This window comes from Scyliorhinus canicula, chromosome 6 (assembly GCF_902713615.1).
Source record: "Scyliorhinus canicula chromosome 6, sScyCan1.1, whole genome shotgun sequence".
Classification (NCBI taxonomy): Eukaryota; Metazoa; Chordata; class Chondrichthyes; order Carcharhiniformes; family Scyliorhinidae; genus Scyliorhinus; species Scyliorhinus canicula.
In genome coordinates this window covers 21382387-21526565 of record NC_052151.1, presented here as the reverse complement: position 1 = coordinate 21526565, position 144179 = coordinate 21382387, and the positions used below count along the sequence as shown (strand labels likewise).

The following is a 144179-nucleotide window of genomic DNA, read 5'->3' as shown; positions in this document are numbered from 1 at the left end:
ATTGGGTAATCCTGAAATTACTTTGTTAGTTAACCGTTGAAATGTGGCTGGGGCGTTTTTCAAGCCAAATGACATAACTTTGAATTGGTATATACCATCTGGAGTCACAAAAGCTGAAATCTCCTTCGCCCTTTCGGATAAAGGTACCTGCCAGTAACCTTTAAGTAAATCCAGTTTGGAAATAAAAGCTGATTGTCTCACTTTCTCAATGCAATCCTCCAAACGTGGGATTGGATAAGAGTCTGTTCTTGTAACTGCATTAACCTTTCTATAGTCCACTCACCACCGTTGGGAACTGTCTGGTTTAGGTACCATCACTAAGGTGAGCTTCATTGGCTGCAACCAACTTCAATTGTGCCATTTTTAAGCATGCTCTCAATTTCTTTGTAACCTGTGCCAATTTTAAATGGTTAAGTCTCTATGAATGTTGTTTGATTGGAACAGCATTTCCCACATTGACATCATGAATAGCAATTTTAGTACTTCCCAATTTATCTCTACAAACTTGCCCATGTGATATCCGTAACTGTTTCACGTCAATCCGTTTTTCCTCTGGAAGGTAACTCAACAATCTATCCCCATTTTTAAGAACATCCTCATTTTCCAATTTAATTTGAGGTATGTCAAAGTCACCGTCATCTGGATTTGGTTCTTCACTTTGAGTTAGAATCTTTAAAACCTCCTTTTTCTCTCCTTCCCTTTCAAATATGCTTTTAAGCATATTCATACGACACACTCGGTGAATCTTCCTTCTATCTCGTGTGTTTACCACATAATTCACCTCACTTAATTTCCTTTCAATCTGATATGGTTCACAAAACCTTGTGTTTAAAGGTTCACGTATCACTGATAGCAACACTAAAACTTTATCTCCACTGGCAAAAATATGAACTTTTGATTTCTTGTCCGCTACCTGTTTCATCACATTTTGTGCAACTTTTAAATGTTGTCTAGCCAATTCACCTGCTCTATTTAATTGTTCCCTAAAATTTGACACTTAATCCAATAATGTAATTTCCAATTTCTCACTCATTAATTTTTCCTGAATCAATTTAAGTGGTCCTCTTCCCTCATGACCACAAATTGGTTCAAAAGGACTGAATTTGGTTGACTCATTAGGTGCATCCCTAATTGCAAACAGTACGAATGGAATTCCTTTATCCCAATCCTTTGGATGATCTTGACAATACGCCCTCAACATTGTCTTTCATGTCTGATGCCACCTTTCTAATGCTCCCTGTGATTCTGGATGGTACGCAGTTGAGTTAAATTGTTTTATTCTTAAGCTACCCATCACTTCTTTGAATAACCTTGAGGTAAAATTTGATCCTTGAGCCGGTTGTATTTCTGTGGGTAGTCCATATCTAATAAAGAATTTAAGTAATTCCTCCACAATCTTTTTAGCTGTAATATTACGTACTGGAATGGCCTCTGGAAACTGAATAGACACATCCATTATAGTGAAAAAATATTGATTCCCACTTTTCGTTTTAGGAAGGGGTCCTACAAGGACCCTTGTAAAAGGTTCCTCCAATGCTGGAATGGGTATTAAGGGTGATGGTTTTATCACTGCTTGAGGTTTCCCTATCACTTGACATGTGTGACATGATTGACAAAATTTAACGACATCTTTATGTAGTCCAGGCCAATAAAAATGTTTGTGGATTTTAGCTTGTTTTCCTTATTCCCAAATGACCTCCCACTGGTACCTCATGTGCAACTTGCAACACCTCCTTTCTATACCCTACCGGCAATACTACTTGATGAACTTCTGCCTACTTTTCATCCGCCTGCATATGTAAAGGTCTCCATTTTCTCATCAAGACATTACTTTTACGGTAATAACACTCTGGTATACATGCAGATACCTCTTCCGTGTATGATTTCTGACACATCCGTTTTATTTCTACATCTTTCTGTTGTAACTCGCCAATTTTCCTGAACAATAATATCCGCCTCCTCCTCCACCTGTTCTGGTTCTTTTTCAACCATCTGATCAAAAATCGTTTCTGATAATTGCACTTCAACTTCATCTTCACTCTTTGATTTCTCCTCTTGTCTTAACCTGTGACTTTGCGACATTGTTACGACACAATCCGGAAAATTCCCAGGATATTCATTCTTCAATATTTCAGTTGTCCAATTTTCCACTGGCTTATCAACCACAGTGGGCATCACTCCCACCTGCGATCTAGCTATATCATTCCCCAAGATAAACTGTATTCCGGGACAAGATACTTTCTCCATTATTCCTACTGCCACTTCACCACTCTTCACTGGATTTTCCAGCCTTACCTAATAGAATGGACACTACTCCTCTCACCCTGAATCCCACATATCACCACCTTTTCTGGCAACATTCTTACCAAACTACATAACTCCTCATCTCTTAGCATTAAAAATTGACTAGCTCCCGTATCTCTTAAAATTGTGGCTTTTTTACTCCGAAGAATCAAGATAGATGGGTGACGGTGAGAGGGGCTGGGAGGAAGCAGTCAGTGCAGGGATCCTCTGTGGTCATTCCCCTCAACAACAAGTATACCATTTTGGATACTGTTGAGGGGGATGACCTACCAGGGGTAAGCCACTGTGAATGGATCTCCAGCACTGAGTCCGTCCCTGTGGCTCAGAAGGGAAGGAGGGAGAGCAGGAGAGCAATAGTTATTGGGGACTCGATAGTTAGAGGGACAGATAGACGGTTCTGTGGCAGCGAAAGAGACTCACGGATGGTATGTTGCCTCCCGGGTGCCAGGGTCTGTGACGTCTCAGACCGTGTTTTCAGAATCCTTAAGGGGGAGGGGGAACAGTCACAAGTCGTGGTACACATCGGTACCAACGACATAGATAAGAGAAGGGACGGGGATTTAAAACAGGAATTTAGGGAGCTAGGGTGGAAGCTGAGAGCCAGGACAAACCATGTTGTCATCTCTGGTTTGTTGCCGGTGCCATGTGCTAGCGAGTTGAGGAACAGGGAGAGAGTGCAGTTAAACACGTGGCTGCAGGGATGGTGTAGGAGGGAGGGTTTCAGGTACGTGGATAATTGGAGCACATTCTGGGGAAGGTGGGACCTGTACAGACAGGAGGGTTTGCACCTGAACTAGAGGGGCACCAATATCCTGGAAGGGAAATTTGCTACGGTTCTTCGGAGGGGGTTTAAACTAATTTGTCAGGGGGCTGGAAAAACGAGCTGGAGTCCACAATCCAGTGTTGAGAGTAGTGAGGTACTGAGGAGGGTATCAAGGTTGCAGGAGTGTACCAGCAGACAGAAAGGTGGGTTGAAGTGTGTCTACTTCAATGAAGGGGCATCCGGAATAAGGTAGGTGAACTTGGAGCATGGATTGGTACTTGGGACTACGATGTTGTGGCCATTATGGAGACATGGTTCGAACAAGGACAGGAATGGTTGTTGGAAGTTTTGGGGTATAGATGTTTCAGTAAGAGTAGGGAAGGTTGTAAAAGAGGTGGAGGAGTAGCATTGTTAATCAAGGATAGTTTAACGGCTGAAGAAAGGCAGTTCGAAGGGGATCTGCCTACTGAGGTAATATGGGCTGAAGTTAGAAATAGGAAAGGAGCGGTCACATTGTTAGGAGTTTTCTATAGGCCCCCAAATAGTAACAGAGATGTGGAGGAAGAAATTGCAAAACAGATTATGGATAGGTGTGGAGGTCTCAGGGTAGTTGTCATGGGTGACTTTAACTTTCCAAATATTGATTGGAACCTCTATAGGTCAAACAGTTTGGATGGGGCAGTTTTTGTACAATGAGTGCAGGAGGGTTTCCTGACAATACATGGATAGGCCGACAAGAAGGGGGCCACATTGGATTTGGTACTGGGTAATGAACCAGGCCAAGTGTTAGATTTGTTTGTGGGAGAGCACTTTGAAGATAGTGACCACAATTTGGTGTCTATCACTATTTCAATGGAGAGGGATAGGGCCATACGGCAGGGCAAGGTTTATAATTGGGGGAGGGGTAATTATGATGCAATTAGGCAAGAAAGAGAGTGGCGAATGTTGTTCCTCTGTTCAAGAAAGGGAATAGGAATGACCCTGGTAATTATAGGCCAGTTAGTCTTACTTCGGTGGTCGGTAAGTTAATGGAAAAGGTCGTGAAGGATAGGATTTATGACCATTTGGAAAGATGCAGCTTAATCCGGGATAGTCAACACGGATTCGTGAAGGGTAAGTAGTGCCTCATAAATTTGATTGAGGTAACTAAGTATGTAGATGAAGGTAGAGCAGTTGATCTCGTATATGTGGATTTTAGTAAGGCGTTTGATAAGGTTCCCCATGCTCGGCTCATGAAGAAAGTAAGGAGGTGCGGGATAGAGGGAAATTTGGCCAATTGGATAAGTAACTGGCGATCGCATAGAAGACAGAGGGTGGTAGTGGATGGAAAATTTTCAGACTGGAGACCAGTTACCAGCGGTACACCACAGGGATCAGTGCTGGGTCCTCTGCTATTTGTGATTTTTATATAGACTTGGAGGAGGAGGCTGAAGGGTGGTTCAGTAAATTTGCTGATGACACCAAGATTGGTGGAGTAGTGGCTGAGGTGGAGGGCTGTTGTAGGCTGCAAAGAGACATTGATAGGATGCAGAGCTGGGCCGAAAAATGGCAGATGGAGTTTAACCCTGATAAGTACGAGGTGATTCATTTTGGTAGAAAAAATTTGAATGCGGATTACAGGGTCAACGGCAGGGTTCTGTGGAATGTGGAGGAACAGAGAGATCTTGGGGTTCATGTCCACAGATCTCTGAAGGTTGCCACTCAAGTGGATAGAGCCATGAAGAAGTCTATAGTGTGTTAGCGTTTATTAACAGGGGGCTTGAGTTTAAGACCCTGGTGAGACCATGTTTGGAGTATTATGTGCAGTTCTGGTCACCTCATTATCGGAAGGATGTGGAAGGATTGGCAAGAGTGCAAAGGAGATTTACCAGGATGCTGCCTGGTTTGTAGGATAGGTCTTATGAGGAAAGGTTGAGGGAGCTGGGACTTTTCGCTTTGGAGCACAGGACGATGAGAGGCGACTTAATAGAGGTTTATAAGATGATGAGGGGGATAGATAGAGTGGACGTTCAGATACTAGTTCCTCAGGTGAATGTAGCTGTTACAAGGGGGCATAAGAATAAGATTCAGGGTGGGAGATACAGGAGGGATGTCCGAGGTAGGTTCTTTACTCAGAGAGTGGTTGGGTGTGGAATGGACTGCCTGCTGTGATAGTGGAGTTGGACACTTTAGGAACTTTCAAGCGGTTATTGGATGGGCACATGGAGCACACCAGAATGACAGGGAGTGGGATAGCTTGATCTTGGTTTTGGACAATGCTCAGCACAACATTGAGGGCCGAAGGGCCTGTTCTGTGCTGTACTGTTCTATGTTCTATGTTCTATTTACCTGCTCCTCATGATGTACATGAGTAAACTTTACCCACACAAGTAAATTCTTTAAAGACATCTGGCACCTTCTTATCAGTCACTTCTTGATCAGGCTGTACAATCTTTTGCACCTCTTTTCCTTCACTTGGGCTTTCCTTTACCACTTTAACAAACCCCACTGCCTTGTTTTGTTTTCCCACATCAGCCTTCCCAGTGCTTTTCTTCAACCACCAACATTGTGACTTTACATGGCCTATTTTGTTACAGTGAAAGCATTTGAAACTTTTCATTTCTTTTCCACCCTCCTGAATTTCTTTTTCAACCTGAGGTACACTCTCCTTATTATCTCCCATCAGATCACCTTCACCTTCACCACTTGAGCATTTCTCATGTCCCCAGTTTCTATCCCTCACAGGCTGAAACTGATGTTGGAAACCAAACATGGATTTATGAACTAATTCATAATCATCTGCCATTTCTGCTGCTAATCTCGCAGTTTTAACCCTCTGCTCTTCCACATGAGTTCTCACTGCATCAGGAATTGAACTTTTAAACTCCTCCAAAAGTACAATTTCTCTGAGAGCTTCATACGTTTGGTCTATTTAAAGCCCGTATCCACCTATCAAAATTACTCTGTTTGAGCCTTTCAAACTCCATGTATGTTTGACCAAATTATTTCCTTAAATTTCTAAACCTTTGTCTGTAAGCTTCAGGCACTAGCTCATATGGACCTAAGATGGATTTTTTTTCACCTCCTCATAAGTTCCAGATTCCTCCTCTGACAGTAATGGAAACATTTCACTCGTCCTACCTACCAGCTTTGTTTGAATCAGTAACACCCACATGTCCTGTGGCCATTTCATTTGTTTAGCTACCTTCTCAAGTGAAATGAAAAAGTCTTCTACCTCCTTCTCATCAAACCTTGGCAATGCTTGGACACATTTAAATAGATTCCCACCAAGCCTTCAACTATGACGCTCTTTCTCTCTATCCTCACCACTATCATCCAACTGTACGTTTCCCTTTACGCCAGCCAATTTTAACTGACTGTCATGTGTCATGGCCATTTTCTGAAGTTCAAACTCTCTCTCTTTATCTTTTTCCCTGATCTGTATCTCCCTTTCTCTTTCTTTTTCCTCTCTCTCACTTTCGTATTCAAACTGCTTTAATTATTTCTCATGTTCCATTTGTTTAAGTAGTAACTGAATTTTTGCCATTTCCAATGAGTCAAGCTTTATCTCAGGCAACTTTAAATGCTTGGCCACCACCATAATTAGCTCATCTTTTCGCATTTTGTCAGGTAATGTTAACTGCAATGTTTTTGCCAAATCTAACAGTCTGCTTTTAGTCTCTGTCCATGAGGCACTGCGTGTGACAGTCTCCACCCCCAAAAGCTTCAGAGCCTCTGAAAGAGCCATTTTCCACAACACACTCCCTATTTAAACTAACATACCACACCTGAAAAGCAACCACAATATCACCCTCACTGTCTTTAAGTTCACTAAGCCAATCCAAAAGATAGAATTTGATCCCCCTCCAGCCCCCAATTTGTTATGGGCCAGGGTTTAGAGAACCCCAAAGTGTATCATGAAGTTCACCTGATGCACAACCTTTAATAGATTGTGGTATGGGGAGCACATGGCCCTCTCTATAGGTATGGGACAGCAGAAATTAAAAGTGTTTTTTAAAGCAAAACTATGTATATTCTATGAACTCAAGTTAACCTTTTTAATACAAACAGTGAACATCTTAGCAACCATTAATTGAAATACAACCCCAAAAGAGGACCACACGCTGTCCTTTTAACATCCAGAAGACTTACAAAAAACGTCACCTTTAACAGAAGCACATCAGGTTAAAGTCACTACTGAAATCATTTATAATTCTGAATTCACCAAATGATCAAGAGATAGTCTTTTCATGGCAGAGAGAACAGCAGTACACCTGCTTTGTCTGACTTCAGCTCCAACACTGAAAAAGAAACCAAAAAGACACAGACACACCCAAGCTTTTCTCAAAGTGAAACTAAAAAGCAGAGCCAGAGCTCAGCTCCACCCACGCTCTGACATCACTGCAGTAACATGAACAGCCAAACATTTCTTAAAGCGACATTCTCATGACAACACAAATCTTTGGAACCTCACTGTCTTCAGGTGATGTCCCGGAGGACTGGAGAATAGCCAATGTTGTTCTTTTGTTTAAGAATGGTAGCAAGTGTCATGGGAATGTCACTTTAAGAAATGCTTGTCTGCTCAAGTGGCTGCAGTGATGTCAGAGTGTGATTGGAGCTGAGCTCTGGCCCTGCTTTTTAGTATCGCTTTGAGGAAAAGCTTGGGCGTGTCTGTGTTTTTTGGTTTTGTTTTAGTGTTGGAGCTGAAGCCAGCCAAAGAAGGTGTAATTTTGATCTCTCTGCCATCTAAAGACTATCGCGAGATCATTTGGTGAAGTCAGAGTGATAACTGTTCTCAGTAGAGAATTTAAACCTGATGTGCTTCTGTAAAAAGGATTGTTGTCTTATGGATGTTAAAAGGAACGTTTAAGGATTATTTAGAGTGTTGTATTCTCTGGGGGTTGTATTTGAATTGATGGGTGCTAAGATGTCCACTGTATGTTTTAAAAAGGTAACTGAGTTCAGAGAATAAACATTGTTTTGCTTGAAAAATTACTTTTAAATTTCTGCTGCACCACACCTGTAGAGTGAGCCGTGTGCTCCCTATACCACAATCTAGTAAATGTCGTGTGTCAGGTGAACTCCATGATACACTTTGGGGTTCTCTCAACCCTTAACAAAACACAAGAAAAATCCAGGGACCTACAGGCCGGTGAGCCTTACGTCAGTGGTAGGGAAATTACTGGAGAGAATTCTTTGAGACAGGATCTACAAGTGGATGTATTAGTGAGAGGCAGCATGATTTTGTGAAGGGGAGGTCATGTCTCACTAACTTGATAGAGTTTTCCGAAGAGGACACAAAGATGATTGATGCAGGTACGGCAGTGGATGTTGTCTGTATGGACTTCAGTAAGGCCTTTGACAAGGTCCCTCATGGCAGACTGGTACAAAAGGTGAAGTCACACGGGATCAGAGGTGAGCTGGCAAGATGGATACAGAACTGGCTAGGTCATAGAAGGCAGAGAGTAGCAATGGAAGGGTGCTTTTCTGATTGGAGGGCTGTGACTAGTGGTGTTCCGCTGGGCTCAGTCCTGGAACATTTGTTGTTCGTAGTATATACAAATGATTTGGAGGAAAATGTAACTGGTCTGATTAGTAAGTTTGCGGATGACACAAAGGTTGGTGGAATTGCGGATGAGGACTGTCAGAGAATACAGCAGGATTTAGATCGTTTAGAGACTTGGGAGGAGAGATGGCAGATGGAGTTTAATCCGGACAAATGTGAGGTAATGCATTTTGGAAGGCCTAAGGCAGGTAGGGAATATACAGTGAATGGTAGAACCTCAAGAGTATTGACAGTCAGAGAGCTCTAGGTGTACAGGTCCACTGGTCACTGAAAGGGGCAACACAGGTGGAGAAGGTAGTCAAGAAGGCATTCGGCATGCTTGCCTTTATTAGCCGGGGCATTGAGTATAAAAATTGGCAAGTCATGTTGCAGCTGTATCGAACCTTAGTTAGGCCACACTTAGAGTATAATGTTCAATTCTGGTCGCCACACTACCAGAAGAATGTGGAGGCTTTAGAGAGGGGGCAGAAGAGATTTACCAGGATATTGCCTGGTAAGGAGGGCATTAGCTATGATGAGAGGTTGAATAAACTCAGTTTGTTCTCACTGGAACGACGGAGGGTGAGGGCCGACCTGATAAAGGTCTGCAACATTATTAGGGACATAGACAGAGTGGATATTCAGAGACTTTTTCCCAGGGTAGAGGGGTCAATTACTAGGGGGAAGAGGTTTAAGGTGCGAGAGGCAAGGTTTAGAGGAGATGTACTAGGTAAGTTTTTTACACAGAGGTTGGTGCCTGGAACTCGCTGCCAGAGGAGGTGGTGGAAGCAGGGACGAGAGTGACATTTAAGGGGCATCTTGATAAAGACATGAATAGGATGGGAATAGAAGGATACGGACCCCGGAAGTGTAGAAGATTTTAGTTTAGACGGGCAGCATGGTCGGCGTAGGCTTGGAGGGCCGAAGGGCCTGTTCCTGTGCTGTACTTTTCTTTGTTCTTTGTTCACCCGGAGGAAACCCACGCAGACACAGGGAGAATGTGCAGACTCCTCACAGACAGTGACCCAAGCCAGGAATTGAACCTGGTACCCTGAAGCTGTGAGGCAACAGTGCTACCCAATGTGCTACTACCACCCCCACCCCCCCCCCAACCCCGCCCGGCTGAGGGACTGGCTCCTGGGTGACAAGGGTTACCCGCTGCGGCTGTGGCTGATGACACCTATCCGGAGGCCTCAAACCGACGCTTCAGGTGCCTGGACCGTTCTGGAGGGGCCCTCCAGTACGATGCTGAGAGGGTTGCCCGCTTCATGGTGGCCTGCTGTATCCTCCACAACATCGCGCAGTAGAGGGACGATGTGGTGGAGCAGGAGGATGAGGAGGAAGGGCAGACCTCGTCCGACGAGGAGATTGCTGGGGAGGGGGACAATGAGCAGGACATGCGACCCAGGCAGGAAGTGAAGGCCACACAATGTTATCACCAGGGCCAACCCGCATGGAACACTCTGATCATCCCCAGCTTCACCAACTTGGAGGGAGGGGGTGGAAAGCGGCCAGCTGGCAAGGGGCACAGAAACCATATGCCAGATCCACACCCCTCACCTCCCACACCGTCTAACCGCCGGCTTGCACACCCCTCCATTATACATACCTGCGGCGCTATGAGCTGGGAGCCCTGGGTTGGCAGTAACAGCGGGTCTGGTTCATGGGATGGAGGATGATAACAACCCGCTCTACGATGAGCTCTGGTGCCCCACATCGTATGACAACGTCTGACCCATGCCCACAGTCGCACCTTCTACCTGGGTGATCCCTGCATGCAAACTGGCCAGTCCATCACAAGGTATCGTCGAATCCCTGAGAGTGCTGGCGACGGTCAGGGCACGGGTCGGGGGTCGGAGGGAGGGAGGGTGGAGAGCACGGTCCTCCCACAGAGCCTGTACTGATCCCCCGATGGTTTTGAACCATCGTTATGGCAATAAGTGGCTGAGGTGAGGGGGAAAGGGATAGAAGGTTATGCTGATAGAGCTAGATAATGTAACCTTGGCAGCCACAAGTGTCCCGCGCCGTTGGGAAGTTGGCCCATCAGGGGCGAAGAATCGGGGAGGGCCTTCAGGTGACATCCTGAGGCCATCCCAATGGTGTGTGGCCTACTCACCAATGATGCCTTTTGGAAGTGGCGGAGCATCCAAAAACAGGCTGTTTTTGTAAATCCACCACTCTGTCTTAGAATTCCCCCTATACCAAAAAGGGCCGATATTCCAAATGGTGAACAGGGATTCTCACTCCCTGACTCCGATGCAGGCTTCTGTGGGTGCCATTCAGGTCAAACTATATTTCCAAGTTATTCCCCGGTATAACCCATACCTTCACCGAAGAATTTTACCTACTTACCCCTTAGTAGCGTCGATGTCCTGGGTCCTGCATTGCTAAGGAAGTAAAGTAAGCTAATAACCACTTTTTCAGGTTAAATTATTTTATTATTATTATACTTTTTTTTATAAGTTGTAAACACTTTCTTTACAGAAAGGAAAAACGATTAGTGATTCTGGATGCTGCTGGTTTGTTGTAGGGACCTTCAGACTCTCTCTCTCTCTCTCTTTAGTTCTCCTCCCCTTCTCTCCTGTTGCTGTTTCTCTGTTCTCTGTGTTCTGTCCTCTGTCCTCCCCATTGCTGCTGCTGGTACACTTCCTTAGACTGGGCCAATTTTATTTCAACCTTGCCCTTCATAGCCTGAGCTTTCTTGGGATCAATAACTCTCCCATCAAGTTTGTGCTCCCCATTCAATACCCTGTCTACTCTTTCAGGATCCATTTTAATTAAGCAGTCTACAATCTCTCCACCTCCAGAAAAGCAGTCCCTTAAATCTTTCTTACTTGTTTCCCAGCTGAGTCCACCAACAAACATCTTCCTTCTCATCCTCCTCATTCTTGCTGCCGTTTCTTTGAGCCTTCCAGCTCCTTGAGGGGAGCGGAGCTCCCCCGGGCTGTCAGCTGTTCTTGCCTCGCGTTCTGCTGCTCTCTTCCTCTGAGCTCCGTTCTGACCTCTCCAGCTGCTGCTCCCTCGCGTTCTGCTTTTCTCCCGATGCCTGCTGCCTCGCACGTGGGGGGAGTGGGAGGAGCGAGAGAAGCCCGCGCTTAGTGATTTTTGGCGGGAGATCGGGACCTCCGATAGGGAAAGGACTACGGGGCTTAAAGGGGCAGTCCATTACAATATTTCAACAACACAAAGAAATGTATGCAAACTCTGTTTTTTTCTTTTTCCCTTTCTCCTGCTGCAGGTTGTAATAACAATTCTGACAGACTGAAATTGACTGCATTTTTGACAGAAGAGCTGACCACAGTTTCTGCTCTTTTCAGCTGCCACCAACCTCTTGTGGGATCTTTCCCTGCACTCTCCCAGACCAGATATTGGCAGACCTCTATGTTTCAAATGACACATTCTGTATTTTCCAGAACAAGGCCCTGCCCCCGATTTCATCATCAAAAGGAATTCTCCGCACAATCGCCAAATGTGATTTCGGCGTCGGCAATCAGAGAATCCCTCCCTCTGTCTGTCAACATCAGCGGCTGGATTCTCCACTGGTGGGATTCTCCATTGCGCCAGCAGCACACCCACGCCCAGGGATTTCCCGGCGGAGTAGAATCCCGTTGCCGGCGGTGGTTTGCCGCACCAGAAAACTGGTGCAGCAGGACGTCAAACCCCACCCAAAAAATGTGCACCCTCTCCCTGACCCCTTACGGCAGCCTTTCAAATCTTAACAGTATACCTAAAATGAAAGCAGAATGCATTACCTGAGTTCAAAACAAGAGCCATATTGAACGAGAAACATTTGGCAGGATTCACCGTAGCAGAGACTGACTGTTGATGCCTGCTTGGGGCCATGGTCACCTAGGGGTTACCCCCCTGGGGGCGTCACCCATACGACCTGTCACCCTAGGTTCACAGTGGGCAGTAACCGGCATGTGCAGCTGCATGCCTGACTTTCAGGCCGCGGCAATGGTCCGCCCATCCCGATCCCACAAACCCACCTCCAGGCCACCTGCCACTAATTCCCATCCTCCCTGGCAGAAGCCCCCAGGCCAGCGACACAGCTGTCAGCCAACTATAGTGATGTTGTACACTTCCCGTACCTCCTCTCTCCCCATCATCAGCCCGTTTCTTGATTTTTAAAAGTACAAGTGAACCTCGCCATCGGGAATTCCCCCCCCCCCCCCCCGCGGAGGCCCGCTAATGATATGCCAACGGCGTTTACTGTACGTGCGGAGTGGAATGAATTGACGCCGCTGTAGAGGCACCGGAGAATTGGATTTGGCGTGAATCCGCCATGATTTCGGCGTCAAAACCGATTCTCCGCCCAATAGCCATTCCTGATTTCGGCATCGGCCAGCGGAGAATCCCGCCCATTAACTCTATCTCTCCGTCCACAGAAGCTGTCAGACCTGTTGAATTTTCCCGCACTCTCTGTCTTTCTGGGCAGATTGCTGAAACGCGGAATTCTTCCACAATTTCTTTTTCATTTCACTCAGACAATCCAGACAAATCAGTGGGTGGGATTTTCCAGCCCTTCCCTCCAGCAGAATGTTCTATTCCCGCCAAAGGCGACCTCCACAGCAAGTTCCCCGGCGGAGGGACGAGCCAGGCATGCAAATCACGGAAGACAGATCGCCGGCGGCCAATGGCAAGCTGCATCCTCTGCTGGAAAATACGGTGTGGGGCGGGAGGGGCGGTGTGGGGCGGCCGGGCCGCGGGGGGGGGGGTAGAAAATCCCGACCATCGGGCCAGCGCATTTCCTGAGTAAATAGACTTCACCAAGTAAGAGTGACAGTTTGACTGAGGCTGAACTCTTGCTCTTTTGTGGCGTCCAACCAAATAGTGTGGAAGAGATACATGTGTAGAATAGTACACTGTTGGAATGAGAGGACAAAAGAGGAGACAGCTGCTGACTGTGCAGGATTCTTTCTGCTCATTCACATAAAGCTAGCAAAGGCAAAGTGCTGTCCCTGGGAGATTTCACAGTCGGCTGAGGCATGACACATTCCCAAACTGAATGGCAAACCATCACAAAGCCAACCCGGTCGTGAACAGAGCGAGCCACAACATTCTGGAAATAGATAGGAAAGGAGTTGAAAAGTGTGTAGGAAACATTTGTGTCCGCGCGCGCTAGAAATGAATTTAAGGTGAGCTGTATTGGGCTTGCGATTAATCTTAATCCTTTATAATGACATGAAATGTCTGTTTTCTGTGAGGTCTTGGACTGAAAAACCTGGGCTAGAACATTGAGCCAGTCAGGGTGATCCGAGGCCATCAGTTAATTACGAATGATTAATTTAGTTGCTGTCGGTCTGAATCTCTGTCATTCCGTCCAGCCCTGCAGTCCAACGCCGGCATCTCCACATCATAGCTCTGAGAACTCTCACTGTGACCTCTTCCAACTTCACTTCACCCTTGATAGATGTACCTTTGACCCACCTTTAGGTTCGACAATTCCCTCCATTAACCCATCCACCTCTATCACAGTTTAAGGTGTTGTTTAAAACCTACCTCCTTGACACAGCTTTCGGTCACCGATTCTGTCTCTCCCATTGGTCCGGTTTCAGATTTTTGACCAATTATAACCCTGGCAATATTACTATGTTGAAGATATATTAACAGAAATTATTCTTGGAGAAGATACGGCTTCTGGTAGCAGGATAGGAATACATTTCTCTAGTGATTGTAGGGCTGATCATGTGGATTAAATTGTTCCTGGTGTTTTTTCTGCCTTTATTTTCTCAGCTTTATGATGATCCCCAGGTGCACGGTTAATTTTACAAGCTTGGCTAAAATATGCTGGGAGTCCGAAATACAAACAGGAAATCATTTGGAGGATTGTGAGCAGCTTTGGGCCCCGGATCTGAAGAAGGAATTGGTGACCTTGGAAAGGGTCCAGAGGAGGTTCACAAGAATGATCCCTGGAATGAAGAACTTGTCGAATGAGAAACGGTTGAGGACTCTGGGTCTGTACTGGTTGGAGTTTAGAAGGATGAGGGGGGATCTTATTGAGACAGGATACTGCGAGGCCTGGACAGAGTGGATGTGGAGAGGATGTTTCCACTTGTAGGAAAAACTAGAAGCAGAGGACACCATCTCAGATTCAAGGGACAATCCTTTAAAACAGGGGCTGGTTCAGCACACTGGGCTAAATCGCTGGCTTTTAAAGCAGACCAAGCAGGCCAGCAGCACAGTTCAATTCCCGTACCAGCCTCCCCGGACAGGCGCCGGAATGTGGCGACTAGGCGACTAGCCAAGCGACTGCTTTTCACAGTAACTTAATTGAAGCCTACTCGTGACAATAAGCGATTTTCATTTTCCTTTTCATTTCAAACAGATGGTGAACAGGCTTTGGGGGGATCCGGACTTGAGTTACTCGTCGTAGAATTCCTAAACTTTGACCTGCCCTGGTAGCCACAATATTAATGTGGCTCGTCCAGTTCAGGTTCTGGTCAATGGTAAGCCCCAGGATGTTGATAGTGGGGGATTTAGCAATGGTAATGCCTTTGAATGTCAAGGTATCTCTTGTAGGAGATGGTCATTACCTGTATGGCGTGAATGTTACTTGCCACTTGTCAGCCCAAGCCTTGATATCGTCTAGGTCTTGCTGCATTTGGACATGGACTGCTTCATTATCTGAAGAGTTGCAGATGGTGCTGAACATCCGCAAACATCCCCACTTCTGACCTCATGATTGAAGGGAGGTCATTGATGAAGCAGCTGAAGATGGTTGGTCCAAGGACACTATCCTGAGGAACTCCTGCAGTGATGTACTGGAACTGAGATGATTGACCTCCAACCACCACAACCATCTTCCTTTGTGCCAGGTGTGACTCCAACCAGCGGAGAGTTTTCCCCCTGATTCCCATTGACTCCTGTTTTGCTTGGATTTGATGCCATACTCGGTCAAATGCTGCCTTGATGTCAAGGGCAGTCACTCTCAGCTCATCTCTGATATTCATCTCTTCTGTCCACATTTGAACCAAGACTGTAATGTGCTGAGTGACCCTGGCGGAACCCAAACTGTACGTCCGTGAGCAGGTTATTGCTGAGTTATGCCTCTTGGTAGAATCATAGAATCCTTACAGTGCAGAAGGAAGCCATTCGGCCTGTAGAGTCTGCACCGACCCTTTCAAGGAGCACCCGACCTAGGCCCATGCCCCTGCCCTATCTCTGTAACACAACCTAGCCTTTTAGATACGAAGGGGAAATTTAGCATGGCCAATCCCCCGAACCTCTACATGTTTGGACAGTGACAACAAACCGGAGCACCCGGAGGAAACCCACACAGACACGGGGAGAACTTACAAACTCCACAGAGTCACCCGGGTCCCTGGCACTGTGAGGGAGCTGAGCTAACCATGGTGCCACCATGTTGATGATTCCTTCCATCACTTTACAAATGATCGTGAGTAGAATGATAAGGCAGTAATTTGTTGGATTGAATTTGTTCTGTTTCTTGTGTACAGGACATACCTGGGCAGTTTTCCACATTGCCGGGTAGGTGCCAGTGTTGTAGCTGTACTGAAACAGCTTGGTTAGGGGTGTGGTAAGTTCTGGAGCGCATGAATTCAGTACTATTGCCAGAATGTTTTCAGGGCCCATAGCCTTTGCAGTATCTGCATCGGTGAGGATGAGGTCAAGTATGTTTTTCCCTCTTGTTGGTTCCCTCACCATCTCCTGCAGTCCCAGTCCAGCAGCTATGTCCTTTAGGGCCCGGCCAACTCAGTCTGTGGGGGCACTACCAAGTCACTCTTGGTGATGGACATTGAAGTCCCCCACTCAGAGCTTATTCTGTGCCCTTGCCACCTTCAGTGCTTCCTCCAAGTGGTGTTTAACATGGAGGAGCACTGATTCATCAGCTGATGGTGGCCGGTACCTGGTAATCAGCAGGAGGTTTCCTTGTTTAACCTGAAGTCATGAGACTTCATGGGGTGCAGAGTTGATGTTGAGGACTCCCAGGGCACCTCCCTGCCGACTGTATACCACTGTTCCACCATCTCTGCTGGGTCTGTCCTGTTGGTGAGACAGGCCATACCTAGGAATGGTGATGGTGCTCTCTGGGATATTGTCTGTAAGGTATGATTCTGTGAGTACAACTATGCCAGGCTGTTGCTTAACTAGTCTGTGAGACAGCTCTTCCAACATTGGTACAAGCTCTCAGATGTTAGTAAGGAGGACATTTCAGGGTTGATAGGGCTGGGTTTGCCGTTGATTTCAATTGATTTGATTTGATTTGATTTATTGTCACATATACCAAAGTACAGTGAAAAGTATTTTTCTGCGGCCGAGGGAACGTACACAGTACGTACATAGTAGACAAAAGAATAATAAACATTGACAAATGGTACATCGACAAACAGTGATTGGTTACATTGCAGAACAAGGGACCAAACAAAGCAAATACATGAGCAAGAGCACCATAGGGGGTCGTGAATAGTGTTCTTACAGGGAACAGATCACTCCGAGGGGGAGTCGTTGAGGAGTCTTGTCGCTGTGGGGAAGAAGTTATTCCTATGTCTGGATGTGCGAGTCTTCACACTTCTGTACCTTCTGCCTGATGGAAGGGTCTGGAAGAGAGTAAAGCCTGTGGGAGGGGTCTCTGATAATGCTGTCTGCCTTCCTGAGGCAGAGGGAGGTAAATACAGAATCAATGTGGGGGTGGCAAGCTTGTGTGATGCGTTGGGCTGAGTTCACCATATTCTGCAGTTTCTTGCGATCTTGGACCGAGCAGTTGCCATACCAACCTGTGATGCAGCCGGATAGGATGCTCTCTATCGCACATCTGTAGAAGTTTGTGAGAGTCGATGCAGACATGCCGAATTTCTTTAGCTTCCGTAGGAAGTAGAGACGTTGTTGGGCTTTCTTGACTGTTGCATCAACGTGAGTGGACCAGGACAGATTGTTGGTGATGGTGACCCCCAGGAAGTTAAAGCTATCGACCATCTCCACTTCGGAGCCATTGATGCAGACGGGAGTGTGTGACGTGCTACGCTTCCTGAAGTCGATGATCAGTTCCTTGGTCTTTCCAACATTTAGAGAGGTTGTTTTCGGTACACCATGCAACCAAGTGATTTATCTCCCTCCTGTAGTCTGATTCATCGTTGTTTGAGATCCGGCCCACCACAGTTGTATCATCCGCAAACTTATAGATTGAGTTGGAGTTAAATCTTGCCACACAGTCATGGGTGTATTGGGAGTACAGTAGAGGACTGAGCACACATCCTTGCGGGGCCCCGGTGTTGAGGACTAATGTGGAGGAGGTGTTGCTGCCTATCCTGACACATTGTGGTCTGTTGGTGAGGAAGTTGAGGATCCAGCTGCACAGGGAGGGGTCAAGTCCAAGATTGCGGAGTTTGGTTATTATTCTTGTTGGGATAATGGCGGAGCCGTAGTCTATGAACAGTAGTCTTACATAGGTGTCCTTGTTGTCGAGGTGTTCGAGTATTGATTGCAGAGCCAGGGAGATAACATCTGCTGTGGACTGGTTGCAGTAATAGGAAAACTGCAGTGGATCAAGACCGTCTGGGAGGCTGGCAGTGATCCATCTCATGACTAGCCGCTCGAAGCATTTCATGATAACAGACGTCAGGGCCACCGGTCAGTAGTCGTTGAGGCAAGCTACCTTGTTATTCTTTGGTACAGGTCTTCTTGAAGGAGGTGGGGACCTCAGAGTGGAGGAGTGAGACAGTGAAGATATCTGTGAATACACTCACCAGCTGGTCTGCGCAGGATCTGAGCGCTCGCCCAGGGACTCCATCGGGGCCCGTCGCTTTCCGCGGATTCACTCTCTGGGAAAGCAGGCAGCATAATCAAGGATCCCTCCCACCCGGCTTACTCACTTTTCCAACTTCTTCCATCGGGCAGGAGATTCAGAAGTCTGAGAACACGGACGAACAGACTCAAAAACAGCTTCTTCCCCACTGTCACCAGACTCCTAAATGACCCTCTTATGGACTGTCCTCATTAACACTACACCCATGTCTGCTTCATCCGATGCCAATGCTTATGCAGTTACATTGTATATCTTGTGTTGCCCTATTATGTATTCTCATGTATTTTCTTGAATTCTGTTCAATTCCCTTTTCTTCCCATGTACTGAATGATCTGTTGAGCTGCTTGCAGAAAAATACTTTTCACTGTACCTCGGTACACGTGACAATAAACAAATCCAATCCAATCCAATCAAGAAGGCAGCTCTTATATCTGAGGCTGTAATAGTGTGAGGCTGTATGGGTGTATACAGGGCTGTTGGAGCGGGTGGCACTGATACATTGGCTGACTGTCATTTCCGGTTCCTGGTTCGATGCCGGGTGGTCCGTCCAGTTTCAATCCTTTTTGCTTCCTTTATCGTAGTTGATTACAACTGAATGGTTTACTGGGCCAATCACAGTCAACCACACAGTTGTGGGCCTGGAGACATGTGTAGGCCAGACCAGGCAAGGACGGCAGATTTCCTTCCCCACAGGACATGAGTGAACCAGTTGAGTGTTTTTTTTAAACAATCAATAATGGTCTTCTTGAGTTTTTAAAAATTCCACCATCTGCCGTGGTGGGATTTGAATATAGGTCACCACAGCATTACCCGGGGTCTCTGGATTACTCGTTAAATGGCAATACCATTACGCCACTACCTCACCACTAGATTCAACTCTTGTTTGAACCAAGGCTGTACTGAGGCCAGAAGATGAGTGACCCTGGCGGAACCGAACCTGAGCGTCATTAAGCACTTAATTGCTGAGTAAGTGTCACTCGATAGCATTGTTCATGATCCCTCCCATTGAGTTACTGAGGATTGTGAGCAGACTGATGGGGCATTAATTGGCCAGGTACCTGGGCAAGTTTCCACATTGCTGGGTAGATGCCAGCGCTGTAGTTCTACTGGAACAGTTCGGTTAGAGGTGCGGCAAGTTCTGAAGTCTTAATTACTGTTGCCGAAATATTGTCAGGGCCCATAGCCTTCCAGTATCCACTGCCTTCAGCCTTTTCTTGATGTTATGTGGAGTGGATCAGTTTGGCTGAAGACTGACATCTGTGATGCTGGGGACCTCCAGAATACGCCGAGATGGATCATTAACTCGGCACTTCGGACTGAACATGGCTGCAAATACCTCACCTTTTACGCTGATGTGCTGGGCTCAACATCACTGAGGATGAGGATATTTGTGGAACCTCCTCCTCAAGTGAATTGTTTAATTGACTACCACTATTCACGACTGGATGTGGCAGGACTGCAGAGCTTAGATCTGACCTGTGGGTTGTGGAATCGCTTAGCTCTGTCTATCGCTTGCTGCTTATGCTGTTTGGCCACTAGCCGTCGCGTGTTGTAGCTTCACCTGGTTGACACATCATTTGCAGCTGGTTCTGCTCCTGGCATGCCCTCCTGAACTCTTCATTGAATCAAAGATTTGTTATGGGTCAGAAGGAGGCCATTCGGCCCATCATGCCTGCACCATCTCTCCAATCGAGCATCATGACTTAGCGCCATTCCCCTGTCTTTTCTCTGTACCCCTGCACATTTTCTCCAATCGAGTAATCATCCAGGGGTTGGATTACGAGGAGAGGTTGAGTAGACTGGGACTATACTCGTTGGAATTCAGAAGGATGCGGGGGGGGGGATCTTATAGAAATGTATAAAATTATGAAGGGAATAGATAGGATAGATGCGGGCAGGTTGTTTCCACTGGCGGGTGACAGCAGAACTAGGGGGAATAGCCTCAAAATAAGGGGAAGTAGATTTAGGACTGAGTTTAGGAGGAATTTCTTCACCCAAAGGGTTGTGAATCTATGGAATTCCTTGCCCAATGAAGCAGTTGAGGCTCCTTCATTAAATGTTTTTAAGATAAAGATAGATAGTTTTTGAAGAATAAAGGGAGTAAGGGTTATGGTGTTCGGGCCGGAAAGTGGGGCTGGATCCGCAAAGGATCAGAAACTTTACAGATTAAGTCTTTACAGATCCAGATAATGACTTAATTAGATTAAGATAAAATTAGATTAAGGTAACGATTAGATTAAGATAACGACTTAATCACCGGCTAATGCTGGCATTCTAAGCATTGTTTGGCATCTTTGACTTTGTCAATATGTATGTTTCTGGAACCTACCTCTTCATTCACCCGAGGAAGGAGCTGCGCTCCGAAAGCTCGTGTTTGAAACAAACCTGTTGGACTTTAACCTGGGTGTTGTAAGACTTGTTACTGTCCATGAAAATAGACAAGGGGCAGGATTCTCCCTTAGCCGATGCTGAAATCAGCAAAGGCAATTGGGCGGGGAATCGGTTCCAATGCTGAAATTGCGGCAGGTGGCAATTTGACGCCAAATCGCAACCTCGACAACAGCGGCAATACGTACCAGAACGCACATACAGTAGACACCGTTTGCAGGTCATTAGCGACCCAGCATTCCCCAGGGCCTCCGCGATTCACCGCATCCAATGGGCCGAGTTCCCGACGGCATGGTTCACTTGTGCTTTTAAAAATTGTGGAAAGGCATGGCGGCTGCTGAGGGAGCGAGAGGGTGTACAGAAAGTGTCCAACATCGCTAGAGTTTGCTGACAGTGGTACCGCTGGCCGGTGGGCTTCTGCCAGTGCTGGCGGGAGTAGCGGGGGGTGGCCAGGAGGTGGGCTGTGGGGTCTGGGTGGATGGGCACGGGACACCCGGCAAGGCAGCCATTCAGCTGCGCATACTGCTAACAGCACACTTAGAACTTAGTGTCACGGGTCATATAGGTGTTTCCAGGGAATCCCTCGGGTGACCTCTGGCCCCAGCCAACACATCAGCTGTATGGATGCGCTCCAGCTCAACCAGTGCTACCTTGTTGGCTGGGAAGAGTGTGTGTGGGGATTGTAATGTAACAATAATAATCTTTGTTATTGTCACAAGTAGGCTTACATTAACACTGCAAAGAAGTTATTGTGAAAATCCCCTAGTCGCCACAATCCGGCTCCTTTTCGGGTACACAGAGTGGGAATTCAGAATGCCCAAATTATCTAACAGGACGTCTTTCGGGACTTGTGGAAGGAAACCGGAGCACCCGGAGGAAACCCACACAGGCACGGGGAGAACGTGCAGACTCCACACAAACAGTGACCCAAGCCGGGGAATCAACCTTGGGCAGCATGGTAGCACAAGTGGGTAACACTGTGGCTTCACAGCGCGAGGGTCCCAGGTTCGATTCCCTACTGGGTCACTGTCTGTGTGGAGTCAGCACGTTCTCCCCGTGTCTGCGTGGGTTTCCTCTGGGTGCTCCGGTTTCCTCTCACAGCCCAAAGACGTGCAGGTCAGGTCGATTGGTCACGCTAAATTGCCCTTAGTGACCAAAAAGATTAGGAGGGGTTATTGGGTTACGGGGATAGGGTGGGCTTAGGTGGGTTGGTGCAGACTCGATGGGCTGAATGGCCTCCTTCTGCACTGTATGTTCTACGTTCTACGAACCTGGGACCCTGGAGCTGTGAAACGGCAGTGCTAACCACTGTGCTACCGTGCCGCTGCAACTTGTCAGCCTACCGAGTGTCAATCAGGGACCCAGCTAATCCTGCACTCTATTGAATTAGAATCAGTTTTGTTCCACACGGCACCGTGCCAGCCCCTGAAACGGTAATGGAATCGATCCAGGTGCAGCACCTGTTTTTCTGTCGCAAATGGCCGTGGATTCTCCGTTGCCGTCAATACTTAAAGTTTCAGAAACGGAGAATCCAGCCCATGATCTTCTCTGATATCAAAATGTAAATTGGGTTGTGCAATCAACAGATCAGTGCGTTGTTTCCAAATTTTGGGTGTTGCGTTAGAGTCGTAGAGTTTTACAACACCGAAAGAGGCCCTTTGGTGCATCGCGTCATTCATTTCTTCCAGAGTCAACCAGACCAATCAAAATAGCACATTACAGCTTCACCAGTCCAGATAAATCTGTTCTGTAGTAGCCTTTTGTTTCAAAATAACTTTCGGGATGTGGGCTTTACTGACGAGGCAGGTGTTTAATGCCCAATTCTATTTGACATGAGAAATGAAGCACCCAGTCTTCTGGGACAATCCATTAGACACATTCCCACATCGCTGCACATGGCATTGACAATCGCCACCTGAAATAATTATTTTTACGGCCTGATGCACTATCAATTACGAGACGAGAGTAGAGTGTAATCGAGGCTTTATTAAGCAGAGATGTGTAGCCTCCTGCAGCTGCTGCCGAAATGGCTGCAGCTCGGTGAGCGCACACATTTATACTCCGCCTACTGGGCGGAGCCAGCAGGCAAGGATCTACCCCGGTACCTGTAGTACAGGAGCCTTACCGTATTACATCTCATATGTGACATATACAACAGTGGTGACTACCACACGGCCACAGACTGAGAATTGTTGACTTCCTCCTAATCTGGAGCCAGTGTTCTACATTGGACTGTTATTTCCTTCTCTGGGCACAGTAGTAATTATGTTACTAGTCTGAAACTTCAGAGGGTTCAGCAAATAACCTGCGGATGAATTTGTGAGTTCGAAGTCCACCGTGATCGCCAGTGAATTTGAATGTGGCTTTTATCTTTAAATTAAACGTTTCTCCATAATTTTTGTGGATGCTGAGAATCTGAAATAGCAGCGAGAAATTGACTGAGGTAAAAAGGGCCCTGAAAGGCCTTGACAAGGTGGAAGCGGAAAGGATGGGCTGGAGTTTCCGGTTCCCCAGTCACGTGTTTCTCGACGGCGCGCCGTTCGCTGGCGGCGGGCGGCATTCCATCTTTTCGCCGCCTGCCAATGGAATTTCCCGTTGAAGCCACTCCACATCGCTGGGAAACACACTGGGCGGGGATGCGCTGCGAGCACCGACAATCGGAGAATTCCGACCCAAGTTTTGTCTTGTGGGCGAGTCTAGAACGAGAGGGCACTGTTTTAAAATTAGGGCTCACCCTTGTGGAACAGAGATGAGAAAAAATAGTTCTCTCAGAGTGTTGTGCGACTTTGGAACTCTGCCTCAGAATGCGGTGGGGGCGGAGCCATAGAACATACAGTGCAGAAGGAGGCCATTCGGCTCATAGAGTCTGCACCGACCCACTTAAGCCCTCACTTCCACCCTATCCCCATAACCGACCCACTTAAGCCCCCACTAAGGGCAATTTATCATGGCCAATCCACCTAACCTGCACGTCTTTGGACTGTGGGAGGAAACCAGAGCACCCGGAGGAAACCCACGCAGACAAGGGGAGAACGTGCAGACTCCGCACAGACAGTGACCCAGCGGGGAATCGAACCTGGGACCCTGGCGCTGTGAAGCCAGTTGTGCTGCCGGCCATTGAATATTTGTAAGGCAAAGGTAGATACTTTCTTATTGGGCGAGGGAATCAAAGATTATCAGGGGTAGGTGGCAATGTGTAATTCTGAACACCAACGGATCAGCCGTGGTCTTATTGAATGGCGGAATAGGTTCGAGGGGCCAAATGGCCTACCTCTGCTCCTATTCCGCATGTTCGTATGTAAAACTCAGAGTGCGAGACAGCATCTGGAGAGAGAGTATCCGAGAGTTAACATTTCAGTTCTGATGAAAAGCCCTTGACCTCAAATACCGATTTGTTCCCTGTTTTTATTTATGAACAATCTCACTATCTGTCAGGATCACAAAAAAATACATTTTATTTGACAATAGCGGACCAGTTAAATTGCCAATGCCCAGAACAGGGCCTTCACTGGTTTGACTGTTTCACTTTGGAGTGACCCAGGGGTGAAGCAATTCTGTGTTTTACTGTTATTTATTTATCTACTCTTTTCCTAAGAAATGTGTTTTTGATGCGTCATTGGCGGACACGAGGCAGGCACAAAGCCATTATCTGAAAAGGATCTCTGATGATACAGCCCCTAGCTGTTTGATGATTGTTCAGATTTAACAAATGTGTGTTTTGAAAGCTTTACTTATTCTTTCAAAACATAGAAGTGACTGAAATGTGGAAAGCACTTTCCGTTTCATGTGTATATTCAGAACAACGGCATAAAAGAAAGACTGGGCGGAATTCTTCGCTCCCGGGAAAAATCGGGAGGGCCGTCGTGAACTTGGCCGAGTTTCACGATGGCCTCGGAGACCGCTCCTCACCCCCTATTCTCCCCTCCCGGCGGGGCTAGGAGCGGCGGTCCGTCAATCTCGGCCGTGGGGGCGTCGCGCCGAGAATGACGCGGCCGGCGCGCCTAATGACGTCAGCCGTGCATGCGCAGGTTGGCTGGCTCCAACCCGCGCATGCGCGGCTGACGTCACAACGCTGACAGCTCGAACCCGCGCATGCGCGGTGGCCGTCTTTCCCCATAGCCGCCCCGCAAGACGTGGCGGCTTGAACTTGCGGGGCGCGGAAGGGAAATAGTGCATCCAATTGAGACGCGGCCCGACGATCGGTGGGCACCAATCGCGGGCCTGTCCCCTCCCGAGCACAGTCGTGGTGCTCATTCCCCACCAGGCCCCCTACAAGCCCCAAACGGGCATATCTCACCCGTTTGACGACGGCAGCGACCAGGTGTGGTTGCCGCCGTCGTGAAACGGTCGTGAACGGCAGGCCGCTCGGCCCATCCGGGTCGGAGACTCGCCGTTCGCCGTGAAAAACGGTGAGCGGCAATGCTTCTGAGCGGGGGGGGGGGGAGAGAATCACGGGGGCCGCCAGGGGGGCGTGAATTGTCGGGGGGCCCTTCCGCGATTCTCCCATGCCGCGTGGGGAGCGGAGAATCGCCCCCAAAGCATTTTCCAGTATAACAGCATCAAATCGCACTTTTTTCTGGAATTACGGGCGGAGGCCCAAATTTTTCAGATGGCAGGGATTTGATCCCCGTCATTCAGAAGGCTGGTGGGGGACGCTATGCCACCGCCTCCGACAGATAAGCATTCATTGGCACCAGGCGGGACTTCAGAGAATCAAACAATGCAGAAGAAACCCTTGGCCCTTCGGGTAAAAACCTCCTGACCTGCCTACCTTATCTCATTTGTCAGCACCAGCCCATGGCTTTGAATGTTAAGATGTGCCAAGTACTTATCCAGGTACTTTTTAAAGGATGTGAGGCATCCCACCTGTACCACCCTCCCAGACAGTGCATTCCACCCCCTATCTCAGGATCTGTAATGATTTGCTTACCTGCAAATGCTCGCATTCCAAGCATTGTCTGGCATCTCTGACTTTGTCAATATATATGTTTCTGGAACATACCTCTTCATTCACCTGAGGAAGGAGCAGTGCTCCGAAAGCTCGTGTTTGAAACAAACCTGTTGGACTTTAACCTGGTGTTGTAAGACTTCTTACTCGTTTAAGAAAGGCAAGAGTCCTATTTGCCTATTTCACCACCCTATTAACCTGCTCATCTGCACTTGAAGAAAGATCCGTCTTGGAGAGCTGCCGGCCATTCAGATTGGCCAATGGCTCTCCAGCCCATCCAGGCACAGCGCCACAGTGGCTGGAAGAGGCACTTCAGCAATGTGTCTGGGATGACCTGCAGGGAGCCGGTGTGAGGGTAAGTGGCAGGAGTTCTGGGTAGGGTAGGGGTTGGCCCGAGAGGTTGCAAGAGCGGATATTGGGCTATCAGTGGCTAAGCCAGGTGAGGAGGACTGGGGTGAGCACAGTCTTACAACACCACGTTAAAGTCCAACAGGTTAGTTTTGAATCACTAGCTTTCAGAGCACTGCTCCTTCCTCAGGTGAATCAGATAATTGAAACAGAGCTTTGGGTCTCCTACTGCACAACCGCTTCCACTACACCACCAACAGAAAATGCTTAAAGATGTGTTAACAAGATTCTGGGAGCACAGGCCTCATTAACCCACGAGTCAGCTTGATATCATTCCTTGCCTGTTTTGTGAGTTGGCCGAATGTGGGAGCTGCTTACCCTCTGCAGGTATTTGAGTTCTGCAGCAAGAGGCATTGGTCACCATGATTCCCAAGATAGCAGAGTTTGTTGACTATTTCTAGTAGGGTGTTGTTTAGTGTGATTGTGGATGGAGATGTGCCACTTTGTCTCATAGCTACAGGCCTCTTCCTGCTCAGAGGAGCCAGCGATCAAGTTGGAGGCCTGGGACAATCCATGAGTCTTTGTAACTAAGTTTCCATGTGAACGGCGAGTACGGCTTCACCAGTGCAGAGGCGTTTCCAGATCAGAGAACTCTGCAGAGTCCTGCCCTGCTGATGATGTTGAGTGCTTCAGTGAGGTGCATAAATGTAGGGTCAAGTGGTTTTATAGCAGCTGTTGCCTGGGGAAGCTCCTAGATGTGCCTCAGACTGCCCCAATAAGATTAAAGTAAGAACCTGCAACAAAAATTGGTGTGGTCCTTGAGGGAAATTTCTTCAATTTTCTTTTCTCAAATAACCACTTTATAAGGGGTCTGCCGATTGTCCACGTTACTGTTTGGAGCTACGGAATATACTCCTCAGATTTGTTATACATCACTCGGCTCTGAGAAGGTTGACGTTTCCAACTGTACTCCAAACGTTTACAGCGTTATGCTTCGTGGAACTTAGAGAATTGGCAGTGATGCTGGATGGAATTCTCCAGTTGTGGGATCCTGTGTTTCTGCTACAACGCGCCAGAGATCCCCGCCGCGATCGAACAGCACGCCACCGGGAAACACGGAGCTGAGGGCCCGGAAAATCTCACCGTGAGGGAACAGCACGCCACCGAAAAACACGGAGCTGAGGTCCAGGAGAATCCCGCCGCGAGCGAACAGCACGTCACCGGGAAACACGGAGCTGAGGGCCCGGAAAATCTCACCGTGAGGGAACAGCACGTCACCGGGAAACACGGAGCTGAGGGCAGGAGAATCCCACCGTGAGGGAACAGCACGTCACCGGGAAACACGGAGCTGAGGTCCAGAAGAATCCCACCGGGAGGGAACAGCACATCACCGGGAAACACGGAGCTGAGGGCCCGGATAATCTCACCGTGAGGGAACAGCACGTCATCGAGAAACATGGAGCTGAGGGCCCGGAGAATCCCACCGGGAGGGAACAGCACGCCACCGAGAAACACGGAGCTGAGGGCCCGGAGAATCCCACTGGGAGGGAACAGCACGCCACCGAGAAACACGGAGCTGAGGGCCCGGAAAATCTCACCGTGAGGGAACATCACCCCACCGGGAAACACGGAGCTGAGGGCCTGGAGAATCCCACCGCGATCGAACAGCACGCCACCGGGAAACACGGAGCTGAGGGCAGGAGAATCCCGCCGCGAGCGAACAGCACATCACCGGGAAACACGGAGCTGAGGGCAGGAGAATCCCACCATGAGGGAACAGCACATCACCGAGAAACACGGAGCTGAGGGCCCGGAAAATCTCACCGTGAGGGAACAGCACGCCACCGAGAAACACGGAGCTGAGGGCAGGAGAATCCCACCATGAGGGAACAGCACGCCACCGGGAAACACGGAGCTGAGGGCAGGAGAATCCCACCATGAGGGAACAGCACGTCACCGAGAAACACGGAGCTGAGGGTCTGGAGAATCCCACCGCGAGGGAACAGCACGTCACCGAGAAACACGGAGCTGAGGACCCGGAGAATCCCACCGCGATCAAACAGCACGTCACCGAGAAACACGGAGCTGAGGGAACGGAGAATCCCACCGCGAGGGAACAGCACACCACCGGGAAACACGGAGCTGAGGGCCTGGGGAATCCCACCGCGAGGGAACAGCACACCACCGGGAAACACGGAGCTGAGGGCCCGGAGAATCCCACCGCGATCAAACAGCACGTCACCGAGAAACACGGAGCTGAGGGTCTGGAGAATCCCACCGCGAGGGAACAGCACGTCACCGAGAAACACGGAGCTGAGGACCCGGAGAATCCCACCGCGATCAAACAGCACGTCACCGAGAAACACGGAGCTGAGGGAACGGAGAATCCCACCGCGAGGGAACAGCACACCACCGGGAAACACGGAGCTGAGGGCCTGGAGAATCCCACCGCGAGGGAACAGCACACCACCGGGAAACACGGAGCTGAGGGCCTGGGGAATCCCACCGCGAGGGAACAGCACGTCACCGGGAAACACGGAGCTGAGGGCCTGGAGAATCCCACCGCGAGGGAACAGCACACCACCGGGAAACACGGAGCTGAGGGCCTGGGGAATCCCACCGCGAGGGAACAGCACGCCACCGGGAAACACGGAGCTGAGGGCCCGGAGAATCCCACCGCGAGGGAACAGCACGTCACTGGGAAACACGGAGCTGAGGGCCCGGAGAATCCCACCGCGATCAAACAGCACGTCACCGAGAAACACGGAGCTGAGGGCCTGGAGAATCCCACCGCGATCAAACAGCACGCCAACTGGGAAACACGGAGCTGAGGGCCCGGAGAATCCCACCGCGAGGGAACAGCACGTCACCGAGAAACACGGAGCTGAGGGAACGGAGAATCCCACCGCGAGGGAACAGCACACCACCGGGAAACACGGAGCTGAGGGCCTGGGGAATCCCACCGCGAGGGAACAGCACGTCACTGGGAAACACGGAGCTGAGGGCCCGGAGAATCCCACCGCGATCAAACAGCACGTCACCGAGAAACACGGAGCTGAGGGCCTGGAGAATCCCACCGCGATCAAACAGCACGCCAACTGGGAAACACGGAGCTGAGGGCCCGGAGAATCCCACCGCGAGGGAACAGCACGTCACCGAGAAACACGGAGCTGAGGGAACGGAGAATCCCACCGCGAGGGAACAGCACACCACCGGGAAACACGGAGCTGAGGGCCCGGAGAATCCCACCGCGAGGGAACAGCACGTCACCGAGAAACACGGAGCTGAGGGCCTGGAGAATCCCACCGCGATCAAACAGCACGCCAACTGGGAAACACGGAGCTGAGGGCCCGGAGAATCCCACCGCAACAGAACGTTCGGTGTAAAACGGCCACCAATCTAGTGTTTGGCTGGGGGCTAACATGCTTCCGATATGGCCTGGAGAATTTCTGGGCCCATGGCCGCGCATGCACACGGTGCGGCCTACAGTTGCCGTGCCGTGCAACATGGCGCCGGCTCCTCGCGGAACCTGCCTGAAAACTACTGCCACCCCTTTGATTGGCTCACGGTTCCTGAACCACCACCCAACAGTGCCCCCAGCCCCTGACAAAGTCCCCCTGTCCGCGGATCGTCCCTCCCCTGACTGTGGCAGCGCTGGACGGAGTCCGCAGCCGCCACGCCGTGTCCCCGACGGGTGAGACCATGAGAGACCCACGCCGTTGTGAACTCGGCCGGTCGGGAGCGGAGCATTGGAGGGTGGGTCTCAGACAACGTCCTGGAGCCGTCGATACGGCGCGCAGCGCACGCTGTGAGTACGCCGCTTTGGAGGGGGCGGAGCATCGCGAAAGCGGCGCCGACCCCGATTTGGTCAGAAACGGGTATTCTCCGGCTGTGGTCTATCTTGAACACACAATCTCGTGATACAAAGGGAAGTATTTCATAGGCCCCGTAGGAGTGGAAAACAAGGTGGGTGGTGGGGATAAAATTTGGTGGGAGCTGAAAATGGAGTTGAGTATAAAAATTCAGTCAGCGGTGTGTCAGCAACGGAGCGGCCATCTCACAGCCCAGTAGCAGGAACCCATTCACCATGCATTTGCGTACCATGAATATTCACTGGATGGGAACTTCATCAAATTGAGTCCAGCTTCAAGGATGATGGCAGGAAGGTCAATGGTGAGATGGGGAGGTGGGGAGGTGGGGGGGGGGGGGTGAAGGCAGAGGGTTCTGGGTGTGAGTTGGAAGGTCAGGGATCATTGGCCCTGGGTAAAGGTAATTGTTTGAGTCTGGGATGGATGGGGAAAGATCAGGGTCATATGGGCATCAAGGGAGATGGAAGGAAGTGCAAGAGTGAGAGAGCGTGGATGTAGGTGAATGGGCTCCAAATGCAGGGTCACACTGTCCATGTCCATCACCATGTTTGCCAAGAAAGTTGTTCTTCTTGGAGAATAAAAGGTTCTAATGGGAAGAGGCCATTTTGGGATTGGAGGAGTTCTTGTGGCCCATTGGATGAGGGGAGGGGGGTCAAGCATTCCCATTAGTCAAGTACAATTGCTGTAGGAATGAAGACTATATGAAGGCTCCACGAGGTGTCCATATCATTACCGGCTTTGTTCACAAAGTTTACTTCGTGGATTTGCAATGGGTTTCATTTAGCCAATATTTTTGCAACCTTGAGTAGTGTAATATATAAGATATCAGCCTGTTATCACGAGAAGGGAAAAGTATCATGTGATCCATTTTACTTCTGCTTTAAGCAGAGCGCACTCACAGACACACACACAGTCCTGATGTCTTCAATCTTTGTACCTGTGTATAACTGTGCCTTATATTAATAAATGAACCCACAACATGTTAACAAAATCCATTATGAACGATTGGTGCCTATTATGTGTAGAATTTTACGCCTGCTGGGCAGGTGTGTGCCCAACCCGGGAGTCCGTTAAATAGCATGTGATGATGTTGGGCGCACATCCGATGTCATTGCGTACGCGAGCTATATTACACTGGACGGATGCAGGGGCAGATCGGACACACGCCCGCCCGCCGACAATTATAGATGTGGTTATCACGATTAGAACACCAGTTGACTCAGATTTGCCCGTTGCAAGGGCAACATGGGTGGGCAGCCCAACCTGAATTGATCATTTTAAATTTAAGGCCGCTGCTAACAACAATGGTTGAGGAGTTAGATGCTTGTAGGGGTGAGGGGAGGTGTTATTCTGTGCGGTGAGAAGAATGTTTTGTGTGTTGGGTTCACCAGAGAGTGTGGAGCTCCAACAATATTTCTGTTGGCTGGCACCAGGGGTTTGCGCCCCCCCGTCACCCTCGGTGCACAGACGAGTTCCCATTAACCGACATGCTGATGGGTATTGGCGCCTTGGGAGGGAGCACCTTCTCTGTGGACAAGGAGGAGAGGAAACCAAGATTGAGGAACTAAGGTGGATACAGACATCCCTCTCGGGCAGAAGACCACGCACAGGATGATCAGGATCAACAAGAAGACCACCCCCAGAGAAGACATCACTACCCAGCTGCTTGGGTGTCCGGGCAGTCGTCCAGCTATCTTGACATGACCAAAGTCCAGTGCTGCATGAGGCTTTGGCTCTCAATGCAGAGACGAACATCTGCCAGATGATAGGGCCAGAGGCAACCTCCAATTGTGTGGGAGGACACCCAGTTCCTGTCGCTCGGAATTCATGGTGGCATTACATTTTTATGCCTCTGGATCATTCCAGGGAGCGGTGAGTGATCTCTGTAGAGTATCAGAGTTAGCTGTGTTAAGATGGTCACTAATGCTCTTAACCATGGTGTTCACCTGTTCTGCTCCCTTAAGAGACCAGTCTATATGCACACCAAGGTGTCTTTGATTCTCGGTGCACATGCGGGTCATTTGATAAACCTCTCCATGGAGGAGCCATAAACCCACATGCCGGAGATATTGCTGAACTCAAGTCTTGAATAACTCTTCCAGCATCTGCCAAGCAAGCATCCGTTCGTCACTGGCACCTCCGCCAAGTTTTTCCCTGCCTGTTAACGCATCTGCTGAGATAGAGGTTGAGATAGAGGCCCAACATCAGCCTGGGGCTGATAACTGCAGTTAGGGCCATTGGCTGACACAGCCTCCCCCATTGTCTGAGGCCTCTGTGACGCGATCTCCAGCTTCTGCTACTGATTCTCCACAAGAACCCATGGAAACCTGAGTGACTGTAAGTGTGCTGTTGGAGGATGAGGAAGGAGAAAATGTGAGTGCTTGCTCTGGCTGTTGCAGTAGTGGAGCCAATTCGGCCTTCAAATTTGGCCAAACGAATTTGACCTTCTCAGACAGTGGTGATAATCTGCTGTGGAGAACAACAAGAAAGATATTAAGGGGCAGCTCAAGTGCATCAGGAACCAACAGTTTTATATGTCCCTCAACACCAGGTTGGAGACTTTCTGACTGGACTGACTGACTAACCCAGCCTCACGGCCTGCAGAAGCTAATTGCCTGTCCACAATATCCAATGTGCCCTGTTCAAAAGGTGTTGTCACTTTGAGTTGGGGTCGGGGGGAGGTTTTGCGTGGGTGTGGCAGTGGTGGACAAGTGATGGGGGTCCAAGTGGATGATGGTCCAGGTGAAAGGTGAGGGTAGTGATAAGGGGAAATCAGCAATCAGAAATCAGCTGCTCTGACCTGGAATTGCGTGAGTTGATATGGGAGGTGGGTGTGGGGGAGAGAGGGCAATGATGGATATTTCTGGCCTGCCCCCACCATGTGATTGTACGTGGACACATACCCGTCATGCTTGCATTTAGAATTTGCATTGTAATTGCATGTTTTATGTCTCCCGACACATGAGAGGGAATGGTGCCCACATCCATTCCTGCAGTTAGGAGCCACAGCGCTGTCATTGCATTCTGCCCAAGTCCCCAATAAGAATTGATCCATGATGAAACCTGCCAGCAATCAGCCATTATATTTGAACCTTACAACAACAGCAACAACAACTTGTATTGCAGCTTAAACATTGTAAAATCCCCCTGGGCACTTCAAAGCAACATCATCAAACTAAGTTTAACACAAAAGAAGCAGGGTGCCAAATGCTTGGGGAAAGAGGTATGTTGTTAGGGTCATGTTCAAGGACGAAAGTGGTGTATAAAAGCAAGAGAGATTCAGCGATAGAATTCCAGGGCATAGGGTCCAGTCAGCTGTTAAAGTCGAGGATGCTGAAGAACCCAGGGTGGAATTCTCCGCAAGGCCCGACGCCGTCGTGAAACCCGGAGAGGTTCACGACGGCATCGGAAGCCTATCCCGGCCCCCTATTCTCCCCTCCCCGGGGGGATAGGAGGGCCGTACAGGGAAACTCGGCCGCCGGGCCTTGTTCCTGGCTTCAAGGCCCGGCGCGCCAACAATGACGCCGCGGCGACGCCTAATGACAGGTTGGACAGCTCAAACTTGCGCATGCGCGGTTGCCGTCTTTCCCCTCAGCCGCCCCGCAAGACGTGGCGGCTTGATCTTGCGGGGCGGCGGAGGGGAAAGAGTGCGTCCCCTTGAGACGGCGGCCCGACGATCGGTGGGCACTGATCGCGGGCCCGTCCCTTCCCGAGCACCATCCCCGATCCACCCCCCACAGGCCCCACACTTACCTGGCGCGCCATGTTCACGACGGCAGCGACCAGGTGTGGAAAGGGTCCACAGGACGTTCACAAGAATGATCCCTGGAATGAACAGCTTACCGTATGAGGAACGGTTGAGGACTCTGGATCTGTACTCGTTGGGAGTTTAGAAGGATGAGGGGAGAATCGTATTGAAACTTACAGGATACTGCGAGGCCTGGATAGAGTGGATGTGGAGAGGATATTTCCAATAGTAGGAGAAACAGAACCAGAGGACACCATCTCAGACTAAAGGGACAATCCTTTAAAACTGAGATGATGAGGAATATCTTCAGCCAGAGGGTGGTGAATTTGTGGAACTCTTTGCCACAGAAGGCTGTGGAGACCAAATCATTGTGTTTTTAAGACAGGTAGATGGGTTCTTGATTAATAAGGGGATCAGGGGTTATGGGGAGAAGGCAAGATGGCGGAGCAGACTCGATGGGCCACATGGCCAAATTCTACTTCTACGTCTTATGGAGGAGATTACAAAGACAGGAATCGGGGGTGGTGGGGGCAGGGGTGGGTGGTGGAGGTAGAGACCACTCAATGATTTGAAAACAAGGATGAGAATTTTAAAATCGATGTGTTGCTTACCCAGTAACCAAAGTAGGTCAGTGAGCAGAGGGGCGACGGATAAACAAAAATTGGTGCACATTAGAATTTTGGATGGCCTCAGTTTTATGGGAGGCACAAAATGGGAGGTCGACTAGTCAAATTGTGGAATTTGGATGGAAAATTCAGCAGCATGTGAATGGCAGCAGCGATGGATTTGGTGGCATTGAATTGATGGAAATTAACAATTGGCGATCTCGCACATTTGTCCATAACTGGATGGTGTAGGTGATTGACAAAGTGCAGTGGGGACTGTTTTATGAAACAAAAGTCAAGTATATCGATTGGGACAGAGTAGGCCAAATGATTAATACTGTAAATATTTTCCACACAAAAATATTGACTTTGAATCATTGGCTGCTCTGATCCCTGTGACGTTCAAGGACATATTATCACATCTGTTTTCACTGCAAAACTTACCACGTTTTTTCATCCTTTGCACTTGATGTTCACTTGCAAGGTTAATATATTTTTTTATGAAGGTTTAATCCACTGTGTCAGCAGAGTAAAGCTAAACACTTTCACTCTGCAGGAGAAACCCACATCAGATTTTTGTCAGGAATAAAACTCCACAAATCAAAGTTTTCAAATAATCATCAGTGGACTGTTTTCAGCATTTGGGATAATTTATCCCGCTAAACAAGATGGAGGGCATCCTCAGGGTGAAGACAGGCATTTGTCTCCACAAGGACTGTGTGGTGGTCACTCCTATCAATACTGTTGTTAGACAGATGCAACTTTGACAGGTAGATTGGTGAGGATGAGGCAAAGTATATTTTTTCCTCTGGTTGGTTCCCTCACCACCTGCTGCAGCCCCAGTCTCGTGGCTATGTCCTGAAGCACCCGGCCAGCTTGGTCTCTGGTGGTACTACCAAGTCACGCTTGACGATGGACATTGATGTTTCCCACCCGACTACATTCTGCGTCCTTGCCCACTTCAGTGTTTTGTCCAAGTGATGTTCAACATGAATGAACACTGATTCATCAGCTAAGAGGTGTGCCGTAGGTAGTAATGTGCAAGAGATTTCTTTGCACATGTTTGACTGGATGCATTGAAACTTCATGGTGTCAAGCGTTGATGTTGAGGACTCCCAAGACAACTCCCTCTTGACTATATTTGACTGTGCCACTACCTCTGGTAGACCTATCCTGTTCCAGGACATTCCCCGCAATGGTGATTGTGGTGTCTGGGACATTGTAAGTATAATTTGGTGAGGATAACTATGTCACTTGACTGGCCTGTGAGACAGCCCTCCAAACTTTGGCAGAAAGCCCAAGATGTTAGTAAGGAGGACTTTGCAGGATCGACCGGCTGGGTTGCCTTTACCGTTTCCGTTGCCAAGGTTAGCGTTTATTGCAAAAATACTGGAATATAAAAGTAGAGAAGCATTGTTGCAATTGTATAGGGTGTTGGTGAGACCACATCTGGAGTATTATGTCCAGTTTTGACCTCCTTATTTGAGGAAGGATGTGGTGGCATTGGAGGCAATTTAGCGGAGATTCACCAGATTGATACCGGGGACAAAAGAGTTGACGTTTGAGGAGAGATTAAACCATTTCGGCTTATGCTGGCTGGTATTTAGAAGGATAAGAGGCGATCTGATTGAGGCGTATAAGATACAAAAAAGGGATTGATAAAGTAAATGTAGACCAAATGTACCCCCTTGTAGGGTAATCTAGAACGAGAGGTCACAGATGTAGATTGAGAGGTGGTAGATTTAAAACTGAGATGCGGAGGAACTACTTCTCACAAAGGGTGGTGAATTTATGGAACTCGCTGCCCCACAGTGCTTTGGAATTGGAATCATTAAATGGTTTCAAGAAAGAGATCGGTATATTTCTGATTTTAAAAATGGGTTAAAGGGATATGGAGAACAGACAGGGAGTGAGATTTGGGACCAGGAAGAGATCAGCCATGATCTGAGTGAATGGCGGAGCAGGTTCAAGGGGCTGAATTGCCTATTTCTGCTCCTAGTTCCTAAATTCCTGTGTTGATGGTGGTTGGTCCATCCAGTTTCATTCCTTTCAAACATTATAGCAGTTTAATACAACTGAGTAACGTGCTCGGCCATTTCAGAGGGCATTTAAGAGTCAATCCCACTGCTGTTGGTTTGAAGTCACACGCCGGCCACGCAAGGATGGCATATTTTCTTCACAAAAGGACATTATTGAACCAGTTGGGTTTTTATAGAAATCAATAATAGTTTCATGGTCGCTTTTACCAAAACCAGCTCTTAATTCATGGGGCTGGAGTCTCCGCAGCCCCGCTCTGAAATTGCTTTTGGCACGGGGGCAGAGAATCGAAGTTCCCGTCCGAATTGGGCCTGGCCTCCGCTCCGGCGAATCTCCGGACCCCGAAGAATCAAGGATCCATCATTTAAGCCGCACGGCTGGGGGGCCTAGATTGCTGGTGTTGGTCCACGGTTCGAGCCTGCCATGGCGCTCGGCGAAGCCGCTGGTGGCCGCCGCCATGCGCGGACTCAAAACCAGAAGTGCGGGGGCCCCCGTCCGCAGCCAAAACTGCATGAAGCTCCTCGGGTCCCTGCTGGCCCCCAAGAAGGCAAATTTTTATTTTTTGCAGGAAACTGGGGAGTGCAGCTCCTGCGTTTTTCTGGTGGCGTGGGGACATAGTCCCATTTTGGGAAAGTCTTTTCTTAATTGACTGAGTTAAAATTTCTCCAGCTGCTGTGCTGGGATTCGAACCTAGAACATGAGCCAAGGTTTCTGGATTGCTAGTCTGCTGACATTACCTCCCCGATAACCTCGAACTCCATCTGTTCCACCTTTTCTTTCATTTCACCTATAACTGACCCCTTGCAGGTTTGTACTCACTCTGCATCACCTGCTGTCCCATCTCATTTACTGCCATCAGCAAACTTTGACATACAGTTCTCTCTCTCCCATCATCAAAGTCATTGTCCAGAATTCCCCACGCCCGCGAGAAAACGGGCGCAAATCACTCGGGACTATCCCGCAGAAAGTCCAGAGTGATTCTCCGTTTTGAAGTGGGCCAGCAGGGCCCCGGAGTGCTCCACGCAGATCTGGCTGCTGATACGGGGTCCTGCACTTCCAGCCGCGGGTCTGCGCATGCGCGCTGCGGCCCCGCGCAACATGGCGGATCCACACAGCGGGCCGGCGCCGACAATATAGGCTCCGCCCCCACCCGAGATCGCGCGTGCCCGCCGATCGGTGGCCCCCGATAGAGAGCCTGGCCATCCTGGAGGGCCGCCCCCTCCCTGGTGACAGAACCCTTCCCCCCGCCCCCCACCAGGGTGGCTGCAGACTGTTTCCACAGCCGCCATTCCGAGTGCACTCCGTGAACCACGCCGGCGGGAACTCGGCCAGTTGCCGGCGGAGAATTGCCGCAGGGGCCTCTTTCAATGGTCCCCAACCGGCGCCTTGTTGACCCCGCGCACGCGATTGGCAGCAATTTCTCGGTCGCCGGAGAATCGCAGGAAGGAGTCGGACCTGATCGCAGGTCTGACCCTCGATTCTCTTCCCCGTGCCGAACGCGATTGCGGCGCGGAGTCTCGGAGGATCCCAGCCATTGATTGGTCGAGTGAAAAGCTGAGGCTGCAGTCCAGATCCCGAGGGAACACTTTAGTCACACCCTGCCAAGTGACATACAAATCCATTATTCCTAATGTCTCTTACTTTGTAACCAATTCCATACTCCTGTCAATAAGTTGCCTCCAATTCCTTACTGAAATTAGTTTCAGCCCCCAGGGGCGGGATTCTCCCCTACCCGGCGGGGAGGGGGGTCCCGGCGTAGCGGAGTGGCGCCAACCACTCCGGCGTCGGGCCTCCCCAAAAGTGCGCAATTCTCCGCACCTTTAGGGGCCAAGCCCTCACATTGAGGGGCTAGGCTCGTGCCGGAGCGGTTGGCACCACACCGACTGGCGCCCAAACCGGCTCCAGCGGCCTTTAACGCCCGCTGCCCGGTGCCGGGGCTGGCCGAAAGGCCTTCGCCGGTTCACGCATGTGCCGGTGCGTCAGCTGCCACAAACGTCACCACCGGCGCATGTGCGCTGGGGGATTCTCTTCCGCCTCCGCCATGGTGGAGGCAGTGTCGGCGACGGAAGAAAAAGAGTGCCCCCACAGCACTGGCCCGCCTGCCGATCGGTGGGCCCCGATCGCGGGCCTGGCCACCGTGGGGGACCTCCCGGGGTCCGATCGCCCCACGCCCCCCCAGGACCCCGGGGGCCCGCTCGCGCCGCCGATCCCGCCGCCACCAGAGGTGGTTCAAACCACGGCGGCGGGAGAGGCCTCCCAGCGGCGGGACTTCGGCCCATCGAGGGCCGGAGAATCGCCGCAGGGGGCTCGCCGATCCCCCCACCCCCCACCAGGGTGGCTGCAGACTGTTTCCACAGCCGCCACTCCGAGTGCACTCCGTGAACCACGCCGGCGGGAACTCGGCCAGTTGCCGGCGGAGAATTCCCGCGGGGGCCTCTTTCAATGGTCCCCAACCGGCGCTGCGGGGGGTCGGAGAATTTTGCCCCTGTTCTTTCCCCCCAATCCCTGGTGGCCGAATTTGCCTCCGCCAGCCTATCAAGTAGTGCTTTCTGAATCAGGGCAAATTTGGGAGGCAGTGGCCTAGTGGTATTATCAATGAACTAGTGACCCAGAGACTCAAGGCAATGTTCTGGCCACCTGGATAGAGACCCATCACAACAAATGCTGTTGGCCAGGAGTCACTGAGGAGCATTCTGGGAAATCTAGGCTCAGCCAAAATAACCTAGTGCTCAACTGGAGCAAGGTACACAGTCAATAAACATCGGTTCAGAAAGCGACATGGGACCAACAAAGCAGTTGATTGGTGAGTAAGTAGCAGTGAACATTTTCAATCTCTTCAAGTAATTCATAGGCTAATATTAAGGTACTAAGGTAGGGACTAAAAGGAAATAAGTGCAGAATAGTACTGTACAATTATGATAGAAATTGTTCAAGGGCAGCAAGGTGGTGCAATGCTTAGCACTGCATGCACCCAGGTCGACAGGCACAAAAGATATTCCACCACCGTCCCAGGAGCTGGATCATAGTCAGGGGTTAGGGCGTAAAATGGATCAGCAACCCAGGAATTTTGATGAATACCATAGATGCGGGGGAGATCAACCCCAAGGAATGTGTCAAGGGGCTGTTTAGCATAACGCTAAATTGCTGGCTTTGAAAGCAGACCAAGCAGGCCAGCAGCACGGTTCAATTCCCGTAACAGCCTCCCCGAACAGGTGCCGGAATGTGGCGACTAGGGGCTTTTCACAGTAACTTCATTTTGAAGCCTACTCGTGACAATAAGCGATTTTCATTTTTCATTTCAAGTAGGCTTCAAATGAAGTTACTGTTTAAAGCCCCTAGTCGCCACATTCCGGCGCCTGTTCGGGGAGGCTGTTACGGGAATTGAACCGTGCTGCTGGCCTGCTTGGTCTGCTTTCAAAGCCAGCAATTTAGCGTTATGCTAAACAGCCCCTTGACACATTCCTTGGGGTTGATCTCCCCCGCATCTATGGTATTCATCAAAATTCCTGGGTTGCTGATCCATTTTACGCCCTAACCCCTGACTATGATCCAGCTCCTGGGACGGTGGTGGAATATCTTTTGTGCCTGTCGACCTGGGTGCATGCCTTGCAGCTACACTGCTACACAGTTGGTTTACCTTGCCCTCTGTCTGTGCGGAGTCTGCACATTCTCCCCGTGTCTGCGCGGGTTTCCTCCGGATGCTCCGGTTTCCTCCCACAAATCCCAAAAGATGTGCTGTTAGATGAATTGGACATTCTGAATTCTCCCTCTGTGTACCCGAACAGGCGCCAGAATGTGGCAACTAGGGACTTTTCACAGTAACTTCATTGCAGTGTTAATGTAAGCCTACTTGTGACAATAAAGATTATTATTGTTGTTATCTTGCTCGCATTGAAACTCTAATGCGCCCTTCTCAGCACAGTCGGTTGCCTGGTCGAGGGGCATATTTGTCTCAGCGGGCAGTTTCCTCTGCATGTTTTAAAAAAATAATCTTTAGATGTTATTACTGATGCTGCACACTAAGCAGTTGTACAGCATATCGTTCAATGTCGTGCCAAATTTGCAATGTTCAGCCATGTGCCAAATTTTTACAATGAGTGACGAGATCGATTCGACTGGATCCCTGGCAGCTGAATTAAACTTGTGGCTCTGTAGCATGATGGAGGGTCTGGGGGCTGAAGTGTTGCTTCTAAAGTGTCACCAATTGGTAGAACAATTTTGTGTCGGGAGCCTCCGGGGATGTCAAATTTCTTGTGAGATTGTAGATCTGGGGACAACAAACCATCAATAAAGTAACCATCTGTTTATCTTTCTCCATAATTCCGTTGGCAATAGAGAAATATCGAAGTCGCTCGATGTACTAGCACAAGTCTTCGGACCCCTGATCGAACGGGTCAAATTTCCGAATCACAGGCATGGTTTTCTTTATTTTGTGTTCACTCTTTTTCAATGTAACCCCTTCGCCTGTGAAATTTTGACTTGCGATTTATATTTGATTTACACTCGTCGCCAATGTAGCGGTTTGAGGCAATACTGCGGAGGCTTCTTGTATAACCAAAAGGGGTTATGAAAACAAGGAAAAGAATAACGATGTATAGGAACAGAGGTCACTGAAATAGGTCTTCGTTCTACGACTCCCGGGTCCACACTACCTGAGCTCCTGCTCCCAGAGCCCCGCACTTTTTCCCCATTGGTCGGGGTTCATGCACTCACGCACGATAGACCCCGAGTCGGTCAGGTAGCCGGCGAGGGATAACCTCTTAAAATGGCCACGCTACTACAGTGACACAGCAGGACATTGAGAACTGGGAGAAATTGGCAGATTCCAGAGGAAGAAACTTTGCAGGTTCTTGGGTGAGATTTGGAGTTGAGTAAACAGGAGCCAGCCACAGCTTTGTGATGCCATTCTCTTCTCTCCTTTCTCCTCACATTACCTTTGGTCATCCGTTAGACATATTTGGGAGGAGTTCCTTTCTGTGTGAGACATATTTGTAACTACTTGAGAAAGCCAGAAGAATGAACTCGAACTGGCACTGATGTTCGTGCTATTCAACCAGGATCATTGGACTTAGAAGCAGGAGTACGCCATTCGGTCCTTCGAACCTGCTCAGCCATTCTATAAGATAATGGTTGGTCTGTGCTCCCCATCACATTTTTCTCCCACGTCTGTCAAAAGTTTATCTAATGAATTGAATGACCCAACCTCCACTGTTTTCTGGGAAAGAGAATTCTACCCGGTGAGAGAAAAAATCTACTTGCCCATGAACAGAATGAGTGGAGACAATCCCCATACTAGGCCCAATGACATATCTGACCGATAAGCTGTTCGAGATGCTCCTGGCATCCGTTGCTTTGACTACGGTTTCAGCCAAAACTGCTCTCTGCTCAAAGGCAAACCGAAGTATTCATCCATCCATTCTTTGTACTGCCTTCAGTACAGAGAAAGGGCACATACTGTTGTAACATTGCCCTTGGAAAGCAGGCTTGCCAAGTTCAGCACCCCAGGTAGGCTGCATACCAAGCTTTATCTGCCGGACCTTTAAAAGTCAGCTGTACTGCTTCTTAATCAGATATTTGCTTCATTCTAGTGAGGCTTGTGTTGCCTGGTACTGACATCAGCTGAAGCTGCACTCTAAAGGTCGTTAGAGTCATAGAGTTTTAGGATTAGTGTACGCTATGGCACTTCAAGTCCTCATCTAAATGCTTCTTATTTTTAAAATGTTTTTATTGGCATTTTTCAATTTTACAGAGTGATACCTTTAAGGGATGATATGTCCAGTATTTACATGTTATGCAGTTTCTTATTGACATCTATATTTCTTAACATCCATTCTCCCTGTTCCTCCCCCTTGCCCCCTCCCTGTCCCCTCATTGGTAGCCCCCTCTTCTGCCCTGGGTGTCCTACTGCTGAGCTCCTATCCTCCTTTCTGTGGCTATTGTTGATCTTGTGGTTTCAGTGGGGTTGGGGGGAGGCTTTCTGCCCCCACCCCTCCCACCTTTTTTCCCCTCTGTTTCTCTCTGTGGCTCTCTTGGGTTTCCTCCTCATCCCCTTCCCCCTTTGTACCTCCTCATTGTATGCAATCGTGTCTGCTCTCCCCCGTCTCCCCCTCTTTCCCTAGTCGCTGCTGGCCTCGAACAGCTCTTGGTACAGGCCGCCGAACTCTTAAATGTCAGTGGTTTCTTCAAAGAGACAAAATGGTTCTTTTTTAATCCTCAAAACAGACTTACCCGCTTAGCCATTATGCTTACATCGCCGGTGTAAGTCCACACATTGCATGTTGCAAATGGACACAGCCAGAGGATTCTCTTCCGCTTTGTCTTTCGACTAACGAGCACTGTTGAAATGATAATGAAGAGGTTTGGGGACAGCGATGGGATTCATTCTGGATTGTTCTTAGAAAGCTTGGCCGACCTTCACTATAAAAGTCTACCTTCTTATGGCTTCTGCTTTACTCACTCCTCACTGTAATGGTGGACAGCAGGGTGGCACAGTGGTTAGCACTGCTACCTCACAGCACCAGGGACCCGGGTTCAAATGCGGCCTTGGGTGACTGTGTGGAGATTGCAAGTTCTCCCCCTGTCTGCGTGGGTTTCCTCCGGGTGCTCCGGTTTCCTCCCGCAGTCCAAAGATGTGCAGGTTAGGTGGATTGGCCATGATCAATGTGTGGGATTACAGGAATAGGGCAGGGGAGTGGGTCTAGGTTGGGGTGCCCTTTCGGAGTGTCGGTGCAGACCTGATGGGCTGATTGGCCTCCTTCTGCACTGCCGTGTTGCTATGTCCCAAGCGTTCCATGTCCCACAAACATTCTCTGTGCAGAAACTTCTCACATCAATCAAATCATTTTTAATTCACAGTTCTCGGCTCAATCCTCAAACAAAGAAGATCAGTTTTTCCTCATCATCCGACCAATTCTGCTTTTAAATTTAATTTTACGTCATTTCTTATTGATCAAATCCTTCTCTGCTGTGTCAGCCCTGGGAGCACTCTCGTCAGAAGGTTGCTGGTTCAAACCTCACTTCAGAAGTTGAGCACAAAAATCAAGGCTGGCAATTTAAGGCAAGAACGGCATGGTTCAACATGCCAATGTTGAAAGTGAGGGCCCTGTCTGCCCTCTCAAGGTCTATAAAAGATAATATCGCAAGGAGGTTTGGTGTGCTGGTCAATAATTACCCCTCAACAACACATGTATATGGTCATTGAAAGTTGCCATAGTTCGATAGGACCATCAGCACTCCCCTTTTGAGGAATTGAACCCACGCTGTTGCACTCATGCTGAATCCCAAACCAGCCACCCAGCCAACTAAGCTAACCGTCCTCCCTCTGGCCATTTGCACATTGCTGTTTGTGGGCACTTTGCTGCGTTTGCAAATTAGCCTTTGCAAATACCCCTTATCCTAAAATTTTGACCTCTCATTCTATATTGCCCCTCAAGAGGCTCTACGTCTCCTTTGTCAATACCATTGATCATCTTTAGCATCCCTCTTAGAATCTCTGCAGCTTAGAAGGAGGCCATTTGGCCCATTGACTCTCTGAAAGAGCAGCCCCCCAGGCCAACTCCCCTGCCCTATCACCGGCATCCCCTAACCCCCAACCTTTGGATGCTAAGGGGCACTTTATAGAATCATAAAATTTACAGTACAGGAGGCCATTCAGCCCATCGAGTGTACCGGAAATTGGAAAGAGCACTCTATTTAAGCACACATCCCACCCTACCCCAATAAACCCCCTATCCTTTTTGGACAGTCAGGGGCAATTTAGCATAGTCAATCCACCTAACCTGCACATCTTTGGACTGTAGGAGGAAACCGGAAGATCCGGAGGAAACCCACGCTGATACGGGGAGAAAGTGCAAACTGCACAGTCACCCAAGGCCGGAATTGAACCTGGCTCCCTGGAGCTGTGAGGCAGCAATGCTAACCCACTGTGCCACCGTGCTGCCTGGGTCCCTGGCCCTGAGACACCGTGCCACCTTGGCTACCTTATCCCTCTGACCCACCTTATGTTTAACCTTCACCCTGCCCAATCCACCCCCCCCCCCCCCCCCACCACCCCTACCCCTGGCAAGGGGCACCCACAGCTCCCAGAGGAGGCGGGGTCAGCCCTTGACCATCCTTTGTGACGTTAGAAGGGGGCGGGGTCCCCGGGTGGGGGTGCGCCGGGAACCGGGGTCGCTGATTGGCCCAGAGAGTTTCGCCCGAGTTCCACACACAAAAAAGTTTGGGCTGTTTGGCAGGAAGTTTTTGCGGGAAGCGGCGGCGGAGTGGCAGGTCCTCACTGCCCTGTGTGCGTGCGTGTGTGCCCGTTCCCCACCCCCACCACAGGGATGGTGGACACCGTGTACCGGACCCGCTCGCTCGGGGTGGCGGCTGTCGGCTTGCCTGACCAGTACGCGGACGGCAAGGCAGCCAAGGTCTGGCAGCTCTACATTGGGGACACCAGGAGCCGGACAGAGGAGTACAGGAGCGCCGTGGTGCAGCTGCTGCGCCAGCACAAGTGCCAGCAGATCCTGGACGTGGCGTGTGGCACCGGGTAGGGCAATTGCACCAAACGCACCTTTCAAGCTCAGTTGCTCTCTCCCTCCGCAGCATTGAGCAGAAAACCCTCCCAGCGCCTTTGCTGCTCTTGAAAGATCAGCGCGTGAGCTGTAAACACAGCGCCAAGTGTCAGCTTACAGTCGGGAGTGGGAAATTGGCACGAAAGATCCAACGTGGATCAAACGCTGGATAACCTGAGCAGGTCTGGCAGCGTCTGTGGGGAGTTTCGATTCGGTGTGACCCCTCCACTGCTCAACCCCACAGCTTGCCGGGGAAAGGTTCCACTGCTTTGGCATTGCTTTGCACCGCAGCCTTGATGGTGATAACGTTTTTCTTTAAAAAATCGAGTGTGGTTAATTAAACCAGGCACAAGTGCATCCATCACCATATGGAATCAGCAAGCTAAAGGCAGCGGTTTAGCAACCTGACTCTGTGTGTCTGCCCCGGTCCCAACCCGTGTCCAGGGGAAATAAAGGTCCGTTTACTCATCACTGACGATTGAAAATCACCAGTACGGCCACGGTCGCACAGTGGCTAGCACCATGACTTCACAGCTCCAGGGTCCCACGTTCGATTCTCGACTTGGGTCACTGTGCGGAGTCTGCACGTTCTCCCTGTGTCTGTGTGGGTTTTCTCCGGGCGCTCCAGTTTCCTCCCACAAATCCCGAAAGACGTGCTGTTAGGTAATTTGGACAGTCCGCAATTCTCCCTCTGTGTACCCGAACAGGCACCAGAATGTGGCGACTAGGGGCTTTTCACAGCAACTTCATTGCAGTGTTAATGTAAGCCTACTTGTGACAATAAAGATTATTATTTATTATAAATTAAAATGTATCTTAAAGGAGCCTTTTTCATAGAAGCACGGAATTTGTTACAGGCCCATCATGTCTGCACCGGCTCTCCAAAGGAGCAATGGTGCCATTCCCTTGTCTTTTCCCAGTAGCCCTCTACATTGTTTCTGTGCAAGTAATCATCAAATGTCCTCCTGAACACCTCAATTGAATCTGCAGCCACCTAATTTCTTGGCAGTGCATTCCGGACGGGAACCACTTGCTGTGTGGAAATGTTTTTCCTCACGTCACATTTGCAAATCTATTTAAATCTATGCCTTCTCGGTTTTGATCCTTTCGCCAGCAGGGAGTTTCTCCCTATCTACTCTGGCCAGCCCCCTCATGATTTTGAACATCTCCATCAAATCTCCTCTCAGCCTTCTTCTCTCCAAGGAGAACAGTCACAACCCCTCCAATCTATCCTCGCCATTGACGTTTCTCATCCCTACAACCATTCTTGTAAACCTCGACTGCACTCTCACCAACGTGCTCACAATGTGGGTGACAAGGCGGTTCGCACTGCTATCTCACAGCTCCAGGGTCCCGGTTTCAATTCCGGCCTTGGTGACTGTGTGCGTGGATTCTGCACATTCTCCCCGTGTCTGCGTGGGTTACCTCTGGGTGCCTTGTTTTCCTTCCACAGTCCAAAGATGTGCAGGTTAGGTGGAGTGGCCATGCTAAATTGCGTCTTAGCATACAAAGGTTAGGTGGGGGGGGGGTCACTGGGATAGGGTGGAGACGTGGGCTTGAGTAGGATGCTCTTTCCAAGGGCCTGTGCACACTCAATGGGCCGAATGGCCTCCTTCTGTACTGTAAATTCTATGATTCTGCCCTTCATATAGTGTGGCACCCAGAACTGTACATAGTATTCCAGCTGAGGTCTGACTCGTGTTGTATAGGTCTTGTGTTCCTCTTGTTACAAAGCAGCGTTCCCATTCCCAGCTAGTTTTCAGCATGGCAAAAGCTAGCAACTGTTACTTGTGGAATGGATGCCATGGTTTGTTTTGATGGCTGGGATCGTCACTCGATACAGCTGTGATAAAGTTGTCATTAAAAGTGCATTTCAGCCTGCATTTCATTTGAGCACAGCTACACGATGTTGGCATTGGTGGATGGGGGCATCTAGTTAGTTCTTTTTGAAGGGCTGGCACAGGCATGGTGGGCTGAAGGGCCTCCAGCTGTGCTGTACGATCACCGAGTGATCTTCAAGACAGTGTGAGTGCTGAATGAGAAGGTAGTAATTCTGTTGCGGTCTTTGAGGTGGCTGCTCCCCCCTCAACTGCTAAGACAAGCAAAATACTGCAGATGCTGGAAACCTGAAATAAAAACAGGAAAGTGCTGCAGAAGAACTCAGCAGGTCCAGCAACATCAGTGGGGAAATGGTTCCCAGAGTTTTACACCACAAAAAGGCCTTTCAGTCCACCGTGTCAAGCACAAGGGAGGGATTCTCCGTCCCGCCAGCCCCGTTTTCCGGCACGGCGTGCCCCCGCCGGCACCGGAATCCTCCATTCTGGCAGCCGGCCAAAGGGGTTTCCCATTACGGCCATCCCACTGTCAGGAAACCCGCGGGCGTGGGTGCGCTGCCGGGGAAGTGGAGGATCCCGCCGACGGAGAATCCCGCAGGCTATCCTGGTTTTCCAGCACTTGATCCCTACCTAGCCTTGTGGCGTTACAAATACTCGAAAGAAAGAAACAAGAGTCCATATTTCTCATCCAATGTGCCTCTCTCCACAGATGCTGCCAGACTCACTGTGTTTTTCCCCAGCACTTCCGGTTTTCAGCACTGTCAGCAGCTTATTCAGCTTTTGAAATGCTGGGGAACAGGGTTGTGAGCAGTTGATGAACGCATGAGCAATTTCAGAGATTTAGGATGACAAGGCCAATGCTCATCTGCTCCCTTAAATGCAAAATCATTTTTTTCATATGCAAATCCTCATCTTGCCAGAGTTGTGGATGTAACACTCAGCTATGAGGGACCTGGCCAAGAACACAACCATTCACAGTGAGCACTGTTAGCCCTACCATTATTAATAAATAATAATAATCTTTATTAGTGTCACAAGTAGACTTACATTAACACTGGGGCTGGTTTAGCTCACTCAGCTAAATTGCTGACTTACCAAGCAGGCCATCAGCACGGTTTGATTCCCATACCAGCCTCCCCGGACAGGCGCCGGAATGTGGCGACTAGGGGCTTTTCACAGTAACTTCATTTGAAGCCTACTCGTGACAGTAAGCGGTTTTCATTCATTTTTCATTTCATTTCATTTCACACTGCAATGAAGTTACTGTGAAAAACCTCTAGTCGCCACATTCCGGCACCTGTTCGGGTAGAGGGAGAATTCAGCTCCGGGTGCCGATCTGGATGAATCTGGAGTGCACTCGGGTAGTCGAAGCAGAACATTGCATTGAAATGCACTTAAAGAGATGGGAACTGTTAAAGGGACGAAAACAAAAAGTGCTGGACCGACACAGCAGGTCTGACAGCATCTGCAGAGAGAGCAGGAGCTAACGTTTCGAGTCTGGGTGACTCTTTGTCAAAGTTAGGGAGGGCGGGAAATAGGATCAGATTTATGTTGTTGTGGGAGAGGACGGTGTGAAGCAGCATAGCTATCTAAGGGGCCAGCAATAGGCGGATAAAGCCGTCATGGACAGAAAGACAATGGGAAGGTGGTAATCATGACTACGAAGGGCACTGATAGTGGCACATAAAGAGATCAGAATGTGTTAATGGTAGAACAAAGGTAATCCTTGTGTCAAAGGGCAACTGGGAAGAGGGAACAGATGGCCCATGGGGGAGGGGATCAATGCTGTGGACAAAAACAGACCAATGGAGGAAATGAAAATAAATTTTCATTTGGAGGAAATAACAATGGGGTGAAGGTGGAGGAAGGAGTTCACAGCCTGAGGTTGTTGAAGATAATTGTCCTTGTGGATTCGTTGGACTATAATTTGCTGTCAGAATACATAGTGGTTAGCACTGTTGCTTCATTGCGGCAGGGACACGGGCTTGATTCCCATTTGGGTCACTGTCTGTGCGGAGTCTGCATGTTCTCCCTGTGTCTGCGAGGGTTTCCTCCGGGTGCTCCGGTTTACTCCCACAATTCCGAAAGACGTGGTTGTTGGGTGAATTGGACAGTCTGAATTCTCCCTCTGTGTACCCGAACAGGCGCGGGAATGTGGCGACTAAAGGCTTCTTGTGACATTAATAAAGATTATTATTATTTATTAATAATGGCAGGGCTAACAGTGCTCACTGTAAAGGGTGTAGTGGTTGCTGGTGAGGTGCTTGAATGTGCATCTACAAAAGTTGTTCCCTGTGTTACGCTGCTCCCCTGTTAGCTCCACTGAACCCGCATCTCATCCTTAATCTCTCTTTATTTTGGCACTTGCCCATTAATCGGCCACTGAACTCACCAGATCAAGGTAACCCATGTTATTCCATGTATAAATACTCTTCAAACAACCTGAAATGTTTTTTTCCAAGAGTGAGCCATGTTGCCGAACGTGAAAAATGGTCTTCATATCAGTCAACCGCACTGGCACCAAAGATTACAAGTGTGGAAGCACATTCTGTCAGGTCTTGAACTTTTCGTGGAGATATTTTTTAAAAAGCCAGCATTTTCAAATGTAATTTTATTCCATGCGTCTCCTCTCTTCTCTCTGTCCCTTAGTCAAACCGTTCTCTCTCTTTGCTCCTCTGGTTTCGCTCACTCGGCTAAATCGCTGGCTTTTAAAGCAGACCAAGCAGGCCAGCAGCACGGTTCAATTCCCGTACCAGCCTCCCCGGACAGGCGCCGGAATGTGGCGACGAGGGGCTTTTCACAGTAACTTCGTTGAAGCCTACTCGTGACAATAAGCAATTTTCATTTTCTCGATTTGATGTTTAATTTGCTGCCCTCTTTATTCGCTCTCCTTCTCGGTCCTTTTGGATTTTGATTCGCTGACGTTGTAGTTAGACTAATACCTGGTTGGTTCCTGACGCCTTGTTTCCCCCATCGTGACATAGCAGCTCTCACTTTCAGCAACTTTGCGGGAAAGATGTTCTCGAGCTGAAGGGCACTGGGGCAAGCCTAACTGAAGGCCGGCACTCTTAGCTGGCCTGCTACTGCAACTTCTGGTTTTTAAAAATTATTCAGCTCAGAAGAACCTTCATGTCTCTGCCAGCTCTTCGAAAAAGCTATCCAATCCAAACCCACTCTCCCCCTCTTTCTCCCCATAGTCCTGCAATTTTTCCTCAGCCCTTACCCAGTTCCATTTAAAAGCTGCGGTTGAGTCATATCCCGCCATTCTTACAGGCAGTGAATTCCAGATTTCAACAATCCCATTGTGTAAAACAGAAAATAATTTCCCTCCCTTCGGCCTTGCTTCCTTTGCCACATGTCTTAAATCTATAACCTCTGACCGCTGACCTTTCTACCAGTGGAAACGGTTTTATCCCATCTACTCTGAAAACCCCTGGGAATTGTGAACATCTCACAGTGGTTAGCACTGTTGCCGCACAACACCAGGGACCCGGATTCATTTCCCGCCTTGGGTGAATGTCTGCGTGGACTTTGCACATTCCCCTGTGTCTGTGTGGGTTTACTCCGGATGCTCTAGTTTCCTCCCACAGTTCAAAGATCTGCAGGTTAGGTGGATTGGCCATGATCAATTGCTCCATAGGCTTCAAACGTTAGGTGGGGTTACAGAGTTGCGGGGATAAGGTGGACCTAGGTGGGGTAATCTTTCAGAGGCTCGGTGCAGATTTGATGGGCCAAATGGCCTCCTTCTGCACTAGAGAGATTCTATGAATCTTGCCTTAGCCTTCCCTTCTTCAAGGAGAACAATTCATGCTTCCTTAGTCTGTCCAGATGGCTAAAGTTCTTTACCCTGTTTAATCTCCACAGCACCCTTACTGAGGCTTTCACATGTATGGTGGCCAGAATTGGACACATTAGATGAATTGCCTTAATGGTAGAAGACCAACTGGATTGTCATTTTTTATGGCGGTGTGGCACAATGGTATTGGCACTGGGCTCGCAATTCAGAGACAATACTCTGGAATCCAATGATCACCAGGAAACCATTGTTGATCGCAATGAAAATCCATCCGGTTCACTCATGTTCTTTTGGGCAGGAATTCTACCGTCCTTACCTGGTCTGGCCAACATGTGACTCTACATCCATAGCAATGTGTTGACCCTCTGAAATGGCCTCGCCAAGTTGACTAGTAGCTCTCAGAATTTGGTTGTGTCAGAGAGAGTTCGGCAATTAGATGAACTTTAGGGCAAGTGCACGTTTAAGGGATTCTATCTCACTCTGGCATTGGCAGTTCTGCTCAATATTGTTCCCTGATTTCATAGTATCACTACAGTGTAGACGGAGTGTATTTGGCCCATCAAATCTGTACTGACCCTCTCTGAAAGAGCATCCTACCTGGGCCCATTCCTCTGCCCTATCTTTGTAACTGCAGCTAACCTTTTTGGACACTTATGGGGCAATTTAGCGCGGCCAATCCACCTAACCCGCACATGTTTGGACTGTGGGAGGAAACCGGAGCACCTGGAGGAAACCCACACAGACACGGGGAGAACGTGCAAACCCCATACAGACAGTTACCCGAGGCCGGAATTGAACCCGGACACCTGCGAGGCAGCAGTGTTAACCCCTGTGCCACCGCACCTCAGTTACAAGTAATAAACTGAGTTAAAAATAACACTTTTGTTCCCACTTCTGCCGCTCAACCTGTTTCTCTGCTATGTATCTATAACGTTTCTCTTGGAATTCATATCAATACTTCTACTATTACTCATGTGTTCCTCAGAATCCCAGGCTATATGCAAAGTAGTTGCCCTTTGGTAGATTTTCTCATTGTGCCAAACACTGTCATCAAATATCATTCTGCCTCCGTAACAAATCATGCCATGTGAAAAGTTTGTGGAAATGTTAAAACGTTTATAATCACAGATCCCAACGTGAATGATTCCATTGAATAATAATAACTTGCAGTTAACTGGCACCTTTTATTATCAGGAGATGTTCCAAGGTCTTTCAGGGACAAGTAATTAGACACAAATGAACACTGGGCCAATGAGGGAGACACCTGAAAGATGACCAGAAACTTGGTCAAAGAGGTGAGCTTTAACAAGGGTCTTAAATGTGGAGATGAAGAGGGGGAAGATTTTAGGGAGAGAATTCCTGAACTTCGGATCAGCCAAAAGAAGGCACGGGGAGCCAAAGGAAGGCAGAAAGCAGGAATGTGTGAGAGGCTGGAATTCGAGGGATTGAACATCTGGCAGGACTGGAGGAGATTGAATTGATGATGAGAGGAGAGGTTGTAACGTGATTTCAACACAGTAGAGAGGTACGATATGGCTGCAACCTGTGATCTCTCCATGCAGTTAGTTCCTGTTTGTAGCCACGCGACTTGAGAAAAGTGACGAGCAACATTCAGTTGGAAACCGCTGACATTGGACCTCATACAACAGTCTGTATGGGGACAACCGAAGGCTATTGGCCCACTTGAACTTATTCCTTAAGTTATTCCTCCACTTGCCCTGGAGCCCAAGATTGAAAAATGGATACAGCCTATCAGCATTTTTACAAATAAGGAAAGATTTAACGCCCACAAAGGCTGTCCAAATAGCCCACCATAGCAAGCTGAGGAAGCAAAGCAGAGGGGTTGTTCATGGGGAAAGTGATGTTCTTTAGAGAAGAAGTCCTCCAATGTATCAGACAAAAGGAGAAAGCACAGTGAAGCAAAAACCACAAGATGATGAAAAAGCGGGCAACCGCCATCTTGAGATGCTCTCGATGCAGTGGGGAACCTCTGTACTAGTGGGAAGAATGTGGGGTAACTGAGAAGCAAAACTACAGGTGGTTTGGACATTTTACAATGGCCTACAGATCCAAAATTTTTGGAGCTCATAGGAAGGAAGAAGTTAAAGAAAATAGTAAAATCCAAGAATAGGGCGAGCCACAGAAAAAACAAATAACATTGTTCGGAGAACTCAACAAAATAGAAAGTAATTATTGGAGCATTAAATTAGAAATTGATGGCCACTCCACAGAATTCAAGTTGTATACTGGTGCAGATGTTTCAGTTTTATCTGACTCAATTGTAACTAATTTTATCACCCATTTGGTCAATATTCCATTCAAAATCGCTTCTACACCCAAGATATTCCAAAAAACAAAGCCTCAGACCCTGGAAGGCTTGATAGGAGTAATATGCCATATGAACGACATTCTCGTACATGGTTCATTAAGAGAAGAACATGACTGTTGAACGACAGTCGTCCCAGAAGTCCCCAGAAGCAGATTTGAATTTAAATGACAAATGTGAATTTGTAAAACCTGTGATAAAATTCTTCAGCCACGTTGTGCAAATGTCAGGAACCAGAGCCCACCCAAAGAAAACCAAGATCTTGAGAGAGTCCCCACAACTTAAAACATCACAGAATGGCAAAGATGCCTAGGAATGGTCAACCAAGTAGACAAGTTCCCAACAAACCTTGTGTGGTGAATGTAATATATGAATGTATATATACTAATTCACACTGTTATTGTAAGCGCAGTAGCGCCATCCTACCACTAGGGGGAGTAGTGCTGGGAGCACTTAGGAACTTGTACTGGGCTCCACCCTTGGTTCCGCCCACGACTCCTCCCCCTAGTGCAGCTGTATAAGTATCCGTGTCCAGAGTCAGCCTGGGTCACTACGAGTTCATCGACAGGTAACAGGCTGGCTCTGAAGTAAGTCGATTAAAGCCTAGATTCACATCGGAAACACGTGTCTGGTGAATTGATGGTTCCATCACCTTGCAGAAGTCAATGAACCGTTACAACATCTGTTGAGACAAGGCCAACAGTTGTGCTCGAATGGAGACCAGCAAAATGATTTGGACGGCTCGTAAATCTAATCTTACCCAGAAATGCACCAATGCACTACAGATCCAAAGTTGCCAACAATTGTGGCAGTGGGAACATCATCGACAGGCTTGGGCACACTGCCGTTTCAGGTTCGAAAAAAATAGACAAAGACCAGGAAGAACTTGCATTTTGTTCAGGAAGTGGAAATATCTACTTTGTTCATTTAAGTAAACACTTACCAGCGACTGAGAAGAGATGACAAGAAATAAAGCAAGCAAAGCAGCAGGATGATTAGTGTGGTCTGAGTATTCTGCTAGCAATCCAGGATTTGGCTAAGGGAAAGCACTTCAGCTCTTCAGAAAATCCATCACTTTGGAATATCAATATATTGGCTTGACAATAAACAAATCCAATATCAAAATGCAGAGCAAGAGCCCACCAGTCAGTCCGGTGGCCAGGCAGAGGTCATTCCATTGACGGGTTAATCACAGGTTGCTTTAGGTGTGCAGTGAATAGCAGACATCAGTGTGAACCATAGATATCCTCCACTTGTCATTCAAGGCAGCACCTCGGAGTGGATGTCTTTGAGGTTAAGGACAAAGTTTTGATCATCAGTTGCGTACCAATGCAGTTGGTTTGTCGTGAGAAGACTGCACAGCACCACAGCATCGGCAGCCATTACATCACTCAGAAGAATCGTCGCAACACATCGTATCCCGTACGTAGTGGCGTCAGATGACAGACCTCAGACTGTTAATGAGCTATTCTAAAATGTATGCTCAGAAAATTCCAGGATCCTCCTGTTTCTGCAGGTTGACTAACTCTCCGAGTATTCTGGCCACTGAGAGTAAGCCGACTAACATAACGCCACCACGACAGGCGCTTCCTCAACACTTGTGGTCCAATGGCAAGATTATAGGCTGGATTCTCTGTCCCGCCGCGCCTGATTTCTGGTTCAGCACGCCGTCGGGATGCTCCGTTTCGCCGGCTGGTCAATGGGGTTTCCCATTGTGGGGCAGCCCCACACCGCCGGGAAACCCCGGAGCTCATGGCAAAATGGTGCATCCCGACGGCGGAGATTCAAGCCAATGGTTTGGATCAAGACCCTTCAGAAGGGGCATCAATATCCTGTGCGCAAGGTTTGCTAGTGCTGTTCGGAAGGGTTTAAACGAGTGTGGCAGGGGGGTGGGAACCGGACTAGCAGGCCAGTAAGTGTAGAGACTGGAGAAAAAAAGTGAGACTGAGATAAACATAGCGCAGAGTAAGAGCAGGCAGAGGGAATTCGAAGGAGGGCCGAAGGGCCTGTTCGTGTGTTGTACTTTTCTTCGTTCTTTGTTTTGTTCATTGCAACGGAGTTTCTGAGCCAGGGTTCCTGGTCAAGCCGTGCCTTTGTTTTAAAACTCCCATCTTGTTTTCAAATCCGTCCATGACTTCATGCAAACCCCCCTTAGCTCTGTAATTGCTTCACAGCTCCAGGGTCCCAGGTTCACTTCCCGGCTTGGTCACTGTCTGTGCGGAGTCTGCACGCTCTCCCAAGTGTCTGCGTGGGTTTCCTCCGGGTGCTCCGGTTTCCTCCCACAAGTCCAAAGATGTGCGGGTTAGGTGGATTGGCCATGCTAAATTGCCCTTAAGTGTCCAAAAGGTCAGGTGGGGTTACGGAGTTACATGGAGGGTGCTCTTTCTAAGGGCCGGTGCAGACTCGATGGGCTGAATGGCCGCCTTCTGCATTGTAAATGCAATGATTCTATAAACTCCTTGAGATATCTGCACTCCTGATATTTGAGTATCCCTGAGTTCGTGTCGCGTCTTTTCGTCCGACGTCACTTCGTCCAACGACACTTCGTCCACGTCTTTTGGTCCAACGTCTTTTTGTCCGCACGTCTTTTGGTCCTACGTCTTTTTGTCCGATGATTTTTTTCGTCAAAGACTTTTTGTAACTTGTTACGTCTTTTTGTCCGATGATTTTTTTTGTCAAAGACTTTTTGTAACTTGTCCAATTGTAACAATTGTCCAATTGTTGTCCAATTGCAAGTAGAAATCAAGGTATAATATCTTCACTAATGTACATAGCAAGGTATAATAGGATTTTTAGGTAATATAAAGGATTTTTATTACCGGTCTCTTTCCTTTAACGAGCCTCGTTAAAGGATAGTTATTATCGTTCTCTTTCCTTTAACGAGCCTCGTTAAAGGATAGTTATTATCGTTCTCTTTCCTTTAACGAGCCTCGGGCACCGATCGCGGGCCCATGGCACCCTTGGCACGGCCGTGGTACTGCCGTGCCAATCGGTGCCATGGTTATAAAAAGCGAGAGTTTACGGCCGTTTTTACGAACGGCCAGACCAGGTGTGTTTGCCGTTCGTAAAAACAGCCGTAAAGGGCTGGGAACTCGGCCCATCCATCAGCTGTGAATCGCTGCCGGCCGTAAAAAAACGGCGGCAGCGATTCGTGTCGGGACTTGGGCGTGGGGGGGGGGGGGGGGAGAATAGCGGGAGGGCGTCGGAACAGCGTGGCCGTAAAATTTTACGAGCCACGCGATTCTCCGCACCGTCGGGAGTGTGGAGAATCTCGCCCAAGAATTACCGGCTGAGGGGTTTCATTCTGCGATAAAGCGTTCGGCGAGTGGAGCTCATTTGAATATTTGAGGTTAATCAAAACTCTGAAGGAAGAGGAAGGGTTCATAATAGGCAAAAAGGCTCAAATTCTTCGGGGAGATCAGTCGACTTCATGTACGCGATATAAAAAAATAACTGAACGCCTCAAAAGATTGGTCACTGAATATGATTCAACAACAAAAATTGATTTTTTGAGGAATGTTGCATATAATTTGCATCAATTTTAAGTGGTATCTTATCTAAGTGATATGATATCTTTCGGGAATTTTAAGTAATTAGTAAACTTTTAGATTTTTAAAATACATTTTTCAACTGTATTTTACTTGCATTTTATCAATAAAATTCTCATAATAAATTATTAGTTCTGTGAATCTATAATTGAAGATATTATCCCTGGTTTTCTTCGGAGTTTATTTGTAATTGGACAAAAAGACGTTGGACCAAAAGACGTGGACGAAGTGATGTTGGACGAAGTGACGTCGGACGAAAAGACAAAGCACCCCTTGAGTTTAATCGGTCTGTGAAAGGCGAACGTGCTTTCCAATGGGAAGACTCCAAACTGTGGGATTTGCTTCCTAAACCTCTGTACTTTCCTTTCTGCTTCCAAGGTTGCTCTTTAAAACCTGCCTACCTTTGGTGAAAATTTCATCCATCTGCCCCGATATCACCCAAGTGGCTTTTGGTGTCAAATGTTGCTTTACAATGCTCCTGTGAAGTGCCTGGGGATGTTTTATTATGTAAAAAGCATTAGATAAACATAGGATTTTGTTGCTGTTCTTGTTGTATTTTCTCTTTTCAAATGCTGGCAGACAGCTGTGCAAACGCGCTTAATGTTTTAATTGCAGACTTCTGACATGGTTTTTTCTCTCTCTGGTCTCTGTGAGCACACCTTGTGAATTCCCATGGCAGCTTCCCCATTGTGTTCGATATCCAAAGAATCATCTTCAGGAAGTTAGTGGGGTTTTCTGCTTTGGAATAAAAGTTGTAACCCCTCTCGCCTCTCTCTCTCTCTCTCTATTCCATTCCGCATTCCATCAGTCCCAGTGTTTGCACAACCATAACATGACATATTACCTCAATGAGTCTCTGTATACACAGACGCATTAAAGTTCGTTAGTTGTCACAAAATTTAAAAAAAAACTTCATGTGACTTGGCTTTGGACATCTTGTTGAGTTTGGAGCTTTCAGTTTGTGAGTGAAGTAAACGGGGACTCCCAAATGATCCCCCAACAACTCGGGCAGAACCATCGGTTAACAGGCTTGACAGAGGACCAGCTGAGTATTGAGTTAGAAAGTGGGTGGATGGCAAGAAGTCAGTTCAAAAGGCAAAGAAATGAAGGATAGCATTGTGGAATGCAATCCCCACTCCAAATCCTCTAATTCCGATGGAATTTGCTTCATTCAGTCGGCAGAATCCAGTGATTATGGTGGATAGCTGCCCGTTTGGATGCCAGGGGCAAAACCAAAACTTTTCTGTCTTGATGGAAAGGTGCTGCGGTGATATAACCACTGTAGTTATGTATACTTGCAGTAGGAGGATGTCTGCCTGTACCTGTAATACAGGTTCCTCCGGTAAGCCCCTGCCGGCTAGCTCCGCCCATAGGGAGCTTGTGTATAAATATGCGTGTGAGTCACTCAAACCTTAGTCTACAGTTGCAGATGGAGGAATAGCATCGCACAGCAATAAAGCCTCGATTGTACTAGTCTCTCGTCTTTGAGTATAATTGTTAGCGCTACAGGTGCGCAGAATCATAAAATGCAACCTTCTCAAAGGATGGTTGAAAAATCGAGAAGCTGATTCCAAAAGAGCAGAATTTGATTCATGCGGTGGAATATTATCACTTCGATCTCTGCAAAAATACATGGACCATTGTAGGTTGGAATGGACTTAATTCATTAACCATTTTAAAATGGAGCAGTGGGCGGAATTTTCCAAAGAAAATGGCAAAGTGTCAGGTTCTGTCTGAAAACCGACGTGTTTCTCTCCAGAAACACAGCCAGGTATTCTGACCAGATCTTCTGATACCCTGTCCGTAAAAAACAAAATCGGAGCTCTGGTTTGTGCCTCCACTCTCGTGGGGCGGGGTCTGTTTGAGCCAGCCAGCCCAGCGACGCAGAGATCGGGGCGCCACCTTTAAAGGATGCCCCAATCTGTGAGAAAAATAATCTCCCGCCTACCCCCTGCCACCATGGCCATGGAGGACCCCCCCCCCTCCACAAGCTTTGAGGGGACTCACACACCCCCCCCAACCACAGAAGTGCCCCCTTCTCCGCCACTCGCCTCGTGCATTTGTTTGTGTGCATCCCCCTCTGCCCACCACACATAAAGGGAAGACTCCCTTCCCCCAGTGGAGAAGGATTGCCCTCGTGGCAGTGCCCATCTCAGTGCCCCAGCACTGCACCCTGTTACTTTTCCCTGATTCTATTCCCGGCACTACCAGTGTTCCAGGGGCCTCAAGTCCTGGGCCTTCAGACATCTCCGCACCCCCGGCGTGATCATCATGCTGGTATAGCAAACTGGCTGAACAGCTGGCTTATAATGCAGAACAAGGCCAGCAACGCGGATTCAATTCCTGCACTGGCCTCCCCGAACAGGCGGCGGAATGTGGCGACTAGGGGCTTTTCACTGTAACTTCATTGAAGCCTACTCGTGACAATAAGCTATTATTATTATTATTTTACTTTTCAAATATCAGCACTGATTCGCATCCCCGTGCTGAGCTTGCCACGGTGCTGAATGCTATGGTGTAAAACCTTTTAGTTATGTTTGAATGCGTGTAACTTTGTGGAAATCAAGGGCATGAACCAGATCACGTCGCCAGGAGGGAAGATCTCAAATCGAGCTCACGCTGGCGCAATTCCAGTTATGGCCCTTTCGGGAGATTTAACGGACACTGCGGGATGGGCGCTCACGGCTAACAGACCCCCCCCCCCAAAAAAAAGCATGACCCGTTTTGGGTGCATTTAGCGGGCTGTTTCAAAAGTCCGACCAGAGCGGGAGCCACCAAATGTGCGACTTACTCCTTGATAGCCGCCACCGGAAGTCCACTCTTTCCCTCTTGCTGAGTGATATTTTAACGGGCAGCATGACTTGGGCATTGGTCAAATTTATTATTGAGGTTCCAAATTTTCATTTTAAAAAAAATAAATATTTATTTCGGTGCTCATCATTGTGAGGGATGCCAGTGCTGAATGTTGAACATTTTCGGCCATCGTCTGCATTGGCGGCTGCCAAGCCAGGTACGGTTTACAGTAAAACACCCAACAGTGAACCCTTAGCCAACCACTTCCTGCTGGGCCAACCCCTCCACCCTTGCTCACACGGCCGCAACTCTGGTAGCATTTCAAACTTCCTTTTTTGCACTGCACATTAGCAGGGAAGAATTTGCTCTGTGGTTTTCCTTTTGCCAATGGACGCATGATATTTCTCTTGTCAGCTACTGCAAAGGAAGCAGCCTTAAGTTGCATCACAAGCTTGTGGGTTGACGTCCCCATAGCGGAGACCTGAGCACACAATCAGGGCTGACAGTCCAGCACAGGTGTGCTGCGCCTCCCGGAGTTGCTGCATCTTTCAGATGAGATGCTGAACTGATGACTGGTTCTTCTCTGGAGAGCTTTCCCTTTCCCACGTGGCCTTTTCTACGCAAGAAGCTATACCTTCCAACGCCACTAGTTTCACATCTACACAGCCCACATGTCCCTGAGTACCATTGGCCATCTCTCTGCGTTACTACGCACAAGCTGTTTCTTCGCATTGGCTTCTCTTTTAGTCTCTCATTCCTGACAATTGAGTGCACTGTGCAACTTCCTTCCCACCTTACAACAGCGACTGTACTTCAAGAGCACTTCCCTCATTGCTTTGAAATGCGTTACATTAAATGCAATACTTTTTTCTTCTCATGAACATGGTGGCGTGCAGTAGAGACTAATTGTGCCCTGTTTGGGAGCTTAAAGGGAAGATCAAACATAGAACATTGAACAGTGCAGCACAGTACAGGCCCTTCAGCCCACAATGTTGTGCCGACCATTTATCCTAATCCAAGATCAACCTAACCTACACCCCTTCAATTTACTGCTGTCCATGTGCCTGTCTAAGAATCGTTTAAAATCCCTAATGACTCCTGACTGCACCACCTCTGCTGACAGTGCATTCCACATACCCACCACTCTGTGTGTAAAGAGAGTGCCTCTGACATCTGCCCTCTACCTTCCTCCAATCACCTTAAAATTATGCCCCCTTGTGAGGCCATTTCCACCCTGGGGAAAGGTCTCTGGCTATCCACTCTATCCATGCCTCTCATCACTTTGTACACCTCATCAAGTCACCTCTCTGCCTTCTTCGCTCCAGTGAGAAATGCCCAGTTTGAATTGTATTGTTTGGTTTGTCAGATTGAGACCTGCCTCAAACAGAATGAGATCTATTATATCTCGGTGGGCCTTCGGGCCTCTCTGGTTTTGCTGTTGGAGGTTTCCCCGGACAGCCCGCGCGCGCTACTCCAGGAATTGCTGGAAGCCAGCCCGACAGCAAAGCTGTGTGTCAGCGTGTTTGTCGAGTGTTTAAATCAGCACTTGCAGGGGGAAAGAGTGTGATCGGAGGTCAGCACCAAAGAGGCTACTCAAGGTCACGGCCCACAGGCCTGCTGTCAGACATCTTGTCACCTGACCCAAAATGGGGACGCGGCAGTGCAGTGGTGTCACCAGGATGAATCCAGAGACGCAGGGGACCTGGATTTGAATCTCTCCACAGCAGATGGAGTAATTTGAGTTCAATAAATATTTGGAATTAAAAGTCTTAATGAGCATCCATGCAACCATTGTCCATTGTTGTAAAAACCCACCTGGTACACTCAAGTCCTTCTGCCGTCCTTACCTGTTCTGGCCTACATATGACTCCAAATCCACAGAAACGTGGTTAATTCTTAAATGCCACTCAGTTCAAGGGCAATTAGGGATGGGCAATAAATTCTGGCCCAGCCAGAGGCGCCCACATCATGTGACTGAATATTGAAGTAAACTTACCCGAGGCCGAACATCAAGTGGGGCATAAGCTCAAAATAACCTCCATTAAGAAGGCATACAGCATGCTTGCCTTCATCGGACAGGGTATTGAGCACAAGAATCGGCAGGTCATGTTACAGTTGTATAGGACTTTGGTTAGGCCACATTTGGAATACTGCGTGCATTTCTGGTCGCCACATTCCCAGAAGGATGTGGATGCTTGAGAGAGGGTGCAGAGGAGGTTCACCAGGATGTTGCCTGGTACGGAGGGTGCTAGCTATGAAGAAAGGTTGAGTAGATTAGGATTGTTTTCGTTGGAAAGACGGAGGTTGAGGGGGGACCTGATTGAGGTCTACAAATGCAGACTTCATCAGCAAATGTGTAGACGACCACGTGCCAAAGAAAGTAGTACGTACATTCCCCAAACGGAAACCATGGCTTATCGGGAGATTGACTCCCTACTGAAGGACAGGTCTGAGGCGTTCAAGTCAGACGACCCTGACTAATACACAAAATCCAGATACGACGTCTGCAAAGTCATCCGGGATGCCAAGAGGCAATAATCAGACCAAGCTAGAGTCACAGACTAGCGTTACAGACTTTTGTTGGTAGAGAACCTAGTGGAGTGGTGTGACGACAACAATCTGTCGCTCAACATCAGCAAAACTAAAGAGCTGGTCATTGATTTCAGGAAGCAAAGTACTGTACACACCTCCATCAACATCAACGGGGCCGAGGTGGAGAAGGTTGACAGCTTCAAATTCCTAGGTGTGCACATCACCGAAAATATGCCCTGGTCCACCCACGTCGACACTATGACCAAGAAAGCGCAACAGAGCCTATACTTCCTCAGGAAACTAAGGAAACTCGGCATGTCCACACTGACTCTGACCAACCTTTACAGGTGCACTATAGAAAACTTCCTGGGCGGGATTCTCCGATCTTGAGAATCCTGCGACGCCGCTCCGACGTCGGCCTGCCGATTCCCCGTCTGGAGAATCGCCGCCAATGGTGCTGGTGTGGCGCCGGTTGGGGGCCACTAAACATGGCCCAGCCCCTGGCGATTCTCCTTGCGCGATGGGCCAAGAACTCGCTGAGTTCGGCCGAGTCCTGCTGGCGCCGTTCTCGTGTGGTCCTACCTGGCGGGACCTCGCCTATCTGCCTGCAGGACGCGGTCTGGTGGGGGGGGGGGGGGGGGCATCCGACTCCGGGGGGGGGCCTCCACGGTAGCCTGGCCCGCGGGGGGGGGGGGGGGTCTCCACGGCAGCCTGGCCCGCGATCGGTGCCTACCGACTGCAGGGTGGGCTTATCCCGGTGGGGGCCTATGTTCCTCCGTGCCGGCCCCAACGCAACATGGCGGAGACCTACAGGGGCCCGGCGCAGAGGAACATAGTGCGGCGTGGATGATGGCAACCCATGCACATGCGCAAACCCACGCCGGCCGGGCACGCATGCGCAAACTCGCACCGGCCATGCTCGTCTCCGTATCGGCAGCTGGAGCAGCATGAGGCTCTCTAGTGCCGTGCTGGCCTCCTGTGCATCATAGGGGCCAGATGACACCGTCGTAAAACGCTCCGGCATAGCGGCTGCGGACTGAGTCCGCAGCTGGCCTGGTCGGGGGCGGCGGATCGGAGACCGGGAGTCCCTTATAGACGGCTGGGGATTAAATTGGCGTGGTTTCAGGCTCGGGCGCGCGGCTGATTGGTGGGGGATGGGGGGGTCTCATTTTTCTGTCTGGCTCCGTGGTCCGAATCTGCCCATGGAGCACGGTGTGGCTGCGGGAGGGCGCCACCTTGCGCATGCGTGGACTCTGAACCTGATTGCGGGGGCCCTTACCACAACTAAAGCTGCGAGATTCACTCCGGGTCCCTGCTAGCCCCCTGCAGGGATGAGAATGCGTTCAACTTTTAGGTCGGAATTTCTGGAGTAAAACTCCACCGTTTTCACGCCAGAGTGGGGGACATAGTTTCATTTTGGGAGAATCCAGCCCGATGTATTTACATTGTGGGCGGGATTCTCCGCTCCCGGGAAAAATCGGGAAGGCCGCTCCTCTCACCGTATTCACGGGGGGCTAAGAGCGGCGCTCTGTTATTCTCGGTGGCCGGGCCAAGCCGGTAATCGAACCTGGGACCCTGGAGGTGTGAAGCAATTGTGCTAACCACTATGCTACCGTGCTGCCCAGGTGGCTGCCCATTGTAAGCAATACAACCACCTGGAGAATAAATTAACAGGTTTTCAGGTAAACTTCAGGTAGCACAAGTGGATAGCACTGTGGCTTCACAGTGGCAGGATCCCAGGTTTGATTCCCCGCTGGGTCACTGCTTGTGCGGAGTCTGTACGTTCTCCCCGTGTCTGCGTGGGTTTCCTCCAGGTGCTCCGGTTTCTTCCCACAGTCCAAAGACGTGCAGGTTAGGTGGATTGCCCATGATAAATTGCCCTTAGTGACCAAAAAGGTTAGATGGGGTTATTGGGTTACGGGGATAGGGTGGAAGTGTGGGTTTAAGTGGGTCGGTGCAGACCCAATGGGCCGAATGGTCTCCTTCTGCACTGTATGTTCTATGTTCCATGTAAACGAGATGCCACAGATGTGCACAATCGGCATGTAAAATGAAATGAAATGAAAATCGCTTATTGTCACGAGTAGGCTTCAATAAAGTTACTGTGAAAAGCCCCTAGTCGCCACATTCCGGCGCCTGTCCGGGGAGGCTGCTACAGGAATCGAACCGTGCTGCTGGCCTGCTTGGTCTGCTTTAAAAGCCAGCGATTTAGCTCTGTGAGCTAAACCAGCCCCTGTGTCGCTCTTGCTCACGATCGTGTATTACGTAGCTGAGACAAATACATGATGTGGAGATGCCGGCGTTGGACTGGGGTGAGCACAGTAAGAAGTCTTACAACACCAGGTTAAAGTCCAACAGGTTTGTTTCAAACACGAGCTTTCGGAGCACGGCTCCTTCTTCAGGTGAATGGAAAGGCTTGTTCCAGAAATGTTTATATAGACACAGTCAGAGATGCCCCGGAATGCGAGCACCTGCAGGCAATCAAATCATCAAAGATGCAGAGAGAGAGGTAACTCCAGGTTAAAGAGGTGTGAATTGTCCCAAGCCAGTTCAGTCGGTAGGCCTCTGCAAGTCCAGGCTTGTTGGTGGGGGCCGAATGTAATGCGACATGAATCCCAGATCCCGGTTGAGTCCGCATTCATGCGTGCGGAACTTAGCTATAAGTTTTTGCTCAGCAATTTTGCGTTGTCGCGTCTCCTGAAGGCCTCCTTGTAGAATGCTGACCCGGAGATCAGAGGCTGAATGTCCTTGACTGCTGAAGTGTTCCCCAACTGGAAGGGAACAGTCCTGCCTGTTGATAGTCGCACGATGCCCGTTTATTCGTTGTCGCAGTGTCTGCATGGTCTCGCCAATGTACCACGCTTCGGGACATCCTTTCCTGCAGCGTATGAGGTAGACTACATTGGTCGAGTCGCACGAGTATGCGCCGCGTACCTGGTGGGTGGTGTTTCCACGTGTAATGGTGGTGTCCATGTCGATGATCTGGCATGTCTTGCAGAGATTACCCTGGCAGGGTTTTGTGGTGTTGTGGTTGCTGTTCTGAAGGCTGGGTAATTTGCTGCAAACAATGGTTTGTTTGAGGTTGCGCGGTTGTTTGAAGGCCAGTAGTGGGGGTGTGGGGATGACCTTGGCAAGATGTCCATCCTCGCTGATGATGTGTTGGAGGCTGCGAAGAAGATGTCGTAGTTTCTCCGCCCCAGGAAAGTACTGGACGACGAAGGGTACTCTGTCAGTGGTGTCCCGTGTTTGTCTTCTGAGGAGGTCGGTGCGGTTTTTTGCTGTGGCGCGGTGGAACTGTCGATCAATGAGTCGAGCGCCATATCCCGTTCGTACGAGGGCATCTTTCAGCATCTGTAGGTGTCTGTTGCGCTCCTCCTTGTCTGAGCAGATCCTGTGTATACGGAGGGCTTGTCCATAGGGGATGGCTTCTTTAATGTGTTTCGGGTGAAAGCTGGAGAAGTGGAGCATCGTGAGATTATCTGTGGGCTTGCGGTAAAGCGAGGTGCTGAGGTGACCGTCCTTGATGGAGACGAGTGTGTCCAAGAATGGAACTGAATTTGGAGAATAGTCCATGGTGAGTTTGATGGTGGGATGGAACTTATTGATGTCATCGTGTAGTCGTTTCAGTGATGTCTCGCCGTGGGTCCAAAGGAAAAAAATGTCATCGATGTATCTGGTGTATAGCATCGGTTGAAAGTCCTGTGTGGTGAGGAAGTCCTGTTCAAACTTGTGCATGAAGATGTTGGCATATTGAGGTGCAAATTTGGTCCCCATGGCTGTTCCGTGCGTCTGGATGAAGAATTTGTTGTCGAAGGTGAAGACGTTGTGGTCTAGAATGAAACGGATGAGTTGCAGAATTGCGTCTGGAGATTGGCAGTTGTCGGTGTTGAGGACTGAGGCTGTTGCAGCAATGCCGTCGTCATGGGGGATGCTGGTGTAGAGTGCCGAGACATCCATTGTGACGAGGAATGTTCCTGGTTCAACTGGTCCATGGGTGCTGAGTTTCTGTAGGAAGTCCGTCGTGTCGCGACAGAAGCTGGGTGTACCTTGTACGATGGGTTTCAAGATGCCCTCGATGTGGCCAGAGAGGTTCTCACACAGGGTCCCATTGCCTGAAACGATAGGACGGCCTGGTGTGTTGGCCTTGTGTATTTTCGGGAGGCAGTAGAGATCTCCAATGCGGGGATTACGTGGGATGAGAGCACGTAGGGTGTTCTGAAGGTCTGGATCTAAGGTCTTGATCAGTCTGCTGAGTTGGCGGATGTGTTCCTTGGTTGGATCTGCGGGTAACTGCCTGTAGTGTTCCTGGTTGTCGAGTTGTCGGTATACTTCTTTGCAGTAGTCTGTTCTGTTCAGTATGACGGTGGCCCCTCCTTTGTCTGCTGGTTTGATGACGATGTTGCGGTTGGTCTTGAGAGTGCGGATGGCGTTGCGTTGTGCTTGGGTGACGTTTGAGGCTGCCTTGTGATTGCGAGTGATGAATCTGGCATTGACACGACTTCTGACGGCTTGAGCATACATGTCGAGTCTAGGGCAGCGGCCTTCCGGAGGGGTCCAATTTGACTCTTTCCTTTTCGGTTGCTGCACTGCAGATCTCGCGGTCTGCTGTTCCGGTTCATTGGTCGTGTCCCTGGGTTCGCTGTCGGCCTCTTGGGGTCTGTGGAAGAATTCCCGGAGCCTCATTCGCCTGATGAATTCCTCCGTATCTGCCGCTCTTTGCAGTAGTCTGTTCTGTTCAGTATGACGGTGGCCCCTCCTTCCTTTGCAGTAGTCTGTTGGACCCCATCAGTCTCGCGGCAGATACGGAGGAATTCATCAGGCGAATGAGGCTCCGGGAATTCTTCCACAGACCCCAAGAGGCCGACAGCGAACCCAGGGACACGACCAATGAACCGGAACAGCAGACCGCGAGATCTGCAGTGCAGCAACCGAAAAGGAAAGAGTCAAATTGGACCCCTCCGGAAGGCCGCTGCCCTAGACTCGACATGTATGCTCAAGCCGTCAGAAGTCGTGTCAATGCCAGATTCATCACTCGCAATCACAAGGCAGCCTCAAACGTCACCCAAGCACAACGCAACGCCATCCGCACTCTCAAGACCAACCGCAACATCGTCATCAAACCAGCAGACAAAGGAGGGGCCACCGTCATACTGAACAGAACAGACTACTGCAAAGAAGTATACCGACAACTCGACAACCAGGAACACTACAGGCAGTTACCCGCAGATCCAACCAAGGAACACATCCGCCAACTCAGCAGACTGATCAAGACCTTAGATCCAGACCTTCAGAACACCCTACGTGCTCTCATCCCACGTAATCCCCGCATTGGAGATCTCTACTGCCTCCCGAAAATACACAAGGCCAACACACCAGGCCGTCCTATCGTTTCAGGCAATGGGACCCTGTGTGAGAACCTCTCTGGCCACATCGAGGGCATCTTGAAACCCATCGTACAAGGTACACCCAGCTTCTGTCGCGACACGACGGACTTCCTACAGAAACTCAGCACCCATGGACCAGTTGAACCAGGAACATTCCTCGTCACAATGGATGTCTCGGCACTCTACACCAGCATCCCCCATGACGACGGCATTGCTGCAACAGCCTCAGTCCTCAACACCGACAACTGCCAATCTCCAGACGCAATTCTGCAACTCATCCGTTTCATTCTAGACCACAACGTCTTCACCTTCGACAACAAATTCTTCATCCAGACGCACGGAACAGCCATGGGGACCAAATTTGCACCTCAATATGCCAACATCTTCATGCACAAGTTTGAACAGGACTTCCTCACCACACAGGACTTTCAACCGATGCTATACACCAGATACATCGATGACATTTTTTTCCTTTGGACCCACGGCGAGACATCACTGAAACGACTACACGATGACATCAATAAGTTCCATCCCACCATCAAACTCACCATGGACTATTCTCCAAATTCAGTTCCATTCTTGGACACACTCGTCTCCATCAAGGACGGTCACCTCAGCACCTCGCTTTACCGCAAGCCCACAGATAATCTCACGATGCTCCACTTCTCCAGCTTTCACCCGAAACACATTAAAGAAGCCATCCCCTATGGACAAGCCCTCCGTATACACAGGATCTGCTCAGACAAGGAGGAGCGCAACAGACACCTACAGATGCTGAAAGATGCCCTCGTACGAACGGGATATGGCGCTCGACTCATTGATCGACAGTTCCACCGCGCCACAGCAAAAAACCGCACCGACCTCCTCAGAAGACAAACACGGGACACCACTGACAGAGTACCCTTCGTCGTCCAGTACTTTCCTGGGGCGGAGAAACTACGACATCTTCTTCGCAGCCTCCAACACATCATCAGCGAGGATGGACATCTTGCCAAGGTCATCCCCACACCCCCACTACTGGCCTTCAAACAACCGCGCAACCTCAAACAAACCATTGTTTGCAGCAAATTACCCAGCCTTCAGAACAGCAACCACAACACCACAAAACCCTGCCAGGGTAATCTCTGCAAGACATGCCAGATCATCGACATGGACACCACCATTACACGTGGAAACACCACCCACCAGGTACGCGGCGCATACTCGTGCGACTCGACCAATGTAGTCTACCTCATACGCTGCAGGAAAGGATGTCCCGAAGCGTGGTACATTGGCGAGACCATGCAGACACTGCGACAACGAATAAACGGGCATCGTGCGACTATCAACAGGCAGGACTGTTCCCTTCCAGTTGGGGAACACTTCAGCAGTCAAGGACATTCAGCCTCTGATCTCCGGGTCAGCATTCTACAAGGAGGCCTTCAGGAGACGCGACAACGCAAAATTGCTGAGCAAAAACTTATAGCTAAGTTCCGCACGCATGAATGCGGACTCAACCGGGATCTGGGATTCATGTCGCATTACATTCGGCCCCCACCAACAAGCCTGGACTTGCAGAGGCCTACCGACTGAACTGGCTTGGGACAATTCACACCTCTTTAACCTGGAGTTACCTCTCTCTCTGCATCTTTGATGATTTGATTGCCTGCAGGTGCTCGCATTCCGGGGCATCTCTGACTGTGTCTATATAAACATTTCTGGAACAAGCCTTTCCATTCACCTGAAGAAGGAGCCGTGCTCCGAAAGCTCGTGTTTGAAACAAACCTGTTGGACTTTAACCTGGTGTTGTAAGACTTCTTACCGAGACAAATACAGTAATTGGAGACGTAGATTGTTCCATCCACCCTTCAGATATTCAGGTATCATCTTGTCTTGTCAGCTCCGGGAACTGTGGATTTGCAATGCATTGCCACAGGCTAACTAGAAGTGCAGAAAAGCATTTTAAACAAAACCTGCTTGCCATTGCTCCCCACCCAAATGTGCTGGCTCACCCATCGTGCAAACACAACAGAATTGATGATGGATTTCAGACAGTCTCTGATATAAACAACTAATTATTTGTGTCTCGTTGGTAACTTGATACATCAACACATCTGTGCTTGGGAGTAACATATATTGCCAGAACCAGATGCATTACACTCTCTGGTTTATCAGGTGCATCACATCACTGAGGCTGGACGAATTCTACCCCTGATTTGGCAAACATCCTTCTAAAGTTATTCACAGGTTTGGTTTCAGGAAAATTCAAACAGAGAGAAGATTCTTCCTCCGACCTTGTTCTTGTTTTGTCCACGTCTCATTGTAATTTAACTCGGGGATCATCTCCAGCTGCTTCTCATATCCGGCCTGCTCCGATCGCAAATCACTTCCTCGCACACTCCATTGGCAGCTAATCTCTCAATCAGGATACCCATCACCCTCCCCTCGACCCACCTCTGCTTATTGGAACTGTCCCCAAATGAATTTGGCTCCATTCATTGCTTCCAGGAATCTCCTAACAAGATCAATCCCTCTCGCATTCCTCAAAGCCCTTCAACTCCAATAATTTTGAACAAACAAGCCAGGAGGTTACAGTAATTCATTCGGAAACACTAGTCGGATCTATGTCGGTGTGTTGTGTCACATTCTGGGGACCACACTTTAGAAAGGTTCCTGGGGAGATACCTGCACTAATGTTAACCTCGACCGGGCGCTTGTCCCCTCCCCAGTCCACACAACAACCTCCTGATCGCAGAAATGTCTCCGGGGCTGGGGCCCATTACCTGGGGGTTTAGATGTTGACCGCTGTGTCCATGGTGTTGCTTTCTGCAGTGTTCAGGACCAGTGTCCAGGCCTCACGGTCTGATTGGGATGTTCGGCATTAACTCCCACATACTACATGGCACGTCCACCCACAGGAATACACTTGGGAGGTATGAGGTGCTCACTTAACTACGATTATCAATTCCTGATTAGCAATAGCCTTTAGCCGTGCGGCCAGAGGCCTCCACGATCAGTGGGAGTTATGAGTTTCTGGGTGGGAAAGACAGGCAGGGACTAGTTTTGCCCCCGGAATGGGTACGCACGATCCAGGGGGACTTATCATAGAATTTATAGTGCAGAAGGAGGCCATGCAGCCCATCGAATCTGCACCGGCCCTTGGAAAGAGCACACCACTTAAGCCCACGCCTCCACCCTAGCCCCGTAACCCCACCCAACCCTTTTGGACACTCAGGGCAATTTATCATGACCAATCCACCTAACCGCTAAGACACCCATTGACCCACCCACCCAGACCAGAGGCGACCTCTCCACCAATGGAGGCCCACTTCATCCCTCCAACAGAGCCCCCCCCCCCTCCCCCCCCCCACTCCGCGAACACTGGGGTAGCAACCCCAGGGCCCCCAGGCTCATTGCCTGAGAGTGAAGATGGCGACTCACCTCCTTGGATCCCCACAGCAACCATTCCGCCAGCCTCATGCTTTTATAAAGGTGTACTAATCGGTGCCCTTGTGACCACTTGCTGGCCAGGCTGTTAGATCACGGGAAGCCATTAGATAGGGGGTCGCTCCCATTAATTCCATAGAGATTGGGCTTAAGTGGTGATTATTGTTTTCACCCGCCATGGCAGGATCCTGATTTTGCCAACGGGAGCGGGCCGGTTACATCGCAAGCCGATCGGCGCCCAGCACGGTTCCCCGGTTTTGGCCTCTCCCACGATCTAATGGTGCGTCACGCTCTCGCCCAAGCCCGACACGGCCGTAAATTCGCACCCATAATCATTAATTCATTGTTCTTTGTGGGACCTTGCTTTGTGCCATTGCCCCGAAGCTGCAACGCAAAGACCACACTTCTAAACAGCTGCAGTTTGCTTAAGATGCGACGTAAATACACGTTCTTTCGGTGTGGCCTCCAGTTTCTCCTCTCTGTAAGAACGATCCTGAGTCTGAAAGGTAAGGAAAATGGAATGCTGGCCTTTATCTCGAAGGAATGGAGCATAAAAAATAGGGAAGTCCTGCTGAAACTATATCAACCACAGCTGGAATACTGTGAACAGCTTTGGTGCCTTGATCTTGGGAAAGATATACTGATATTGGAGGCAATCCAGAGACGGTTCACTAGATTGATCCCGGGCAGGGAGGGATTTTCTTATGAGGAGAGGTTAAGTAGATTGGGGCTCTGCTCATTGGAGTTCAGAAGAGGGAGTGGCAACTTTTATTGAGGTATCTAGGAACCTCATGGGACTTGACAGGGGAGATGCTGAGAGGTTGTTTCTCCTTGTGGGAGAGTCTTGGACCAGAGGGCACAATCTCTGGTCAAGGGGTCACCCATTTAAGACAGAAATGAGGAGGAAATTAGATAGATTTTTAATCAGTCAGAAAATCAAGGGTTTTGTGGGTCAGGTGGGAGAGTGGAGTTATCGCATCAGTCCTGATCTCATTGAGTGATGGTGCAGACTTGATGGGCTAAATGGCCTACTTCTGCTCCTGCGTCTTATGGTCTTCTGGGCCTTCCTTATCCACAGCGGTCCTACAAAAGCACGTTTGCCCTTGTCAGGAGTGATGTTGTTACGGTTGAAGGTCTTTTATTGCAGCTGGGCAGCCCCGCTCTAATAGCATTGCCTGCTTTCCTCTACAGAGTGGATTCCATAATGCTGGTGGAAGAAGGCTTCACCATGGTGAGTGCAGATGCCAGTGACAAAATGCTGAAATATGCGTTAAAAGAGAGATGGAACCGACGGAAAGAAGAGGCATTCGATAAATGGGGTAAATATCGGGTCACAAGAGAAAGCAAAAATGAGAATTCTGTGCAGCTTTAGGAACACACAGTAGGCCATTCAGCCCCTCAAGCTTTTTCTGCTGTTCAGTTAGATCATCTATCATCTTTATGTGAACTGCACGGTAGCACAGTGGTTAGCACTGTGGCTTCACAGCGCCAGGGACCCGGGTTCGATTTTCGGCTTGGGTCACTGTCTGTGCGGACTCTGCACATTCTCACCATGTCTGAGAGGTTTCCTCTGGGTGCTCCGGTTTCCTCCCACAAGTCCCAAAAGACGTACTTGTTAGCTGAATTGGACATTCTGAATTCTCCCTCAGTATACCCGAACAGGCGCCGGAGTGAGGCGACTCGGGGCTTTTCATAGTAACTTCATTGCGGTGTTAATTTAAGCCTACTAGTGACATGAATAAAGATTATTATGAACTTGCATCTACCCTACTTGGTTCTGTAACCTTTGGCACCTTCACCAACCCAAAAAGCCTGTCACTCTCAGTTGTGAAATATTTATTGTTACCCCCTCATGCCTCTGCTGCTCCCCATCGCCCCCACAGGTCTGAGCCATATTTTGAGGGAGATGTGGAGCAAAGGTGACTTTCCCCCGGGTGCTCCAGTTTCCTCCCACAAGTCCCGAAAGGCGTGCTATTAGGTAATTCGGGCATTCTGAATTCTCCCTCAATGGACCCGAACAGGTGCCCGAATATGGCGATGAGGGGCTTTTCACAGTAACTTCATTGCAGTGTAAGCCTTCTTATGACGATAATAAAGGTTAATATTAGCAAGAAAATCTGAACAATTCCTCTCTGATTCCTTTTGGATATTGAACTGGTTGACAGAATAACAGAGATCTAGATTTATATAACAAGGGCTTTGTAGGACTACTAAATATACAGATGGGCAAAGTCCCTTGACCCAGGCTGAAAAGTACGTACCCACGGCCAGATCAACTTGTCATTTGATCAGGTGGCCAGGACATAGTCGCACTGCTTAGATTCAGTCAAAAAGAATGGCTATGCACTGCTATTGTAGGTCGCTGGTGTGGAACTAACTATGCAATCGCCAAGAGTTTCATTGGAGACGGAAGGATCGGGTGCCTGTCATCTACAATTCGCTAATGACATAAAGCTGCATAGGTACGGATCATCAAAAGTTATTCGCAAACAGGAATCTAATTGAGGGGTTCAGATGATTAAGATATAGAATAGTGGATATCTGGGAGTGATTACAGACTGCAATCTAATCAAGGGGGTTAGATAGTTTATAGTCCGGTAGCCCTGAGATCAGCCAGTATGAAGTGCTTTGAGAGGTTGGTCATGAGACACTTCAACTCCATACTCCCAGAATGCCTTGATCCACTGCAATTCACATACAGCCACAACCGGCCCACAGCATGCACTCTCTCCCTGGCCCTACACTCATCCCTGGAGCATCTCGACAAGGGCTCCTGCGTCAGTCTCCTAATATTGACCACAGCTCCGCCTTCATCATCATAATCCCAGATAAACTCATATCAAAACTCTAATACCAGGAGCCTGGCTCCACCCTCTGCTACTGGATACTTGGCTTCCTGCCCCATAGACCTCTATGAGGAGAAACAACAGCACCTGCTGGATTGGATTTATTTATTGTCATGTGTAAAGAGGTACAGTGAAAAGTATTGTTCTGCGTGCATCTTAGACAGATCATTCCACACATGAACAGAAAATACAAAATCTGGCAAATATAAAATACACAATGTAAATACAAAGTCTCAGGCATCGGGTGAAGCATAAAGGAGTGTAGTGCTACACAGTAGAGAAGATGCAGGGAGAGATCAGTTCAGTCCATAGGAGGGCCATTTAGGAGTCTGGTAACAGCGGGGAAGAAGCTGTTTTTGAATCTGTTTGTGCGTGTTCTCATACTTTTGTATCTCCCGCCCAGTGGAAGAATTGGAAGAATGAGTAAGCCGGGTGAGAGGGCTCTTTGATTATGCTGCCCACTTTCCCAGGCAGCGGGAGGTGTAGACAAAGCCAATTGATGGGAGGCAGATTTGTCTGATGGACTGGGCTGTGTTCACAACTCTGTGAAGTTTCCTCGGGTGTTGTGCCGAGCAGTTGCCATACCCAGGCTGTGATGCAGCCCGATAGGATGCTTTCCATGGTGCATCTGTAAAAGTTGGTCAGAGTCAATGTGGACATGCTGATTTTCCTGAGGAAGTATGAGACTCATTGTTGTTTGAGATCCGACCCACCACCGTCCTGTCATCCGCAAACTTGTAGATGGAGTTGGAGTCAAATTTTGCCATGCAGTTGTGTGTGTATAGGGAATATAGTGGAGGGCTAAGTACGCAGCCTTGCGGGGCCCCGGTATTGAGGATTATCGCGGAGAAGGTGTTGTTGCTTATCCTTACTGATTGTGGTCAATGGGTCAGAAAGTCGCGGAACCAGTTGCAGAGGGAGGAGCCAAGCCGTAGGCTTTGAAGCTTTGACACGAGTGTGGCTGGGATTATGGTGTTGAAGGTGGAGCTGTAGTCAATAAATATGAGTGATATAGGAGTCCTTGTTGTCGAGATGCTCCAAGGATGAGTGTAGAGCCAGGGTAATGGTGTCTGCTGTGGACCGGTTGTGGTGGTATGCGAATTGCAGTGGATCTAGGCATTCTGGGAGTATGGAGTTGATGTGCCCCATGACCAATCTTTCGAAGCGCTTCATTTTGATCGATATCATGGCCATCAGGTGATAGTCATTAAGGCACGTTGCCTGGTTCTTCTTTGGCACCGGTATGATGGTGGTCTTCTTGAAGCAGATGGGAACCTCGGAACGGAGTAGGGACAGGTTGAAGTAGTTCGCGAACACATCTGCCAGCTGGTCCACACAGGACCCGAGTGCACCATCAGGGTCCCCGTCCGGACCCGTCGCCTTCCCTGGGTTCACTTTCAGGAAGGCCGATCTGACTTCGGAAGCTGTGATGGTGGGTATGGGTGAGTTATGGGCTGCTGGAGCACTCAACAGCGGATTGATGGTTTCCTGCTCAAACCGAGCATAGAATACGCTGAGTTCATCATGGAGGGGTGCGCTGCTGCCGGGAGATACTGCTCGGCCTCGCTTTGGTGCCCCTAATGTTGTTTAAGTCTTGCCACGAGAGTCTGTAATGCTTGTCTGTGACTCTAGCATAGTCTGGTATTGTCTCTTGGCATCCCAGATGGCTTTGCGGAGGTCGTACTGGATTTCTTGTATAGGTCAGGGTCGCCTGACTTGAACAGCTCAGACCTGGCCTTCTGTAGGGAGTCAATCTCCTGATTAAGCCATGGTTTCCGGTTGGGGAATGTACTTACTAATTTCTTTGGTATGTGGTCATCCACACATTTGCTGATAAAGTCTGTGACGGTGGTAGCATACTTGTTTACGTTTGTCGCTGAATTGTTAAATATGGACCAATCCACTGTCTCTAAGCAGTCACGTAAGAGCTCTTCTGTCTCCTCGGACCAGCACTGCATGACCTTCTTAACCGGATTCTCCCCTTAAGTTTCTGATTGTGTGCCAGGAAAAGGAGCACAGTCTTATGGTCGGGGGATGGAATGGTAGGCACCCTTGATTTTTGTGTAGCAGTGGTCAAGAGTTCTGTCACCCCTGGTGGGACAGGAGATGAGTTGGCGGATTTTGGCAGTACACTCTTGAGGTTGGCCTTGTTGAAGTCTCCGGCCACAATGAACAAGGCCTCCGGGTGTTCTGGTTCATTGTTGTTTATGACTGTGTCCAGTTCGTCCAGTGCCTTCCTCACTTCTGCCTGGGGTGGGATGTAGACCGCTGTGATAATGACTGAAATGAACTCATGTGGAAGGTAGTATGGGCGGCACTTCACTGTCAGGTATTCCAGGTCTGGGGAGCAGTAGGTTGCCAGGGTCGCCACATCCAAGCACCAGGAGAAGTTGATGAGGAGGCAAACCCCTCCATCCTTTGCTTTGCCTGATCATGCGGTGCGGTCCGCCCGGTGAATTGAGATGCCTTCAGGTTGTATGGCACAGTCCGGTGAGGCAGGGGTTAGCCATGTCTCTGTCTTTACTTCCCTATGAGAGGTAAGTCTATCGTTAAGTTCGTCCAGTTTGTTTTCGATCGCTTGGAACTTTGCCAGGAGTCTGCTGCAGAGAGGAGTCTTGAAACCGTGTTGCTTCAGTCTCACCTGCAGACCGCTGCGTTTCCCTCACTTCCTCGTTCGCCGGCTGCACCTGGATGGTCCCCGGATTTGATAAGAGTAATCTGACCTTGTGGAAGGTAGGTGGTTGCGTCAGGCAGGAGCCAGGCTGCTGGTTACGTTTTCGTGTCTGGCAGGGTCCGAGCGCTGTTTGCATATTAGGGGTTGCTGGGGGGGCATGTTTGCAATCCGTTGGGGCCCCGGCGTTCTGCGAGGATGGGTCTATCTTGCGGCGTGTCTGGCTCCTTGCGCGGGGTTTCTGCCATTTAGGGGTCTCTAGTCTGGGTTTGGGTCACAGGCAGGAGCTTCCTGGATCAGGTTGGGTTGGGTCTTGTATTCTTCTCCAGCTTTAATGGTCTCGTTGGTGGTTCCTGGAGTCAGGCCTTGGATTAGGCTTGGTCGGGGCTCCACGTGGATCCTTCCTTCCAGCCTTCGGTAAGTCGGTCGCTGGGCAGGCCTCTCCGGATTGGGTCGGGCCGGGTCTCATGGTCGGGGGCCGGGTCAGGTGCTCCGGCGGTTGGATCGGGCAGAACGGTCTGGTGTCGCTTCTTCGGCCGCGCCGGGCGCTCCAAGGTCTGGGTCGGGTCCAAATCGAGGTCGGGGTCGGTCCTCTGGTTTGGGCCTCTTCAACTTACGGCTCGAGTTGGGTCGGGTCATCTGATCCAGTCCATGGGTCTCTGAAGATCTTCAAACCTGCAAGTGAACATAAGAGCCAAAGGTTAGTGACAGGTTTGGTGTTACAATTAAGTTTTAAGAGATTAGTACGGTTATAGGAGATGTAAGAAGAGGATCAGTATGAGAGAGCTCACAGAGAGCCACCACGCCCCAGCGCCATCTTGATTCCATCTTACTCCACAACAGTCCTCAATACCGGCGCCCCTCGAGGCTGCGTACTGGACCCTACTATACTTCCTATACACACACGACTATATCGCAAAATTCGGCTTCAACTCCATCTATAAGTGTGCTGATTATACAACCCCAATAGTGGGTCGAATCACAAACAACAATGAGTCCAAATACAGGAGGGAGATAGAGAACCTAGTGGCATGGTGCAATGACAACAATCTCCCCTTCTATGTCAACGAAACTACTTAACTTCTCATTGACTTCAGGAAGCAAAGTATCGTACACACCCCTGTCAGCATCAACGGTGCCGAGGTGGAGATGATTGACAGCTTCAAATTCCTAGGTGTGCACATCACCAACAATCTGTCCTGGTCCACCTACATCAATCCTATCACCAAAAAAGCACAACAGTGCCTATCTTTCCTCAGGAAACTAAGGATATTTGACGTGTCCACATAGACGTACCAATTTTTACAAATGCACAACAGAAAGCAGCCTCTCTGTATCACAGCCTGGTATGGCAACTGCTCAGCCCAAGACCGTAAGAAACTCCAGAGAGTCATGAACACAGCCCAGTCCATCACACAAACCCGCCTCCCATCCATTGACTCCATCTACACCTCCCGCTGCCTGGGAAAAGCAGGCAGCATAATCAAAGACCCCTCCCAACCGGTTATTCTCTCTTCCGACCTCTTCCATCAGACAGGCGATACAAAAGTCTGAGAACGCGCACGAACAGATTCAAAAACAGCTTCTTCCCTGCTGTTACCAGACTCCTAAATGACCCTCTTATGTGCTGATCTGATCTCTCCACACATCTTCTCTCCTGAGTAGTATTGTACCCCATCTGCTTCACCCGATGCCTGTGTCTATGTATTTACATTATGTATTTCTGTATGTCCTCTGTTTTTCATGTATGGAACGATCTGTCTGGACTGTACGCAGAACAATACTTTTCATAGTACCTCGGTACACGTGACAATAAATCTAAATCTATATTTAGAGGAAGGCATGTAGTGCTGGAGTTCCCTGTGGCCACCTCCCTTTCGACGGATACACCATTTTGGATGCTGTTTGGGAAGATGACTGCACAGGGAAAAGCAGAAGCAGCCAAATTCATTGCACCATGGATGGGACTGCTGCCAAGAGGGGAGGAGGAAGGAAGGCAGGGCTATAGCGGTCGGGAATTTAATTGTAAGGGGAACAGACAGGTTCTTCTGCTGTTGCGAAAGAGACTCCGGGATGGCCTGGTGCCTCTCTGGTGCCAGGGTGTTGACCGAGACTCTTGCTCCAGTCAATTGAAAGGTACAACAACTTTATCTTTAAATCAGCTGCAACACGATGTTGAAAATGGAAAGTTAGTTTTCCTTTATTGAACACAAGATAAGACCCCAATGCTTCGCACTTCTGCAAGAGAGGTTCTATCATGCACTGCATCAAAAGCACATAAATGATTCCATCGTCCTTTGCTACCACTACAAGTTCACATGCAGAGGTTAATCTACTAATCCCACATCTGGTCGTGGATTTCTGGAGGATGTCATTCCTCAATCGCACTTGGCCGGGCACAAGTGGGAATCGAACTCTGTCTTCAGGCTGGAGGCTTCCTTCTTCTGTGATGTTGTCCCCCGAGGTTCCCTTGCTGAAATCTCTTTGTCTCTCCTTATACAGATCTCACAGGCAGTGACCTTATGCTTTCAGTCACGTGCTAACAGGACAGCACTAATCAACCAATGTATATTCTGATCACGAATGTTCAAAGAGTCTTGACTCACTTAGGGGCCATATTTCTTCTGAGGAACACAACACGCAGGGGTCTGTGTTCAATCACTGTCTGTCCGAGACATAGCAACAGCCAATATCCAATCAACTCCTGTGCTCACTCCTGGCTACACATCCTGTTCTTCACTGCAGAACCCCCCACTGTTTATGCTGCTTATGCTCATCCAGAGTTAGCCTTTTTGACCATCAGGCTTTGCTGGTGTCTTCACCTTTCTGGCACCTTTACAAATACCCATCAGGCCATAGTGTCTTTTTTAACTTGGCCATATTTCCCAGTAGGCTTAGGGCCAGGGCTCCAAGGGCCAGGGTTGTCACTGAACGGCTGCAGAGCATTCTAAAGGGGACTGTAAACAGACAGGTATCGTGGTACATATTGGTACCAACGATATAGACAGAAAAAGGGATGAGGTCCTGCAAGCAGAACTTAGGGAGCTCAGAAGTAAATTCAGAAACAGGATCCAGAAGATAGTCATCTCTGAGTTACCTCCAATGCCATGTGCTAGTGAGTATAGAAACAGGTCAGTCCAGATGAATGTGTGGCTGGAGAGCTGGTGCAGGTGGGAGGGTTTTACATTTCTGTGACATTGGGACCGTTTTGGGGGATGGTGGGACCTGTACAAGGGAAGCGGGTTGTACCTGCACCAAAATGGGACCAGCATCCTTGCAGGAAGGGTTGCAAGTACCGTTGGGGAGTGTTCAAACTAACTTGTCAGGGGGGTGGGATCCTGAGAGAAGGTCCAACAGGGGACATGCACAGCCAAAATTAGAAAAGACAGCAATTAAGTCAATTCTTGGACCAATTAATTTGCAAGGGAGTTTGGCAAGATTGGATGGTATTTATTTTAATGCAAGGGGTCTGATGAACAAGGCAGATGAGTTGAGAGCACAAATTAAGCATGGGGACATGATGTCATTGCTTATTGCTGTCACTGAGACATGGTTGAGAGAAGGGCATGATTGGCAGCTCAATATTTCAGGATACAGGTTCTTTCGGCGAGACACAGAAGGAGGCAAAAGAGGAGGGGCTGTGAAAAGTTAAAGAAATTAGCATAGATAGTGAGGAGGTTCTGAGTGGTCTTTCATGCCTAAAAGTAGATAAATCTCCAGGGCCAGATGAACTGTATCCCAGGCTGTTGAGTGAGGCAAGGGAGGAAATAACAGGAAACAACAATTTTCAATTCCTCTCTGGCCACAGGAGAGATGCTGGAGGACCGGAGGATCAGCAATATGGTACCATTATTCAAGAAGGGAGGAAGAGAGAATGCAGGAAACTACAGGCCAGTCGTTTAACCTCAGTGGGGGGGGAAAATATTGGAAGCAGTTCTGAGAGACAGAATTGATCTGCATTTGGAGAGGCAGGGGTTAATCAAGAATAGTCAGCATAGATTGGCTAAGGGGACGTCATTTCTAACCAATTTGATGTAGTTTTGAGAAGAGGTGACCAGATGTGTAGATGAGGGCAACTCATTTGATGTAGTCTACTTGGACTTCAGCAAGGTCCCACATGGGAGACAAAGCAAAGGTAAGAGCCCATGGGATCCTGGGAATTTTGGGAAATTGGATCAAAAATTGGCTGAGTGGCAGGAAACAGAGGGGGATGATCGAGCGGTGTTTGACTGACTAGAAGCCTGTGTCAAATGGGCCCCGTATGGGTCAGTAATGGAGGCCTTGTTATTTAGATAAATGATTTAGACATGAATGTGAGGGTTAATTAGTAATGTTCACAGAAGAAACGAATATTGGTGGAGTGGTAAATAGCCAGGAGCTTTAGATTACAGGACGATACAGATAGGTTGGTCCATAGAATTGCTGCAGTGCAGAAGGAGGGCATTCGACCCATTGAGTCTGCACCAACCCTCTGAAAAAGCACCCTATCCAGACCCACTCCCTTGCCCTATCCCCGTAACCCCACCAAACCTGCACATCCCTGGACACTAAGGGGAAATTTTAGTATGTCCAATCCACCTAACCTCCACATATTTGGACTGTGGGAGGAAACTGGAGCACCCGGAGGAAACCCAGGCAGACATGGGGAGAAAGTTCAAACTCCACACAGACGGTCACACAAACCCAGAGTTGAACCCGGGTCTCCGGCCCTTCGAGCCTGCACTACCATTCAATACGATCATGGCTGATCATGCAAATTCAGTTTCCACTCCCACTTTCTCTCCATACCCCTTGATCCCTTTAGCCGCAAGGGCCAGGTCCAGCTCCCTCTTGAATATATCTAACGAACTGGCCCCAACAGCTTTCTGTGGTAGAGAATTCCATAAGTTCACAACTCTCTGAGAGAAGATGTTCTTCCTCATCCCAGTCCTGAATGGCTTAGCCCTTATTCTTGAGCTGTGACCCCTAGTTCTGGACATCCCCAACATCGGGAACATGCTTCCCACATCTAGCCTGTCCAGTCCCATCAGGATTTTATATGTTTCTATGAGATCCCCTCTCATTCTTCTAAACTCCAGTCAGTACAAGCCCAGTCAATCTAGTCTTTCTTCATATGTCAGGCCTGCCATCCCGGGGATTAGTCTGGTGAACCTTCGCTGGACACCCTCAATAGCAAGAATGTCCTTCCTCAAACTAGGGGACCAAAACTGCACACAATACTCAAGGTGTGGCCTCGCCAAGGCCCTGTATAACTGCAGCAGGATATCCCTACTCCGACACTCAAACCCTCTCGCTACGAAGGCCAGCAGGCCATTAGCTTTCCTCACCGCCTGCTGTGCCTGCATGCCAACCTTCAGCGACTGTGCCACCATGACACCCAGGTCTCATTGCACTTCCCATTTTCCTAGTAAGAAGTCTTACAACACCAGGTTTGTTTCGAATCACTAGCGTCGGAGCACTGCTCCTTCTTCAGGGGCTAGTTTAGCTCAGCGGGCTAAACAGCTGGCTTGTAATGCAGAACTATGCCAGCAGCGCGGGTTCAATTCTCGTACCGGCCTCCCCGAACAGGCGCCGGAATATGGCCACTAGGGGCTTTTCACAGTGACTTCATTGAAACCTACTTGTGACAATAAGCTATTATTATTATATTAGGTGACTTTTTCCAGAACTGCCACCATTCAGATAATAATCTGCCTTCTAGTTTTTGCCACCAAAGTGGATAACCTCACATTTACCCACATTATATTGCATTTGCCAAGTATTTGCCCACTCAGCCAACCTGCCCAAGTCACCCTGCAGCTTTTTTTGCATCCTCCTCACAGCACCCTCCTCACAGCACACATAGTGGCGTCTGCAAATTTGGAGATATTGAATGCAATTCCTTCATTCAAATCATTAATGTTTATTGTGAACAGCTGGGGTCCCAGCACTGAACCCTGCGGTACCCCACTAATCACTGCCTGCCACTCTGAAAAGGACCCGTTTATTCCCACTCCCTGCTTCCTGTCTGCCAACCAGTTCTCTATCCATGTCAATACATTACCCCCAATACCATGAGCTTTAATTTTGCTCATCTCTTGGGTGGGACCTTATCAAAAGCCTTTTGAAAGTCCAGATACACAACATCCACTGGTTCACCCGTGTCCACTCCACTGATTACATCCTCAAAAAATTCCAGAAGATTTGTCAAGCATGATTTCCTTTTAGTGAATCTATGCTGACTTGGACCGATCCTGTCCCTGCTTTCCAAATGTTCAGTTATTTCATCCTCAATAATTGGCTCCAGCATTTTCCCCCCCACCGATGTCAGGCTAACCAGCCTATAATTCCCCATTTTCTCTCTCCCTCTTTGAAAAGTGGGGTTAGATTAGCTACCCTCGAATCCATTGGAACTCTTCCAGAATCTATAGAATGCTGGAAAATGATCACCAATGCATCCACTATTTCTAGGGCCACTTCCTTAAGTAATCTGGGATGCAGAGCACCAGGCCCTGGGGTCTTTCCGGGTTATAATCCCATCAATTTTCCCAATACAATTTCCTGACGAATAAGGATTTCCTTCAGTTCCTCCTTTATGCTAGACCCTCTGTCCCCTAGTATTTCCGGAAGGTTATTTGTGTTCTCCTTAGTGAAGACAGATACAAAGTATTTGTTCAACTGCTCTGCCATCTCTTTGTTGCCCATTATGAATTCACCTGATTCTAACGGTAAGGGACCTACATTTGTCTTCACCAATCTTTTTCTTTTCGCATTTCTATAGGAGCTTTTGCAGTCAGTTTTTGTGTTTTCTGCCAGCTTACTCTCGTATTCTATTTTCCCCTTTCAAGTTAACCTTTTGTCCTCTTCTGCTGAATTTTAAATTTCTCCCAGTCCTCAGGCCTGCTGCTTTTTCTGGCCAATTTATCTGCCTCCTCTTTGGCTTTAACACTATCCCTCATTTCCCTTGTTAGCCATGGTTGAGCCACTTTCCCCATCTTACTTTTGCACCAGACAGGGATGTACAATTGTTTAAGTTCACCCATGAGTTCTTTAAATGTCAGCCATCGCCTATCCACCGTCAACCCCATAAGTATCCTTTGCCAGCTTAACCTAGCCAATGCACATCTCATACCATCAGTTAGCTTTCTTTAAGTACTTCCCTTCCCCTCCTTGACCTTTCTATTTCAATTTCTGGGGATAAATTATCCACTAGTATCCATTACCAGCCTCCCCGGACAGGCGCCGGAATGTGGCGACTAGGGAATTTTCACAGTAACTTCGTTGAAGCCTACTCGTGACAATAAGCGATTTTCATTTTAATTTAAGTTCAGGTCCCTCATCTCAGACTTAACTGTGTCACTCTCCATTTTAATGAAGAATTCTACCGTATTATGGTCACTCTTCCCCAAAGGATCTTGCACCACAATGTTGCGATTTAAACCTCTCTCGTTGCAAAATACCCAGCCTTGGATGGCCTGCTATCTACTTGGTTCCTCGACACATCCCTATATATTCCAGGAAATTCTCCTCCATTTCATTGCTACCAGTTTGATTAGCCCAATCAATATGCAGATTGAAGTCACCCGTAATAACTGCTATACCCTTACTGCATGCATCGCTAATGTCCTGTTTCTTGCCATCCACAATCTCACAACTACTGTTTGGTGGTCTGTACACAACTTCTACTAACGTTTTTTGCCCTTTGGTGTTCCACAGCTCTACCCATACAGATTCAACATCGTCCAGGCTAATGTCCTTCCTTTCTATTGTGTTAATCTCCTCTTTAACCAGCAACGCTACCCCAACTCCCTTTCCTTTCCTTCTATCTTTCCTGCATATTGAATGCCCCTGGATGTTGAGTTCCCATCCTTGGTCACCCTGGAGCCAGGTCTCCCTGATCCCAATTACATAACAACCGTTACTGATTGTCAGCAGTTAATTCATCGACCTTATTACAGGGGCTGTTTAGCACAGGGCTAAATTGCTGGCTTTGAAAGCAGACCAACAGCACGGTTCGATTCCCGTAACAGTCTCCCCGAACAGGCGCCGGAATGTGGCAACTAGGGGCTTTTCACAGTAACTTCATTTGAAGCCTACTTGTGACAATAAGCAATTTTCATTTCATTTCATTTCAAATGCTCTTCGGATTGAGACACAGAGCCTATAGGCTTGTTTTTTTTTACATTTGTTGCCCTTTTAGAATTATGTAATGTGGCCATTTTTGATTTTTGTCTTTGGTTTCTCTGCCTTCCACTTTTCCCTTTACTGCCTTTTGTTTCTGTCCCTACCTTACTTCACTGCGACTTCCTGCATTGGTTCCCACCCCCCTGCCATATTAGTTTAAACACTCCCCAACAGCACGAGCAAACATTGGTTCCTGTCCTGCCCAGGTGCAGACCGATCGATTTGTACTGGTCCCACCTCCCCCAGAACCGGTTCCAATGTCCAAGAAATTTGAAAGCTCCCCTCTTGCACCAACCCTCAAGCCCACAAAGGGACTTGGGAGTCCTTGTTCACGATTCTCTTAAGGTTAACGTGCAGGTTCAGTTGGCAGTTAAGAAGGCCGATGCAATGTTAGCATTCATGTCAAGAGGGCTAGAATACATGACCAGGGATGTAATTCTGAGGCTGTATAAGGCTCTGGTCAGACCCCATTTGGAGTATTGTGAGCAGTTTTGGGCCCCGTATCTCGGGAAGGTTGTGCTGGCCTTGAAAAGGATCCAGAGGAGTTTAATAAGAATGATCCCTGGAATGAAGAACTTGTCGTATGAGGAATGGTTGAGGACTCTGGGTCTGTACTCATTGGAGTTTAGAAGGATGAGGAGGGAATCTTATTGAAACTTACAGCATACTGCGAGGCCTGCATAGAATGGACGTGGAGAGGATGTTTCCACTTGTAGGAAAAACTAGAACCAGAGGACACCATCTCAGATTAATGGGACAATCTTTTAAAACAGAGATGAGAAGGAATTTCTTCAGCCAGAGGGTGGTGAATCTGAAAAATGAAATGAAATGAAAATCGCTTATTGTCACAAGTAGGCTTCAATGAAGTTACTGTGAAAAGCCCCTAGTCGCCGCATTCCGGCGCCTGTTAGGGGAGGCTGGTACGGAAATTGAACCGTGCTTCTGGCCTGCCTTGGTCTTCTTTAAAAGCCAGTGATTTAGCCCAGTGTGCTAAACCAGAACTCTTTTCCCCAGAAGGCTGTGGAGGCCAAATCACTGAGTGTCTTTAAGAGAGAGATATATAGGTTCTTGAATAATAAGGGGATCAGGGATTATGGGGAGAAAGCAGGAGAATGGGGATGAGAAAATGTCAGTCATGATTGAATGGAGGAGCAGACTCGATGGGCCGAGTCTGCTCCTATGTCTTATGGTCTTAAGCCACGTATTCATCTGAGCTTTCCTGCCATTCCTCCTCTGACTAGCTCGTGGCACTGGTAGCAATCCTGAGATTACTACCTTTTGAAGTCCTGCTTTTTAGTTTAACTCCTAACTCCCTAAATTCAGATTGTAGGACCTCATCCTGTTTTTTACCTGGACCCTTTCACCCGGGAGGAAACACACCATCCTGGAGTCTTGTTTGGGGCCGCAGAAACACCTGTCTACTCCCCTTACAATCGAATCCCCTATCACTATCACTCTTTTCCTGCCCTCCTGCACAGCAGAGCCAGCCACAGTGCCATGAACCTGGCTGCTGCTGCCTTCCCCTGGTGAGCCATCGACCTCAACAGTATCCAAAAGAGTGTATCTGTTCTGGAGGGAGATGACCTCAGGGGACCCCTGCACTGCATTCCAACTCTTCCTCTTTCTGGGTAGTCACCCATTTCCTATCTTCCTCAGTAATTTTTATCTGAACTTGCCATCCACGATTTCCTCAGCATCACGGATGCTCTGAAGGCAGTCCATCCGCATCTCCAGAGCCGTCATGCGGTCTAACAGGATTGCAGTTGAACAACATTTGGATTTGGATTTGTTTTTTGTCACATGTACCAAGGTACATGAAAATTATTTTTCTGTGAGCAGCTCAAACAGATCTTTTGGTACGTGAAAATAAAATAAAATAAAAAGAAAATACCCAATAGGGCAACACAAGGTACACAATGTAAATGCATAGACACCGGCATCGGGCGAAGCATTACAAGCCAGCTGTTTAGCCCACTGTGCTAAACCAGCCCCTTCACCACACAGGAGGAGCATGACACGGGCCTGGGATCTCTTGAAGTTAACTTTACAACAACGGCAAGAGAGAATAAGAGAAAAGAAAATAGAAATAAAAAACTACTTACCAGTCACCAGCCAACCACTTACTTGCTGGCTGTGATGTCTTTTTTTTCAAAAAATAACTTTATTCATAAAATCTATAATAAACATTACAGAACATTTCGAATTGTCGTGACTGTACATTTCCATCAAAGTTACACATTCCCTTGACTTTCCATTCAATTGGGATGGCATTACACACATATCCCTCTTTACGTTACAATTCTTTCTTAAATAATTACATTGTCATGTTTCTTTTATACATTGGAATGTTAATTACCCAGACCGAGGGGATTTACACTGTTACCAACCCCTCGGTGTACATTTGCTGGTAAGACCTTACACAGTGGTCTTTCCCCATTGCGCCTTGGCGGCAGCTGCCCCAAGCTTGAGTGCGTCCCTCAGCACGTAGTCCTGGACCTTAGAATGTGCCAGTCTGCAACACTCGGTCGAGGACAGTTCTTTGCACTGGAAGATCAGCAAGTTTTGGGCTTTTTCTTTCTCTTTCACCGAGTTGATGACCATCCAGCAGCAGTTGATGTTTGTTTCGGTGTGTGTCCCTGGAAACAGTCCATAGAGCACAGAGTCCTGTGTCACAGAGCTGCTCGGGATGAACCTGGACAAATACCACTGCATCTCTGTCCAGACCTTCTTTGCAAAGGCACATTCCACAAGGAGGTGGGTGACCAAAAACATGGTTAGATGCCACTAAGTAGATGGCAATGCCTTAACCATTTGTGTGTTGTAAGGCCACTAGGGCCCCTTCCATCCTTATCAAGGGGAGTGCTGATGTCACGGTAACTGAGTTGACTTCTCCCGCTCTCTGCTGGATGATCTTCGTCCTGTTTGTCACCGGAGGGGTTCTTCGGCTACCCACAGTACAGTCGAGGTGACTGAGTTGACTTCCCCCAGAATCCTCTTTTGCCACCTCTGCAGTACACTTACCTTTATTAGCCGAGACATTGAGTTTAAGAGCAGCAAGGTTATGTTGGAACTGTGTGGAATGTTGGTTCGGCCACAGCTGGAGCATTGTGTGCAGTTTGAGGGATATGACAGCACTGGAAAGGGTGATGAGGAGATTTACCAGGATGTGGCCTGGGCTGGAGAGTTTTAGTTATGAAGAGAGATTGGATAGACTGGGGTTGATTTCCTTCCAGCAGAGGAGTCTTGATGGAGCACATGATTGAGATGTATAGAATTATGAGAGACATTGGTAGAGTTGGCAGGAAGAACCTTTTCTCCTCGGTGGAGGGATCAATGACTAGGGGGCAAAGATTTAAGCTTAGGGACGGGAGGGTTTGAAGGGATGTGAGTTAAACGTTTTTTACCCAGAGCCTGTGCAGAGGAGATTCACCAGGATGGTGCCTGGGCTGGAACATTTAAGTTATGAAGAGAGGTTTGATAGGCGAGGGTTCTTTTCATTGGAGCAGAGAAGACTGAGGGGTGATCTGATCAAAGTGTATTATGAGGTTGAATAAGGTTGATTTGGTTGAATAAACTTGGTTTGTTCTCACTGGATCGAAGGAGGTTGAGGGGCGACCTGATAGAGGTCTACAAAATTATGAGAGGCATAGACAGAGTGGATAGTCGGAGACATTTTCCCAGGGTAGAAAGGTCATTTGCTGGGGGGCATAGGTGTAAGGTGCGAGGGGCAAGGTTTAGAGGAGATGTACGAGGCAAGTTTTTTTACACAGAGGGTAGTGGGTGCCTGTAACTCGCTGCCGGAGGAGGTGGTGGAAGCAGGGACGATAGTGATGTTTAAGGGGCATCTTGACAAATATATGAATAGGATGGGAATAGAAGGAAACGGACCCAGGAAGCGTCGAAGATTTTAGTTTAGACGGGCAGCATGGCTTGGAGGGCCCAGGGGCCTGTCCACGTGCGGTACTTATCTTTGTTCTTTATGGGGCATGGACAGGGTGAATAGGGAGCAACTGTTCCCCTTAGTTGAAGGGTCAGTCATGAGGGGACATATGTACAAGGAGGTTTAGGGGGGATTTTAAGAAGTATTTTACCCAGAGGATGGTGACGGTCTGGAATGCACTGCCTGGGAGGGTGGTAGAGACGGTTTGCTTCACATCATTTAAAAAGTACCTGGATGAGCACGTGGCACGTGTAAAATTCAAGGATGTGGATCATGATATATGAGATTAAGTAGACAGGTGTTTTCATATGTCGGTGCAGGACCGATGTGCCAAAGGGCTTTTTGTGCACGCTGTGATTCTGTGTGTGGTGGAAATCGCTGCCTGAAAGGGTGATGGAGGCAGAGCCATTCGTAACATTTAAGAAGTATTTAGTTGTACACTTGCGATGCCAAGGCAAACAAGGCATGGGCTTAGCGCTGGATAATGCCATTAGAATACTGAGGTGGTTGTTTTTGACTGGCACAGACGCAATTGACCAAAGTGGTTTTCTGTGCTGTAGGCCTCTATGATTCCGTGAAGCTACAGATTGGAATCGAATTGAGGGTTCAGATGTTTTATTCATACCTGAATCACTGGTGCAAGCTCTACATGGGTATTTAAAACACCGAGCTCAGTTTGAGATGAGTCAGACAACTGCAGTTCACTGATCCCTGGTGGAATGTACAAATATCCACATGTGCCACGAATAAGGAAGAAGATCAAAGCTGTCATAACCTTCAGTCTTGAATACATTGTTGACAATTACAGATGACAAAAATGATTGATTACAGCGCATTTTTTCAATAATAATTTAATAATCTTTATGGTCACAAGTAGGCTTACATTAACACTGCAATGAAGTTACTGTGAAAATCCCCTAGTCACCACACTCCGGCACCTGTTCGGGAACACAGAGGGAGAATTCAGAATGTCCAATTCACCTAACAGCACGTCTTTCGGGACTTGTGGGAGGAAACCGGAACAGCCGGGAGAACGTGTAGACTCCGCACTGAAGTGACCAAGCCGGGAAACGAATCTGGGACCCTAGCGCTGTGCAGCGACAGTGCTAACCACTGTGCCACCCTGCTGCCCAACGCTTGAACGTAATGGCGGGAGTCAGATAGTATCCCTATAAAATAATGGAATTCTAAGAGTGATTACAGACTGGAATCTAATCGAGGGGTTCGGATGGTTTAAATATAGAATAATGGATACCTGGGAGTGATTACAGACTGGAATCTAATCGAGGGGTTCAAATGGTTTATATAGAATAATAGATACTTGGGAGTGATTACAGACTGGAATCTAATCGAGGGGTTCAGATGGTTTATATATAGAATAATGGATACCTGGGAGTGATTACAGACTGGAAACTAATCGAGGGGTTCAAATGGTTTATATATAGAATAATGGATACCTGGGAGTGATTACAGACTGGAATCTAATCGAGGGATTCAGATGGTTTATATGTAGAATAATGGATACCTGGGAGTGATTACAGACTGGAATCTAATTGAGGGGTTCAGATGGTTTAAATATAGAATAATAGATACCTGGGAGTGATTACAGACTGGAATCTAATCGAGGGGTTCATAAGAACATAAGAACTAGGAGCAGGAGTAGACCATCTGGCCCCTCGAGCCTGCTCCGCCATTCAATTAGATCATGGCTGATCTTTTGTGGACTCAGCTCCACTTTCCGGCCCGAACACCATAACCCTTAATCCCTTTATTCTTCAAAAAACTATCTATCTTTGCCTTAAAAACATGTAATGAAGGAGCCTCAACTGCTTCACTGGGCAAGGAATTCCATAGATTCACAACCCTTTGGGTGAAGAAGTTCCTCCTAAACTCAGTCCTAAATCTACTTCCCTTTAGATGGTTCCCTCTACCATCCCCTTCAGATGGTTTAAATATAGAATAATGGATACCTGGGACTGATTACAGACTGGAATCTAATCGAGGGGTTCAGATGGTTTAAATATAGAATAATGGATATTTGGGAGTGATTACAGACTGGAATCTAATCGAGGGGTTCAGATGGTTTATATATAGAATAATGGATATCTGGGAGTGGTTACAGACTGGAATCTAATCGAGGGGTTCAGATGGTTTATATATAGGATAATGGATACCTGGGAGTGATTTCAGACTGGAATCTAATCGAGGGATTCCGATGGTTTATATATAGAATAATGGATATCTGGGAGTGATTACAGACTGGAATCTAATCGAGGGGTTCAGATGGTTTATATCTAGGATAATGGATACCTGGGAGTGATTTCAGACTGGAATCTAATCGAGGGATTCAGATGGTTTATATATAGAATAATGGATATCTGGAAGTGATTACAGACTGGAATCTAATCGAGGGGTTCAGATGGTTTATATGTAGAATAATAGATACCTGGGAGTGATTACAGACTGGAATCTAATCGAGGGGTTCAGATGGTTTATATATAGAATAATGGATACCTGGGAGTGATTACAGACTGGAATCTAATCGAGGGGTTCAGATGGTTTATATATAGAATAATGGATACCTGGGAGTTATTACAGACTGAATCTAATCGAGGGGTTCCGATGGTTTATATATAGAATAATGGATACCTGGGAGTGATTACAGACTGGAATCTAATCGAGGGGTTCAGATGGTTTATATATAGAATAATGGATACCTGGGAGTGATTACAGACTGGAATCTAATCGAGGGGTTCAGATGGTTTATATATAGAATAATGGGTATCTGGGAGTGATGACAGACTGGAATTTAATCGAGGGGTTCAGATGGTTTATATATAGAATAATGGATACCTGGGAGTGATTACGGACTGGAATCTAATCGATGGGTTCAGATGGTTTATATATAGAATAATGGATACCTGGGAGTGATTACAGACTGGAATCTAATCGAGGCGTTCAGATGGTTTATATACGGAATTTTGGAAATCTGGGAGTGATTACAGACTGGAATCTAATCGATGGGTTCAGATGGTTTATATATAGAATAATGGATATCTGGGAGTGATGACAGACTGGAATCTAATCGAGGGGTTCAGATGGTTTATATATAGAATAATGGATATCTGGGAGTGATTACAGACTGGAATCTAATCGAGGGGCTCAGATGGTTTATATATAGAATAATGGATACCTGGGAGTGATTACAGACTGGAATCTAATCGAGGGATTCAGATGGTTTATATATAGAATAATGGATACCTGGGAGTGATTACAGACTGGAATCTAATTGAGGGGTTCAGATGGTTTATATATAGAATAATGGATACCTGGGAGTGATTGTAGGCTTAATTGAGGAAACACCCTGACTTCAGCGAGTGTTGCTGTCAGCCATCAAGTATTCTTCCTAAATGACTTCTCTTGGTTTGTAATTGGCTTTGATACATTATTGAGACAGAGGAAGGACTCACAACTTGTACCTTGAGGGCCACGCATGTCAATGCACCCTCATATCAAAAGTCAGTGACCAGTGATCGGAATGTGAACTCTTCCAGATAATAATAATGCTCCTTTATACATTTAATCTGGTGCTTGCACTGAAATGTGTAACCTTAGCAGGGACTAGGTCTTGCGGCTGTTATTCTGGAATCATAGCACATTGAGCAAAGAAGAAGCCCTTTCGGCACATCCAGTCCACACCCGCTTTTTCAAAGGCAAATAATTAGACCACTGTCCTCACCTTTCTCCAAATCCCTCAAGTTTTCCCTCCACGTTTTGCATTTCCCTTTTGAAAGCAAATTATTGGATCTTGACTTTAAACTTCTCAACCTTTTTTGCAAATCCAGCAATGGTCTTGCCCTTCCCTTCCTCTGTGATCTCCTCCTGTCCAACAACCCTCTGTGATATCTGTGCTCATCAGACTCTGGCCTCTTGAACATCTACTTGGTTTGGTAATTCCTAAGAAGAAGGGAAGGGAATGCAAAATGTTTGTGGAGGTTGAGTCTATACTCAACCATTTGAATAATGGCAAATGATCTTCGTGAAATTTGTGTCATTTTTAGCGGGCTTGACAAGGCGGATGCTGAGAGAATGTTTTCCTTTGTGAGGGTTACGTAGTTTCAATATAGGGAGTAGGAAGGGTTCACTTATTTTAGATGAGGACAAATTTACTTTCTCAGAGGGGAGTGAGTCTTTGGAATTCACTACCCGAGAGAGCAACAAAGGCTGGATTATGGATCGGGGTATACTGAGAAAGATATATTTTTGAACTTTAAGGGGGGAAGAGGGGGCAGGAAGTAAAGTGTGGAGTTAAGGCCAAGTTCAAGGCTGGAATTCTCCCGTTGGGAGCCTATGGGCGGGGTTCTCCCGCACTTGGCTTGATCGCCCGGGGCCAAGAACGGCGCGAACCACTCTGGCGTCAGGCCACCCGGAAGTTGCGGAAACCTCCGCACTTCTGGGGGCTAGGCCGGCGCCGAAGAGGTTGGCGTGCGCCAACTGGCACCTAAGGGCCGCAGTGGTCCTGCGCATGTGCAGAACCGCCAGCGTGTTCTTGCGCATGCGCAGAGGGTTTCTTCTCCGCACCGGCCATGGCGGAGCCCTACAGAGGTTGGCGTGGATGAAATGAGTGCCCCTATGGCGCAGGCCCACCCGCAGTTCAGTGGGCCCCGATCATGGGCCAGGCCACCATGGGGGCCCACCCCCGGGGCTGGATACCGCAGCGCCCCACCCCTCCCCCCCTTGAGGACTCCACTAGATGGCCTCCCAGCCAGGTCCCGCCATGTGGGACCAGGTCACGCAGGCGGGACTGGCCAAACACGGGCGGCCGCTCGGCCCATCGGGGCCCGGAGAATTGCCGGGTGGGCGCTGCCAACGGCCCCCGACCGGCGTAGCGTGATCCCCGTCCGGAAACCGGCGCCAGAAAATTCGGCAGCCAGGGTCAGGGCGGGATTCATGCCGCCCCCAGGCGATTCTCCGATCCGACGGGGTGTCGGAGAATCCCGCCCTATATTCTCTCGCTGGAGATGCATCGGAACAGATTTGCACTCATGCTGGGAGTGAAAATCCGGAGGCAATTCACAATCCTTTCCCTTGCACATTTTGTCTGGCGGGGATTGCGAGGGATTCGATGTGCGAATCCCTCCATTTTGAGTGAGTGACCCGATAGCGAGGTCCAGCCGCCGACCCCCTCTCCCCCCCCACTCGCAACCCAATTCTGCCCATACCCCATCAGTATTTTGTGGGTCCCCCCCCCTACAGTACAATGGTGACCCGACTTCCCCCCTCCCCCCCCCCCCACCATTCCCCCATAACCTCCCACCAGGGGCCCCCAAGAGAGCGATCGCCCAGTTACAGGAAACCCCGATTACAGAGACCCCCACCAGAGGACATGAGGTGTGTAAGAATAATAATCAGGTAATTATACTAGGGTATTTCAACTTCCCCATCGTAAATTGGGATAGTCATATTGTAAAGGGGCTAAATTTCTTGAAATGTATTCAGGGGAGTTTTTTGTATCAATGTGTACAAGACCGAACAAGAGATGAAGCTGTGCTGGATATGGTTCTAGAGAATGAAGCTGGGGAAGTGTTCAATGTAGCAGTGGGGGAGCATTTTAGTGATAGCGACCACAACACGGTTGTTCAAGTTTGTTATGGACAAAGAAAAAGATGATCTTCACAAGACGACTTGGGAAATGGGGAAGGTAGGTTTTACTAAAATAAGGCAAGATCTGGCCAAATGTGACTGAGAACAGCTTCTAGTACAGTAGAGCAGTGGAGGGCATTCAATAAGGAAATGGGGAGAGTACAGGTCCAACATGTTCCCTATGGGGGGAAATGTAGGAGCAATATGGGGCAGCAGGGTAGCATGGTGGTTAGCATAAATGCTTCACAGCTCCAGGGTCCCAGGTTCAATTCCCGGCTGGGTCACTGTCTGTGTGGAGTCTGCACGTCCTCCCCCTGTGTGCGTGGGTTTCCTCCGGGTGCTCCGGTTTCCTCCCACAGTCCAAAGATGTGCGGGTTAGGTGGATTGGCTATGCTAAATTGCCCGTAGTGTCCTAATAAAAGTAAGGTTAAGGGGGGGTTGTTGGGTTACGGGTACAGGGTGGATATGTGGGTTTGAGTAGGGTGATCATGGCTCGGCACAACATTGAGGGCCAAAGGGCCTGTTCTGTGCTGTACTGTTCTATGTTCTATGTTCTAATATTTTCAGGGAATCCTGAATGTCTAAGGCAATCCAGGACTGGATGAGGAGGAAGAGAAAGGCTTTTAGCAAGTCCAAAGGGGGAATTTCCACTGGGGTCCTAGAGCATTATATGGGAAGTGCAACAAGGAACTTATGCAAGCTATTTGAAGAGTAAAAAGGGGGCATGAAAACAGACCTGTGAATAAGATTAGGGTGAACCCTAAGATTAAGGGGAAGACGTTAACCAGGGAAAGAGTAGGACCCATTAGAGACCAAGGGGTCAATCTGTGTGTGAAGCTGCAGGACCTTGCTAGGGTGTTAAATGAATACGACGCATCAGTCTTCACCCAGGAGAAGGAGGACATAGGTGCAGAATTCAGGAAATGGGATGGTGAGAACCTTGAGCAGTTTGACATAGGAAGTGAGGAGGAATTGGCGGCTTTGAAGGGCTTAAAAATGGACAAATCCCCAGGCCCGGATGAATTGTTTCCGAGGATGCTGTTGGAGGCGAGGCAGGAAATTGCAGGGGTTCTGACGCAAGGTTTTCCAAGAAGGGTGATGGAGATAAAGCAGGGAATTACAGACTGGTGAGTATCATGTCAATGGTGGGGAAACTAGCAGAAAGAATTTTGGAGGGTTGATCAGGATAGTCAGCCTGGCTTTGTCAGAGGGAGGTCATGCCCAACAAATTTGAGAGACTATTTTGATAAAGTGACCGAGTGTGTGTGGAAGTGGAGTTGATGTAGTTCATATGGATTTTAGCAAAGCCTTTGACAAGGTCCCGCATGGGGACTGATTGAAAAGTTTGAAGCATGTGGAGTTCAAGGAAACTTGACGAGATGGATCCGAAACTGGCTTAGTGATAGGACACAAAGGGTGGTGATAGAAGGCTGTTTGAGTAACTGGAGGCCAGTGTTCAGCGACATACCACAGAGATCAGTGCTGGCTCCCTTATTGTTTGTTATATATATAAATGATATAGAAGAGAACGTGAGGTGGAATGATAAGTAAATAGGTTTGTAGATGTCACCAAGATTGGTTGGGTGGTTAAGAGTGAAGAAGAGGGTTGTAGGTTACAAGAAGATATAGATGTGTTTGTCAGATGGTCAGAGCAGTAGCAAATGACATTTAACCCTGAGACGTGCGAGGTGGTGGACTTTGCAAGAAGAAACAGAACAAGGGAATATATCATGCATGGGAGGAGAATTCCACGGCCGTGAACAGACGGAGAATCCCGCCGAAAATGCCTCCATTCTCCAGCTTTGCACTTTTCCATTTCCATTTTGTAAAACGCTGACCAGAACTGTTCACAGTTCTCATGTGTGAGCGAGCAAACGTTGAATATAACTTCTCTGCTTTCCAATTCTCTCCTTTGAGAAATCTACTCCAGTGCTCTGTCTGCTTTTTAAAAATATTTTTAAAAAACTTTTGGCGTTACTTTTAGCGATTAATGCATCGTGCATCTCCAAACCCCTCTGCTCCACTGTCCTATTTATTTTGAGGGAATGATGTAGCCTCCTTGTCTTCCTAACAAAATGTGTCACCTCTGTGCCCTTTGGCTCAGATCAAGGGCTGGATTCTCCGGTCCCCCAGCCACGTGTTTTTTGGTGGCATGCGGTTCGCTGGTGGCGAGATTCTCTCTTCCCGCTGTTTGTCAATGGGATTTCACATTGAAGCCATCCCATGCTGCCGGGAGATGGATCACGTCCTTGGCCTGTCCACCCTGCGCATTAGCTCTGTCACTCTTGAGAAAGGAACAACATTTGTTTTAAAACTATCACCTCTGTACTGCCAATTACATGTCCATTCTGCTAAAATTGTTGAGTGGCCCGGACCTTAGATCTGTGGAACCAGTCAGCATTCATTCACGACCGGTACTCCACTGACAGTGACAGCAGATTCTGGAGTCCATGCATGCACAGTTAAATGTGGGAATCCAGTGATTCTAGGCTTCTCCAAAGGATGCACTGTTGAGGGTTCCCCCTGAGCCCCCTGCCCCCACCAACCCCCTCCACGGCCCAACAAAGAATGCAATCAATTACATATCATTGACCCTAGTGAGGGACTTTCACTCTTATGCTTTCAATCTAACCGTAACAAAAATCCTTAAAAATGTGGAATGAATTCTAGTACGGCCGCATTTGGAGTATTGCGTACAGTTCTGGTCGCCTCATTATAGGAAGGACGTGGAAGCTTTGGAACGGGTGCAGAGGAGATTTACCAGGATGTTGCCTGGTATGGAGGGAAAATCTTATGAGGAAAGGCTGATGGACTTGAGGTTGTTTTCGTTAGAGAGAAGAAGGTTAAGAGGTGACCTAATAGAGGCATACAAAATGATCAGAGGGTTAGATAGGGTGGACAGCGAGAGCCTTCTCCCGCGGATGGAGGTGGCTAGCACTAGGGGACATAGCCTTAAATTGAGGGGTAATAGATATAGGACAGAGGTCAGAGGTGGGTTTTTTACGCAAAGAGTGGTGAGGCCGTGGAATGCCCTACCTGCAACATTAGTGAACACGCCAACATTGAGGCATTTAAAAATTTATTGGATAAGCATATGGATGATAAGGGCATAGTGTAGGTTAGATGGCCTTTAGATTTTTTCCATGTCGGTGCAACATCGAGGGCCGAAGGGCCTGTACTGCGCTGTATCGTTCTATGTTCTATGAATCACTACAGTGCAAAGGGAGGCCATTTGGGCCATCACATCTGCACTAGCCCTCTTAAAGAGCACCCTACCTAGACCCACCCCCCTGCCCCATCCCCATAACCCCATCTAACCTGACCAGAACTGCGGACAATTTAGCATGGCCAATCCACCTAACCTGCACATCTTGGACACTAAGCAACAATTTAGCATGGCTAATCCACCTAACCTGTACAGCTTTGGACACAAAGGGACAATTTAACATGGCCAATCCACCTAACCTGTACATCTTTGGACACAAAGGGACAATTTAACATGGCTAATTCACCTAACCTGCACATCTTTGGTGTAACTGGATTCTTACTGACATACTCACTCCATCACTGGCTCTGAAAGAGCAATTTTATTGGTATTGTCACTGGACCAATAATCCAGAGACTCAAGGTAATGTTCCAGAGACCTGGGTTCAAATCCTGCCAGGGCAGATTGTAAAATTTTAATTCAATAAGAATCTGGAATTAAAATTCTATTGATGAACCTTGAAACCTTTGTCGATTGTTATAAAACTCCCATCAGTTTCACTAATGCCCTTAAGCGCAGGAAATCTGTAGTCCATACCTGGTCTGGCCTGTATGTGACTTCAGATCCACAGACATATGCTTGACTTTTCAGTGACCTCAGGGATGAGTAATAAAATGCCAGCGATGCCCACATCCCAGGAACAAATAAATAAATAAATTGCTTCACCTCAATAATGCACAGAAGTGCCAGTCCACCAATGACTCTCACTTTACGAGACATGTATGAGAATTAACGGAAGGAACGTTAAACTCTCACCGTCCCCACGTTGAAAGCATGCACCCCGCAGTTTAGCAACAAGGTTAGATTGGCAAAGCCGGAGCTGAAGAGCTTCAGGAGAGATTTGAAAGAGTACAAGAATGTGACAGGCTTAAATAAGATAGACAAATAAAAGCTGTTCTCATTAGCTGGTGGTACAAGGACTCGGGGGACCCGGATTTAAGGTTTTGGGCAGATGTATGGTGGTGAGGTGGGGTGGGAGGGGGGGGGGGGGGGGGGGGGGGGGGTTTGGAGGGAGATGTGAGGTGGTAGTGGCCTGGAAGGTTGCCCATGTGGACGGCAGACCGAATGATTTTGAAAGGGGACTGAATGAGTACTTGAGGGAAATAGACTTTTAGGGCTACAGGTTACAGCATGGGAGTGGGACTGATTGGATCCCTTTACAGAGAACTGGCATGGATTTAATGAGCTGAATAGTCTATTTCTGTGACATAATGTCTTTATGCCTCTGTGAATGGTTCAATGTGGGCCTAGCAATTTCCATTCTTTGATTCTGTAATTGTAACCATTAATTACCTCACTTTGCTTTGCAGTGATTGAAGAAGCTAACTGGTTGACGTTGCCTAATGACATCCAGAAACCTGGTAATGGATTTGATGCTGTCATTTGTTTAGGAAACTCGTTTGCACATTTGCCGGACGTCAAAGGTAATATTTTGTCCGACCTCTCATTCTTTTATGACCAAAGACAATGGTGACAAGTATCCTCATGTGAGACCGTCAGGCGAAGTTCACCGCTCATGGAAGGCTGTGGCGGAGTGATATTGTCACTGGATCAGAAATCCAGAGACGCAAATCAACGTTCTGAGGGAACTTGGGTTCAAATCCCACCACAGCAGATGGTAAAATTTGAACTCAGTAAAAATCTGGACTTAAAAGTCCAACGGTGACCATGGAACCATTGTTGGTTGTCGTAAAAACCCATCTGGTTCACTAATGCCCTTTGAGGAAGGAAACTCTGCCACCCTGGTCTGTGACTCAAGGACCACAGCAATGTGGTTGACTCTGAAATGGCCTAACAAGCCACTCAGTTGAAAGGCTATTAAGGATCAACAATAAATGCCGGCCCAGCCAGTGACACCCACATGCCATGAATGATGAGTAATGGATTAATAAGACCCGTTTTGTAACGTCAAGGGTCATTGGGGAGAGCTTAGAGAGAGAAAGAGAGTCACGGTGGGTGTGCCTGTGGTCACAGAATGATGTAAATGTAAATCATAGAGCTGAGGAGCTGAGGGGTAGTGGGGGGCCGGTTTAGAGATTAGCTTGTTAAACCTGGGGATATAGCCATGCTCCACCCGTCACACAAGTCATGCTGCAAAAATACTTGACTTACGGATCTGCTCCTTCTCCACTCGTTTTGTTTTCCAAAGGATTAGGGATGGGCATAAGTGCTTAAGAGCAAAAAGGGCCCAGCCAGTGAGGTCCACATTCCATGGATGAATTGAAAAAAAAAAAATCCTTGCTGATTGGGTTTAAAACTATAAACACTGTCAAAACGGAGGAGACTGTCTCTTTAAAGGATTCATCTCGCTTCCTGGGACTGGATTGCTTGTACTGCCTTCATTGCATTTCTTCAGGGTGGAATAGGTTCTCACTCAATCTTTTTTTCATGGATTTAACTCACCCTTTGAAACCCGTGAATGGGCCAGTTGGAACTGTTCTGAGTTTTGTTCCACTTCAGGTGACCAGAGTGAACAGAAGCTGGCGCTGAAAAATATTGCCAGCATGGTGAAACCAGGCGGGATTTTAATCATTGACCACCGGAACTACGATGCCATCCTGGAAACTGGCCAAGCACCAAAAGGCAAAAACATTTACTACAAGGTAATTCACCTCAGTAAAACTGGAGCTGTTGCAAGGTGTTCTGCCTTTGAGTTCAGTGTTTTCTATCTAAGGGCATTCAAATAATGCTTCTTATTTTATATTTCATATATCTACATCTGCCTGTTCTGCATCCTGCTCATGTATTTGCTTTGTTTCGCACTGTTCCACACTGTGACCAATCACTATTATCAACGATGTACTCTGTTGATTATTCTTTTTGTCTACTGTGCATGTACTGTGTATATTCCCTTGGCTGCAGAAAAATACTTTTCACTGTACATCCGTGCATGTGACAATAAATCAATCCTGTCACAGAGGACTGGGAGGTTTTTAGCATCCAGCAGCAAAAGACTAAAAAGCTCATGAAGGGAGAGAATGAATTTGGAGAGAAAACTTGCATGCTGCATAAAAACAAACACGAGTGTCTATGAATATGTAAATAGGAAGCGGGCGATGATGGTAAATGTCAGACTTCTGCTGAATGAGGTTGGTGAATTAACAAGAGAAAACAAAGAATTGGTGGATATGCTAAATAAATCTTTTGCATCAGTCTTCACCATGGACAGACCATGTCTTCATCATGTCTTCACCATGGACGGACCATGTCTTCACCATGTCTTCACCATGGACGGACCATGTCTTCATCATGTCTTCACCATGGACGGACCATGTCTTCACCATGTCTTCACCATGAACGGACATTGCGCGACAATCACCAGGCAGGAATGTTCCTTTCCAGTCGGGGAACACTTCAGCAGTCAAGGGCATTCAGCCTATGATCTCCGGGTACGTGTTCTCCAAGGCGGCCTTCAGGACACGCGACAACGCAGAATCGCTGAGCAGAAACTTATAGCCAAGTTCCGCACACATGAGTACGGCCTCAACCGGGACCTGGGATTCATGTCGCATTACATTCATCCCCCACCATCTGGCCTGGGCTTGAAAAATCCTACCAACTGTCCTGGCTTGAGACAATTCACACCTCTTTAACCTGGGGTTACCCCTATCTCTGGATCTGTAAAGATTCAATCACCTGCAGATGCTCGCATTCTAAGCATTGTCTGGCATCTTTGAATTTGTCTGTATGTTTCTGGAACAAACCTCTTCATTCACCTGAGGAAGGAGCAGTGCTCTGAATGCTTGTGATTTGAAACAAACATGTTGGACTTTAACCTGGTGTTGTAAGATGTCTTACTGTGTTCACCATGGAAGACACTGTAAATATCCCAAAGAAATTAGATGGGCTGCTTTCAAATAACATGGTAGAACTTCTAAAAATCCCAATTGCAAGGGATAGATTATTAGAGAAACTCAAGGGGCTAAAAGAGAGACAAGTCACCAGAACTCGATGAACAGCACACTCGGGATTTAATGGAAGTGGCTGTCGAGATAGTAGGCCCATTGGTTGAAATTATTTGGAACTTGCCAAATTCTTGGAGGGTACAAAAGATTGGAAAACAGCCAGTGTGAGTTCCTTGTTCAAAAAGGGAGAAAGGCAGAAGGCAGGGGATTCTTGGATGGTTAGTTTAACATCTATTTTTGGTAACATGCTGGAGTCAATAATCAAAGAGGAAGTAGTGAATCATTTAGGAAAGCTGAATATTATCAAACCTAGTCAACATGGTTTTATGAAAATTAAATCATGTTTGACAAATTTGCTCAACTTCTTTGAGGATGCAACTGGGAGAGTATTTAGAGGGGAACCTGCAGATGTGGTGTATTTAGATTTCCAAATTTAGATTGACAGGGTGCCGCATAAGAGGCTGGTGCATAAAGTAAAATCCCTGGAATTGGAGGAAGTGTGTTGGCATGGATTGAAAACTGTCTGTCACATAGAAAACAGAGAGTTGGAATAAATGGATCCTGTTCAGAGTGGAAACATGTAAATAGTGGAGTACCGCAGCGATTAGTACTTGGCACGCAGTTGTTCACAATTTACATCAATGATCTGGAAGAAGGAAAAGAACATAAGGTTTCCTTAGGACTAGCCAAATTGATACTGTCGCTACCAGGCAGGTCAAAGGCTAGGAATCCTACTGTGAGTAACTCACCTCCTGACCCCTCCCCCGCAAATAAAACATCAACAAGGCACAGATCAGGAGTGTAATGAAATACTCTCCACTTGCCTGGATGAGTGCAGCTCCAACAACACTTAAAAAGCTCAACACCATCCAGGACAAAGCAGCCCGCTTGATTGCTCCCCCTTCATTGCTCCCCCTTCCACAAACATTCAAACCCTCCACCACCGACGAACAGTGGCAGCCGTGTGTACCATCTACAAGATGCACTGCAGTAACTCGCCGAGGCTCCTTAGACAGCACCTTCTAAATCCACGACCATCTGGAAGGACAAGAGCAGCAGAGACATGGGAACCCCACCACTTGGAGGTTCCTCTCCCAAGTCACTCACTGCCCTGACTTGGAAATATATTGTCATTCCTTCACTGTCACTGGGGCAACATTCTGGAACTCCCTCCCTAATAGCACAGTGGGTGTAGCTACACCTCAGGGACTGCAGCGGTTCAAGAATGCAACTCAATGCATTCTGAAGGGTAACTAGGGATGGGCGATAAATGCTGGTCTAACCAGCGATGCCCACATCATTTAAATGATTTTTAAAAAATTGCCGAGGATACGGAAATAGATGGAAGGGCATGTTGTGATGAGGATATTGTGATTCTGCAAAGGTTGTTCTTTGAGCAGGTAACAAGGAAGTTAGACAAAGGAGAACCAGTGGACGGGATTTATTTAGATTTCCAGAAGGCCTTTGACAAGAAGCTGCATAGCGGACTGTTAAATAAGTTAAAAGCCCATGGTGTTCAGAGGAAGATCATGGCATGGATAGAGGATTGGCTGACTGGCAGAAGGCAGAGAGTGAGGATAAAGGGGTCTTTTTCAGGATGGCAGCCGGTGACTAGTGGTGTGCCTCAGGGGTCTGTGCTGGGACAACAACTTTTCACAATATACATTAATGATCTGGAAGAAGGAACTGAAGGCACTGTTGCTAAGTTTGCAGATGATACAAAGATCTGTAGAGGGACAGGTAGTATTGAGGAAGCAAGAGGGGCTACAGAAGGATTTGGACAAGCTAGGAGAGTGGGCAATGAAGTGGCAAATTAAATACAATGTGGAAAAGTGTGAGGTTATGCACTTTGGAAGGAGGAATTTGGGCATAGACTATTTTCGAAATGGGGAAATGCTTAGGAAATCAAAAGCATAAAGGGAGTTGGGAGTCCTGTTCACGATTCTCTTTAGGTTAATGTGCAGGTTCAGTCGGCAGTTAAGAAGGCAAATGCAATGTTAGCATTCATGTAAAGAGGGCTAGAATACAAGACCAGAGATGTACTTCTGAGGCTGTATAAGGCTCTGGTCAGACCCCATTTGGAGTATTGTGAGCAGTTTTGGGCCCCGTATCTAAGGAAGGATGTGCTGGCCTTGGAAAGGGTCCAGAGGAGGGTCACAAGAATGATCGCTGGAATTAAGAACTTGTTGTATGAGGAATGGTTGAGAGTTCTGGGTCTGTCCTCGTTGGAGTTTAGAAGGATGAGGGGGGATCTTATTGAAACTTACAGGATACTGCGAGGCCTGAATAGAGTGGACATGGAGAGGATGTTTCCAATTTTAGGAAAAACTGGGACCAGAGGACACCACTTCAGACTAAAAGGACAATTCTTTAAAACAGAGATGAGGAGGAATTTCTTCAGCCAGAGGGTGGTGAATCTGTGGAACTCTTTGCCGCAGAAGGCTGTGGAGGCCAAAGCGTTGAGTGTCTTTAAGACAGAGATTGATAATAAGGGGATCCGGGGTTATGGGGAGAAGGCAGGAGAATAGGGATGAGAAAATATCAGCCATGATTGAATGGCAGAGCAGACTCGATGGGCCGAGTGGCCTGTTTCTGCTCCTATGTCTTCTGGTCTTATTGATATAGATCGATTGGGTGACTGAGTGAAAACTTGGCAAATGGAGTGTAATGTGGGGAAGTGTGAGGTCATGCACTCGGTAGGAGGAATCAAACGGCAGACTATTATCTAAATGGAGAGAGACTGCAGGTTTTTTTTTACATATATTACATAGAATTTACAGTGCAGAAGGAGGCCATTCGGCCCATCGAGTCTGCACCGGCTCTTGGAAAGAGCACCCTACCCAAGGTTAACACCTCCACCCTATCCCAAGAACCCAGTAACCCCACCCAACACTAAGGGCAATTTTGGACACTAAGGGCAATTTATCATGGCCAATCCACCTAACCTGCACATCTTTGGACTGTGGGAGGAAACCGGAGCACCCGGAGGAAACCCACGCACACACGGGGAGGATGTGCAGACTCCGCACAGACAGTGACCCAAGCCGGAATCGAACCTCGGACCCTGGAGCTGTGAAGCGATTGTGCTATCTACAATGCTACCATGCTGCCCTGGTAGTGAGGTGAGTGAGGTAGAGAGGGATCCAGGTGTCCTAGTGCATGAATCACAAAAAGCTCCTAGGCAGGTCCAACCGGTAGCGAAGAGGACATATGGCCTTTATTACAAAGGGGTTGGAGTTTAAAAATAGGGAGGTTTTGTTGCAAATGGCCAGGCTGTTGGTGAGACCTCACCTGGAATACTGCGTACAGTTTTCTATCCCTTACCCAAAATAGGATATAGTAACATTGGAGACAGTCCAAAGGAGATTCACCAAGCTAATTCCTGGGGCGAGAGGGTTGTCCTATCAAGAGAGACTAAATAGTCTTGGTCTGTATTTCTTTGATTCTAGAAGAGTGAAGGAGGCTTGACAAGGTAGATGGCTTTGACAAAGGGTCATCTGGACACAAAATGTGAGCTCTTTTCTCTCCCTACAGATGCTGCCAGACCTGCTGAGATTTTCCAGCATTTTCTCTTTGGTTTCAGATTCCAGCATCCGCAGTAATTTGCTTTTATTTTATAAGGTAGATGATGAGCTGTTTTCACTAATAGCAGAGTCTCCAGCAAGGAGACATAGCTACAAGTTAAAGGGCTGGTCATTTAAAAGTGAGGTGTGCAGAAATGTCTTCTTGCAGAGGTTGGTGAATCTTAGTTAATGACCAGGTCTTTAATTACCTGAGTTCACATTTTGACAATGGGGTGTCTCTAATCCTCTACTGGACAATCTCACTCACTGGAACCAAGAAATATAATTGGCCAAAGAATGAAAGGCACGATAGGAGGCACTTTTGTTGAAACACCGCGAATTGTGTTGATCTGCAATGCACTTTCCAAAAGGGTGGTGGCAGCAGACTTAATAACCACATCCAGACAGCAATTGAAATGAATATTCTGCAGGAAATGAAGCAAGAGCAGTATTGGGACTAATTCCAAGGAGGTGGCACAAAGAGAATGGGCCAAATGGACGCATCCTGTGCGACATGATTTTATGATATCTCATTAGTGTCATGATATAAACCAGTATATCATGGTGCAGACACACACTGATGGACGCACACAGGGACCAATCAACATGTACAAACACCGCAGCCAATCACCAGTTAGAATACACACACTATAAAGGCAGAGGGCACCACGGTTCCCGCTCATTCTGGGTGCTGCCTCTCAGTGTAACAGGAAGTTATCCAGCCCAGCACGGACTCACAACACGTGCTGAGAGAATCAACTGGTTCGGACAAGGCTTGGGTCTCTAGTTTAAGTTAGCATCATTTAGACCCACGGTCATCGTGTGTTAGTTCGTTAGAAATAGTTAATAAAATTGAGTTGAACCTTCATCAGTGTTGGAAGTGTCTATTTATTTCTCAAGTCTACACTAGCCAACACATCATGATACCAGGAGTTGAGGAATGCTCGCACTTCTGAGACCTACCCTTCAGTGATCAGCCTTCCACCAGTCTCGCGCCATCCTACAGAATGGACTCCGTTCGCCTGCCGCCGCCTCTCCGCATTGCAGGGAATCTGGGCTCCAACTGGAAACTTTTCAAACAGCGCTTCCAGCTGTACCTCGAAGCCAGGGACCTGGAAGCTGCCTCAGACGCACGGAAGATTGCTCTCTTCCTCTTCACAGCCGGTGACCACGCTCTGCACATTTACAACTCGCTCACCTTCGATGAGGGGGAGGGCAAATCGAAGTTCAAGACCATAATTCTGAAGTTTGACAGCCACTGCACATTTGAAGTCAACGAGAGCTTCGAGAGACACATGTTTCAGCAGCGAATTCAGGGCAAGGACGAGCCTTTCCAGTCCTTCACTACACACCTCCGCGTAGTTCCAGTCCTGCAACTACGGGTCCACCTCTGACTCCATGCTCCGTGACCAGATTGTTTTTGGAGTTCAATCTGAGCCTCTGCGCCAGCAGCTACTAAAAGTAAAGCAGCTCACTCTCTCCACGGCCACTGAGACCTGTGGACTGCATGAACATTCCTCCACGCGCTACTCCTGCACCCAGGCTGCTGAAACGGCGCGGCAAGCCCCTTACGAGGCAGAACGGGTCCAAATGAATAAATCAGTTCAGGCTCTGGATCTGAACGATGGCGGCCATTTCGCGCGATTTTCACGGAGTCCCTCACTCGCACGCAGTGAGCATGCTGATGTCACCGACCGCTTCGCGCAGGTGCGCGCTACGCTGGATCTCCCCGCGCATGCGCGGTGGCACGACGAACGTCCCGACGCTCCGGCGTGCAGCAACTGCGGCTCCGCCCACTTAAAGCGGCAATGTCCCGAGAAGCCCCGACGCTGCCTGCAGTGTGGCAAGCGAGGCCACTACGCTACAATGTGCAGATCTTCCATGCCGGCTGTTTTCCGAAGGTCCACCCAGCCCCACAGAGACATCAGGGCTATCCAGCCTGTCATCAATGAGCCTACTCTACACCTTGATTCCGACAATGCCTGCGATGGCCCACAGGTCCCGTTCCAAATCGGCGTCATTACTACCAACAGGATGTCCCCCAAGCGTGGCACTGAACCTGTCCACGTCCACAGTGTTAGCCAGGATGATGAGTGGTGTGCCACCCTTACTGTCAACCGGCCCCCTGTCAGGTTCCACCTGGACACTGGCGCTGCTGCCAATCTCATCGCATCGTCTGATTTCCGCAAGCTCTGTGTACAGCCTGCTGTCCTGACATCTGCGTGTAAATTGCTGGACTACAATGGCAATGCCATCGCCGCCAGCGTCTCCTGCCGCCTTGAGGTGACACATCGTGCTCACACAGTCATTCTCCCGTTCGAGATTGTTGCTGCCTCAAAAGCCTCCTTGTTTGGTGCCCAGGCATGCAAGCTGCTCCACTTAGTGCAGAGAGTACACTCTCTCTCTTCAGGCGATGTACCTGCATCCTCTGACACAGACTTCAGGGCGCAACTCGACTCCATCATCCAGCAATACCATGATGTTTTCGAAGGCATGGGCACGCTCCCCTACACGTACAAAATCTTACTCAAGCCCAACACCACGCCTGTCGTTCACGCACCTCGCAGAGTCCCAGCGCCCCTCAAGGACCGCCTCAAGCAACAGCTCCAGGACCTCCAGGACCAAGGAGTCATCTCTCGGGTCACGGAACCCACAGACTGGGTAAGCTCCATGGTCTGCTTCAAGAAGCCGTCCGGCGAGCTGCGGATCTGTATTGATCCAAAAGATCTGAATCAGAATATCATGCGGGAGCACTACCCGATTCCGAAACCTGAGGAGCTCACATCCGAGATGGCCCACGCCAAACTATTCTCAAAACAGGATGCCTCGAAGGGTTTCTGGCAGATCCAACCAGATGAGTCAAGCAGGAAGCTGTGTTCGTTCAACACACCCTTTGGCAGGTTCTGCTACAACCGGATGCCATTCGGCATCATCTCTGCGTCCGAGGTTTTCCACCGGATCATGGAGCAGATGATGGAGGGGATCGACGGCATCCGGGTATATGTCGATGACATTATTATCTGGTCAACCACCCCGCAGGAACACATTGCCCGCCTTCAGCGTGTTTTCAGGCGCATCCACGAACACGGCCTCCGCCTCAATAGGGCCAAATGCTCCTTCGGCCAGTCGAGTATCAAGTTTCTGGGGGATCACATCTCCCACCAGGGGGTGCGTCCGGACGAGGACAAGATTGCAGCAATCACGTCCATGAAGACGCCCGAGGAAAACAAAGCGGTCCTCCGGTTCCTGGTTATGGTGAATTTCCTCGGGAAGTTCATCCCGAATCTCGCCTCACACACCACGGCCCTCAGAGACCTGATTCGCAAAACCACAGATTTCCAATGGCTCCCTGCTCACGAGCGTGAATGGCAGGAGCTGAAGGCCAAGCTTTCCACGGCCCCAGTGTTGGCTTTTTTCAACCCGACCAAAGAGACCAAAATCTCTACTGATGCCAGTCAGTCGGGGATTGGGGCCGTGCTCCTGCAACGAGACGAGGCCTCGTCATGGGCCCCCGTTGCGTATGCGTCACGGGCGATGACTCCCACAGAGCAGCGCTATGCGCAAATCGAGAAAGAGTGTCTCGGCATTCTCACTGGAGTCATGAAGTTCCACGACTACGTCAATGGACTTCCAGAGTACACGGTTGAAACTGACCACCGTCCCCTTGTAAATATTATCAAAAAGGACTTGAATGACAGGACGCCTCACCTCCAGCGGATCCTACTCAAGCTGCGCAGGTACGACTTTCAACTGATCTATACCCCTGGCAAGGACCTTGCCGTTGCCGATGCCCTCTCAAGGTCGATCACAACTCCATGTGACCATGACGGCATCATTTGCCAAATAGACGCTCACGTTCAGTTTGCAGCCTCCCATTTGCCAGTTACGGATGCACGACTGTTGCAAATTCGCCGCGAGACAGCGGCTGATCCACTTCTGCAGCGGGTGATGCGTCTGATGTCAGATGGGTGGCTCAGGGGCCAATGCCCACAATTTTACAATGTCCGCGATGACCTGGCGGTTGTCGACGGGCAGCTCCTGAAATTGGATCGCATCGTCGTCCCACAAAGCATGTGCCAGCTAGTGTTGGAGCAACTCCATGAAGGGCACTTAGGCATCGAGAAATGCCGCCGCAGGGCCAGAGAAGCCGCCTACTGGCCGGGCATCAATGATGACATCGCCAATGTGGTGCTCAACTGCTCTACCTGCCAGCTTTTCCAGCCCACACAACCACAGGAGACCCTGATGCCCCATGAGCTCGTCACATCGCCTTGGACCAAACTGGGCATCGACGTTTTCCATGCATTGGGCAGGGACTACGTCATCATCATCGACTACTTCTCCAGTTACCCGGAGGTCATCAAGTTGCACGATCTCACATACTCGGCTGTGATCAGGGCGTGTAAGGAGACATTTGCCCGACATGGCATTCCGCTAACGTCATGTCGGACAATGGCCCCTGTTTCGCAAGCCAGGAATGGGCCGATTTGCCCAACACTACAACTTCGAGCACGTGACGTCTAGTCCCCTATATCCCAATCCAATGGGAAGGCAGAAAAGGGGGTCCACATCGTTAAGCGGCTCCTCAGCAAGGCCGCCGACGCTGGCTCAGATTTCCATCTCGCTCTGCTAGCCTATCGCTCCGTCCTGTTCACCACCGGCCTGTTGCCTGCTCAGCTGCTAATGAACCGCACCCTCAGGACGACGGTGCCATCAATTCTCGCTCCCAACCTCGATTATGTCCCCGTGCTCCACCGCATGCACATGTCTCAACTGCAGCAGAAAATTCCTATGACTCACGGGCTGCTGACCTTCCCCACATCCATCCACGCGACAAGGTTCGCATCCACCTCCCGGATGGTGGCTGGTCTGCTCCTGCTGTCGTTCTAAGGCAGGTGGCCCCCCGCTCCTTCCTGGTCCGCTTCCTGGATGGATCCATTTGGCGCCGCAACAGGCGGCTCTTTGCCTGGCTCCAGGGTCGTCACGGGATCCTCCGACCAGCTCTCCTACTGATCCCGCCGTGGACTGTGTGGCGCTTCCAGTCGCTCTGCCTGCCCCTGACGGTGCTGCAGCCCTCCCGGCTCCTGAGGCACCAGCCATTGCCCCACCCTTGAGGCGGTCAACCAGAGTTCGTCGCCCACCTCAGAGACTGAACTTATGAACTCTGTACACATGTGGACTCTCTGAAATGTTTTTTTTTCCTATATCCTTTATTGTTGCCTTCGTTATCCAGTGATTTGTAAATAGATTCGTTGGTTGTTCCAGTTCATCTGCACCAGGCACCTTCCTCTGTAAATAGTCTTGTTCCCTGTATATAGCTTTGTACATATGTCTTCGCACCTCACACGTAGCTAGGTACATTCTCCACACACCCACACTATTTATTAGCACGTGCCTATATCAACATTTTTTTTATAAAAGGGGGGATGTCATAATATACACCAGTATATCATGGTGCAGACACACACTGATGGACACACATAGGGACCAATCAACATGTACAAACACCGCAGCCAATCACCAGTTAGAATACACACACTATAAAGGCAGAGGGCACCACGGTTCCCGCTCATTCTGGATGCTGCCTCTGAGTGTAACAGGAACTTATTCAGCCCACACAGACTCACAACACGTGCTGAGAGAATCAACTGGTTCGGACAAGGCTTAGGTCTCTAGTTTAAGTTAGCATCATTTAGACCCACAGTCATCGTGTGTTAGTTAGTTAGAAATAGTTAATAAAATTGAGTTGAATCGTCATTAATGTTGGAAGTGTCTGTTCATCTCTCAAGTCTACACTAGCCAACACTTCAATCAGGTTGCAGCACGTTGTCCTACTTCGGTTTGACTGCCAATGTCACTGAAAGTACCAACTGTTAAAGCCACACATTTCCAGGTCAGTCGCAAAGCAAAGGTCCCTCTTCTCTACAACAACGGTGCCCCACTTCACCAGCATTATCCTTGTGGCTCCGTGACAGAGGCTGACCATTTCGGAGGTTCTCTCCTTATTGATCTGGGTTTAGTTCAAACCAAGCTGCCAGAGCGGAAAGCAGGTTTCAACATGGTTGATATTCCCTTTTGTACTGCGTTCAGAGTTACAAATGAGGAGACCTACGTCAATATGTTTGGTTGAGATTAGGTGCCGTTTTCATTACCTATTCACAGAACTGTGACCTGTAGGTAAAAAAGGTAGCACAATGGGAAGCGCTGTTGCTTCACAGCTCCAAAGTCCCAGATTCGATTCCCGGGTTGGGTCATTGTCTGTGCGGAGTTTGCACGTTCTCCCTGTGTCTGCGTGGGTTTCCTCTGGGTACTCCAGTTTCCTCCCACAAGTCCCGAAGATGTGCTGTCGGGTGAATTGGACATTCTGAATTCTCCCTCCGTGTATCCGAACAGGCGCCAGAATGGGGCGACGAGGGGATTTTCACAGTAACTTCGTTGCAGTGTTAATGTAAGCCTACTTTTGTGACAATAAAGATTACCACTACTATTATTAAATCAGTTGAGAAGAATAAATATTGTGTAACATATCTTCCAGAGTGACCTTACCAGAGACATAAACACCTCGGTGTTGTATATAAACAACAAAGCTCACATGGTTACGTTGGATTATACGGTTCATATCCCAAACCAGGACGATGATGGACAAACAGATGTGAGGTAGGTATGTTCCCTAGAACAGGAGTGGGCAATTGAAATGTGAGGAGGTAAAATCAAAATTTAATTTTGAAAATGGTCAAATGCTGTCTTGATGTGGCAGCCGCTCTCGCCTCAGAGGGCATTTAAGAGTCATCTACATTACAGTAGGTCTGGGGGTCACGTGTAGACCAGACTAGATAAGGATGGCAGATTTCTCACCGTAAAGAACACCAGTTAATCAGATGGATTTTTACAACATTTTATCTCGCGATGCATTTGACGAAGTATGGCATTGAGAAGCCCGAGCAAATCTGGAGTCAATGAGAATCAGGGGAAAAACTCTCCGCCAGCTGCACTATAAAGGGAACTTTGCTGGCCTATGACACAAACCATAGGAATGTAACATGCAGGGCAGGAAGCAATTAGGAAGACAATTGGTAGTTAGCCTGTATTCGAAAGGATTGGAGAACAAGAACAAAGCCATCTTTCTACAATTGAACTGGTGAGACCACACCCGCAGCACTGTGCACAGTTCTGAGCTCCTTAAGGAAGGGCATATTAAGCCTCTGAGGCAGAACAGCAAAGGTTCGCTAGACTAATTCCTGGGAGGAGAGGATTGCCCTCTGAGGAGAGATTGAGGAAGCTGGGTCTAGCTTCCCCGGAATCTGGAAGATTGAGAGGCGATGTCACTGAAACATAGAAAATTCTTAAAGTGTTGGATAGAATAGATGCTGTGAAGATGCTTCCTCCTGATTGTGGAGTCTAGCGCTAGAGGTCACAGCCTCACAATAACGGGTCAGCCATTTTGGACTGAGCTGAGGAGAAATTCCTTCCCTCAAAGGGTTGTGAACCTTTGCAGTTTTGAACCATGGCAGCTCAGTTGTTGAGTACATTCAAGACGGAGATCAAGATATTTTAGGATGATTATATTGAATGACAAAGCAAGCTGTAAGGGCCACATGGCCTTCGCCCGACTCTCATTTCTCATGTTTTAAGTTCCCTTCTTGTGGCTCTTACAACCTTTGCTCCACACTGACTGTAATGCTTTGGTATAAGCCAGCTCTCCTCTGATCCCATGTGATTTCACCTTTTGTACCAGTCTACCATGAGGTACCTTGTCAAAGTATCGAGTACTTATCCATGACTCACCCTTATCCCTCTCAAACCTTTCTTCTCTCAGGGCAGTGAATCTGTGGAATTCTTTACCCGAGAGGACTTTTGAGGTTGGGTCATTCAGCATGTTCATGGTTGTGACAGACAGATTTTCTAAGCAGCAAAGGAATCAGGGGTTATGGGGATCAGGCGGGAAAGTGGAGTTGAGGATTATATCAGATCAGCCTTGAATAGCAGAGCAGACTCGATGGGCAGAATGCCTACTTCGGCTCCGACGTCTTGTGGTCCAACCCTAATATTAAATTCTATCATATTATGGTCACTGTTAGTTAAGTGATCTCTTACCATTAGATCACTGTCTAGTTCAGCTCATTGCACATTACAAAATCGAATGGGGCTTGTTTTCCTGTTGTTTTAAGAAATGATTGATCCAGGAATGTGTGCGCATAACATTTTGTGTCTTTGGGACTTGAGCTGTTTTGCTTCTGCTACCTGTTGGGGGTGGAGATTGGGGTGCGGGGGGCGGGGGGGGGGGGGGGGGGGGGGGGGTGGAGGAGGCTGGGACTACCGGTCCGTATAACCTGGAATATTTATCTACCACCCATGCCCAGCTTTCAGCCAGCTTTCTGTGATGATACCAGGCACCCTATTTTATTTATTCATTGAAGAGATGTGGGCTATATTGTCCTTGAACTGAGTGGCTTCCTAGACAATTTCAAAGGTCATTTAGTTGCATTTGCACATCAAATTCACTTGTGCTTTTCCCTCAAGGCTACGTGGCCTTTGGTTTGGACTCAGAAACTCTGCCTTATTTGCGTTTGCATGAATAAGCACCAAAGGCTGCCATTCACCTTTAATCGGTTATTCAGCACAGTGTAACATGGCGGCACAGTGGTTAGCACTGTTGCCTCACAGCGCATGGGGCCGGGTTCAATTACGACCTTGGGTGACTGCCTGTGTGAAGTTTGCACATTTTCCCAGTTCCCTCCGGCTGCGCCGATTTCCTCTCATAGTCCAAAGATGTGCAGGTTAGGTGGATTGGCCATGCTAAATTGCCCCTTCGTGTCCAGGGATGTGCAGGTTAGGACAGGGCAGGGGAGTGGGGCTGGGTGGAGTGCCCTTTCGGAGGGTTGGTGCCGACTCGACGGGCTGGTTGGCCTCCTTCGGCACCGTAGAGATTCTATAAACCCCGTGAAACACTTTACCCTTTTATCTTTTCCTCAGCACCTTCCGTCTGTCCTACTATCCTCATCGCGTGGATGCCTTCACCAAGATGCTGAAGGACGCTTTCCAAGGACAATGCCAGCACAGCCTGTACGGTGACTTTAAACCCCACAAGCTCGGCCAGGAATACGTTCCGTGCTACTTCATCCACGTCGTGAAGAGGGCTGATTGAGTCCCGACTCTCCAGATAGATCGAAACCTTGACCCCGGAAACCACCCCCCTCCCTCCCCCCTCCCTCCCCCCTCCTCCTCCCCCCCCCCCCCCCCCCCCCTCTCTTCCCCCCTCCCTGGAAAAAGAGGAAGACCAAAAACAGAAGTGAGGGGTGATGAAGATGGGCTTTAAAAGATTATTGTAGCAGGGCATAGGTTGAGGGCTTTGGGTCTTTTAATTTGCAATTGGTGTCAATCATGGAAGGGATTACTATTTCAATTATATTGTAATTAATAAACACACGTGGGTGTTGGTTGTTAACCCTGTAGCAGATCCAATGCTATCAGTATTGGACTAATGTTAGATATTCATGGTCAGAAATTAGGACTGCATCTCAACCACAATCTCCCACTCACCCCCCCCCCCCCCACCATTCCAACCCATTACCTACCCCCAACCCCCCAATCCCCCACCAACCAGCTCCCATCTTCTAAAGTTGGTGGTGCTAGGCAGGCAACAATCAGTGTCTGAATCAACAAAGAACATAGAACATCCAGTGCAGAAGGAGGCCATTCGGCCCATCGAGTCTCACTTCCACCCTATCCCCATAACCCAGTAACCCCTCCTCAACTTTTTTGGTCACGAAGGACAATTTATCATGGCCAATCCACCTAAATCAGCGAGGCAATCGTACACACAATCATCCGTTGTTACCCAGTGAGATCAGCTAATTTAGCCTAGGATCTGCCAGAATCTAAATGTTTAGTGCGTGACAAGAACACAATTGCCGTTTGGTGATGCAGCCTTGTGAATCAAGGAAAAATTATCTGAGCCACAGCAGGTACACAACATTCACCAGAGATCCACAGTCCCCCTCAGAAAGGATGGTGAGCACTTTTCCTGTATTGTATCTGTTCCTAAAGGGCATAATTGTGCCAACTGGTTTTGAAGGTGCTCTCGGCCTTTTTGATCTCCCATTGTATGAATAAGAAAAGTACACTGCCAGAATCTGCAGCAACTCCTATCGCTAGAGAGCTACAGATGAGCTCATCCATCCGAAAACGACCACGCAGATCACCCATCAGAGCATCCAACTGCTCATTGAACAATTTCTCATATTTTTGCCATAACTACCTGACTTGTAAATCCATTCCCAAGTGTTAATCGTTCTTTCTGTGACTAATTTCATGACTTCAATAATGTTAATTTCCCCCTTGCCCACGTGTTGTCTTGGCCTAGTTTAGCTTTCTGGATTCATCTTTTCTCGACTAATTACTGACTTAAATATTTTGAAATGTTTCCTTTTCCAGCCAGGGAGCGGGTCTTGGCTCGTAATCGAGCCCATTTCCCCAGGGATCTGTCTTGTGTAGTGTATTAAAAAGGTTCCGTGGCCTTTGAGCCGCCAATGTATGATGTGGCGTGGTCACAGTGTGCAGTGCGACATCCTCCCATACATTACATTGAGGCTGAATAGTTTACCATTCTCCATGAGTGTGCTGATCAGTCGATAGTTTCAGTTAGCTTTGATCCTGTCACCTTGGAATGTTTGAGAAGGTAAATTTGCTGAGGGTTACAGACCCAAATGCCAACATGCACTTTTTAAGCCTTCAACGACTATTATTATTGTTACTGTTGTTATTGAAATGCACCATGAAACTTCTCAGGACTGTGATCTAACCTGATTCATTGTTAACAAGTGAATATACTTGCTGTCTGTATCAGAGTTTCTTGTTTCTGACAATGGTTAATACAAGCTGTGACTAATGTCTGGTTATTTAAAAGTGGATCCTTTATTGTCAAATCTCCAGTCCTCCAGCACTCATCCACACTCAGTATGAAATGTATAATCTAAGGCCTGGGCTAATTCCTCCCTCGCCCTCTGTTTTCACCACTGGCTGGGGCCTCTGGATTTTTGGCCCTCCCAGGTCATTGAGCTACTGTTTGACACACTTTGAGCACAAGGGCGCTTGTTGACTAATGAGGCTGAAATCCCAAAGTGCTCAGCTTAGTGCAGGGATAGTATTTATCTCTTTATTTAAGGAAATATGTCAATATATTAGGTGCAGGGGCGGAATTCTCCCCTACCTGGTGGAACGGGCGGTCCCAGTGCCGAGGAGTGGCGTGAACCACTCCGACATCAGGCCGCCTCGAAGGTGCGGAATCCTCCGCACCTTCAGGGGCTAGGCCAGCACCGGAGTTGGTTGTGCCGCACCGGCCGGCGGGGAAGGGGCTTGGCACCATTCCAACCGGCGGCGAAGGGCGGCTGCCGGCCGGCATGAGTTGGCGCATGCGTGGGAGTGGCAGCGTGTGCTGGCGTCATCCCAGCGCATGCGCAAGGGGAAGTTCATCTCCGCGTCGAACATAGCGGAAGACCACACCAGCCGACGCAGGGGCACCCCCCCCGGGGCCAGATCCCCCGCACCCCCCGAGGTCCCCGGAGAACACCCACGCAGCCAGGTCTCTCCGGTAAGTTCCTACTCTAATTTATGCCGGCGGGACCGGTCGAAAACGGGTGGCCACTCGGCCCATCGTGGGCCAGAGAATCGCCGGGGGGGCGGGAGGGGGGTGCTGCTAGCGGCTGCTGACCGGCACGGCTCGATTCCCGCCCCCGCCAGATCCCCGGCGTCGGAGAATTCGGCAGCTGGCGGGAGCGGGATTTACGCCGCCCCGCCCCCGCCTATTCCCCAATCCGGCAGGGGATCGGAGAATCCCGCCCCAGTTCAGAGAAGAATTTCCAGACTAATACCAGCAATGACCGTGTTTGATTGTGCACGCCCGCTGACTGAAATAGCACGTGACGACATCCGGAGGCACATCCCTCATCTTTTGATGCGATTTTGCACTCTATTAGGTTGGGCGCGCCTGCGCGAGCAAAGTTGAATTCTGGCCCGGCAAGTTTGGGAAAGGTTGGAGAGGTTAGACTGAGATCCACTGTTCTTCAGACAAATAAGAGGTGACTTGATTGAAACGTGTGAGATCCTGAGGGATCTTGACAGGGTGGGTATGGAGAGGACGCTTCCTTTGTAGGGAGAATTTAGAACTAGGGGTCACTGTTTAAAAATAAGTGGTCACCCATTTTATAATCTTTATCTTTATTGTCATAAGTAGCCTCACATTAACACTGCAATTACGTTACTATGAAAAGCCCCTAGTCGCCACATTCCGGCATCTGTTCGGGTACAGAGGGAGAATTTAGAATGTCCAATTCGCCTAACGCACGTCTTTCGGGACTTGTGGGAGGAAACATCCGGAGAAAACCCACGCAGACACAGGGAGAACGTGCAGACTCCGCACAGATAGTGACCCAAGCTTGAGACCTGGTGCTGTGAAGCAACAATGCTAACCACTGTGCTACCGTGCCACCCCATTTAAGACAAGGATGAGGGGAAATAGTTTCTCTCTGAGGATCGTGAGTCTCGGAAATCTCTCCCAAAAAGAGCAGTGGAAGCAGAATCTTTGAATAGTTTTAAGGCCGAGGTGGATATTTTCTTGATGAACAAAGGGGTAAAAGGTCATCGGGGGTGAGCAGGAATGCGGGGTTGAGATTCCAATTAGATCAGCCATGATCTTATTGATTGGCGGAGCAGGCTCGAGGGGCCAAATGACCTACTGCTATTTTCTATGGAGGTCACCAGAACCTTGGGATTGGTTATCCAAGATTGGGATTGGGGCTGGTTTAGCACACTGGGCTAAATCGCTGGCTTTTAAAGCAGGCCAGCAGCACAGTTCAATTCCCGTACCAGCCTTCCCGAACAGGCGCCAGAATGTGGCGACTAGGGGCTTTTCACAGTAACTTCATTTGAAGCCTACTTGTGACAATAAGCGATTTTCATTGTCATTTCCTTTAAATGACAGTCCACAGGGCAATGCCTTGACCACTCAGAATTAATCTGCCTGGTGTACATTTTTTAAAAAATTGCAGTTAACTGTTAATTATCAGCTAACTGGTGGATTCTCCGTGGCGATGCCTTTCCCAGCCATAACACTGGCAATGAATCAGCACTCTCTTATGACGCATAAATAGTTGTTCCATTAACATTTGGTATTCTTGTGATTCGTCCTGATGTGTGCAAAATGAAAAGCTTCGACAACCTGTGTCTTTTTTTTCAGCATTTGCCACGTTCTGGTTGACCAGAAATAATTGTGTCTCAAGTAATTCCAATCACCAGGGAAAGGGCACTGAGAAAAATTGCTGATATATAGATTCCCTTCAGTGCAGAAGGAGGCCATTCACCTGGTCGAGTCTGCACAGACCCTCCAAAAGAATAACCTACCTAGGGCCCCCTCCCCCCCCCACCACCACCACCATATCTCAATACCCCCCACCTAACTTGCATATCCCTGGAAACAAAGGGGTTATTTAGCATGGCCAGTACACAGAATCTGCATAACTTTGGACTGTGAGAGGAAACCGGAGTACCTGGAGGAAACACACACAAACATGAGGAAATGGCTGAGGAACTGAACAGGTTTTTTGGGTCGGTCTTCACAGTGGAAGATACAAATAACATGCCAGTGACTGATGGAAATGAGGCTATGACAGGTGAAGACCTTGAGAGGATTGTTATCACTAAGGAGGTAGTGATGGGCAAGCTAATGGGGCTAAAGGTAGACAAGTCTTCTGGCCCTGATGGAATGCATCCCAGAGTGCTAAAAGAGATGGCTAGGGAAATTGCAAATGCACTAGTGATAATTTACCAAAATTCACTAGACTTTGGGGTGGTCCCAGTGGATTGGAAATTAGCAAACATGACACCACTTCAAAAAGGAGGTAGGCAGAAAGCTGGTAATTATAGGCCAGTTAACTTCGGTAGTAGGGAAGATGCTGGAATCTATCATCAAGGAAGAAATAGCGAGGCATCTGGATGGAAATTGTCCCATTGGGCAGACGCAGCATGGGTTCATAAAGGGGAGGTCGTACCGAACTAATTTAATGGAATTTTTTGAGGACATTGTCAGTGCGGTTGATAACGGGGAGCCAATGGATGTGGTATATCTGGATTTCCAGAAAGCTTTTGACAAGGTACCACACAAAAGGTTGCTGCAGAAGATAAAGATGTATGGCATTAAGGGTAAAGCAGTAGCATGGATAGAGGATTGGTTAATTAATAGAAAGCAAAGAGTGGGGATTAATGGGTGTTTCTCTGGTTGGCAATCAGTAGCTAGTGGTGTCCCTCAGGGATCAGTGTTGGGCCCACAATTGTTCACAATTTCCATAGATGATTTGGAGTTGGGGACCAAGGGCAATGTGTCCAAGTTTGCAGGCGACACTAAAATGAGTGGTAAAGCAAAAAGTAAAGAGGATACTGGAAGTGTGCAGAGGGATTTGGATAGGCTAAGTGAATGGGCTAGAGTCTGACAGATGGAATACAATGTTGACAAATGTGAGGTCATCCATTTTGGGAATAACAGCAAAAGGGATTATTATTTAAATGATAAAATATTAAAGCATGCTGCTGTGCAGAGAGACCTGGGTGTGCTCGTGCATTAGTCGCAAAAAGTTGGTTTACAGGTGCAACAGGTGATTAAGAAGGCAAATGGAGTTTTGTCCTTCATTGCTAGAGGGATGGAGTTTAAGACTAGAGAGGTTATGCTGCAATTGTATAAGGTGTTAGTGAGGCCACACCTGGAGTATTGTGTTCAGTTTTGGTCTCCTTACCTGAGAAAGGACATACTGGCGCTGGAGGGTGTGCAGAGGAGATTCACTCGGTTAATCCCAGAGCTGAAGGGGTTGGATTACAAGTAGAGGTTGAGTAGACTGGGACTGTACTTGTAGGAATTTAGAATGATGCGGGGGGGGGGGATCTTATAGAACCATAAAAAATTATGAAGGGAATAGATAGGATAGATGCGGGCAGGTTGTTTCCACTGGCGGGTGAAAGCAGAACTAGGGGGCATAGCCTCAAAATAAGGGGAAGTAGATTTAGGAATGAGTTTGGGAGGAACTTCTTTACCCAAGGGGTTGTGAATCTATGGAATTCCTTGCCCAGTGAAGCAGTTGAGGCTCCTTCATTAAATATTTTTAAGGTAAAGATAGATAGTTTTTTGAAGAATAAAGGGATTAAGGGTGTTCAGGCCGGAAAGAGGAGCTGAGTCCACAAAAGATCAGCCATGATCTCATTGAATGGCGGAGCAGGCTCAAGGGGCCAGATGACCTACTCCTGCTCCTAGTTCTTATGGGGAGAATGTGAAAACTCCACACGGAGAATCACCCCATGATCGTAATCGAACTCGAGGCCCCTGGCGCTGAGAGTCTTCAGTCCTGACCACTACGCCACTGTGCCACACTCACTGCTCCGTCGTTGTGACTGGTTTAGACCAGAGTATCTCGATGTGTGTGGGACCTTGCACAGTGAACCTGCACAAGTGATCAACAGCAGTTAATTCATCCTCAAACCCCATAGCCTTCCAACAGAACCGTTGCCAGAAACATGGCTCAATCCATCACACCTATTTCATTAGCCTACCAACAATCTCTATCAACATTGCCAGACAATGATAGATACACCTCATCAGCAAACACAGAACCAGAGGTGGGTTTACAATGGAATACAGTGTGCGTGCTGACCAATGTGAGGGGGAGGGAGGGGAGAGATACTGCCCGGTGTCTATGGGCCCCAAGCAGAGCCTGATAACTCGACATTAGCTGGTTGGAGGTGATGAAGCGGCCAGATTCTTGTCCATCAGGCAAGGCAGAGGGATGTCAGATTCTGATTGGTTGATCCCCTTAGAGCGGGAAAACAGACTCGTGCAAACGCCGAGGCGTGCGAGCAGCGCGTCAGCAACCGCCAGAGACGGAGGACGCGGCATGTGACCATGGCGGAGACAAGGGATGAGGGGTTTGACCGCGGCGGAGACGGAGTACGCGGGGTTTGACCGCGGCGGAGACGGAGTACGCGGGGTTTGACCGCGGCGGAGACGGAGTACGCGGGGTTTGACCACGGCGGAGACGGAGGACGCGGGGTTTGACCTTTGCGGAGATGGAGGACACGGGGTTTAACCGCCAGAGACGGAGAACGCGGGGTTTGACCGCGGCGGAGACGGAGGACGCGGGGTGTGACCGCGGCGGAGATGGAGGACGCGGGGTTTAACCGCGGCGGAGATGGAGGACACTGGGAATTAACAGGGCGGAGAAGGAGCAGCCGCCAGCCGGTGCCTCCAGGCAAGCGGGGTTGAAGCGCAGCCGGCAGCAGCGAGGCTTCGAGCCGATGCCACGATACAAGGTGAGCGGGTCAGCCGGCCATGCATTGACATGGTGGTGGCGGGAGTGTAGCTGACAGCGGGGTCACACAGGCTGTAAATTTACCTTCCTGACACTGAAAATGGGAAGGCCTGGGAGTGGGAGCGGAGTGGAAGGAGAGGCCTGGGATTGGAGCGGTATGAATGGAGGGGCCTGGGAGTGGAGCGGTGTGAAAGGAAAGGCCTGGGAATGGAAAGGCCTGGGAGTGGAGCGGTGTGAAAGAAGATGCCTAGGAGAGGAGTGATGAGAAAGGAGAGGGCTGGGAGTTTAGCGGTTTCAAAGAAGAGATCCGGGAGTGGAGCGGTGTTGAGGCGACCATCAATTCACTCGATCATGAGTAGAAGGAAACCGTGGCTTTAATCAACTTAGAACAGTGCCTGCCTGCGACTGAACCAATGCTGAGAACTGCCTGCAGGTTGACTGCTCTTTATACCTCCTTTCAAGGGGGAGGAGTCATAGGCAGAGCCCAGACATGCCCCAACATGTTCCCCTATGGATAATGCCATACTATGGCCCATAGGAGAAGCCCACAAGGGCAACAGTATGGCACAGATACAAATATACAAAAACAGGTGTGACAGCACAGATACAAATACACTGGTGGATTATTTGTATAAGATATTCACCACAGATGTGAATGCAGAGTCCTGAGGGTGGAGCGGTGTGAAAGGCGAGGCCTGGTTGTGGAGCAGTGCCAAAGGAGAGGCCTGGGAGTGAAGCAGTGTGAAAGGGTAGGCCTGGGAGTGGAGCAGTGGGGAAGGAGAGGCCTGGGAGTGGTGCAGTGTGGAAGGAGAGGCCTGGGAGTGGAGCGGTGCCAAAGGAGAGGCCTTGGAGTGGGGTGGTGTGATAGGAGAGGCCTGGTTGTGGAGCGGTGCCAAAGGAGAGGCCTGGGAGTGGAGCAGTGTGGATGGAGAGGCCTGTGAGTGGAGCGGTGTGAAAGGAGAGGTCTGGGAGTGAAGCGGTGTGATAGGAGAGGCCTGGGAGTGGAGCAGTGTGAAAGGAAAGGCCTGGGAGTGGAGCAGTGTGAAAGGAGAGGCATGGGAGAGGAGCAGTGTGAAAGGAGAGGTCTGGGAGTGGAGCAGTGTGAAAGGAGACTTCTGGGAGTGGAGTGGTGTGAAAGGAGAGTTCTGGGAGTGGAGCAGTGTGAAAGGAGAGTTCTGGGAGTGGTGCGGTGTGAAAGGCGAGGCCTGGGAGTGGAGCGGTGTGAAAGGAGAGCTCTGGGAGTGGAGTGGTGTGAAAGGAGAGTTCTGGGAGTGGAGCAGTCTGAAAGGAGAGTTCTGGGAGTGGAGCAGTGTGAAAGGAGAGGCCTGGGAGTGGGCAGTGTGAAAGGAGAGGCCTGGGAGTGGGCAATGTGAAAGGAGACGCCTGGGAGTGGGCAGTGTGAAAGGAGAGGCCTGGGAGTGGGCAGTGTGAAAGGAGAGGCATGGGAGAGGAGCAGTGTGGAAGGAGAGTCCTGGGAGTGGAGCAGTGTGAAAGGAGAGCTCTGTGAGTGGAGCAGTGTGAAAGGAGAGGTCTGGGAGTGAAGCGGTGTGATAGGAGAGGCCTGGGAGTGGACCAGTGTGAAAGGAGAGGCATGGGAGAGGAGCAGTGGGAAAGGAGAGGCCTGGGAGTGGAGCAGTGTGAATGGAGAGGCCTGGGATTGGAGCAGTGTGAAAGGAGAGGCATAGGAGAGGAGCGGTGTGAAAGGAGAGGCCTGGGAGTGGAGCAGTGTGAAAGGAGAGGCATGGGAGAGGAGCAGTGTGGAAGGAGAGTCCTGGGAGTGGAGCAGTGTGAAAGGAGAGGCATGGGAGAGGAGCAGTGTGGAAGGAGAGTCCTGGGAGTGGAGCAGTGTGAAAGGAGAGCTCTGGGAGTGGAGCAGTGTGAAAGGAGAGTTCTGGGAGTGGTGCGGTGTGAAAGGCGAGGCCTGGGAGTGGAGCAGTGTGAAAGGAGAGTTCTGGGAGTGGAGCAGTCTGAAAGGAGAGTTCTGGGAGTGGTGCGGTGTGAAAGGCGAGGCCTGGGAGTGGAGCAGTGTGGATGGAGAGGCCTGTGAGTGGAGCGGTGTGAAAGGAGAGGTCTGGGAGTGAAGCGGTGTGATAGGAGAGGCCTGGGAGTGGAGCAGTGTGAAAGGAAAGGACTGGGAGTGGAGCAGTGTGAAAGGAGAGGCATGGGAGAGGAGCAGTGTGAAAGGAGAGGTCTGGGAGTGGAGCAGTGTGAAAGGAGAGCTCTGGGAGTGGAGTGGTGTGAAAGGAGAGTTCTGGGAGTGGAGCAGTGTGAAAGGAGAGTTCTGGGAGTGGTGCGGTGTGAAAGGCGAGGCCTGTGAGTGGAGCGGTGTGAAAGGAGAGCTCTGGGAGTGGAGTGGTGTGAAAGGAGAGTTCTGGGAGTGGAGCAGTCTGAAAGGAGAGTTCTGGGAGTGGTGCGGTGTGAAAGGCGAGGCCTGGGAGTGGAGCGGTGTTGATGTGACCATCAATTCACTCGATCATGAGTAGAAGGAAACTGGCTTTAATCAACTTAGACCAGTGCCTGCCTGCGACTGAACCAATGCTGAGAACTGCCTGCAGGTTGACTGCTCTTTATACCTCCCTTCAAGGGAGATGAATCATAGGCGGAGCCCAGACATGCCCCAACATGTTCCCCTATGGATAATGCCATACTATGGCCCATAGAAGAAGCACACAAGGGCAACAGTATGGCACAGATACAAATATACAAAAACAAGTGCAACAGCGCAGATACAAATACACTGGTGGATCATTTGTATAAGAAATTCACCACAGATGTGAATGGAGAGTCCTGAGGGTGGAGCGGTGTCAATGGAGAGGCCTGGTTGTGGAGCGGTGCCAAAGGAAAGGCCTGGGAGTGGAGCAGTGTGAAAGGAGAGGCCTGGGAGTGGAGCAGTGTGAAAGGAAAGGCCTGGGAGTGGAGCAGTGTGAAAGGAGAGTCCTGGGAGTGGAGCAGTGTGAAAGGAGAGTCCTGGGAGTGGAGCAGTGTGGAAGGAGAGTCCTGGGAGAGGAGCAGTGTGAAAGGAGAGTCCTGGGAGTGGAGCAGTGTGGAAGGAGAGTCCTGGGAGTGGAGCATTGTGAAAGGAGAGGCCTGGGAGTGGAGCAGTGTGGAAGGAGAGGCCTGGGAGTGGAGCGGTGTGAATGGAGAGGCCTGGGAGTGGAGCGGTGTGATAGAACATAGAGCATAGAACATAGAACAGTTCAGCACAGAACAGGCCCTTCGGCCCTCGATGTTGTGCCGAGCAATGATCACCCACGTATCCACCCTATACTCGTAACCCAACAACCCCCCCCCTTAACCTTACTTTTTCGGACACTACGGGCAATTTAGCATGGCCAATCCACCTAACCCGCAAATCTTTGGACTGTGGGAGGAATCCGGAGCACCCGGAGGTAACCCACGCACACACGGTGAGTACATGCAGACTCCGCACAGACAGTGACCCAGCCGGGAATCGAACCTGGGACCCTGGAGCTGTGAAGCATTTATGCTAACCACCATGCTACCGTGATAGGAGAGGCCTGGTTGTGGAGCGGTGCTAAAGGAGAGGCCTGGGAGTGGAGCAGTGTCAAATGGGAGGCCTGGGAGAGGAGCAGTGTGAAAGGAGAGGTCGGGGTATGGTGCAGTGTGAAAGGAGGCCTGGGAGTGGAGCGGTGTTCATGCGACCATCAATTCACTCGATCATGAGTAGAAGGAAACTGGCTTTAATCAACTTAGACCAGTGCCTGCCTGCGACTGAACCAATGCTGAGAACTGCCTGCAGGTTGACTGCTCTTTATACCTCCCTTCAAGGGAGATGAGTCATAGGCGGAGCCCAGACATGCCCCAACATGTTCCCCTATGGATAATGCCATACTATGGCCCATAGAAGAAGCACACAAGGGCAACAGTATGGCACAGATACAAATATACAAAAACAAGTGCAACAGCGCAGATACAAATACACTGGTGGATCATTTGTATAAGAAATTCACCACAGATGTGAATGGAGAGTCCTGAGGGTGGAGCGGTGCCAATGGAGAGGCCTGGTTGTGGAGCGGTGCCAAAGGAAAGGCCTGGGAGTGGAGCAGTGTGAAAGGAGAGGCATGGGAGAGGAGCAGTGTGGAAGGAGAGTCCTGGGAGTGGAGCAGTGTGGAAGGAGAGGCCTGGGAGTGGAGCGGTGTGAATGGAGAGGCCTGGGAGTGGAGCGGTGTGATAGAACATAGAGCATAGAACATAGAACAGTTCAGCACAGAACAGGCCCTTCGGCCCTCGATGTTGTGCCGAGCAATGATCACCCACGTATCCACCCTATACTCGTAACCCAACAACCCCCCCCTTAACCTTACTTTTGCGGACACTACGGGCAATTTAGCATGGCCAATCCACCTAACCCGCAAATCTTTGGACTGTGGGAGGAAACCGGAGCACCCGGAGGTAACCCACGCACACACGGTGAGTACATGCAGACTCCGCACAGACAGTGACCCAGCCGGGAATCGAACCTGGGACCCTGGAGCTGTGAAGCATTTATGCTAACCACCATGCTACCGTGATAGGAGAGGCCTGGTTGTGGAGCGGTGCTAAAGGAGAGGCCTGGGAGTGGAGCAGTGTGGAAAGGGTGGCCTGGGAGTGGAGCAGTGTGAAAGAAGAGGCCTGGGAGTGGAGCAGTGTGAAAGGAGAGGCCTGGGAGTGGAGCAGTGTGAAAGGAGAGGCCTGGGAGTGGAGAGGTGTGATTGCAGACGCCTGGGATGGAGAGGTGTGAAAGGATAGGCCAGGGAGTGGAGCGGTGTGAAAGGAGAGTCCTGGGATGGAGAGGTGTGAAAGGAGAGGCCTGGGAGTGGAGCTGGGTGAAAGGAGAGGCCTGTGAGTGGAGCAGTGTGAAAGGAAAGGCCTGGGAGTGGAGCAGTGTGAAAGGAAAGGCCTGGGAGTGGAGCGGTGTGAAAGGAAAGGCCTGGGAGTGGAGCAGTGTGAAAGGAAAGGCCTGGGAGTGGAGCGGTGTGAAAGGAGAGGCCTGGGAGTGGAGCTGTGTGAAAGGAGAGGCCTGGGAGTGTGGCGGTGTGAAAGGAAAGGCCTGGGAGTGGAGCGGTGTGAAAGGAGAGGCCTGGAAGTGGAGCTGTGTGAAAGGAGAGGCCTGCGAGTGGAGCAGTGTGAAAGGAGAGGACTGGGAGTGGAGGAGTGTGAAAGGAGATGCCTGGGAGAGGAGCAATGTGAAAAGAGAGGCCTTGGAGTAGAGTGGTGTGAAGTGAGGCCTGGGAGTGGAGCAGTGTGAAAGGAGGAGCTGGGAGTGGAGCGGTGGAGCGTTGTGAATGGAGAGGCCTGGGAGTGCAGCAGTGTGAAAGGAAGGCCTGGGACGGAGAGGTGTGAAAGGAGAGGCCTGGGAGTGGAGAGGTGTGAAAGGAGAGGCCTGTGAGTGGGAGTGGAGCTGAGTGAAAGGAGAGGCCTGGGAGTGTGGCGGTGTGAAAGGAAATCCTTGGAGTGGAGCGGTGTGAAAGTAGAGGCCTGGGAGTGGAGCAGTGTGAAAGGAGAGGCCTGGGAGTGGAGCGATGTGAAAGTAGAGGCCTGGGAGTGGAGCAGTGTGAAAGGAGAGGCCTGGGAGTGGAGCGATGTGAAAATAGAGGCCTGGGAGTGGAGCAGTGTGAAAGGAGAGGCCTGGGAGTGGAGCGATGTGAAAGGAGAGGCCTGGGAGTGGAGCGATGTGAAAGGAGAGGCCTGGGAGTGGAGCGATGTGAAAGGAGATGCCTGGTAGTGGAGCAGTGGAGCGTTCTGAATGGAGAGGCCTGGAAGTGGAGCGGTGTGAAATGAGAGACCTGGGAGTGGAGTGGTGTGAATGGAGAGGCCTGGGAATGGAGCAGTGTAAAAGGAGTGGCCTGGGTATGGCGCAGTGTGAAAGGAGAGGCCTGGGAGTGGAGCAGTGTGAATGGAGAGGCCTGGGAATGGAGCAGTGTGAAAGGAGAGGCCTGGGATGGAGAGGTGTGAAAGGAGAGGCCTGGGAGTGGAGAGGTGTGAAAGGAGAGGCCTGGGAGTGGAGCGGTGTGAAAGGAGAGGCCTGGGAGTGGAGCGATGTGAAAGGAGATGCCTGGTAGTGGAGCAGTGGAGCGTTCTGAATGGAGAGGCCTGGAAGTGGAGCGGTGTGAAATGAGAGACCTGGGAGTGGAGTGGTGTGAATGGAGAGGCCTGGGAATGGAGCAGTGTAAAAGCAGTGGCCTGGGTATGGCGCAGTGTGAAAGGAGAGGCCTGGGAGTGGAGCAGTGTGAATGGAGAGGCCTGGGAATGGAGCAGTGTGAAAGGAGAGGCCTGGGATGGAGAGGTGTGAAAGGAGAGGCCTGGGAGTGGAGAGGTGTGAAAGGAGAGGCCTGTGAGTGGGAGTGGAGCTGAGTGAAAGGAGAGGCCTGAGAGTGGGGCGGTGTGAAAGGAGAGGCCTGGGAATGGAGCAGTGTGAAAGGAGAGGCCTGGGATGGAGAGGTGTGAAAGGAGAGGCCTGGGAATGGAGCAGTGTGAAAGGAGAGGCCTGGAAGTGGAGCGGTGTGAAATGAGAGACCTGGGAGTGGAGTGGTGTGAAATGAGAGACCTAGGAGAGGAGCGGTGTGAATGGAGAGGCCTGGGAATGGAGCAGTGTAAAAGGAGTGGCCTGGGTATGGCGCAGTGTGAAAGGAGAGGCCTGGGAGTGGAGCGGTGTCAAAGGAGAATACCGGGTGTAGAGCGATGTGAAAGGACAAGCCTGGGAGTGGAGGAGTGTGAAAGAAAATGGCTGGGAGTGGAGCGGTGTGAAAAGAGAGGCCTGGGAGTGGAGCGGTGTGAAAGGAGAGGCCTGGGAGTCGAGCAGTGTGAAAGGAGACGCCTGGGAGTGGGCAGTGTGAAAGGAGAGGCCTGGGAGTGGGCAGTGTGAAAGGAGAGGCCTGGGAGTGGGCAGTGTGAAAGGAGAGGCCTGGGAGTGGGCAGTGTGAAAGGAGAGGCCTGGGAGTGGGCAGTGTGAAAGGAGAGGCCTGGGAGTGGGCAATGTGAAAGGAGACGCCTGGGAGTGGGCAGTGTGAAAGGAGAGGCCCGGGAGTGGGCAGTGTGAAAGGAGAGGCCTGGGAGTGGAGCAGTGTGAAAGGAGAGGCCTGGGAGTCGAGCAGTGTGAAAGGAGATGCCTGGGAGTGGGCAATGTGAAAGGAGACGCCTGGGAGTGGGCAGTGTGAAAGGAGAGCCCCGGGAGTGGGCAGTGTGAAAGGAGAGGCCTGGGAGTGGAGCAGTGTGAAAGGAGAGGCCTGGGAGTTGAGCAGTGTGAAAGGAGATGCCTGGGAGTGGGCAGTGTGAAAGGAGACGCCTGGGAGTGGGCAATGTGAAAGGAGACGCCTGGGAGTGGGCAGTGTGAAAGGAGAGGCCTGGGAGTTGAGCAGTGTGAAAGGAGATGCCTGGGAGTGGGCAATGTGAAAGGAGACGCCTGGGAGTGGGCAGTGTGAAAGGAGAGGCCTGGGAGTCGAGCAGTGTGAAAGGAGACGCCTGGGAGTCGAGCAGTGTGAAAGGAGAGGCCTGGGAGTGGGCAGTGTGAAAGGAGACGCCTGGGAGTGGGCAGTGTGAAAGGAGAGGCCTGGGAGTGGGCAGTGTGAAAGGAGAGGCCTGGGAGTGGGCAGTGTGAAAGGAGAGGCCTGGGAGTCGAGCAGTGTGAAAGGAGACGCCTGGGTGTGGGCAATGTGAAAGGAGACGCCTGGGAGTGGGCAGTGTGAAAGGAGACGCCTGGGAGTGGGCAGTGTGAAAGGGTAGGCCTGGGAGTGGAGCAGTGGGGAAGGAGAGGCCTGGGAGTGGTGCAGTGTGGAAGGAGAGGCCTGGGAGTGGAGCGGTGCCAAAGGAGAGGCCTTGGAGTGGGGTGGTGTGATAGGAGAGGCCTGGTTGTGGAGCGGTGCCAAAGGAGAGGCCTGGGAGTGGAGCAGTGTGGATGGAGAGGCCTGTGAGTGGAGCGGTGTGAAAGGAGAGGTCTGGGAGTGAAGCGGTGTGATAGGAGAGGCCTGGGAGTGGAGCAGTGTGAAAGGAAAGGCCTGGGAGTGGAGCAGTGTGAAAGGAGAGGCATGGGAGAGGAGCAGTGTGGAAGGAGAGTCCTGGGAGTGGAGCAGTGTGAAAGGAGAGCTCTGTGAGTGGAGCAGTGTGAAAGGAGAGGTCTGGGAGTGAAGCGGTGTGATAGGAGAGGCCTGGGAGTGGAGCAGTGTGAAAGGAGAGGCATGGGAGAGGAGCAGTGGGAAAGGAGAGGCCTGGGAGTGGAGCAGTGTGAATGGAGAGGCCTGGGAGTGGAGCAGTTTGAAAGGAGAGGCATGGGAGAGGAGCAGTGTGAAAGGAGAGGCATAGGAGAGGAGCGGTGTGAAAGGAGAGGCCTGGGAGTGGAGCAGTGTGAAAGGAGAGGCATGGGAGTGGAGCAGTGTGAAAGGAGAGCTCTGGGAGTGGAGCAGTGTGAAAGGAGAGTTCTGGGAGTGGTGCGGTGTGAAAGGCGAGGCCTGGGAGTGGAGCAGTGTGAAAGGAGAGTTCTGGGAGTGGAGCAGTCTGAAAGGAGAGTTCTGGGAGTGGTGCGGTGTGAAAGGCGAGGCCTGGGAGTGGAGCAGTGTGGATGGAGAGGCCTGTGAGTGGAGCGGTGTGAAAGGAGAGGTCTGGGAGTGAAGCGGTGTGATAGGAGAGGCCTGGGAGTGGAGCAGTGTGAAAGGAAAGGACTGGGAGTGGAGCAGTGTGAAAGGAGAGGCATGGGAGAGGAGCAGTGTGAAAGGAGAGGTCTGGGAGTGGAGCAGTGTGAAAGGAGAGCTCTGGGAGTGGAGTGGTGTGAAAGGAGAGTTCTGGGAGTGGAGCAGTGTGAAAGGAGAGTTCTGGGAGTGGTGCGGTGTGAAAGGCGAGGCCTGGGAGTGGAGCGGTGTGAAAGGAGAGCTCTGGGAGTGGAGTGGAGTGAAAGGAGAGTTCTGGGAGTGGAGCAGTCTGAAAGGAGAGTTCTGGGAGTGGTGCGGTGTGAAAGGCGAGGCCTGGGAGTGGAGCGGTGTTGATGTGACCATCAATTCACTCGATCATGAGTAGAAGGAAACTGGCTTTAATCAACTTAGACCAGTGCCTGCCTGCGACTGAACCAATGCTGAGAACTGCCTGCAGGTTGACTGCTCTTTATACCTCCCTTCAAGGGAGATGAATCATAGGCGGAGCCCAGACATGCCCCAACATGTTCCCCTATGGATAATGCCATACTATGGCCCATAGAAGAAGCACACAAGGGCAACAGTATGGCACAGATACAAATATACAAAAACAAGTGCAACAGCGCAGATACAAATACACTGGTGGATCATTTGTATAAGAAATTCACCACAGATGTGAATGGAGAGTCCTGAGGGTGGAGCGGTGTCAATGGAGAGGCCTGGTTGTGGAGCGGTGCCAAAGGAAAGGCCTGGGAGTGGAGCAGTGTGAAAGGAGAGGCCTGGGAGTGGAGCAGTGTGAAAGGAAAGGCCTGGGAGTGGAGCAGTGTGAAAGGAGAGTCCTGGGAGTGGAGCGGTGTGGAAGGAGAGGCCTGGGAGTGGAGCGGTGTGAAAGGAGAGGCCTGGGAGTGGAGCGGTGTGGAAGGAGAGGCCTGGGAGTGGAGCGGTGTGAAAGGAGAGGCCTGGGAGTGGAGCGGTGTGATAGAACATAGAGCATAGAACATAGAACAGTACAGCACAGAACTGGCCCTTCGGCCCTCGATGTTGTGCCGAGCAATGATCACCCACGTATCCCCCCTATACTCGTAACCCAACAACCCCCCCCTTAACCTTACTTTTTAGGACACTACGGGCAATTTAGCATGGCCAATCCACCTAACCCGCAAATCTTTGGACTGTGGGAGGAAACCGGAGCACCCGGAGGTAACCCACGCACACACGGTGAGTACGTGCAGACTCCGCACAGACAGTGACCCAGCCGGGAATCGAACCTGGGACCCTAGAGCTGTGAAGCATTTATGCTAACCACTATGCTACCGTGATAGGAGAGGCCTGGTTGTGGAGCGGTGGTAAAGGAGAGGCCTGGGAGTGGAGCAGTGTGAAAAGGGTGGCCTAGGAGTGGAGCAGTGTGACAGGAGAGGCGTAGAGTAAAGCGGTGTGAAAGAAGAGGCCTGGGAGTGGAGCAGTGTGAAAGGAGAGGCCTGGGAGTGGAGCAGTGTGAAAGGAGAGGCCTGGGAGTGGAGAGGTGTGATTGCAGACGCCTGGGATGGAGAGGTGTGAAAGGATAGGCCAGGGAGTGGAGCGGTGTGAATGGAGAGGCCTGGGAGTGGAGCGGTGTGAAAGGAGAGGCCTGGGAGTGGAGCTGTGTGAAAAGAGAGGCCTGGGAGTGGGGCGGTGTGAAAGGAAAGGCCTGGGAGTGGAGCGGTGTGAAAGGAGAGGCCTGGAAGTGGAGCTGGGTGAAAGGAGAGGCCTGTGAGTGGAGCAGTGTGAAAGGAAAGGCCTGGGAGTGGAGCAGTGTGAAAGGAAAGGCCTGGGAGTGGAGCGGTGTGAAAGGAAAGGCCTGGGAGTGGAGCAGTGTGAAAGGAAAGGCCTGGGAGTGGAGCGGTGTGAAAGGAGAGGCCTGGGAGTGGAGCTGTGTGAAAGGAGAGGCCTGGGAGTGTGGCGGTGTGAAAGGAAAGGCCTGGGAGTGGAGCGGTGTGAAAGGAGAGGCCTGGAAGTGGAGCTGTGTGAAAGGAGAGGCCTGCGAGTGGAGCAGTGTGAAAGGAGAGGACTGGGAGTGGAGGAGTGTGAAAGGAGATGCCTGGGAGAGGAGCAATGTGAAAAGAGAGGCCTTGGAGTAGAGTGGTGTGAAGTGAGGCCTGGGAGTGGAGCAGTGTGAAAGGAGGAGCTGGGAGTGGAGCGGTGGAGCGTTGTGAATGGAGAGGCCTGGGAGTGCAGCAGTGTGAAAGGAAAGGCCTGGGACGGAGAGGTGTGAAAGGAGAGGCCTGGGAGTGGAGAGGTGTGAAAGGAGAGGCCTGTGAGTGGGAGTGGAGCTGAGTGAAAGGAGAGGCCTGGGAGTGTGGCGGTGTGAAAGGAAATCCTTGGAGTGGAGCGGTGTGAAAGTAGAGGCCTGGGAGTGGAGCAGTGTGAAAGGAGAGGCCTGGGAGTGGAGCGATGTGAAAGTAGAGGCCTGGGAGTGGAGCAGTGTGAAAGGAGAGGCCTGGGAGTGGAGCGATGTGAAAATAGAGGCCTGGGAGTGGAGCAGTGTGAAAGGAGAGGCCTGGGAGTGGAGCGATGTGAAAGGAGAGGCCTGGGAGTGGAGCGATGTGAAAGGAGAGGCCTGGGAGTGGAGCGATGTGAAAGGAGATGCCTGGTAGTGGAGCAGTGGAGCGTTCTGAATGGAGAGGCCTGGAAGTGGAGCGGTGTGAAATGAGAGACCTGGGAGTGGAGTGGTGTGAATGGAGAGGCCTGGGAATGGAGCAGTGTAAAAGGAGTGGCCTGGGTATGGCGCAGTGTGAAAGGAGAGGCCTGGGAGTGGAGCAGTGTGAATGGAGAGGCCTGGGAATGGAGCAGTGTGAAAGGAGAGGCCTGGGATGGAGAGGTGTGAAAGGAGAGGCCTGGGAGTGGAGAGGTGTGAAAGGAGAGGCCTGGGAGTGGAGCGGTGTGAAAGGAGAGGCCTGGGAGTGGAGCGATGTGAAAGGAGATGCCTGGTAGTGGAGCAGTGGAGCGTTCTGAATGGAGAGGCCTGGAAGTGGAGCGGTGTGAAATGAGAGACCTGGGAGTGGAGTGGTGTGAATGGAGAGGCCTGGGAATGGAGCAGTGTAAAAGCAGTGGCCTGGGTATGGCGCAGTGTGAAAGGAGAGGCCTGGGAGTGGAGCAGTGTGAATGGAGAGGCCTGGGAATGGAGCAGTGTGAAAGGAGAGGCCTGGGATGGAGAGGTGTGAAAGGAGAGGCCTGGGAGTGGAGAGGTGTGAAAGGAGAGGCCTGTGAGTGGGAGTGGAGCTGAGTGAAAGGAGAGGCCTGAGAGTGGGGCGGTGTGAAAGGAGAGGCCTGGGAATGGAGCAGTGTGAAAGGAGAGGCCTGGGATGGAGAGGTGTGAAAGGAGAGGCCTGGGAATGGAGCAGTGTGGAAGGAGAGGCTTGGAAGTGGAGCGGTGTGAAATGAGAGACCTGGGAGTGGAGTGGTGTGAAATGAGAGACCTAGGAGAGGAGCGGTGTGAATGGAGAGGCCTGGGAATGGAGCAGTGTAAAAGGAGTGGCCTGGGTATGGCGCAGTGTGAAAGGAGAGGCCTGGGAGTGGAGCGGTGTCAAAGGAGAATACCGGGTGTAGAGCGATGTGAAAGGACAAGCCTGGGAGTGGAGGAGTGTGAAAGAAAATGGCTGGGAGTGGAGCGGTGTGAAAAGAGAGGCCTGGGAGTGGAGCGGTGTGAAAGGAGAGGCCTGGGAGTCGAGCAGTGTGAAAGGAGACGCCTGGGAGTGGGCAGTGTGAAAGGAGAGGCCTGGGAGTGGGCAGTGTGAAAGGAGAGGCCTGGGAGTGGGCAGTGTGAAAGGAGAGGCCTGGGAGTGGGCAGTGTGAAAGGAGAGGCCTGGGAGTGGGCAGTGTGAAAGGAGAGGCCTGGGAGTGGGCAATGTGAAAGGAGACGCCTGGGAGTGGGCAGTGTGAAAGGAGAGGCCCGGGAGTGGGCAGTGTGAAAGGAGAGGCCTGGGAGTGGAGCAGTGTGAAAGGAGAGGCCTGGGAGTCGAGCAGTGTGAAAGGAGATGCCTGGGAGTGGGCAATGTGAAAGGAGACGCCTGGGAGTGGGCAGTGTGAAAGGAGAGGCCCGGGAGTGGGCAGTGTGAAAGGAGAGGCCTGGGAGTGGAGCAGTGTGAAAGGAGAGGCCTGGGAGTCGAGCAGTGTGAAAGGAGATGCCTGGGAGTGGGCAGTGTGAAAGGGTAGGCCTGGGAGTGGAGCAGTGGGGAAGGAGAGGCCTGGGAGTGGTGCAGTGTGGAAGGAGAGGCCTGGGAGTGGAGCGGTGCCAAAGGAGAGGCCTTGGAGTGGGGTGGTGTGATAGGAGAGGCCTGGTTGTGGAGCGGTGCCAAAGGAGAGGCCTGGGAGTGGAGCAGTGTGGATGGAGAGGCCTGTGAGTGGAGCGGTGTGAAAGGAGAGGTCTGGGAGTGAAGCGGTGTGATAGGAGAGGCCTGGGAGTGGAGCAGTGTGAAAGGAAAGGCCTGGGAGTGGAGCAGTGTGAAAGGAGAGGCATGGGAGAGGAGCAGTGTGGAAGGAGAGTCCTGGGAGTGGAGCAGTGTGAAAGGAGAGCTCTGTGAGTGGAGCAGTGTGAAAGGAGAGGTCTGGGAGTGAAGCGGTGTGATAGGAGAGGCCTGGGAGTGGAGCAGTGTGAAAGGAGAGGCATGGGAGAGGAGCAGTGGGAAAGGAGAGGCCTGGGAGTGGAGCAGTGTGAATGGAGAGGCCTGGGAGTGGAGCAGTTTGAAAGGAGAGGCATGGGAGAGGAGCAGTGTGAAAGGAGAGGCATAGGAGAGGAGCGGTGTGAAAGGAGAGGCCTGGGAGTGGAGCAGTGTGAAAGGAGAGGCATGGGAGTGGAGCAGTGTGAAAGGAGAGCTCTGGGAGTGGAGCAGTGTGAAAGGAGAGTTCTGGGAGTGGTGCGGTGTGAAAGGCGAGGCCTGGGAGTGGAGCAGTGTGAAAGGAGAGTTCTGGGAGTGGAGCAGTCTGAAAGGAGAGTTCTGGGAGTGGTGCGGTGTGAAAGGCGAGGCCTGGGAGTGGAGCAGTGTGGATGGAGAGGCCTGTGAGTGGAGCGGTGTGAAAGGAGAGGTCTGGGAGTGAAGCGGTGTGATAGGAGAGGCCTGGGAGTGGAGCAGTGTGAAAGGAAAGGACTGGGAGTGGAGCAGTGTGAAAGGAGAGGCATGGGAGAGGAGCAGTGTGAAAGGAGAGGTCTGGGAGTGGAGCAGTGTGAAAGGAGAGCTCTGGGAGTGGAGTGGTGTGAAAGGAGAGTTCTGGGAGTGGAGCAGTGTGAAAGGAGAGTTCTGGGAGTGGTGCGGTGTGAAAGGCGAGGCCTGGGAGTGGAGCGGTGTGAAAGGAGAGCTCTGGGAGTGGAGTGGAGTGAAAGGAGAGTTCTGGGAGTGGAGCAGTCTGAAAGGAGAGTTCTGGGAGTGGTGCGGTGTGAAAGGCGAGGCCTGGGAGTGGAGCGGTGTTGATGTGACCATCAATTCACTCGATCATGAGTAGAAGGAAACTGGCTTTAATCAACTTAGACCAGTGCCTGCCTGCGACTGAACCAATGCTGAGAACTGCCTGCAGGTTGACTGCTCTTTATACCTCCCTTCAAGGGAGATGAATCATAGGCGGAGCCCAGACATGCCCCAACATGTTCCCCTATGGATAATGCCATACTATGGCCCATAGAAGAAGCACACAAGGGCAACAGTATGGCACAGATACAAATATACAAAAACAAGTGCAACAGCGCAGATACAAATACACTGGTGGATCATTTGTATAAGAAATTCACCACAGATGTGAATGGAGAGTCCTGAGGGTGGAGCGGTGTCAATGGAGAGGCCTGGTTGTGGAGCGGTGCCAAAGGAGAGGCCTGGGAGTGGAGCAGTGTGAAAGGAGAGGCCTGGGAGTGGAGCAGTGTGAAAGGAAAGGCCTGGGAGTGGAGCAGTGTGAAAGGAGAGGCCTGGGAGTGGAGCGGTGTGGAAGGAGAGGCCTGGGAGTGGAGCGGTGTGAAAGGAGAGGCCTGGGAGTGGAGCGGTGTGGAAGGAGAGGCCTGGGAGTGGAGCGGTGTGAAAGGAGAGGCCTGGGAGTGGAGCGGTGTGATAGAACATAGAGCATAGAACATAGAACAGTACAGCACAGAACTGGCCCTTCGGCCCTCGATGTTGTGCCGAGCAATGATCACCCACGTATCCCCCCTATACTCGTAACCCAACAACCCCCCCCTTAACCTTACTTTTTAGGACACTACGGGCAATTTAGCATGGCCAATCCACCTAACCCGCAAATCTTTGGACTGTGGGAGGAAACCGGAGCACCCGGAGGTAACCCACGCACACACGGTGAGTACGTGCAGACTCCGCACAGACAGTGACCCAGCCGGGAATCGAACCTGGGACCCTAGAGCTGTGAAGCATTTATGCTAACCACTATGCTACCGTGATAGGAGAGGCCTGGTTGTGGAGCGGTGGTAAAGGAGAGGCCTGGGAGTGGAGCAGTGTGAAAAGGGTGGCCTAGGAGTGGAGCAGTGTGACAGGAGAGGCGTAGAGTAAAGCGGTGTGAAAGAAGAGGCCTGGGAGTGGAGCAGTGTGAAAGGAGAGGCCTGGGAGTGGAGCAGTGTGAAAGGAGAGGCCTGGGAGTGGAGAGGTGTGATTGCAGACGCCTGGGATGGAGAGGTGTGAAAGGATAGGCCAGGGAGTGGAGCGGTGTGAATGGAGAGGCCTGGGAGTGGAGCGGTGTGAAAGGAGAGGCCTGGGAGTGGAGCTGTGTGAAAAGAGAGGCCTGGGAGTGGGGCGGTGTGAAAGGAAAGGCCTGGGAGTGGAGCGGTGTGAAAGGAGAGGCCTGGAAGTGGAGCGATGTGAAAGGAGATGCCTGGTAGTGGAGCAGTGGAGCGTTCTGAATGGAGAGGCCTGGGAGTGGAGTGGTGTGAAATGAGAGACCTGGGAGTGGAGTGGTGTGAAATGAGAGACCTAGGAGAGGAGCGGTGTGAATGGAGAGGCCTGGGAATGGAGCAGTGTAAAAGGAGTGGCCTGGGTATGGCGCAGTGTGAAAGGAAAGGCCTGGGAGTGGAGCAGTGTCAAAGGAGAATACCGGGTGTAGAGCGATGTGAAAGGACAAGCCTGGGAGTGGAGGAGTGTGAAAGAAAATGGCTGGGAGTGGAGCGGTGTGAAAAGAGAGGCCTGGGAGTGGAGCGGTGTGAAAGGAGAGGCCTGGGAGTGGGCAGTGTGAAAGGAGAGGCCTGGGAGTCGAGCAGTGTGAAAGGAGAGGCCTGGGAGTGGGCAGTGTGAAAGGAGAGGCCTGGGAGTCGGAGCAGTGTGAAAGGAGAGGCCTGGGAGTGGGCAGTGTGAAAGGAGAGGCCTGGGAGTTGGCAGTGTGAAAGGAGAGGCCTGGGAGTGGGCAGTGTGAAAGGTGAGGCCTGGGAGTGGGCAGTGTGAAAGGAGAGGCCTGGGAGTGGGCAGTGTGAAAGGAGAGGCCTGGGAGTGGGCAGTGTGAAAGGAGAGGCCTGGGAGTGGGACGAGGTGGACTGCGAGCGGCTTCAGTAATCAACAGATTTCTGCTTCACTCACTGGTGAGCACCTCACAAACAAAGATCCAAAGCAGGGGCATCCCAGAGATCCACACTTGGAGGAATGCTGGAGCCCAGGATATTGCTGGGCCCTTGGCTGATAATATGCCCCTGGGTCCGGTCATCCCTGAGGAGATGGTCCCATCACTCCTACGCTATGAGTCCAGCACTGTGAAGGGTGGTATCTGCAGTGGATATTATGCTGCAGGAGGTGCACTCCATGGCAGGGGATGCCTATTCCATTGTTCAGCTGATTACCTCCATGGCTCAGGCCATGAGCTCCATGGTGCCTTTGTATTATCTGTTTCTTCATCCGTTTCTTGATATCATGAGGAGCAAATCAAATTACCTGATGACAACTGGCGGATCGGAGAATCCAGACCATTGTTGTTAATCAACTTGATTGTGTTTAAATTGACAAACTTGCCGACTGTAATTATTGGGCACCTGAGGGCCAAAGATTTTGGGTGTTTTTCCAAGAACTATTGGCTAATTTAATAGTATTGTGACTCTGGGTCAAGGCGGGGGGGGGGGGGGGGGGGGGGGTATAATTGACCGCACACTAGCCCAGGGTTTCGTAACATTTGTCTTTATTACCCGAACAAAGAGTTTAAGAGTAGGGAATGTATGCTGGAACTGAATAAAATATTGGGGTCGGCCACAGCTAGAATGCTGTGTGCAGTTCTGCAATCTACATTATAGAAGGGATGTGTTTGCACTGGAAAGGATACAGAGGATATTTACCAGGATGTTGCCTGGGGAGAATTTTGTTATGAAGAGAGATTAGATAGACTGGGTTTTCCTTGGAGCAGAGAAGACTGAGCGGCGACATGATTGAGATGTATAAAACTATGAGAGGCATAGATAGAGTAGACAGGAATGAACTTTTCCCCTGAGGGCATAAATGTAAGGTAAGGGACAGGAGGTTTAGAGGGAGAGGGTGGTGGGAGTGTGGAACGCGCTGCCTGAAGGGGGTACTGGAGACAAAGATCCTCATAACATTTAAGACACATTTAGATGTGCACTTGTGATGCCAAGACTAGGAAAAATCGGATCAGGATAGTTGGGATTTCGATTGGTTACGTGGTTGTTTTGAGGGAAAGTGGGAATAGGCTATTGACTTGGATGATCAGCCATTAACATAATTAATGGCGGACCAGGTTCAAAGGGCCGAATGGCCTCCTCCTATTTTCAATATTTTGCACTGGTTCTGTGCTGTGGACATCTATGACTCAATGACTCAGATATTACCCACAGTTCCAATGTCCCCAGTCAGGGTTAAGCTGTCCTGGAGCAGGTGGAACACAGATCACCCGATATAAAGTCCTATTTGCAATCACAGCCCAAAGATCACAGGACAAATCCCTCTTCCACCTGTTGGATACTTCAATTTCCTGCACCACTTTTATCTGCAGGAAGTGCAGCCAGCTCCAGCTCCTACAAGACCGAGTTATGGTACTGGAGCTGGAGTTGGATGAACTTCGGATAATTCGGGAGGAAGAGGTGGCCAAAGATAGGAGCTTCAGGGAAGTAGTTACCCAAAGACTGGAGATAGATGGGTAACTATAAGAGGGACTGGGAAGAAGCAGTCAGTGCAGGGACCACCTGCAGTCGTTCCCCTGAGTAACAAGTATACCGTTTTGGATACTTGTGGGGGGGGGGGGGGGGGGGGGGGGACTTACCAGGGGTAAGCCATGGGGTACGGGACTCTAGCACGGAGTCTGTCCCTGTTGCTCAGAAGGGAAGGGGGGAGAGGAGCAGAGCATGAGTAATTGGGCACTCAATAGTCAGGGGCACAGATAGGAGATTTTGTGGGAGCGAAAGAGACTCACGTTTGGTATGTTGCCTCCCAGGTGCAAGGGTAAGTGATGTCTCAGATCGTGTTTTCCGGGTCCTTAAGGGGGAGGGGGAGCAGCCCCAAGTCGTAGTCCACATTGGCACTAACGACATAGGTAGGAAAGGGGACAAGGATGTCAGGCAGGCCTTTAGGGAGCTAGGATGGAAGCTCAGAGTGAGAACAAACAGAGTTGTTATCTCTGGGTTGTTGCCCGTGCCACGTGATAGTGAGACGAGGAATAGGGAGAGAGAGCAATTAAACACGTGGCTACAGGGATGGTGCAGGCGGGAGGGATTCAGATTTCTGGATAACTGGGGCTCTTTCTGGGGAAGGTGGGACCTCTATAGACAGGATGGTCTACATCTGAACCTAAGGGGCACCAATATCTTGGGGGGGAGATTTGTTAGTGCTCTTTGGGGGGGTTTAAACTAATTCAGCAGGGGCATGGGAACCTGGATTGTAGTTTTGGGGTACGGGAGATTGAGAGTAGACAGGTCAGGAGCACAGATTTGACTTTGCAGGAGGGCACCAGTGTTCAGGTCGGTGGTTTGAAGTGTGTCTATTTCAATGCCAGGAGTATACGAAATAAGGTAGGGGAACTGGCAGCATGGGTTGGTACCTGGGACTTCGATGGACATGGATAGAGCAGGGACAGGAATGGTTGTTGCAGGTTCCGAGGTTTAGGTATTTTAGTAAGGTCAGAGAAGGGGGCAAAAGAGGGGGAGGTGTGGCGCTGCCAGTCAAGGACAGTATTACGGTGGCAGAAAGGATGCAAGATGGGGACTCTTCTTCCAAGGTAGTATGGGCTGAGGTTAGAAACAGGAAAGGAGAGGTCACACTGCTGGGAGTTTTCTATAGGCCACCTAATAGTTCTAGAGATGTAGAGGAAAGGATGGCGATGATGATTCTGGAAAAGAGCGAAAGTAACAGGGTAGTTGTTATGGGAGACTTTAACTTTCCTAATATTGACTGGAAAAGATATAGTTCGAGTACATTGGATGGGTCGTTCTTTGTACAATGTGTGCAGGAGGGTTTTCTGACACAATATGTTGACAGGCCAACAAGAGGTGAGGCCACTTTGGATTTGGTTTTGAGTAATGAACTAGGCCAGGTGTTAGATCTGGAGGTAGGTGAACACTTTGGAGACAGTGACCACAATTCGGTGACCTTTACATTAGTGATGGAAAGGGATAAGTATACCCCGCAGGGCAAGAGTTATAGCTGGGGGAAGGGCAATTATGATGCCATTAGACATGACTTAGGATGTGTAGGTTGGAGAAGTAGGCTGCAAGGGTTGGGCACACTGGATATGTGGAGCTTGTTCAAGGAACAGCTATTGCGTGTTCTTGATCAGTACGTACCAGTCAGACAGGGAGGAAAGGGTAGAGCGAGGGAACCGTGGTTTACCAAAGAAGTGGAATCTCTTGTTAAGAGGAAAAAGGAGGCCTATGTGAAGATGAGGCGTGAAGTTTCAGTTGGGGCGCTTGATAGTTTCAGGGAAGCGAGGAAGGATCTAAAGAGAGAGCTAAGACGAGCAAGGAGGGGACATGAGAAGTCTTTGGCAGGTAGGATCAAGGAAAACCCAAAAGCTTTCTATAGGTATGTCAGGAATAAAAGAATGACTAGGTTAAGAGTAGGGCCAGTCAAGGACAGTGGTGGGAAGTTGTGTGTGGAGGCTGAGGAGATAAGCGAGATACTAAATGAATACTTTTCGTCAGTATTCACTCAGGAAAAAGATAATATTGTGGAGGAGAATGCTGAGACCCAGCATAGAATAGATGGCATTGAGGTGCGTAGGGAAGAAATGTTGGCAATTCTGGACAAGGTGAAAATAGATAAGTCCCCGGGGCCTGATGGGATTTATCCTAGGATTCTCTGGGAAGCCAGGGAAGAGATTTCTGAGCCTTTGGCTTTGATTTTTAGGTCATCATTGGCTACAGGAATAGTGCCAGAGGACTGGAGGATAGCAAATGTGGTCCCTTTGTTCAAGAAGGGGAGTAGAAATAACCCCGGTAACTATAGGCCGGTGAGCCTAACGTCTGTGGTGGGTAAAGTCTTGGAGAGGATTATAAAAGATACGATTTATGATCATTTAGATAGGAATAATATGATTAGGGATAGTCAGCATGGTTTTGTGAAGGTTAGGTCATGCCTCACAAGCCTTATTGAGTTCTTTGAGAAGGTGACTGAACAGGTGGATCAGGGTAAAGCTGTTGATGTGGTGTATATGGATTTCAGTAAAGCGTTTTATAAGGTTCCCCACGGTCGGCTATTGCAGAAAATACGGAGGCTGGGGATTGAGGTTGATTTAGAGATATGGATCAGAAATTGGCTAGTTGAAAGAAGACAGAGAGTGGTGGTTGATGGGAAATGTTCAGAATGGAGTTCAGTTACGAGTGGCGTACCACAAGGATCTGTTCTGGGGCCGTTGCTGTTTGTCATTTTTATAAATGACCTAGAGGAGGGTGCAGAAGGATGGGTGAGTAAATTTGCAGATGACACTAACGTCGGTGGAGTTGTAGACAGTGCGGAAGGATGTTGCAGGTTACAGAGGGACATAGATAAGCTGCAGAGCTGGGCTGAGAGGTGGCAAATGGAGTTCAATGTGGAGAAGTGTGAGGTGATTCACTTTGGAAAGAATAACAGGAATGAGGAATATTTGGCTAATGGTAAAATTCTTGGTAGTGTGGATGAGCAGAGGGATCTCGGTGTCCATGTACATAGATCCCTGAAAGTTGCCACCCAGGTTGATAGGGTGGTGAAGAAGGCCTATGGTGTGATGGCCTTTATTGGTAGAGGGATTGAGTTCCGGAGCCATAAGGTCATGTTGCAGTTGTACAAAACTCTAGTACGGCCGCATTTGGAGTATTGCGTACAGTTCTGGTCGCCTCATTATAGGAAGGACGTGGAAGCTTTGGAACGGGTGCAGAGGAGTATGGAGAGAAAATCTTATGAGGAAAGGCTGATGGACTTGAGGTTGTTTTCGTTAGAGAGAAGAAGGTTAAGAGGTGACCTAATAGAGGCATACAAAATGATCAGAGGGTTAGACAGGGTGGACAGCGAGAGCCTTCTCCTGCGGATGGAGGTGGCTAGCACGAGGGGACATAGCCTTAAATTGAGGGGTAATAGATATAGGACAGAGGTCAGAGGTGGGTATTTTACGCAAAGAGTGGTGAGGCTGTGGAATGCCCTACCTGCAACAGTAGTGATCTCGCCAACATTGAGGGCATTTAAAAGTTTATTGGATAAGCATATTGATGATAAGGGCATAGTGTAGGTTAGATGGCCTTTAGTTTTTTCCATGTCGATGCAACATCGAGGGCCGAAGGGCCTGTACTGCGCTGTATCGTTCTATGTTCTATGTTCTACATTCACTCTGCCTTTTCCCCACTCTGTCTATGATTCCCAGAATGTGGACCGTTCAAATGTGGTGGAAATTTGAAAGTGATGAAAGGAGAATGAGAACCAGATTAAACAGGTCCAACCCAGATCCTCTCCTTCCCAACCAGATGGGGGAGATTTTCCAAACAGGGAAGAAATTCCTAAAACCAGGTGAATGACAGATCCATGAATTGTGTGTTGGCCTCTATCTATCCAGTGATATCCCATTGGCAGAGTTAGAAAGACTGTTCAGAGTGGAGTTTGACAGATTGAAGTGTCAGGCTGCACGGGGATGTGAGCTGTCACCTGACCAATATGGAGCTCACTCTCCAAGTGTTACATCTCTCAATAAATTACCCTCCATCTCTTCATTCTTACTCATTCTTTAATTTTACACCTCAATATTTTAACAGAATAATTTCACTGAAATGTGGAGAGTTTATCTAATATGAAACTAGTGATGTGATCACTGACCCAGATTTATATCTGAGGAAGAATCTAACACAAGACCAAATGTGTAAATGCATCACCCTCTTTATTTCACAGTGAGAATACATTCCCAGCAGTTTGAAAAACAAAAGACAAACAAAGACTAGACGACGATGGCTTATTTACTCCACAAGAGAAACCTGTGAATGGGTCACCTGTTAACAGGAGTCAGATCTGAATAGATCATTTTCTCAATCACAGATTCAGTCTATTGATATTCCCAATGTCAGCTCCCAGTGTGGGTTTGAGGAGATCTGAATCAAAACTTTATTCAATCTTCAGTCTCTGGATTCTAAGTTTAGATTCTTTCTCCAGTTTAAGGACCAGTTTTAAGCTGCTTCACACCTGATTCACAAAACTCCCACTTCACTTACCTGACCTGGGCCCATCTGTTTCCTGAACCTGGACTGGTCTGAGTGAGACCAAACTGGATTGAGAAACAACCTTTTCCATCATCCCCAACACAATGTCCAGTGTTTGATTATCAGGAATGACAGGAACAGGGAATACTTTACTCCCCACACAGGGAGTCCCCATTAGCAGGTTTCTCCAGTGAGTGTCGTGTTCTTCCTACAGTGTACAGTGTCTATTCCACAGTCTGTTATATGGACCGTTCCCATTATATTTCACAGCACAGGAGACAGAACTATTCAAACATTGAAGGAAATTCTTCCAGATGATGTGATGAAATCTCAGTATTTTACATACGGTGAGCACACTGTCTCTTTACAGTTTAAATATTCCCTTGTAATTAAATAATTCCACCTGGAACTAACTCCGAGTGAGAGAGCCCAGGAACAATCCCACATCTGAACACCTCATGATTTCATATTTAACAGTTTCAATATTCTGTGCTCTGTAACAAGTCCCAATTTCAATTAACTCTTTTCACATCAACTTTAAACAGTCTGGTCAGTGTGATGGATCAATATGAACATATTACATCGCTGTGTAAAGATAGAAAATTCTGGAACTGTATCTGTCACTCGGACCATCTCAGTCTCAGTCTGTTCACAATTCATTTAAAGCAAGATTACAGAAAAAGCAAATTACTGCAGTGATTAATCCCAGTCGAGGGCCCACCACCCTGTACAATTGAGTTTTGCCCTGTATCTGTGCAGTGTTGAGACAGACGAATATCATCAATGCTGCCTCACTGGGGTGGTTGGTCAGCAATGTACTTGAGACATTGCAAAATAATTTGGAATTGACGGGGTACCTGATTCTAAACAATATTAAAGGAACAAACAGTAGGGGCTGGTTTAGCACAGGGCTAAATAACGGGCTTTTAAAGCAGACCAAGGCAGGCCAGCAGCACAGTTTCAATTCCCGTACCAGCCTCCCCGAACAGGTGCTGGAATGTGGTGACTAGGGACTTGTCACAATAACTTCATTTGAAGCCTACTTGTGACAATAAGTGACTTTCATTTTATTTTTCATTTCGATAGCAGCCGGGATTCCTCTGTCTGGGATTGCCAGATCT

General features: G+C 49.4%; 1 protein-coding gene and 1 pseudogene across 1 annotated transcript; one reads left to right on the top strand and one right to left on the bottom strand.

Annotated features, from left to right (window-relative positions):
• The first annotated feature begins 44519 nt into the window (after positions 1 to 44519).
• Positions 44520 to 115396, top strand: gnmt (glycine N-methyltransferase). The gene is made up of 6 exons (XM_038799034.1): positions 44520 to 44830; positions 71687 to 71814; positions 98334 to 98447; positions 99484 to 99626; positions 111027 to 111148; positions 113465 to 115396. The coding sequence occupies exons 1-6, from the start codon at positions 44625 to 44627 to the stop codon at positions 113634 to 113636; spliced, it is 885 nt and encodes a 294-aa protein (XP_038654962.1). The 5' UTR covers positions 44520 to 44624; the 3' UTR covers positions 113637 to 115396.
• LOC119968087 lies at positions 86938 to 87041 on the bottom strand (annotated as a pseudogene).
• Positions 115397 to 144179: the final 28783 nt, after the last annotated feature.

Excerpts from the sequence above, each read along its gene's own strand:
- gnmt (XM_038799034.1), top strand. The coding sequence starts at position 44,625 with ATGGTGGACACCGTGTACCGGACCCGCTCGCTCGGGGTGGCGGCTGTC. Across the intron at positions 71,815-98,333 it reads AGAGGCATTCGATAAATGGG|TGATTGAAGAAGCTAACTGG; the intron begins GTAAATATCGGG and ends TTTGCTTTGCAG. Across the intron at positions 99,627-111,026 it reads GCAAAAACATTTACTACAAG|AGTGACCTTACCAGAGACAT; the intron begins GTAATTCACCTC and ends CATATCTTCCAG.